Genomic DNA, 131,314 nt, shown 5'->3' with positions numbered 1-131,314 from the left:
TTTAATTCCATCAGCATTCTGAGATGGTTTTCCTTTAAGTTGATTTAAAGGCTGCAACACTAGCCGTAGGCATGGAGATTGATCTAGTGTGATGTTGAAGAAACTATCAGAAAGCACTTTCTTTTGCATCTGTTTAACACAAGGAAATGCTCAGATATCCGCACCTGAAATCGGTCGAGTGATCATTCGTCTACTGACCCACCTGGTTGGTCGCGACGATGGAATTCTTGCCTGTCCAATAGTGAATTGCTTCGCCTTCAAAGACATGGCTCCATTTTTTTCGAGGATGTGGTCCATTTGGGTCGAGAGCGTAATGCAAAGGCTGGAGCTACTCCACAGCATGGCCCAAAGACCGATCGTAGGATTCCATTTTGAATATCTAAGGGCTATCGGAGGAGTTGCTGGGCATTTTGGTAATCTTTCCAGCGGAGATTCCAATCCAGGAACTGAGGAATTGTCAAGTTCCGGCAAGGTAAGCTTTGGAAGCGGGAGAGACTTCTCTGCTGGAATATGAATTGGGGTTGACGCAATTCCAGAGGAAGAATTTTGCCGATTCAGGGCCTGGGTGAAGGCGCGGACGAGTTCTTGTGGATCCACAACTTGTAATAAATGAGAAGGAATCACTTTCGGGTTGGGTGCCTGGTTAGCCGCTGATTTGGATTTCTTTGCTCTTGCCATTTTGAGAGAGAAACAGCAACAATTTATTCACTTTCCTAAAATCACTTTTGGATTTCACCCTGTATCCCAGAGGAAACGTAGCTAGATTTATTCTGTTTGTGGTATTAAATGTGGCACAGGGTTGCCAAAAACGCAAGCCCCTATCTTTAAAAAAAAACAGTTGAAATACACTACAGTCTCAACCAAAATAGGATACGGGGTAGACCCAAAAGCACGAATAATGAACTATTTTTTCTTTATTTTAGTTAGTGCAACGGCCGAAGGTGTTGTTAAAATAAAATAATTCTTTAATAACCTATGGCGACTGTGATAAAATTCTTTTTTGAAAGCAATGCAAAATCTCACCCTAAGAAGGAAAGGTTAAATGCGTCTGTTAGCAAGGAGAAACATAAAAACACATTTGCACACAATTTTATTGCCAGTCTTTGTTTAATATCATTGTTTACAACTTCATATCTGTTTCTGAGGTTAGTTCTCTATCATGACGTCAGAGCGTAATTAAAAACAGGCTAATTTTTCATTAAAGACATGATACACATTTTAATGCTAAATTAGTATATGGAGTTCTTCTCTTTTTTTATTGGCAACGATAGTTATGCCAGGGGTGCATTATTAACAAGAAAAATACTGAACTATACAAAGTGTAGGGAAAGAATTAGGCTGTTTGCACCGCCAAAGTCCATGACAACCATTTTTGCAACAATTGTTGCTATGTATCAGAAGCCTTTTACAAGCCATTTGCGAGAAAACTGAAATAAAAATCTACGTTTACATCAATTCGGGGTTGACAATCTGGCATGATGGTAAAGAATTATACTCTCAGAAGCTGATTGATCTAGTCACTTTTTTCCCTTGTGCAAGTCATATATCAGCCTTGCAATTGCACAGTATTCCATAGGCATGCCTGTAACAATGGAGCAATTTGAAACCGCTCAAACGCGCACATGACAAAGCACTCACCTAAGCTCTGGAAGATGGATGTATCGTCAACTGAGGGAGCTGGTATTTTACCCGTAATCACGTCACCAACTTGGCCCTCAAATTTCCCGCCCAGTGCGGAAATGTGCTTCAACTCTGCTTCGGCACCCTCCTTGTAGTCGCAATAAATTTTACTCGCCTTGTACGTGTCCGCATCTAACTCGGTAGCGAATGGGCTAACGCCAATTGCTGCAAAAACCAAATGAGCCAGCATCTCAAAGGAGATATCAATTTACCGTTGATGTGGGCGCCCTTTTTAACCCAAGGATACTTGACCAAAGTTTGAACGGCATCAGTTGCCGTAATAATCACGTCGGCATTTCGCACGCACTCCTCAACGGTTGGGCTCGCTGTAAACACGGTCTTGTTGAACTTTTTGTTTAGCTCTCCGGCGACATTTTCGGCTTTTGATGCTGTTCGGTTCCATATGCGAACCTAGGATGTGCAATTTAGCTTCTGTCATCCCAAAAGAATGTGGTTACCTCGGCAAAGTTGAAGTACTTTTGGAAGGCAATGGCGTGTATCCGTCCCTGATGACCTGCTCCAATCACGGCCAAAATCCTGTTGGGTTTGCCACAGTCTGGTCCGTGCAGGTGCTTGGTCGCAGTAACCGAAGCGGCGGCGGTCACCCACTCCATCGCTTCGTTACAGGCAATCACCTAATAATCCGAACGATTATTTTACTAAGCGCTAGCTGGGGCAAATTTACAGCTTTGGTAACTCCAGTTTCTTCATCCATGTACGCCATATCCGCGTGGATTATCGGCAATGGAGGCTGACGCTTAGGATTACCGCCGTACTTGGTAAAAACCATGCTAACTAACGCCCCGTACTTTGGATCCTTCAAGTAACCGGGCATTACGAAGAGCAAGTTCGGCTGATTGCCGACCGGGACCACCTTGCGAGTGGTTTGAAAGGCGTCGCCAGTGGAAACGCTCGCCATGGCGCGTTCGACCACCTCGAACGCCTTTGGCCATGTCAGTAACTGCTTAACGCGCTCGTCTGATATGTACTCGTATGGGAACGGCATTTTGGTAAAACTTAAGAGTACAGATTGACGAATTCGTTTTTATACGTGACTTGTCTAACCACTTCCTTTGTCTGTGGTTTGGTCAACATGGTTGGAACCTTCATTTGGATACAAATATTTTTGTTTGTACAATCCACTGCGAACAAAGTGAGGCTAGGTCAGAAACCTGCATGGGTCACAGTCATGATCATTTTTTTGCATGAATACAGATGCTAATAGAGATAATAGGCATAATATATGTAGCTCAACTGATAAGGAGGGCAAAGTTTGTTATTAATTTTATACCGAAATTTTAGAATTTTAATTTAATAATAAGTTCACAATTTTGTTTATAATTATTGTAAGTGGATGAGCAATAAGTCAATAAATTTTTACTCTTTTAGTTTAATTAACAAATTCATTAATTTACGAGCGAATTGACCCTTTGTAATTTAAGCTTTGCAAACAAATTTTAACTTGGATATTAATAATTGCAAAGTGATAAACCATATGTCAAAAATTACACATAACTCCTTTATAGAACTGATTCAAAATAGAAGGTGTGAGAAAAGGGATGAACAATAATAAGGCAAAAAATAACAAATAATTTATGATCTAGCTAGTTTATTAAGCAGTCCATTAGTTTCGAAGTAGAAAGGCACAAATTTAGAACCAAGAACAAATAATTATAGAATTTTAATATAATAACAACATTAGTTACTGAATATATAAGGGTGAGAATTAGAATATACAACTTGAAGTTTGGGAAAGTTTAACTTTCACACTAATTATTGCAAAGGGATGAGCGATACGCAAAAGTACCGCAAATATTTTACAGTGTTGTAACTGTAATTGGAATCGGCCCTTTAAAGTTTGGAAAGCAAACTCGACTTGATTTTTGCAAAAGGGGATGAACGACGAACGTCGGTATATCGCAAATAATTTATAGTGTTTTAAACTAATAGTTCGTATATTCCAGAGGCTCCTTTAAAATTTGAGGAGAAAACTTTGGCTTTATTTATTGCGAAGTGATGAATGGTACGTTGATATGGCAAATGTCTTGAATTGGTAGTCCGTCTTTTCTTTCAACTTTTAAATGGGCGAACCTGTCCCTTAAAGTTTACGGAGCAAATTAAGCTTTAATTTTAATTATATCAAAAGGATAAGAATGCAAATAATTTAAAGTAATAACTTATCCGCTCCTATAATCTAAAAAGGCGAATCTGGTGCTTTATGGTTTGTGAAAAAAATAAATTTCGGTGTTTAACTATTGCAATTAGGGATGAACGGTACAAGACAGCGCAAGTAATTTAAAGCTTTTCAAATTAAGCTCTATTCTTTCCGACATAATCATAAATCGACAAGAAATTACTCATGGAGATTTCACTCAAAATCTAAGTAGTCATCTTCCTCCCGATATTGGTATAATAGCCTTGTACTTGGTATTCACGTAATTGTGTAATGAGAATTTCTAACCACTGACAGGATTCTGTGGATGATCAAGGTTCTGCACGTGTTAGTGCTTTGCTCACCATAAGGTGTTGTCAGGAAGATATGACGCCAAGAGTATGAAGAGCTAAATAGCTGATGAGGATTGCTAAGAGGATCAGTCGGTAGTACACAGTGCCATACAATAGTTCTAATCTTCCTACCAGAATGCAAAGGTAAGATTTTGTAATATTTGCTTCTGTTTATAAACAAACAATAAACCTTTAAACAATGCAATCCTCTATCTGTAACTACGATCCGAACTATAGTCACGTCACCTCTCGTATGCATAGAGCTACCCCCTAGACGTGATAATAATTTGAAAAAAAATTAATTTCCTTATATATTACTGCAAAGGGATGAATGGCACGACAAACCATCTATTCCTTCTAGAAGCAAATTTCAGATTGATAGTAATAGTTGTAAAAAGGGTGACCGATAAGTCAATATGTATCAAATAATTGATAACGTTTTATGTAAGATACCATCCACTCCTAAAATTAAAGGGGCGAATGGGCACTTTAAACTTTAAAGTTTGGAGAAGGATTTTAATTTCGGTATCAATTATTGCAAAAGGATAAACCATAACGATAGGACAAAACATCACGGATTATTAATAGTCTTTCAAATAGTACCTAATCCATCAATTCCTTCGATTTTTAAAGGGGCTAATCTCTTTGTAGCCCCTATTAGACTTGTAAGTCAGTTTACCTTTAAAGTACATATAGGTTTCTATATCTGGCGGATCTCCCACGCTAGAGAGAGTTTCTATAATAACGCAAATAATCGTGATACTCTATTCCACACCACTTCGGTTGAACTATAGGCCCGTTTTTTAAGGCGTATCCCCAGTAGGCCTAATCCACTATATTATACTATTATATTGCGCACATTGCAAAAAAGTGCCGATGGTAATGCAAACTCTCTCAATGGGTGTAGGCCTAAGCCTTTGCATTTTTTCCCTAATAGTTTGTTACACTGCTCGGAAGGGACGGTTTGGATCAAAAACGCAGACCCACATGATGGTGGGTATAAGCCTTTGCATTTTCCTAACAATTCGCTAAGCTACACGCAAGGGAAAAGTTTGGCTCAAAAATGCAGGCCTTCTCAATAAACGTAGGCCTAAGCCTTTGCAGATTTTTTAACAATTCGCTAAACTATCCGGAAGGAAAAAGTTTGGCCCTCTTAATAGTTGTAGGCCTAAGCCTTTGCATTTTTCATAACCATTCACACACGAAAGGGGGAAGTTGGGCTAAAAATCCAGAACTTCTTAATGAGTTTAGGCCTAAACTTTTGCATGTTTCCTAACAATTCGTTACTTTGCACGGAAGAGTTTGGTTCAAAAATGCTGACCTTCTCAATGGGTGGAAGCTAAGCCTTTCCTTTTTCCTAACAATTCACTGAACTACACGAAAGGAGCCTTCCAAAGCATCAGCAAGTTTGCAGAAGCCCTCCTATTACGTTAATTAACTCCCTTTTTGCCGCAAGCTTCAGCTTTTATGCCTGAAACTCCGGAGAATCGATTAATCGTGATTATTTAGTTGTAACACTTTAACCTGAGCACACATTTGCATATTTTCAAGTTTTTTTCTTAAAAATGCTCTTCAAACATTTTTTGAAACATTTTTTTATAGGAATCCTGGTATCGAATGTTGCTCTGAAACCATCTTTTCAATATTCTTGAAATCTTAAATACTATTTTTTGAAATATTCTAAGAATCCTATCATCTCGAAATCACCTTTGGAAAGATTTCTAGGATCCTAGAATTTTGGTGTAGCACCAATTCTGTAAAAAATTGTTCGGTGACCCCTTGCGTGAATTGAACCTATATCAGTTAGAAGATAATTATGCTATTTCCAGCACTTAGATTATCCCCGGCTTATCATAATCAAGGCAAACAAGTAGATAACCGTTAAAAAATGCATAAAAGTTATACTGCATGCACTACATCAAGTTCGCTGTGCAGTATGTCGCGCCCATACGAGTATCTAACGGAAGACTGCGTTAAAGGTCGGCTAACCTGGAATAAAGCGATTGTGGCAGCTGAAAGGGCTCTAAAAGGTCTTGCAACGGGCGAGGCTCGCCAGACCAGACGTGTTAAACTGCAACTAGGCGAAAGTCCAAATTTCATATTCATCATGTGCGGATACTTGAGAGATTGCGACTACGGAGGGCTGGTGAGCTTATCGGTGACCAAGTTCGTTGGTAACCGAAGCCTGCAGCCGCCACTTCCAATTATGCACTCTGACGTAGCTCTAATGGATGAAAACACTGGAGTTACCAAAGCGGTAAGGACGCCGTTGGTTAATCCTAAACCGCCTATTACAATTATTAGGTTATTCCTGGAAGGGACTTGACGAAGTGGGTGATCCCGTCGGTTTCCGTAGTGGCTACGAAATATCTTCATGGAGAGACTGGCGGGACTTTGGCAATCATTGGCGCTGGTAACCAAGGAAGACTTCACGCCATTGCTTTGCAAGGACACTTCCACTTTTCAAAGGTAAGTGTACCACGCTGGTGATGGTTCCAAGTAAGTTGCTCAGGTTCGGGTATGGAATCGTACGGCGTCCAAAGCTGAAGATTTAGTAAACGAGTTAAATCGTGAAATAGAGGCATCTCCGTTTGCCACTGCTGCCTCAGTAGAGGAATGCGTTACCGGCGCCGACGTCATCGTTACCGCAACAAATTCATCGCAAACTCTGGTACAAGGGTCTTGGATTAAAAAGGGGGCCCACATTAACGGTAGATTTTTTACAAACGCCCGGATGTCTCAACACATAACTTCCAGCAATTGGGGTTAGCGTGACCACCACCGAATTGGATGCCGATACTTATCGCGCTTCTAAAATTTACACCGATAATAAAGCTGAAGCGGAAACTGAACTGAACTCCATCGTTCAAATGGGGGTGAAATTTGAATGCGAAGTTGGAGACGTTATTGTGCAGAAGGTACAGGCACCTAAACGTGGAGACACTACCATCTTCCAAAGCTCAGGTAACCTTATCAAATGGTTCTAGTGCACTAAATTTTACTGTTAAATAGGGACGGCTGTCCAGTATTGCGCGATGGCTCGTCTCATGTACAACATGTACAAATGAAGGAATTGAGGAGATGACTCAGATCGTAGCAAAACCTACTAGAAAAAAGCACTAGAGTACTTACATTTGACGTATTCGTATCGTTTTGGGAATCGCACTTGTTCTTTAATAAAGAACAAGGTTTAAAGAATAATATGTAATTATTTAATAGCATTACACTGAATTCAGTTTTTTAACGTATTTCGTGTTTAGGGTTTGAATTCCAATAAAAGTTGATTATAAAATATGTAACCAGTTTCTTCTTTTATATGCACACAGCAACATTTTTTTAGTCAGATATTGCAACAAATAGTAAGAACATAAATGAAAATTTGAGCACGAGTTGAATAAAGGGATTTATTTTTTATTGCGAGGGGCGCTAATGGTTAGTCCAGTTTTAGTGGTAAGTTTAATGTTTATGAAAGGAATCCAAATTATGCTCGGCTATTTGATTAAGCATTTTTAGTGGATGTCATTGGTCACTTAGGTATACTAAACAGAAATATTTAGAAACACGAACAATTTGTTCATAAATTGTTCGCAGAAAATTATTTCAAGCGAAACTTCGGTTGTGGGAAACTCAGTTTCGTCTTGGAAATACCTAGGTATCATTTCCCCACATTGTCGGCACACAAAAATTTTGATAGGAATGCCTTAGCCGAGGTTCTGAGTTCTTGGATTTCAAGATTTTCGTTCACGAGAGAAAGAGAAAATTATTAATCAATTCATTTATTGTGGTCGCTGAAAAAGTGACCTTCCCAGATCAAAAAAAAGATCAGATGTCTTTCCGGTAATAGTTATTGTTGAGAAAACAGCTTTTATAGCTCATGTAATGAGGAAATATATAGTACCAAAAAGAAATAAATTGTTAATATTTTCTTCAAACATAGGTACTTTTTATTTGGATTTTCAACCGTCTATATGAAACATATAGTTTTGGCCCCTTGGATAAAAAAGTGGCCCATGCCTAGTCCGTAGTGTACCATAAGACCATCTTAAAAAATTTGAACGGCACAATCCAAGATGCAGTGAGCACAATTAACTGCCATTATTGTTCATTCCATATCTGCAAAAAACATGAGGGCTGAGGGTCCGTAAAACTATATTTTCGAATATTTGAAAGGCACAATCCAATATGCAGTGAGCACTAATTGATTTCCATTATTTTTTCTTCCATGTCTGTATTCTCGAAAATCAGGACGGCAATATTCAATATGCTCCTAGCACAACTCGTGAAAGTAGTAGTGGAAATTGTCCCTTAAAAAACCGAGAGGCTGAGAGGCAAATTTTCCAGATCAGCACGAATTAAAATTGAATCAGCACAATTTAGCACAACACTAACACTATTTAAAAATTTTCATTACACATTTTGCGGAGTTAACTTGATGGGGCTCACGATTGTGCTATACCTGCACTACTTCCGTCGAGCTTGAGGAGTTCTATGAGTGATATTATCACATATACGTAAAGAATACATAAAGAATACGTCTATCTGTGGTATTATGTTGAAGCTTGCACTCTCAGTACGAATAAACTGATTTGCCACACTAGTCCAGGAAACGAAGCTTAAAATACTAATAAAATAAAATACTAGTAGTTTATTCTAAATAGCATTTGCACATGCCCTCCGCTTCAAAATCTGTATAATGTCGGTGGGCGCTTTTCATTTTTTGGTGATGAAAACTACCCATTTTTGCTAAAACCTAATGAAACTATATTCTAAGTTTAAGAGTAAATTCACAGAGGTTTTTGTATATTTTTGCACATCATTACTCCCTCCGGATCAGTCCAAAACAGCACCACATTCACTTTTATGCTTTTTTTAAAGAAAACCTATTCATAGCAAAAACACTTCTAAAATTAGGTGCATTTCTTCAATTTCTTTATTTCTTCGCCCTTTTTAAGCACGTTTATTTCCAGTCTACTTTACGGATTTTTTTGTAAAATTTCTAGCTATTTTCTCAACGTTTGATTTTGCTCCTAGCAGAATTAAAGGTAATTACAAACGGCGAACATAGCAGATTTTGTTGTAATGATGACGCAAAATCGCAATATGAACGCGACGGATTTTTTCAATGGGTCATATCCGATTTTGTAGAACTTCTTTTGAGTGTTGAGAGCCAAAATGTTTGGCAGCTCAAAACCGACTTAATTCATGGATTCTACGCACTAGGTTTGCAAAAAAGACAATTTTGGAGCCGATTCTGGAAAGCTTTTAAGACTCTTCATTTTTTCCGGATAAACTTGTGCCATCATTGAAAAGATAACGATGAAAAACGCAGAATCACTTCAAAAATTTCCCCATTTAACAAGTCTTATACGTAAAATACAAAGGATGCCAGTGGCAAATACTTTTCAGCTATCTCTCAAAAGCAAATTGGTGGTCTGCTCGAGAGGTGTCCTAGTGCGGCAACTGGGGCCCCCATAAATTTTACACTGGAGTGGAGTCCCCAGTATGGCATACCGATGCTGGGTTCAGTGCCCCCTAGTGGAAGTTGTTTAAAATATGCTCTGGCTACCTACAGATTCACAAGGCGACGGGACGACAGATGTGCGGAGCTCAGGCATACAGACATTCCAGGACGTGCGTCGTGCAGTATTTCAGTGTGAGAGGTGGGAAAGGTGTAGAATGGAATTGGCGGACACACACACGCACGCATGCACGCATCCACCCACCCACGCTACACGCGTCGAAATCATTTCAAAGCTTAGGAGTCACTGAGAGGCTCCTCAAATGGTTCACCGAGGCCGTACCGAAGGTTAAGTTAATGGTTTATTGAGGTTAGGTTAGAGTGGTAGTTAGGTCAGTGAGAAATCTTGTACCAGGAGTATATAATGTGCGAGGAGATTGAAGGAAAAGTGCAGGAAAAGACTGCTTTCCTGGGCTCCTCAAGGCTGCCATCTGGTGGGAGCCTGACGACCTGGTGGCGGTTAAACGGCGCTTGGAGGTGCAGAATTCCGGGGGGAAAGTAGGCATCTGGCAGGAGGAATGGGCTCGTATGAAATCCTGGACAAGTAGATAGATTCCCAACGTCCAGAAATAGCACCAGAGAAAGCACGAAGAGGTACACCACCATCTAACACAATTTTTAACAGGAAACGGTTAGAACCCAGAGTAACATCACAAGCGGCCAAAAATTTTAAAGATCGACAATCATTCGTTGACAGAGTAAGGTGCGTTTTCCCATCTCAAATGGGATGGAATTTCTTATCTACTACAAAGAGTTAGAGAGAGTTTCAATCATTGTACACCTACGTTCCCAAAGCACCCACAGCGAGTAGTTGCTACTTCATTGAAAAAAGAAATGATTATATGGAGGTCTTCCCGTCGTTTTAGTTAGTCTTTACGGAAAATATTCGGAGCAAATCAATACCAAACGTATAGTATTTTACAGCAAACGTAGCACCTTCTGTATCTATTAGCTGAAAAAGTAGCTCGAACAAGGTTACATAAAAGTATTAAAACCTGTTTACTACTACCACTGCACATGTCACTCAATCCTCAATCTCGGTCCAACTCTTATCTTAGTTATCTCCCTTTAAACCGTTGGAACGACTCGCAACAAAAGCAGCACAGGAAGTGGCTTTGTAGCCGCACGTTTATATAGCCGCGCCTAAAAATAGCTCACTTTGTCGCGATGCTTCCATACAAATTCATTTCCGAATCGCGCGTCGGCGAATTACTTGAATGGGAACCCGTAGTAGACGCCGTCGAGCACGCCCTTAAAAGCGTATCGACAGGATGTGCCTTTCAAAGTCCTCGCGTTAAAATTGTCCTGCCGGAATCGAATCTTCTGTACTCGACACCTGGATACCTAAAGGATGACAAATACGGAGCATTGGCCAGTCGCGTCATGACGAAGTTTCCCAGCAACAGACGGTTGCAGCCTCCACGATCGGCTTTGAACGCGAACATAAGCCTGATGGACGAAAGTACGGGGGTAGTGAAAGCGGTACGTATAATATCCCTTAAACGTATTAAATGCAGTTGACGTTTTAAGATTATCCAAGGGAATGAGCTGACGGATTGGAGAACTGCGGCGGTTTCGGTTGTGGCCACGAAACATCTGCACAAGGAGAAACCGAAGGAGATATTGGCGATCATTGGCGCTGGAATTCAGGGGCGAATTCACGCCATTGCGTTCCAAACGTGCTTCAAATTTCGAGAGGTACCCAATTCGTGTACTAATACTGTTGTAATCGAGATCCGTAGGTCCGTATTTGGAATCGTACTGGAAAACGTGCAGTGGATTTGGCCAGGAAACTGAATCATGAGCTAAAAACCGACGCGTTCGTCTCATGCGAAACTGTTTCAGATTGTGTTAAAAACGCAGATGTTATCGTTACAGCGGCCATGGCAAAAGAAATGCTTGTAAAGCATGAAATGGTGAAGAAAGGAGCACATATTAACGGTAGCCTTTTATGTACCTACAGTATGATAGAGCCTTATGCCTTACTATGTCGTAGCGATCAGTGTCAATCCTTCAGGTACTGATCTGGACGAGGAAACCTATCGAATTAGCAAAGTGTTTTGTGATCATTGGACTGGTGTCGAACACGAACTCCAACACATTATCGCTTTTGGTGCAAAATTCGTTGGACAAGTTGGCGATGTGATTGCTGGTTCGGTACAGGCGCCTGGAGCTGGCGAAACTAGCATTTTTCAAAGTTTGGGTAAGAACCTTTATTTGAAATAATGTACTAAAGTTGTGTGTTTCCAGGAATGGCTGTGGAGGATTGCGCACTGGCTCGCTTAATATACGATCTTGACCAAATTGTCAAGTAGGACGTGAGAAAATGTCACCCAGAAAATTGCGCAGCATTTCGACAATAGATCTCACACCAAATTCAGATTTGGAATAAAACAATTTGCAATCAGTTTAAATTGCTTCTTAATAATCCTGTTAAGAAATGTTCACTATTATTGTAGCAGATGTGTGAATTAAGCTCACCTTGCAGTGTGTTAGGTCAGATAAGGCTATATGCAAAATAATTAGCAGACCAGAAACATACGGTATCAAATATCAGTGATCTATAATTAAGAATTAAAGTTCGAGTGCAAGATCTAGATTCTACACTCTTATGTCTCCAGTATTTCAGTGTTCCCTCTGATAATTTGCTCGTACACATTTCCACTAGTGCCTATTGAAACCATCGCGCATTCCTAGCCACACATGATGATATTCGATACCAAGCAAACAAGGTAAAGAATCGAATCAGCCAACGAGCGTAAGGGTTTCAGAAAAACTGTGTTTATATTTGGGGTTGCATTGCTCTATTTCCAAGACATAGATAGAAATGAAAGACACAGAATAAGGAACCTTATATCTTAAATAGATGATTAAGGAGCAGCAGCAGGTATCAGGGTTTGGGAAGACTTATCTAATGAAAAGCATAAAACGAGAAACGAGCGATATCCTAAACCGTAACTTAGGTATTAGGTGTGTTTTTCAAGCGCAAACATTGCTCTTCTTGTTTTTATACAAAATAAGTAGAAACATGGAATTATTATTCCACAGAACTTCCTTAAAATTTTCTCGAGTTCCCTAACCTGACAAAAACTTACTCCCCCAAATTTATCACGGAAACGGGGCACGGTAAAAAATGGGATTTACCAAAGGCGGTGTGAATTTGGCCGGGACTGTTATTTAATAAATAAACAAAATTAAAGGAAGGACTTTTTTAGGTAAGCAGTGATTAATAGGACTAATAGAATGACGTGGGTGGGGGCAGAGCCCAACAACGGGAGATCTGTAAAGGGGCGACTTAACACAACGGAGTGGCGCCCGATGCTCCGAGTTTGGAGTTGGTAGTTGCTGATCCTCTATTCACCCACGCTCCAGTCGGTGTTGGTTTGCTCTGGAAAAGAGATGGGATTGATTAACAATCTTTAAAAGCATTTAGGATTGGAGGAAAAGAGACAATAACCAGTGAAAAATTTGACTCCGCCATTTTTAAAGTTAATACAGTCATTGGTTGAAGTTCTTAAAAAAAACTAATGTTATACTTATAATAAATCACTATTTTTAATTTCTGAAGGAGTTTCAAAGTAAAACTTAATTAATACGATTTTGAAGAAGTTAACCATTTCGTTGTCTTGTAACCTGTATATTTACCAACCTATTGAATTTAGACTATATATAAATAATCAGATTTTTGTGCCGTTTAATTTAATGCAGAATTTCAATAACTCTGCCAAATTCATGCGTTCATTAATTACCAACTTTATCTTATAAAAGGTGCATAAAGAAAGTAATAAAAGGTTTTAGCAAAATATACTTATTTGTAACAAATTCGTGTACAAAGGCAAGTGCGTATGAAACAAAGTTTTAAATTTTCAATATACACGGTGTCCATTTTTCGAGTGCCACTATGAGGATCTCGCTTATCTTAAGAGATAGACATTTGGTTAAATGAGGGCAAAGTTGCGAATTTCCGTGTTGAATAATAATCTGAAAAAAAATTTAAAATATCTTCAATAGAAAATATCGCAAAAAAAAGAAAATTTTTGATTTTCGTTTTTAATTTTTTCATAGTAAACTAATCCTTCTAGACATTTCTAATTAACACATTATTCAGACACTTTTTAATGGAGATTTCGAATATGGCATTCCGTTTTCAATAACTTTTAAGATGATGGAGAAACACGTGACAACTTTAATTTTTCTTATGGGCACCGTTTTGGATTTTGACATTTTGAGATTACGTCTTTTTTTCTCTTTACAACGATATATCACACATGGTGGTTCAGTAACACATTTTTCCTAAAATTACAATTTTCATTTTCTGCGAAGAGTGCTTTGGAAAAACAAAACGTTGTTTTATTATAAGACTCATTTCATGTAGTATAATTTACGTTTGTGCTAGATTTATTGCGAAAATATTATTTATTCTTAAGTATTTTGTTCTAATTTGAATTATAATTTTCTTGCAAAACGAAGGTTCAATTCTATTCAGATGAAAATCTCAACACAACTAGTTCCCTGCCAACGCTCCAACCAGACAGATGGATCAAACTGTCAAACTTTTGTTCACGATAAAAGAAACGTTTTGTTTTTCCAAAGCGCTCTTCCCAAAAAATTAATAAGTGTCTGAATAATGTTTTTTTGCGATATTTTCAAAACTACTAAAGATATTTTGAATTTATTTTCAGATTATTATTCAGCACGAAAATTCGCAACTTTGCCCCCATTTAACCAACTCTCTATCTCTTCAGGTAAGCGAGATCCCCATAGTGGCACTCGAAAACTGGACACCGTGTATAGCCAGTTCAGTGTTTATTTTATCGACAAGGAATAAAAATTAAAGCATTTTGTAGTTACTTTTCGGATCCCATTGGCCTTTAAAATTACAAAAGCTATTTCTTCGGTACTTTTTTGTCCTCTTAGCTACTGATCCTGCAAATTCTATTCCTGCAATGGTATTTTGTATTTTCTACGTTGATTTTCAAAGTGTTTACCATTCACAGGCTGTTGCAAAACAAGTAAAACATCATTTATTATCCCTGTCTAGACGAGACGAATGAAGGGTAGTTTGACAGTTTTTTTATGTTTTGTATGTAGAGATTTAAAACGAGAGAGGTAAGGTCAACTTCAACCCACTCGGATAGTAATTTGAAGAGAAAATTGCAAAAAGTAGTCCGGCCCTCTTTTTCATTTTACCAAGTTTATTCGACAGGTGCGAATGTAAATACTGCCGGTTGAACAAATAAGGAAAGTGGAGAAAAATACAAAGGACGAGAATAAATCTCCATAGCAACTAAAGCCCGTGACTCTTTCGCCCTTCGCGAGCTACAATTGAAAATCAAATATGAATCTTTTGCATTTGTGGCGTCTTTTAGATGATTTCTTTCGTTTTCGTTTCCAGGTTACATATGTCGTTGACAAGGGGTATAATATGATCTAATCGGCTTTGCGGTTGTCAAGTTTCGTGAATTGGTTTCTAGCGTGTAAGCGAGATTTAAAGGATATAAATCCTAAAGCATTGGGTAAAGACTAATCCACTTTAATTTTCTCTTTTTACGACGGGGAGGCTTATATTTTGCAACTCTTTCGACATTTCAACGTGTTGTCTTGCTTTAGAACACACAAATCTTACTCTTCGTGGTCGCAATGTGTGGTCAAATTCAGGACGTGGTTGTTTATTCCATCTCTGATGAAGCAAATTTCATTCGTTTCAAAAATGTCGTGCGCCTATGAGTACATATCCGATGCACGTGTCGCGGAGCTGTTAACGTGGGAGGATGTACTTGAAGCAGCCGAACGTGCCCTGGAGAGTGTCTCCACTGGCGATGCTTACCAAAGTACACGCGCCCATCTGACAGTTGGACAAAGCTTCAATTCGGTCAATACAATGAGTGGCTATCTGCAGGACAAGAAATACGGTTCGCTAGTCCACCTTTTCTTCAACCCGTTCAGAGGAAATCGCAACCTGGACCCACCATTACCTGTTGTGCACTCCGAAATCACATTGGTCGACGAAACTACAGGTGTCAGCAAGGCGGTGAGTGTGTCGATTAATTTAACTGCGTTACTGAGAACGTATCGTAGATGATTAGTGGAAATGAAACGATGAGGTGGATAACTCCGGCGGTTTCGGTGGTTGCCACCAAACACCTTCATAGGAAAGGAAAGGAAACTTTGGCAATCCTTGGAGCGGGAAATCAAGGCAGGATTCATGCTATGGCTTTTCAGAGATATTTTAATTTTTCAAAAGTAAGCTCAACCACGAGCTGCACTTACTAACTTTTGCCACAGGTTCGCGTATGGAATCGCACCAGGTCGAAGGCGGAGAACTTGGTCAATGAACTAAACCAAGGTACTAATAAAGGCGTCTTTACGACGTCGTCTACCGTCGAAGATTGCGTCAGTGGGGCAGACGTCATTGTGACAGCAACACACTCCTCTCAAACGTTGGTAAAAAAATCATGGATTAAAGCTGGCGCCCACATTAACGGTTGATTACATGCTGCCGGCTGGGGACTGTTTTGAGATGCTTGTTTTCTAGCGATTGGCGTCAGCCCAGTTAATACCGAATTGGACGCTGACACGTATCGGATCTGTAAAATTTACAGCGACTACAAAGAGGGAGCCGAAGCTGAACTGAAGCACATTGAAAAATTGGGTGCTAAATTTGAGGGACAAGTTGGAGATGTCATTTCTGGTAAAATTTCGCCACCCAAGGAGAGCGATACCACAATCTTTCAAAGTTTAGGTTAGACTTCTAAACTGAGTTGTTGAATATCTTTCAGTTCTGTTTCTTTTAGGGATGGCCGTTCAGTATTGTGCGATATGTCGCTTAATCTACGACAAGCACCATTTTAAACAATAGTGCTGTTACATACTGATGCCTGCGAATGTTAGACCCAAAGATGGGACTAACGGCCATTCCGAGGGTTTCTGGTATGTTCTTTTTCTAGGTAAAAACAAGGAGAACCTGCCACTCTAACTTAGGATTGTTTTCATTGTATCAAAGATTTGTGCTTAACAAAATAAAGTTTATAGTTACACGTTTTATTTTTTCAAGTAACCACCAAGCTTGCCATCCTTCAGAGGTAAAGGTCACGGATCGAACTACCCCAAATTGGAAGTGTTTTGCCGCAATCTATAAAGAAATATTGCGATTAATTAAACAGACGAATACCAACGTGTGTCTGCGAAAGCAAGAGAGATCAGAAGGTTGTTGGAATGGAAGAGACGGAAAGAATGCTTTTTTTAAGCAATGCGGTACTTCATGTTTCGTGTCATAAATCGTACACCAGAAAACTAGTACCTATAAGTGGAGTTGCACGTCGATTATGATCGGGTCAACCACCGTTAAAAGTGATCATTTCCAAACAACTAAAACCAAATGTCCATCGGCGGATTACTGTCAGGATCGTAACAACTAAAAAGTTTGGCGTAAATTTCTTGAAAACTACACCTGCCCAAGGAGACCAGTGACCGGAAAAAGTCACATCCCGATTGGGCAATTTGATTATTGATAAGGGGAGGTACTGTCAGAACGGCAGGAGAAAATTATTCTTACCTGTGGATTCAACAAACACGAATGGTAGACCCCAAGATGAAGGCAACTAAATTGAGAGCATGAAAGATGAGTGCCAAGTTTCTTTGAAAGTAGCCCTAAACGATTTCCCTGGCCCAAAAGTAAGTGGGGTGGGGTGCAAGAATATTATGGGAGTAGCATTATTGTATCAGTTGGTCAACACCGAGATACAGTACTGTGCTTCCGCAATACTGGTCACAAAATCACTTTTCAGCAATGGAACAATGATACAAATGTGGAGAAAGAAAGCCTCCGAATTGTTAGAGCAGCGACTAACATCATCCGGGAATATATCTGTTCAAAAGTGTATCGTCTTGACAGTGACCCACATTTCCAACGCTTTTTGGAAAACTGGGAGCAGGTTATTCCACAAACGCTACAGGTATTGCTTGATTCAATGGTAAAGGGAGGAAAACGAGCCAAAAGGCATTCTAACAAAATTTAAAAAAACAAAACTAAACAACATTAAACATTAAACTGATTTCAAACGGATTTTTGCTAAATGGAGAAAGTATGAACTTCCATGTTGGAATGGTTTCATGGAGCAAATATTATACACTGCCTTTTTTTGGCCCCGAAAAAAAATTGTCTCAGATCGACCCGGAAAAAAATTTTCTTACAGAATGTGGCCTGTAGAATCCATAATTTCAAACAGTTCCAAGATTGGGCTACTAGTTCAAAAGTTACAGCCCTGTGAATTTTTTATCGAAATTGGTTTCTAGTCTATAACTTTTGATTGAGGAGTCTAATCGAAAAAGTACGAATTGATTTGGATTCTACGCACCCAACCGGGTTTTCCCGAACAATTTTGGTCTAGTCGATTTTTGGTAAAAAAGGAAGGTTATACACTGCCTTTTTTTGAACCCCGAAAAAAAAAATTCTCAGATCGACCCGGAAAAGAATTTTCTTATAGAATGTGGCCTGTAGAATCCATAATTTCAAACAGTTCCAGAATTGGGCTACTAGTTCAAAAGGTACAGCCCTTTGAATTTTTTTTCGAAATTGGTTTCTAGTCTATAACTTTTGATTGAGAAGTCTGATCGAAAAACGGAAAAAGTACGAATTGATTTGGATTATACGCACCCAAATTAATAAGAAAAAGTGTTTTCCCGAGAAATTCTGGTGTAGTCGATTTTTGGTAAAAAAATGAAGGTTATACACTGCCTTTTTTTGAGCCCCGAAAAAAAATTGTCTCAGATCGACCCGGAAAAAAAATTTTCTTATTTAATGTGGCCTGTAGAATCCATAATTTCAAACAGTTCCAAGATTAGGCTACTAGTTCAAAAGTTACAGCTCTTTGAATTTTTTTTCGAAATTGGTTTCTAGTCTATAACTTTTGATTGAGAAGTCTGATCGAAAAAGTACGAATTGATTTGGATTCTACGCACCCAAATAAATTTTTGTGCAGTCGAATTTTCGTAAAAAAGGAATGTTATACTGAATAACGTGCTCTAAACTCGACGTCACAGATACCGTTTCTTCCATTTATCAATGCACCTCCCAGGAATAAAGAAATGCAAAAGCAATAAACCAACGGATCGTTTCCAGGGCCCTTGAGGCATCACAGAAGCACGAGAAGGTTGTGGTAGCTGATGGCCTCCTCATCATGGTCAATGACCAAGCAGCACCATCAGCAAATATGTATTTTTCAGAACCTGGAAAGGGAACGACGTCGTCAAAGATTTGGTCCCAACTGCTGCAAACTGGCAAATAACACTCATACTCCTCCACGCCATAAATGAATGTGACACTATTCCAGCCCTATTCAGGCAAGCAAAAAGAAGGTGGTCAATTTTTCTTAAAGCAAGACACTCGAGCTGAAGATATCGAAGCTGGCCTACGATTTTTCAGAACCCTCTACGGAAGTAAGGCAGGAGATATTTTAGATAAATTGGGACCTGATCTGTTTTCCATAGTCCTCGGAAAACCCAAATTCAACCTGACATCTACCACCAACATCCGAAGCAGCCTGCCAACACTTGTTGAGAACCAAATGTGGTTAGAACACCAGAAAGATCTACTCCTTTCGGGATGGCAGGCTTCAAATGGTTTGGTCTTGACCCCGTCAACCTCCAAGGAACCAGCTTCACAGTCTCTTATTTCCACAATTTTCTGCAAATGCAGCAAGGGGTATGCAAGGTGTTGTCAGAACAGTTGGTCGCAGTATACAGGGAGAAATTTTCTTGAATCTGCTACAATTTTATCTTTCATAACTTTTTCTGGAGCACCCTGTATTAATTTCGGCATCAAATTTGTGCCTTTCTGGTCTTTTGCACAATGCTCGTATCTATCACCGTTTTCGATTTATTTGCAAAAATAGGCTTCGATGGAAATTATGTGTAGTAGGCGAAATAAAGCAAAGTAAAAAGCTATTGGTAAGTGTTTATTTTAGATTAATCGACAGGGTTATCGACACTTATTAGTTAATTAATTAAAAATAAAACAAAATTATAAAAACTGTTAAAAGTGACCGCCTCTTGCTAAAATGCAAGAATAAAGTCTTCCCTTATGGACTGACGGACTTAACTATAAATTGCCTACCACAAGCTACTATTTTTAGCGCATTATTTAAGAGCCTCCTCCTCGACTCCTTATCGTGATCGGATATAAATAATTCTTTATTTTTTAAGAACAGATTGTCGGAGAATGGTACTCATACAAAGAGTGATTGGGACGTCTGGAAGAAATATATCTATTGGTGATGTCAAAAATTCAGCCATTCTATAAATAACGCTAATAATATTTATACTTATACGCTTGATTTTTTGAAAACAACTTTTGAAGTATATACATAATCATCCCTTAATTATCGCGCCAGAGGTATCTACTCATACGCCTTACCTTTTTTTGATATTAGTTCCACACTTGTTCTTCTTCTGGATCAACATAGCACAGACCCACTTTAATTTAAAGAGGGTTTGACAATAGCTACAATCACGGGTTAGGTACTTACTTTTTAAAACGTTATACTTGTATGCTTTATTTTTTGGAAATAATTTCCAAACCTATCCGTCTTCTTGGTGTCCGTCTTCTTAGTAAACGTAGCGAAGACGTGCTACCCCAAGAAGTTTTATCAATAATTATATCAAATATTGCGAGTAACAATGAGTCATCTCTTAAATAATACCAATGAAGTTTATACCCACTTAGGTAGGTACATTTCTAAATTGTTTTGTCTGAACTGAAGATCTACTGAATCATCTTCAAAGTTATGTAAATTTTTCCTTTGCACTGTCCTAGTTAATCCTTGAATTATTCTCGTTCATATTCAATTTTGCTTATATAATTATAACTTGATTCATGAATTCTTTCTTATCTAACTTCAGTACGGGTCAGTACGGGGACAAAATGGGATGGCTATTTATAGTATGGAAAAAAGATAACTTTGTGCGAGCAAAAGCCTACGAGATTTAAAAAAAACGTGTTGATTTTAATGTATTTTACAACAATTTTAACCAATTACTTATTTTGCATGTGTAGGTCATAAATCATGCGAGCCACGGCGCAATCTTCCACGGCCATACCTGTAAACAAACCCTTCAAGCGACACACTTATCGCAAGTGGCACATACCGAGACTCTGAAAAATGGTGAGCGAGTTTTTTGGCGGTGGTTTAATTGATCCACGTATGAGATCCCCAATTTGGCCCTTAAATTGTATACCAATGTCGATCAAATGTTTAAGTTCTTCCTTGGCTCCATCCCAGTGATCAATGTAAACGTTTGCTGCCTTGTAAACCTCGTCATCAATCTCTCGACAATCCAGGCCAACACCTACGGCTGGCAATTAAAAGTTTAGTATGTCGCGAGGGCGCTTTGGACTATTTAACGTAAACTTGTTGTCTACTTCGAATCGCTTTAACTATTACCATTAATATGGGCACTTGGCTTTAGCCAATCCAGCTTTACAATGGAAACATCTGTACCAGTCGTTGTTACTACAACATCGGCGTCCGATAAGCAGCTCTGAACAGTTTCGCAAGCTTTAAAGCTACACTTCCATTTGCTATCATTACTTAATTCAGTAACTAATCTCACTGCACGTTCGCGATTCCTATTCCACACACGTACCTAAAACGTCTCCGTTAGTAAAATTAGCACGTACTTGCATTTTATTGCTTAAATACCTCTTTAAATTTGAAGAAGTAACTCAAGCAAATTGCATGAATTCTACCCTGCGCCCCAGCGCCAATAATCGCCAAAATCTTATTATTCTCATTATGGAGGTACTTCGTCGCCACAGCCGACGCCGCCGCCGTCCTCCAGGCCGTAATTCCCGTGGCAGCGATGACCTAAAAGTATGCAATTCTCGAGCCCTTAAAAAGCAACCCTACCGCCTGTAGCTCGCCAGTTAACGCGTCCATTAGCAAAATGTTCGCCATTAGGGGCGGCAGAGTGGTGTTGCCCGGGAAGTGGCACGCAATTTTACATCCGAGCGTTTCGCCGTTGTCATCCCTCAATTTCCCGGGCATTACAAACATGAAGTTCGTCTCCTTGAGGTCGATTACGGAACGGGCGGACTGGATTACGTGGTTACTTGCAACGGACTCGAGCGCTCCCTCGATAACGTGAAACACTTTGTCCCAATCCAAAAGCTGGAGCACTCTATTCTCATTGATATGCAATAAGGCGCTCATTTTGGCAAGAAGACGCACCCGGTAACTTCACGTTTAGGGTGTGTAATAAACTGATACGAGGTTATCAATTGGATGATAACTGTAATCTCCCGCCTGCTCACGGTAGGTACGTAGACTAATCGACGAAAATGACAATAGAAATTGAGAGAAAGTAAACTTTCACTTTCCATGTGAACTCATGCCTTGCATAAGTATTAAAGCATGGTTTACACGCTACGATATATTGTAACAATTTATCGTAACAAACGGATTGTTACGATTTATCGTCGCGCGTATGAACCAATGATTGTGGCGATTTATTGGAATTGAAACTGAATTGGATGGTATTGATACTGGCCAGTTGGAACGTCTAAACAATATAACAGCGATTCGTCGCTACGATTTGTGACTCAGTTTTAGTTTTTCTTCACAATAAACGCTAAACTAATTATATGTTTCTTCATCTATTCTTAAATAATTCCGCCAGTCATTTGGTTCATTTCGCAATTCTTTCAGTAATGTTATATGGGAAAATTCCCTTTTCTTCAGCAACCACTGACAGATACATTTCCTTTTTCATCTTCGCGATTTTTTAATTTAATCGCTAAACAAACAATATAAACCGACCACAACAGTACTTCCTCCATGCCGAAAACCGTTTTAAGTAAAACTGTGTGCTAAACCATTGTTTAAACAATGGCTAAACCAACAATCGACAATGAAATTGGAGCAAGAAATAGTTACATGTAAACAGTACTCACACTTTCGATTTATTGGAACAATAAATCGGTCAATCGCATCATTACGATTTACCGTAGCCGAGATCGTAGCGTGTACACTACGCTTTAAAATATCAATTTATGTATTTCCCTTTGTGATGTTTATTTAAAGTAATCGAATGTTGAAAATGTGGATTTTTCCTGAAATATTGTAAAAATATAGATACCTCCTATGAGATCGTATCGTTTATATCAGTACTTTTATTTGCTATATCTGTATCATCAATTTTAATTTTTCTTCACAAGAGATAGTCTTGACATTTTAATTGAAATTCCCATAAAAGAAGCGGGATTGTTAATATCGGATGATTTCTCACATTAACATTTAATTTTTAAATTAATTTAAGTGGTACGTTATTAGTATATTTAAATCTGTGGTTATATACTCTTTGGTGGTATGCACTGGAGAACATTTCCTCCCTAGCCATAATCAGGTTGGTTACTTAAAAGTCACGTACCTAACTGATTATTTTATAAGTATAAGCAATTCAAAAATTAATATTTCTGCCGCATTGATAATTATTGCTTCTGCTGTAGGTAACTCTCTTTAAAAAAAGAAACAAAGAAAAGACCTTTTAGATTTTCTATTGTCACAGCAACTAGAAGTACTCAATCAGGGCAATGAACCCCTTATTTGTAACCAGGAACAAGAAAGAAGTCCCGGAGATTTCCTCCTCTCTTCGAGCCGGCAGAATAGTGGGATGGAGGGTCTCTGACGAGCCCTCTCTATCACGCCACAGAAAAATCTGCTATAGTATATAAAGGTCGAGAAACAAACCGAACATTCTTACCTATTACCTCGCACCTTCCGGTTCCACATCTGTGGCTAGAACTAACGGTAGTTCCGAGGGTAGTTCTAAATTAAAATGGGTAAGTACTTTTGGACTTACAAGTTCTTCCTTAATTTGGCGAAATGCTGTTTCGCATTCTTTTGACCATTCCCATTTTGCATTCTTGCGTATAAGGGTTGCCAGCTACGAAGACACATTTGGAAGAAACCTGTGATAGTAATTCATACCCGAATAACTTCCCTATCCCCTGTACCCATTGTACATCTTTAGGTTGAGGAGCATTTTTTATGGAGTCAATTTTCTCCGCCATAGCATGTGATCCCGAGTCATCAATCACATGACCCAAATAAATTTATCGATTTCTTGAGAAACTCATATTTCTTTTTATTCGAATGTAATAATAAGCCACTTGTACGTAACCTGTCTAAAGGTTTGTTTCAACTTGTTATAATGAGCTTTTCTTTGGTTGCTGGCAGCTCTTGTCTGCGGCGGCACAGGGGTTGGGTTTTTATATACAATTAAATAGAGAAGTCAGGTTAAACCTGACTTGACAGTTGGTTGTATTTGAATTGGGGACCACTTAGTTTTTGTAAAACTAAACAATATTCAACAATTAATATAAGTTAGTATACTGAATCTCAAAAAAACTTATATGATTGGAGCCATTAAATATAACAAAAAAATTAATTAATTGTGTAAATATTTGTATACATGTAGGTAACTATAAAACGGACTTAATCTAAACCAATATGCCAATATGCGTCCAGGTCCAGATTTTAGTGCAATAGACAGCTCCGCAAGCTAATTACATCATTAGATGATCAATCACGTGACAATAAATTATTTTTATTTCAAAATAACGCCTTACAATAAAACCCTGAAATGGACGTGTGAGAGAATGGAATAAAAAAATTATAACCTTACCTTATCAAATAAGGGTTTAAACTTAATGACCGTTTTAAACGAGCGAATTACACAATAATTAATAAAAATTACTTTCAAAAATGTCTCTTCACCTGAGAGTCACTCTATCAATCCGCTATTTTTCCCATTCTTTTCTCCCACACGCGTTATCAGTCAAGCCCTCTCAAAATTTTGTAAATATTCAAATTTAACCTTGTGTGGTGCCATCTGAATAACGAATTCGATAAATTGTTGCTCACGAAAAAACAACAAATGTATTATTCTCCCATTTTTAACTTTAATTATGGACACTTTCTAACTGGTCCATAAAACGCTGCCAACAGTTTGGTGCTATTTTTACTCCAAACGTAAGGCGTTTTACCTTGTAGATACCAAATAATTAATAAGTTTAAATAATGGATTGTACCGGTTGTAACATTGCAGTTTCTCTCTCGACTTCTATATACAGGTCAGTTTGACTAATGTCCAGCGAGCAAAGATATTTACTTCCTTCCCTTCCCCGAACGTGCTTATATTTATTGTGCCTTTATACCCAATCAGCACATATGTGTAGTTTCCCATTTTCCATTATTACTGGAACTACTGCAGAACCCCAGTTTTTCAATAATATTTGCTTTTTAGAGTCGTAGACTATCTTCTTCGGCACGACTTTTTAGTGAGTATGGTACGCTGATAGTACCTTCATTAAAATTAGTAAAACTATCTCGTTGCTCGTTGCTACCACTCAGTGGAAGTGAACTAATAGGTACCATTAGGTACATAGGCCTGGTAACTGGGACACTGCCACTTGAGTAGCTGAGGAGAGCACGTTTTGCCTCTTCTTTGAGGGGGAAGAGACAGTGAAACACGCATCATCTGCTGGATTTGAGCCGGACTTCCGGACTGAGATCACAAATCTTGGGTGAGGAACTGCAGTGGCATCTCGGCAGATCAGTGAGTTGCAGATGGAGAGGATCCTCGGATTAAAACAAACTGCGCCTCTCCCGGGTAATAACGCACAATAGATATATATCCAAAAGGCGTCATATAGCCCAACCCAAGGAGAAAAAAAAAACACTTATGCGGGCCCTACTACAATTGTTTACCACCTTTTTCTACTTTTTGCACCACCAATGCCAAGTAATAAGCATGTCGCAACAACCCTTTAGTAATATTTCGTCAAGCTTAATACGCCGGCCTTAAATTTGTTTAACTTTGACATACCTATTCACTTTCGCTACCTAGGTACTTCATTTGCGCCACAAATAGGTACCTGGGATAAGTATGCCCAACAACCCTATTTTCCATTCAGTTCAAAACTTCCTGAGCTTGCAACAATTAATGTTTGCTTTTAAAGTCCTATTTCTCTACTTCGTGCGCCACCAACCCCATTAGGTATAGTAAAGTATATTTATATCGCAACAACCCTCTAGCTATACCTACACATTTCCCATGGAAGTAATACACATTTTTTTCACCTTTTAAAATTGCCTGTCCCAACTTCTGGCTCTGCTCGCTAGGTACCACTACCTACCTAAAAATACTCATGTCGCAACAGCCTTCCATAAAGTTTAACACTTCTGCGTCCCCTACATTTTGCCATTCATTATATGTCTAATTGTCTACTTTTTCTATTGCTTGTGTCATCCACATCAGCAAGAATAGGCATGTTACAACCCCTCTAAACCATCTTCCATCAAGATCAAACCCTTCTGCTCTCTTTTACCACCTTTTACCGTCTAATTTTTCCACTTCTTGCGCCACCAATACAAAGAATGGGCATGTTATTACCATAACATCCTTTACCCTGAATGGATATACTTATAAAAATATCGCTTCCTGCAGTGAAAGCCAGTGCCAGAAGCCTTTCAAGAAGAATGACAAGTAAAATATGACATAATGAAACAATGATCTAGTGCAGATTTGATTTATAAAACATTGAAGATGGAGCAATGAATAAATTGGTTCAGTTGAAAATTAAATGTCCTGTGTGCAGAAAAAAACAAATAAGTTATTGTTGTCTGCACACAATTGAAAAACATACAAATAATAGTATCCAGCTCCAGCATAAATAATTTAGGTATAAACAGCTGAAGGATGTCATGGAAAGTTTGTGGCATCAACAGGAAACCAATATAAAATAATCTTAGACAAACAAACTTTTGACAATACCACAGAGGGGGTAGGTATAGTACTGTAGCCAATAAGTAATTCCAGTTTTGTGGAGCAAGTATTCAATAATTAGATACTGACTGATCTAACGAAATTGTAGATTTAATTATTAGATTTCCAACATTTAGAGTTTGGGAAAAATGATTAAAATGTTATCTAACGTTAAAGACTGGGGATGTTCGTTCTTATTTGGGGAAGGATGATGTCCTTTACCTTGAATTATTAGAAATAGGCATTTTTTGAAGCATGATTCTATTTTTTTCCAAGAACATATAACTTTTAATTGGTCTATCAGCCTAATGTCAATTCTATCTTGTAGTCAAATTTATCCTAGTAACTTTAGTGTCTCAGTATTCGATGAGACAATAATTATATGCTTTCCAATGTAGGTTAATCAACACAGCCATCGACATTAAAAGAAAAGAATGTGCATAAGTATCCCCCCTTCACATTCAGTTAGATCCATGTTGGTAAAATCATAAAAAAAATGAGAACAATATATATATTTATTTGGTCTTAAGTATAAAAATATCACAGTGCTTCTAAAATTAGAAATGTTTAGTTTAGCTTCAATTACAAGCACTTCTGTCATTTTCAGTTTGTCTTGTTAACAAAATTGTCTTATTGAATGAGAATTTCCAGAAAACATAATCAAGCTGAGTGTGTTTTGAAATGAAGTACTTCTACTAGCAACTACCTATGTCTACTATCACTCAAATGCTTTCTTTATGTACACTGGCATTGATCTCACCCCAAACATAGTGAATTTGCAAATATTTTGTGGGGTTTGAGATAAAACCCCCCACAACTATAACAAAAAGATAAATCCTATAAATACAAGTAGATTAAACTACATCAGTCGCAAAAATAAATATATTTTATCATTCCCGGAATTGTGACAGTACAGCACAAAGAGATTCAAACAAATGGTAAAAAGGAAGCCATTCGCTCCCATTTAGAGCTGGTAAGGGAAGACTACATTCTCACAGAATAACAATAAAATTACAGCTACCTATCTACATAAATTCTCAATTACCCTGTACATGTACGTCTTCATGGAGTAGCTGTACTGCACAGAATTCCCAGAATGTCATCAATAAATAAAATTTTAGATTCAATCGCCGAGTAAAAATAATAAATTAGTCTCGACAATTACAATTTAGGAAACTCTTTCAAAGAGCTCAGGTTTATAGGGTTCTTCTCCGTAGGGGTGTGAACATCCACCTTTCTAGCACGTACACCGCTACGTACAATGTCACACAAAGGCATAAGAGGACGGCTAGTAGCTACATTGTTGGGGGTGGACGATCTTGAAGCCGTCTCTGACAACTGTGGGGAGGATCTCACGCTCGACTGAATTGTATCACAGTTGAGAGCGTGCTCGATTTGGTCATTGCAATATCCATAACCGCTCTGGGTCTACAATGCAAAAATGAGCAACTTATTAACAAGGAAAGTGCTCACCAATCGTATCTCCTGCGAAATTTCGGATGTACGTTTTAAAAAGTCCGAGCCTTTAATGTTCTGCATCATGCGTCCTCTGCCAAAAGCTTTCACGGGCATTTGCTCCGAGTCGAAGTCGTCCAAGTCATACACGGATTTCACTACAGGCTTTCGAACGTGAATACTTGGAGCAGGTGGGTCTTTCACTTGCTGTCCGAAGCATGATATGGAATATAAGTCGTTTTCCATATCGTCATTGTCCGCCCAGCGTGTCTGGGTTTTGGAGGGGGCTGTAATGAAAGTAATTAGAAAGTGCAAAGGAAAACTAGGACTCACCCTTTGTTTGAGTGGTATTCTTTTTTGGCATATTGGAAGTGCTAAAAACACGAAACTAAACGAAATTAAAACGCTAAAATTGTGCAATTTTAATTACACTGCAAATAATGAGGACTTTCTAGTCATAGGTATGATTCACAAAGAAGAGAAATGGCGACTGACAGAAATTTGACAAGTTAAAAGTTAGGTCTTTCTCAGACAATGCGCAGGCGCGTTTACCATAGGCGTAGACAACGTAAGGACGAACGAAATGAGTGCATACGTCACAGATTCGACTACAATAGTCCTGTTTTCGAAGACGCATGCAAAAGAATTATAGAAAATTTACTTCCCCCATTGGTTGAAATGCAAAAAAAATTGTCAATAATTCTCATTCCCAAATAACCAGGAGGGTCGACACGTACATATTTTTGAGGAGGAGGGGGACGGGCTTCACGTATATCAAAACCTTTATACATTCATAAGTAACAGATGAATTAGGCTGAAATTACAATTACCACTGATCCATACAAAATTCATCATCAAACACGAAAGCCGAAGATATGCCAGAAAATCCCAAATTTGCCGAGTTTGTTTTCATTTTTTTTGTGAGGATATTTGAACAGACAAAAAAATAAAAAAATACTTTCTCATTGCCACTTTTTGGGCCCTACAAAACACCGTTAAAAGATTTTCAATACAACGTTTCGTTTCAGAGAAATCATTATCAACTATGATAATAATAATAATGGCTGCAGGGACACCATCATGTTAGTAATACATAGCAACCTATTCCTGCAGAGGCAGATCTTTTCTGTTACATGAACAACAATATTACGTAAAATTTCTGCATTCAATTTTTTTGAAACACATGGAAACACAATATCTTACTATTTTTCAATGCATTAAAACTCCAGCATTCTTGAACGCGTTCTTCTCGATTGAAAAAAGGATTTTGATCGCACCAGCACCAGTGGTAATGAAAACGTGTTTTTTATTTTGTTGTATCTTTTTTAAATAACATCAGAAAAAAATTAAAAACAAAATCGGTGGTTTATTTTGAAATTTGGAAAAAATAGTTTTGAATATACACGTTTTTTAACATGATAAATCAGTGTGTTGTATCCTCGCTAATAAAGATTTTTCGACATCTGTCTTCTCCCTTTTCTTTAATGGTGCTAAAATATTTTGTTGTGTTTTCTTTTGCTCAACGACTTTTATCTTTATTGACGAGTTCACATTTTTTCGGTGTCCGTCCGTCGGCCCGGCTGTCCAACTTTCTGTATGTTCGTCTGTCCTTTAGTACATTATCTCAAAAACGAATGGACCAATTACGATGAAATATTGCAGGTGGATTCTTTATCAAATTTGTATATCGGAGTTCGTGAATTTTGCAATATAGGCCAAAAATTAAGGGTTGCTCTTTTGACATCTCCGTTAGTTATGAACCGAATTTCATAAAATTAAAAATGAGCATAGGTTTGGCCATATAATACGTAATTTCAAGTTACATAATAATTTGTTTAATATTCTTCTTCATTTCCTTCCCCACCAATTTGTTTTCCTGCATTGACTCTTCTTCCTGCCTGTTTTACAGCTGATGATGGGCCTGTTGAACGTCGATTTGCATAAATTATGAATAAAAGCCGCCTTTATATCTCAAATCATTTCTTGCTTGTAATTAATTTCACATTAATTTAAATAAATTTTAGTAAACGATGGGGGTTCTGGCGCAATGTATTTCTTATGGAAGATTTTTTGAACGAAAACTCACTATGTTGGTCTGATCTTGATTGCGGTGTTTTTTTGGGGGGTTGTACATTGTGAATGGGGTTGTAGATGTGTTTATTAGGGAGTGGTTGTGTTAAGACCAGTAAGAAACAAAATTACTAGTTTTTGAAAAGGGGCGGCGGCGCTAGGGTTTCCTGTTATTTTAGTAGAGGGTGACCTTATGATTTTCCCTGTTATTCTCCATTGTAAATCGTTTATTTAAAACGTAGTAGTTTGTGGTTGCGGTTTCCTGTTATTTACTAGATTAGTTTCTTGTTATTTCGGTGCAGGAGTGACCTTGCATTCCAGATTGTTGACATGAGTGGACAATTCAATGCCATTGCAATACAATTATCAGGTATGTTATTGTTATATGACAATGACTACTCATCAATTTGGCGTCGATATTGGAACTCAAATTAAACACTATTCGATTTGCTTATGTGGCAAACAAAAACCTTCTGAAACATTTTCCAATCATATTTCCCGGAAGGGATGCGTCACATTCGTTTCTTATTACCGGTGACCAATTCTTTATCGAATTGTTTTGGGGTCTAGATTTCTAGAATACTTGACGTGCCCCAACAATTACACCCCTCCAAAGCACATGTCTATACGAAATACGATCAAATTTGCTTATTAAAAAATTAAGTAGGTAATTTAAAATCTGCGAAGTGGTATATTTTCATTCGCCTTTGAGGGTTTATAGTGAATGTTTTGAACACTAAGAAAACAAAAAAAATGTAATGTATCGCAAAAATTATACCCTTTTGTTGTTTTTTTTTAGGGTATGGAGAGACGCGATTATCTTAAACTAGATAATTTGTGTCATGGGGACGAGGTTTTAGGTGGTGGTAAAAATTTTGAAATCGTAGAAAGAAAAGATGATACAGGATAGCTCGAGCTATGAGAAAGTGCCCCAAAAATTAAGTAGGTACTATTTTGTGGAGGATTTTTACCGAAATCCATTAAAATGCGAATTGAATCTTACTGATGTGAAAACTTCAAAAACGTGAATTGCGGGTGAACGGGACGTTGAAAGTGGGTACCGACAATTGACAAAAGGAATGTGGTTGCCTTCGACAAGATCTTATATTGATGGTGGAGTCAAAAGTGACTAATAGAATGAATCTGCCACACAAAAATGCGCTGAAGTCCCTTTAATCTCACACGAGGACTTTGATAATTTTTGTATTGCGTTATGAATTGCAACTTTAGGGATGTTTCTTAAATTCCCAATTATAATTCAGGATTTGTAATTAATCCTGGGAAGTTGGTGTAAAACCTTTTTCGTTTACAGGCCGTGAATTTTTATCAATGGCCGGTAATTGGCTTAATGGCCTCTTACGGGGTGAAGTTAATTATGAATGTAATTATAAAGAAACTTTTAACGCGCTACAGCATACGTATAGGTTTTAACAACACCTGCCGTATATCAGTTTTCACTTTTCGGGGTGTAACTGGATCCAATATTTTTTTACCCGACTTAGGGTGTGTTTTCACATTAACTCACAAGCAGAACATAGTATCTGTAAGTTCTTAACACTTCTTCGGGTCCGGTAACTTTTGACAGAATATTTATGGTTTTATGGTTCCACCACTTTTTACGTTGACTCCCGGGTTGTAAATTTTGTCCAAATTGCTTAAAAGTCTACATATTGTATTAGGGGTTGGGGCGAAGGCGAAGCGAAGCTAATTGGAAGTTGCTAAGACTTTGTACACTGGGCAAATGATTATTTTCAACCCTTATGGAAGTAACTCACGGTCGCAGGTAAAAAGGGATGGAATATTTTCACTATACTGGATGACATTACAATGAAATGCAAAAAATGAAAAACTTGATCAATGTTTGTATTTATTAACTGACGTAAGTAGAGTAAGTAGGTATAAACAAGGTAAATGTCACTTACTAATAATATCCGATAGAGACGATAGAAAAGTTAGATCAGAAAATAAGCCACTGCTCCAATTACAGTTTTGTGACATATGCAAGTATTGCAGTACCTATTTTATAATAATCTTACGCTTAATTGACATTTTTTGTGAAAGATAATGACTACTATCAGTTGGGCAATTCGCAGTACAGCATAGTCTGCATAGTGAAAGAATTATTTACACTACGGTAATAGAATGCCATGCGTTTTCTTTTCTAGTGGAAATAGAAAAACTTCCTGCATTCCACAATTCCTTTTTTCAATTCAGTTTTTGCAATCTAGCGTAATTTTACTAGTTTCGCAAGACTTTGGTTATATTCAAGGGTGCAATTAAGGTGGATGTAATATAGTTCATAATTGCTAGGGAAGGGGAACTTTAAATCAAAAAGCAGAAAAAGCACACCTTTGAAGATTCAGGTAAGAGACATTGAAATCCCAATTGGAAATATGTAAAGTGGTAGCCTACTCACGAGAGATAGGCAACTTATCTAACTGCCGTGTAATACTTTTCACCTGTATCACAGACATTCTTTGAGTATTATTATGTGTCTAAAGATGGAGGGACAAACTATCGGACATAACGCAAATAATACCACAGGTTTTTTACTTCGTTACACGCGAAATTCAAATCATCACTTCTAAAGAATCACCCAGTATAAGGTTCTTGGAGACTATTATATACTTTTGAAGTACCTATTTACTACAGATATAATCCATCTTTTTGTATGTGATTCATGATTTGTACATCTGGCAACTGTAGAGCTTTTAAAATTCTGATTCAGTTGGAGAGGTGGCGACTTTTGGGGATGCTCTACTCCCTTATAAATTCCTAAAGACCGTACGGGCTCCTAAGAACTTATTCAACGTTATTCATGGTTTTAAACCATATATTTAGAGTGATATTTATTAAGAAGGAGACATAGAGATGAAGCGAATGGCGACAAAGAATGAAGTGCGAATTCTGGATTTTGTTATTAGGGCATTTAGTAAGCGACTGGGTTTAAAGCTTATCTACACTCACTCTACACCCTCGATATAAAGGTAGCTACTTGTTGGATACCACAACTGGTTGGAAATGACTAAGTAATCACTAATCACCCTTAAAGAACCAGCTTTCAACATTTCATTGAGGAGTCGGCCAATTGTGACTACTGCTATTATCAAGAATATCTACTTCCACTGCTGCAATTCATTTATGGGCCTACCAATTGAAGGTTTTTATAATAACAAAGTTATAAATGAAATGTACTTTTAATGCAGAGTTTGGAACCATGCTTTTGGCCCATATTTATCAGTATAAATTAATTAACTTAACAGAAAATAAATCTCTTACACTCCTTAAACCGTTACCGGCACTATACCAATTGACAATATCAACTTTTTCTTCAGTTGAATACATTGCACACGAACGAAGATAAAAATACGGAAACCAAAGCAACAATTTCAAATTTATCAATGTGACAGTCAGATCTTTATTTTGATTTAAGAAGTTATTTTAGTTGCATAAAATTAGGCACCCTTCAGAAGAGATTTTGTCATTTATAAGTAGACAAAAACAATACACATAAATCCTATGTCTACTTCTTAATAAATAGCACTTTAACGGCCAGTTGCACAAAAAGAATACTCCAGGATTATTGTTTAATCCGGTATTAAGACATTTGATTGGCTTTATATTGCAGTAGGCAGCCAATCAAATGTCAAAATTCTTGTTTAAACTCAGATTTGGCAAATTAAGTACGATTTTGATTATAATTCGCTTTCCTGCAACCGGCCGTATATGAATTATTTTAAAATTCAGACATTTAAGAGATTTTGAGAACCTTTAATAATCTGTAAAGCTTTTTAGAAGGCTTTGGAAGACTTTGAGAGCCCTTAAGGAGCTTTCAGAGTCTTTAAGAATTATTGAACGTCTTCAATGTCTTTTAAACATACTTAACACGCTTTAAGGGTGTGTATGAGGCTTGCCTTGTAAGGTTTTTAAGAGTCTTTTAAAGAATGTTTTAACGGCCTCCAAGTGTTTTCCAGAAGGTTTAAGAATCTTGCTTTTAAGAGCGTTTGAGAGCTTTTATAGTTATTTATGTATAAAGGCCATTATGAGGATGCTCCTTAGGGGATCTCAAAGTCTTTAAAGACCTCTTGGAGTCCATTGCGGATTCTGGAAAGCCCTTTAATACTTTTTTGAAACGGTTGAAAGGACCATTAATTGCCCTTAGAGGTTTAAAAATAGCCTCAAAAGTTGAAGATTTTTAACGATTATTGGAAGCTTTTACGGACCCTTAAGGATTCTCAAAAGCTTTTAAATGTCTGCTTGATACTCTATGAGTCACTATAATGCTCACCAGGATACTAAAATGTCTTGGAGAAAAACACCTGGTCACTAATGAAGACTTTTTAATGCCTATCTATTTAAAGACCTTAAGGTTTGATAAAATCTTTAAAGTTCTGAAAAGTCTTGGAATACCTTTAAAGACTAGAATTGTAGAACACTTTAGAAAACTCCAGAAGCGTCTTGTCCCAAGCAAGTGACCAAGAGTTTAAGTGGTTCGTTTGGGATCTACGGTAACGCATCTGCACGGAGAATGGTGTCTTTCAGTCAGAATTTAAAGATCTTCACTACACGTTTGACAACCTTGCAAGAGTCATCGATCTTCCCGCGACCTTAGAACCTTTAGGAGCTTTTAAGAGCATGTAATAGTGTTTTACACTATTAGCCAGCTAGGTGAGTTTTTAATTGTTCTTGAGAGTGTTTCTAAGCCTTTAAGAACGTTTAATATCATTTATTGATGTTCTAGAACCTTCATTAGTCACCAATTGTTTCCTCTTCAAGTGTTTTTGGCGATATCCACGGCCTTATAGTGGGCTCTAACAGTCCTTTAAGGACTTTTGGAGTCTTTAAAAGCTTTTCATACCTTAATACCGAAACTTCGAGGAGGGTATCTATTTAAGAGTTTTAAAAGTTCCCAAGAGTCTATACAAATCTACTAAAGGCTTTGAAAGGCCTGCGAAAGATTCCAAGGGGCTTCTAAATCTGCAGGATACAAGCAGAATTAAGATTTTCTGTTAATTAAAAGTGTCCTAATTTTGACAGTGAAGCTGTGGTTGAAAACAAATTTGTGACAGCTTTAGTATATTAGTTATATTAGGCACGATTTATTACAAATCACGCACTCCATCATCATAAAAAAGAGCAAACGATAGATAAAATATTATGGCGTAATAAGTTCCGGCCATTTTAATATCCGCTCTATAATTTACTTAATGCTCAATTTCACGAAATTTCCGCCTATACACCTCGATATTCCACTAGCGTCGGATCGTCGCGACGCTTATCCTTGGACATTGAAAACTTGTTGCGCGTGTTAATTGAACGGGATTTATTGGCATTTTCGACAAGCTACACTAAACTGTAGGTCTCGCCAAAGACTACGTTTTGAAAATGGAATCTGTAGTAAAGCTGGCCGTTATTATAACAAGCGTACGGTACAAATAATGCGGACAGATCGAGTTCCGGCCAGTAAATTGCAATTTTTTCCAAAAAACACTGGTAAGTCTTCGGCAGTCTGTGCCTTCGTCTTACAACGGTGGCAAACTCCGAATCTAAGGAAGCCTCCTGATCCCATTCGCCCTTAGTTTTGCCTCTGTTGCTACTCGCCGCACCCCCCTTTCGCGTGCCTAATTTGCCTTTTTGAGCGCTTCGTTCTTTACGTGTCTTTAGCGTTGTTGCTGCACTTCTCTTTCCGCTTGCTGCTGCACTCCTCTTTCCGGTTGTTGCTGCACCCCTCTTTCCGGTTGTTGCCGTACTTCTCTTCCCGGCTTTTGCTGCACTACCCCTCCCTCGGTGGCCTTTGTGAAATTTCCCTGCTCCGTAGTAACCTCCTTCGCTGTCCTCCGTGTCCGTATCTCGCGCCATTTTCTCCTTCTCCTTTGCCTTCCAATCACGTAACGCCTCACTGTAAAAGGCAACCTTGCACGGATGCCCCCATTTCTCCCGAGCATTGCTCAGTAAATTACACTCCTCCGAGCAGAAATACACCACCTTGCATTTCGGACATCTGAACAACTGGCGGTTCTGTTTCTTGTGGCAGTGATAGCAAACGTCATATTTATCTGAGTGCCTCTCCACCTGGGGCTGCGGCAAGTCTAAAAACCCCAGCTTCGGTGGAAGCTTGCGGTAATCAAAGTTCTCCAACGCCTTTTCGACGTCTAGGTGACTTTTCGGATGGACACCAGCTATAAACTCCACCAACTCGCGTAATTTGCTGTGACTTTTGGGTTTGACTCGAATTTCCCCTCTGTAAAACAACGCCTGGGCGAGATCGACGACTTCAGCCACAGGAACGTAGTGAGCCATATTTTTTGCAAACTCGTCGTCGTAATTTTGAGCGTGGTACAGTTGCTGCACCACCCAGCCTTTAATGTGCTTGTCAAGTACAAACCTTGCGATGTTTTCCAAAAAGGCTTTGAGTTTGACACGCGTGGTTTCTTTTCCCCCTTTAACCTGTTTAGGTTTCCGTTTGCCCTTTGGCGTTGGTTCAGCGAACTCTTCCGCCATAAATTCCATAAGATTCCCACACGGGCCAGTAGAATTAAAAGGATTGGCACCGTAATACACCAATGATTGGATTATCTGCTCACAGTCTTCGTACCGCGGCAGATTCGTGTAGCGTTTCAGTATCAAAACGCCGAGTGCAACTCCCATTTCTTCTCCTAGCAATTGATTAGGATCTACTTTTCCACTCTCCATCAGCGAGTTAATCAGCTTAATATTCCCCCTTAAAACCGCCAAGGATAGGGGAGTGTGTCCTAAGTAGTACTCGCTCGGTTTGGCTCCACCAGCAATTAGAATTTGAGCTAATTCTCCAATGGTGTCGGAGGTAAAATCGTAACGCATCGACAGTAGGTGCAGGGGCGTTTTTCCTTCATCGACTTCTGTTAGTTGGTGCTTCCCCACGAGCGTCTCCTTCTCCTCCAGCCAGTGCAATGTGGTGGCTCTCAGATTGGGATTCGCGCCGTATGCCAGCAAAAGCTTGGCCATTTCGCCTACCCCGTCCCAAGGAGGAAGCGAAACTAAGATGTGCAATGCTGTCAACTCTTCATCCAGCGTGCGCGCGTTGCAGTCGGCTTTGTGCGCCAACAACCCTTCGACAATGTCAATGTTTTTGGTGAAGATAGCTGATAACAATATCGGCATGGGTACCTCACCTTCATTGGGATCCGCCCCGTAATCTAAGAGGGTCGATATAGTCAAGCGTATTGAATTTAAACGCTCGACTTGCAAAATGTCGCTATGATTCGGTTCTGACTCGACTTGAACGACCAACTTTTTTTTCGGTTGAAGTGTTTTAGTTTTAACTGATTTATGTACTGGTGGCTTAATGCAGTCGGTGTTAAATAAAAACGGTTGCGCTTCCTCTAACTGCAAATAACGGTCTTGTAAGTTTTTCGCATCCGAAGTTCTCTTAAACATCATCTGCATCGGAAACAGATCAGCGCTGTCAATCAGTTCTTGCCTATTGCAGAACTTCAGGTTGATTGAGCTGTGTGGGTTCAAGTTTTGCTTCGACTTCTGTTGTTCGGATAGACTCACCAACGACTCGTGAGGCCTCCACCGCAACAAGTCAGTTTCCACCGCTAGCGACGACTTTAAAAACGCCAATTCCCAATTGACCACGTCATTCTGCACGGCTAGGTACCGAAGGATGCACAGTGATAGCGGTGTCAGGCACTCGTCGTTATAGACATCCACGTTTGCTCCGAAATTCACCAGCACCCGGATTATCTGGCGACGATCGCGCGCCGCCGCATACATCATTCCTGAATTTCCCATTGCATCGCACATATCCGGGTTGAGATCGTGTGTCAGAAGCAGTTCGGAGACCTTCTTCAAATGGCCACTAGAGCAATTGGACAAAAACGCAACGCAGTCCGCCTCGTATGCGCTAGATTGGTTGAACTCAGTGCGATTGCCTACTAAAACATTGGAGGCAAGGTACGACACGGTCTTCTCAAAGTTGCGGTGAAGAAAAGCGTGCTTCATTATCTCGATTGAAATGTCTTCATTGTTCCACGCAAGAAGTTCGGTAACCAGCACTTTTTTTGTACGTGGTTTCGAACGCTCAAAGGAAATTGCACCTTCCAACAGATCTCTTTTAGCACAAAGTTCTTCCATGTCATTCTCCTCTTGTTCAGATGATCCTGAGACGTTCTCTTCAGATACACCTTCGAGAATCGCACTGTTTATTCTGTCCCACTCACTTTGCAGATATTCTACATTTTTTGCACGTTCAATCTCTCTTTCCACGTCACAGATGGACTCGTCAGATCCCACTGTGATATCAATGTAGCAATCGCTCACCGAAAAGAACTTTGAATCATACACCGCCCTATTGAAGAACGTACTTTTCGGATGCCGAATGCACCTGTTGTACAGAAGATCCGATTTCTCGATCACCTCCTCTTCGGCATTTATTGATTTTAGCACTTCTCGCGCTATGTCCTCCTCCCCATTGCACACCGTTACTAGCTTCTTGTACCGCAAAAGTATCGCCTTACCAACTGATGTGTGCGCAACTTTGGGTACCCATTCCGGTTTGACAACCTGACAAAGTCTAATTAAGTTATTGCCATACCACAAACCGACGGTTTGAGTTGAATCGACGAAACTGTCGACGCCCGGCCCAAAGCGGGCGTTATTCTTGAATAGGCCCTCAAAAACTGTACCGTCCGGCCGAACGAATCTGCCGTACCCTTCGAGGTTGGAGGAATAGAGCGATCCCTCGTAAATGGTTTCCTCTCCGTTTCGGCTCCAGATGTATTGACCTTGACCGTGTAGGGTGTCGCGGAGAAATTGACCTTTGTACTTTTGATGGTTTGGCGTCCCATCTTCGAACCAAATTTCTTCGCCGGCACCTTCACGTTGATTATTGACCAGTGGTCCAAGGTATTCAGTTGTAAAGAGACGAACATTTGTTTCCGCTGCTGTCATGTCGCAGTTTGACGGAACTGTCATAATGACAATTAAGTAAATTATGTAGAGGGTGTTTGAATCAAATGTATGGATCCCTCTTCTGCAGCTGCAGATCTGATTTCAATTTCCCGTCATTTTGTACTCAAACTTAATTGAAATGAACTTTGAAAGTGTGCTTTATGCAATAATCGAGTTGAATACTGTAATTGAATTAGTTTTCATGACATATATGAAAGTCCGTTACTTAGCAATTGGCCAAAGTACCGGATTGGCGTATTTTGAAATCTTAATTGGCTTCGAGAAAGTAGGCAATTCTGATTGATTTCACAAAATAAAAGTCATGAAAAAGACACATTACTGGCGAAGAAATATTAAAGTATGAGACCCCTTTGGGACTTAGTAGTTTAATTACCGAGTTAAGTAATGTTATTTTACTGACGAGTTTTACCCGAAATCGTATGTAAAGATAAAATTTTAATTTTCATATAATATAATAATGATTAATGTCAATCTGTCAGTGGTGACAGGTGTCATTATAGTCATTACCAATGTGACATGTACCGATGGAAAAGAGACAAGTGCAACCTGTAAAGTGACAGGCGGCAGGAAAAATAGTCTGGTCTGCCTCTGTCATGGAAACAAAAATTTCCTGACAGTAGTGACAGTAGGCATGATATTGAAGGTTTCATGACGATTTTGGGTAAAAATATCTTAATAAATACAAAAATTGGATTGCGCAAATAGAAAAGTTGGGTTGCACGTGCGCAATTTTACTTTATTTATCTGCATAGTTGGTTGAGATTTGAGGAACATTTACTAACACAGAGACCCGGACATTTATGTGTTCTTTGTAACAAGATAAAAAAGAAACCCGTATTTTGGAAGTTTGGAGAGTTTTTGGGCTGTAACTTTTTCTGCCTTTAGTCCACGTAGCTTCTTATGTCCTTACGACCATGTGTACCAATTCAAAGGGATCGGACGTTTCTAAACAAAGTTATCCTGCACACAGACAGACGGACAGACAACAATACAAACTTATATACGATCTCGAGGATCGTTAATAGTTCAAATAATTTAAACCTTGGTAGCGAAATCTTCAAAAGGATTGGAAGGTGTAAACAGAATGCAAAGTACTCATATGAAACCATGCTACTTAAAATTTTACTTCGAAAGGCAAAAATTTATAACTTCTTCCAAATTTGATAAATATATCTTCCCCATGAATTTTATTGTTGTAGAAAATAGTAAATGCGACTAGTTTCGCCAATAAGGCATCTTCAGGCGTTAATTATAAATGAGTTGTTTAAATTATGAAACAATTGGTGTGAATACACGTTTTTGACAGGTGTTGAATTTAATGGAGAACAATATTCGGAAACAACATAATCATAGCCCTCCGGGCACGTAAAATTGAGACAAAACAACTAATTAATACAGTGAAGCCGAAGTTGCGAAAACATAGTTTCAGGGTCGGTTAAGACGAAACCGAAACATTTTAAAACGGAATTAATGGGGAGGTGAATCAGGGTCGTTTAAGCCGAAACTGAAACATTTTAAAACGGATTAATGGGGAGGTGAAAACGTGTTTCATAATTTAAAAACGTGTGTTCACACCAATTGTTCCATAATTTAAAAACGTGTATTCACGCCAATTGTTTCATAATTTAAAAAACGTGTATTCACACCAATTGTTTCATAATTTAAACAAGTCATTTATAATTAACGCCTGAAGATGCCTTATTGGCGAAACTAGTCGCATTTACTATTTTCTACAACAATAAATTTCATGGGGAAGGGAAAGTATATTTATCAAATTTGGAATAAGTTTGAAACCCCATTTTGAGCGTACAAGATGGATCCCGGTTTAGCAAAATTTATAGCATGAAGAGTACATTCTAAATAAGGTTTACATTTTTGGTGATAAGAATTGCGTAATAAATTTCAACACGTGATCCTCGAACGAAATTTCTCTAGTTAACCTTAATTTTGTATTCATAATTTTAAAATTTGAAGGGTGAGAATGTAATTTAACGCAGAAATCTGCAAAAAGAGATGTAAGACGTAGTAGATAAGTCACAGCTGGGTAAAGAATGTATTGCGTTTTTGCGAAAATCAATGAACAAATGCTGATAAGAGGACGTTATCAAAGTGAAACTAAATTTACGTGAGATAATAAGGTGCAGGTGTGCAGGTTTGGGATAAGGATATGTATTTAAACAAGTGTACGAGCAGGTGTTCGAGGCTGATCGGCTTTTACCGAGGATTAAATAAAAAAAACATAAACAGCTCAAGAAAAAACTCTGAAACTACCCAGTCAAATGACAATACATGAACACCTAGGACCAATAAAGGAACAAATTGAATCTAATCCGCAAAAGTACATATTAAAATACGACGATTTTGCGAATCTATCGAAATGGTCAAATGGAACCACTGAAAACTGTAAACAACTTCACTAAAAACTACTATGGACTGAAATAGCTATTTATGCACCAAGGGCGTTACTAGGATGATTACGCCCGGAGAACGATGGAATCCAGCTCGAGGGCTTTAGCCCGAGAGCTGGATATCGTTCGATGGGCGTAATCATCTGGTAACGTCGCCGTGGTGCATACAAGATTTTATTTTTCACTTTATTCTTAAAAAACAATCCAAAATTAGTTACTTGCTTTCGCTGAGGCAAACGCGTTCTTTCCGTAAATACAATACAATAATATGGTAGTCTATGAAACAAAATAAACTGTTTACTTAGAAACGTCAAGTTTGATTTCCAATTGCAATAAAGATGAATACGCTACCAAAATTTGTTCAAGAAAATGCGCAAAAGGCAACAGAAACTTTGCTACCCCTTAAATCAAAGGAGAAGTACGAAAAAGAATTCGAAACATTTACAGCTTGGCAATCAAAACATAAAATATTTACTATAAATGAGACCGTGCTATTGTCGTACTTTCAGGAACTGGTAAGTTTTACATATACCTACCTAAATATGCAAAATTATTGATTGTTTTAGTCTGAGAAATACACTCCTACGTCGCTATGGACCAAATACTCTCTTTTGAAATCAACTTTCATAGTTAAAAAGAAAACTGACATTTCAAATTATAATCAACTAATTTACTTTTTAAAAGTCAAATCGAAGGGATATAAACCAAAAAAATCACAGGTTTTAACAGGAGATCAAGTTTTTGAGTTTATCAAACGTGCCCCTAACGATATTTATCTTTTGCATAAAGTAGTTTTGGTGATGGGTGTTTTTGGTGGATTACGAAGGGATGAAATGGTCAAAATGTGTATTGACGATATCACCGATAAAGGATATCTGTTGTAATTGTAAACGTGCCAGAGACTAAAACAGGTACGTCTAAAGGTTTTACAATCGTGGAGGAAGAAGAAATAAATGCTCTTAAGTTAGTTCGACAATACCTAGCACTAAGACCAAAGCATACGAAAGAACGCCGATTTTTCCTCACATATAGGAAAGGTTGTTGCACAGTGCAACCTGTCGGAAAAAACACCATAGGAAGTGTCCCAAATATAATTGCCAAATACAAAGTTAGATAACCCTCATCAATTTACCGGTCACTGCTTGAGACGAACGTCAGCCACTCTTTTGGTTGAAGCAGGAGCAAGTTTTGAAACCCTGAAAATGCACGGCAAGTGGAAGAGTAACACGGTTGCGCAGAGTTACGTAGAAGATAGCCTCATTTCCAAAAATCGGATATCTTGCATTATTGCAAGCGCGGTGGGTTCATCTGGAGGCAAAACCTCGAATAATGTTAACCTTACATCATATTCAGATGATCACTTGGAACTGTCGTCATCCATATCGGATAAAAATATAAACGTCCCTGGCCTTTCTAACAAAAATATTACATTTTCGGGAAAGTTTGAAAATTGTAATTTTCATATTGGCGGGTAATTGTGCTTTCTTTTGTATTACAAGTATTTAGTTTGACTTAATAAAAAAAATTGAACGAATATAATTAACCTATTTTGAGGGCGTAATGAATTCATTACGCCCTCTCATTACGCCCTGGTTGTTATGGACTTGTTTACGTATCCCGTATCCAAGGAGTTACCATTGAATTACAGTAAAGTGAAAAATAAAATATGTTGTACTCTCTATACCTAAGTCTACAAAATAGAACCATCAAAGCCAGATTTACAAAACTTATAAAATTACTAAACCAACTCTGCTTCCACATCGAAACTCCAAATCCCTCAATAAAATTCAATCCATCAATAAGTAGGTACCTACAATACTGCTGCAATGGAACAGCAATGGATTTTTCTCAAAATATGAAGAAATTAAACAACTAATAGTCTTACATAAATCGACTGTAATATGCATTCAGGAAAGTCACCTATCTTCAATAAAAACTGCCGAAGTTAACCACTACACGTGTTACAGAAAAGACTACCTTGATGGACAACAATCGTGTGGGGGCGCCATCTCACTTATCAACAACAATTTTTACTCAGAACAAGTCCTCACCAAAACTCAACTACAAGTAGTAGTAAATAAAACTAAAATAACACCAGGCGATTTACTAACAATTTGCAACATTTACATACCGCCCAACCATGACCACAAATAGTGCGAAATAGACGACCTGATCAAACAACTTCCAAAACCATTTATTATCATGGGAGATTTCAATGCCCATAATCCCCTTTGGGGCTCAAGTAATTACAATGAAAAGGGAGTAGTAATAGAAGAAATCCCTAATGTAACAATAATAAATAACGGCAATCCTACCTATATCAACTTATCTAACGGAAAAAAATCAGCTATCCACATTACCATCATTATTAGGTGTCCTGGAATGGAAACCTTATCAGGATTTATGTTTTTCGGACCACTACCCTATAATAATAAAATTCCCACAACGACGTACGACAAAGGATCATATTTTCGAAACCGACCATTGGAATTTTAAGACTGCAGGTTGGAATAAATATCAAAAATTGGCAGTATTTCAACCACCTAAAAGAAACAATTTGGAAAAAAATACGGTAATAGGTGAATTCAACGACATTATACTAAAGGCTTCTCAACAATCAGTCCCAAAAGCTTCGAGCCCTCGAAATCGAATTGATGTGCCTTGGTGGAACCAAAACATTAGGGAAGCAATAAAAAGTCAAAAAAAGGCACTTAAAAAACTTAATCAACACAACAATATCGAAAACTTAATTAACTTTAAGAAAGCTAGAGCTAAAACCAGGAATCTAATAAGAGAACGCCGGAAAAAAACGTGGGCAGATTTTGTATCTAAACTGAACTCACAAACTCCAAGTAATGTATTATGGAATAATATACATAAAATTAAGGGAAAGCGAACCTTTAACCACATTTCTGCTATAAAAACAAACAATAAGATTATCAATGAGAATGACCAACAAGAAATAAGCGAACTATTTGTAAAATACTTTTCTACCTCTTCGAATACCTTGAACCCTTCGTTTTCCCAAATTAAACACGAAACGGAAAAGACGGAAGCCGTTTTTGGCACAGGAGTAGGCGAAAGTTACAACACTGAATTTACACTATCAGAATTTAACGAAGCCTTAACAGAACTAAAAGACTGCGCGCCAGGATCCGATAAAATTCACAGCCAAATGATAAAAAACCTACCACTTGAATTAAAAAATATCTTCTACATCTACTAAACTTAATCTGGAAGACAGGAAATATTCCCGCTAATTGGAAAACCGCAATAATAGTTCCAATAGTAAAACCAAATAGAGACAAGTACCTATTACATAATTACAGACCAATACCCTTACCAGCAATGGCGGTAAACTCCTACAAAAAATGATAAACAAAAGACTTATGTGGACTTTAGAGGATAAAAAACTATTGAATATGTCACAGACGGGTTTTCGCAGGCGAATGTCAACACTGGACAACCTTGTCATATTACAAGCAGAAATTCTAAACGCCTTTACTTTGATTTACAGAAAGTCTACGATTCCATATGGAGACACCGAGTTTTTAGCATTCTAAAAAAATGGGGTTTTCGTGGCAATTTACCGAATTTCATCAAATCTTTTTTAAAAGACAGAGAGATTAGAGTTCAAGTTGGAAACTATTTATCAACTGTCCACATACAACCGACAGGAATACCTCAAGCGTCTACCTTAATCGCAATCAATGATATTTTAGATAACCTACCACTTCCCATTCTCTCATCAATATATGTAGACGAGTTCACAATGTGTATCAGAACGAAAATATCTTACAAAAAGGACTTGATAACTTGGAGAAATGTTCAAGTGAAACTGGCTTTACGATTTCAACGGAAAAAACCATATGCATAAACTTTAATAGATTGCGCAACGTCCATAACCCACGACTCATTTTTAACGAACAACCTAGGAACCTAGGTACCTAGGAATGACACTCGACAGCCGACTGACATATCACATCTGTAAACTTAAAACAGAATGCTTAAAAATAATGAACATAATGAAACGTATAAATAATAGCTCATGGGGTGCAGAAAAACACTTCTGCAAATTTATCGTTCATTAATAAGATCGAAAGTGGACTACGGAAGCATTGTTTAGAAATTATAACTCCGCAAGTGTCACCCAAATAAATAAATTAAATTCCATACAGAACAACTGTTTACGGATAGCTACTGGAACTTTCAGAAGCAGCCCCATTTCAAGCTTACATATTGAATCAGCTGAGCTACCATTAGACTACAGAAGACAAAAACTACTACTTAATTACATACTAAAAATTCACGACCGAAACGATAACACACTCAAAGACAAACTTCTAAATAAAAGATCTTTCACAAAATTTTACGAGCACTCAATCAAACCAAGGCATGTCGGCCTAACAGCTGTCTCTATACAAGAAAAACTGCAAGTGAACATAAGGAGCGCTGAAATTATTAAAACTGCATTCGACGTACCACTAACCACCCTAACTCACCTCCCAAGGAAAACCACCATGGCTCAAGAATATCAACAGCAATTCCATGAAACTCTTAGCACTAAACATTTCACTCATTGCTACACTGATGGTAGCAAAATTGGAAACAACACTGGCTGTGCTTACATTATAAACAAAAGAGGGATAAGCAAACTACTACCCAACGTGTCCTCGGTGTTTACAGCCGAAGTAACTGCCATAAAGGAATGCTTACAGTCGATCCTTAAACACCCTTCCAACAAATTTCTAATATGCTCAGACTCACTAAGTGCTCTAAAGTCTCTACTGCAAACAGAAAACCCCAACCATTTGGTACAAAAAGATCTCTCCTTCCAAAAATCAAACAACGAAAAAAAAACATGTCGAATTCCTTTGGATCCCTAGTCATTGTGGCATAGCTGGAAACGATACAGCAGACCACCTTGCAAAAAATGGTCCCACCTCTAATGCCATCGCAATAACTAAAGCCACTACATACGATCTAATGTCACACTCGAAATCTCAAATTGTTAGTGAATGGAATAGGAAATGGAACGACAACAACAATACAAATAAACTAAAAGAAATAAAAACTAGTAAGTACCACAGAATGGATTTCACATTACCGGCCGAACCGGAAAGAAGAAATATCACTCGCCAGACTAAGAATAGGCCATACAAAGTAAACCCATGGACACCTTATGGAGAGGACTGAACAGTGCGACAAAACTCTAAGTGTAAAACATAAAAACGGAGTGCGCAAAGTTTACTCATCACCGAAGTGTTTTGAACTTACCAAACTCACTGTCAGATCTATTAAGTGACTCAGGTGACATTAACAAACTGTTTTATTTTTTTAAAAAGTACTGATTTACTGTCAGAGATCTAAAAATTATAATGTCAATTAGTATAGGTGCCGTATAACCTCGGCAGTTTAAATAAAAAAAAAGTAGCGCGGTGGAGGTGTTGAGGAGACGATACAAGTTCATGCCTTGAGCATTAAGTTAATGCTCTTAGTCTTTTTCCCAACGATCTCGGTGCAAGAATACCGATTTTGATATGTTTTGATCTAAATACATGTGGCATCAGAAAAAGAATTTAACATCTTTGAATCACACACACGCAGTTATAAATTTGCATGTGATGTACTCTTTCGGCATCAAGATAATGCGTTCAATGCGTTTGAAAGGTTTTACAAACCCCAAATAATTTTGGGTACATTTTGTTCTAAAACTTTTGACCTACACCATAGAGATGAGTTACATTGGTTGTTACACATCTTTTTTTTATTGATCTGCAAACTTACAATCTACTTATTGAACAAATAATAAAATTAGTAAATGTTATACGGTTTTTACAGGTCATGTATAGGGTGCAGTGGCCATTGCCACTTTCCCCATATGTATTATTCTACTACGAATTGTTATTATAGTAAATCATGTGGCCATAGTCGCTTCAGTCTTCTATTGACACATGGTTGGTTGATCAGCTGTCCTATTAGAGTAATAAGGAATAATCTTGCGAAAGCCCGAACTCGATACCTACATGATCTAGGGAATCAAATAATTTTATTTCTACCATATTGAGCCTACAATTTTTTCTATGCCCGATTCATTCGAAGCCCTACAACTTTTGTTCCGGTTGAGCCCAAAGTACCCGTACACCAAACAGGATCGGCCAGTTTTAAAAAGAGTTAGCGCACACGGACGGACAGACGTGCGGAAAAAATTAAAGGCTATACAAAGTATCTGGAAATCTTAACTGATAGTTATAGCGAAAACAGAAGCACGGTCTGATAAAAGAACGGACAGCCATACAAGACTGAGGATCTTTAATAATCCAGAAATGGATTCAATAAATCAAATATTATTAAACTTTGCGATCTACATTTTAAAATTATGAAGTTGAAACGTGAAAAAATGCACAGTTAAAATTTAAAATCTGGGCACGAAATTATTAGACACTTTAAATTTTACTAGATTATGCACTTTTATAGTATTTTACATTATGTTAAAACACCCTCTAAACTTTCTTCTACAAAATCTCAACCATCAAGACAAAACGTCCTGTTTAACATCCTCGGAATTAAAACAAAAGCCCAAAAACGTACACATTCTTTGAGGTACCTACCAAATTACTTTTGCCGATTGAACATAAATTTAAGTCCCTCTAAACAGAATCTGGTTACCCAAAGATAAATGCAGAACGACTCTGAGGTATTTCCAAGTAACAAAAAATTATCAAGGTATCTTACCGACAGAAAATCCTTGCTTCTGAGGTGACCGTAGACAGGAGAGAAGTCAGTCAACTTCCTGTCCAACCTAATTTTGTTGCGATTTTCTTCCTCCGGACATCTTGATTGAGAATCGTTGGGTACCAGTTTTCGTTTTAGATAACCCCCATTCCTGGGAGGTCCTTTGCAAAGTTCTTGGAAGGATTTTCATCCACGTCGCACCCGAATAAAGATTCATCAACGGTATAGTATTATCAGGTATAACACGCAGCGATTCGTTAATTTTTGGTGTAATTGCAATTGACTACTTATGGTAAATCATTTAGTGCTTCTATTAAATTTTCGTCCATTATTGACAATTGTAAAATCTTAGAGCTTAAGCTGCAGTGCAACTCCCAAACGTGACCGGAGACTCGACAAATTATTGTCCCTTTGGACAAACTTCTCCACGCCATTGCAAGTTAGCGCACCGCTAGGAACTGTTTGGAAAGCATTAAGCAATGGAGGTGCAGGTGGTGTTGGAAAATAGCTATGGGGAATGCTTGAGATCTAATTCAATAGCTTACACGTCACGGTTTGAATTTATTAAGTACATACATTGTTCCTTTTTTTCTAGTTGTTAATTAACTTAGCACTAGTGTCGCGGTGGATATGCGGTCACTATACACTACAACAACGGTACGTAAGCGCTAAATTGTACGCACATTACCACTGATCCGGCGTCTTTGATTGTGATTTTGAATTGGTAAGTTCCCTAAAAGAAGAATTATTTTTAAATATTACAGGCCGTGCTAATTATACCGGTGTAGCAAATGGCGATAGCGGGAAGCTTTGTGCAACATCCTGGGAAGTACCTGCTGGTATGGGACATGGGATCACACCACATAATGGCGTGGGAGGGAGGGAGAAAGACTGGAACCCCATTTTAGCATCAATCGCTATCGTTGTATCGTTATTGACACCAATCGCATTAACTGGAAGAATGATGTTAGAGATGATTTTGAATGTAAGCAATATACCTACCAGCGGTTATAGTAAAAGAAATGGTTACATTTCGCCCTTTTCTCAATGTGCAGGGGCTTGCTGCGCAGTTATTCAAATTGAAGTCGGTGAGAGTGATCCCTGTTCCACCCCCGCTGCCTAAAGAAAAACGGTGGAACAAAGTAACAATTTATTACGGATTAAAACATTTTCAAATCATTGAAAAGAAAGAAAATTTTCACTTACAATCGGTATAAGTAGTTGCTGTAAAAACAGCAGGACATAAAGCACTGACAAGTGCAAGCAACCAAAAAGATTTTACTAGAGACATTGTAAGTAAGGAATAGGTAAAACAGTTCGTCTTTATATAGAGCGAAACTGGTGGAGCGGTTACAGTTTTAAATGTACAAACATTACGATTTACAACTACTTACGTCTTTTTTATTGCAATATTTACTTTTTATTCAAATATTAACATTTTCACAACTGCGATAATTCTTATTTTTCTTTTCTTCTTTTTCTTTTCTTTCTTATTTCTATACGTTTTATGCAACGGTCTTAGATCTCTTCAACGCCCTTTCAAAGTATGGGTAATATGCATATGTGTCATAGCCTGTGGTTAATGCATTAAGTAATGTACTTCTACAAATATGTTTTTGTATAATCTATAAAGACAAACAGATGTTGCGAAGCATTCCTTGTAATAACAATTAAGTAAATAAACAGCTACTTTTTCTGTTGTTGACTTGCGCAGGAGTTTAAAGCAGAATTGTGCAACTGTGGATGATTTCTATTGACAATATTAATAGCTTATTATACCCTTAGCCTAGTTACCATTTCCTAGCTTCAGACGAGTAGAAATATCCCATCTCAAAAATAAAGAATTCGAATGTATTATACCAATTTCTACTTACCATCACCTGGTTCTTATGACGCTGGATACCGGACTCTCAGTAGTGGCAGGACCGCAAACTAAGAGGACGACGAATGGAAAAACTGAGAATCTACAGCTCACCATCACCAGCAGCGACGTCGGAAGTATGGGTCAGAGGGGGCGACTCGCCCCATCAGTTTTTACACAGGTGGGGCCTTGCCCCCTCAGTTTTTACACAAGGGCGGCCGCTCCCCCTCTAAGAATGAGTAGATAAATCACTCAAAAGCGACTAACACATCTTGTACTGCATGTGCATGCGGAAATTACAAAAAGTCTAGAAGTAGAGGATACCTATATTGAAAGAATTCGCCAGCAAAACTGCGGAAAGGCGGAAAATTTTTGGATATACCTATTTAATTTTTTATACTTGCTTTTCTTTACAATGCTCAATAGTGCAATAAATAGGAACAAAATTTTTGCAACTTTTGTATGTTCTAGTTCATTATTTTTTAAATAATATATTAATGATCTATGGCTATGGTTTTCTCATCGAGTCAAGTATCTCTGAGTTGCTGAATTGCATATAACTAGACATCCTCCGACACTTTTTTAAATTTTTTTCAAAACTTTTCTTTCAAAAATACATTATTTGATTGATTAAATTAACAGGTTTCAGGGTCACTTAAAAAACCCACTGCTTTGCATTAAATCGTACACAATTTCGCATGGGAGGGACCTTTCAGACTCCATGGTCGCTGATTTTCGCCCCCCCCCCAACCGTTATTCACTTCCGACGTCGCTGATCACCAGCGATAATCCTATAATACGAAATGTTGCTGAACTCGACGAGTGTACTCGTATAACGCGCTCCAAAATGCAATGATCGCATCCACCAAAAAAGACTCTACAATGAAAAAGAGGCAACTGCTGAGTTCTTCGAGCAGATAAAGCCAATCGACGCCTCGTACGAAAATGGCAACTGACCAGAGATCCAGAGCTACGAGGTCAGGTCAACAGCAAATTCGCAAAATCGCCAAATCCCAAAGCCCGGACAAAACGAGCCCGACTATACCCTCTGCTAAACAGCAACGCGCTAGCGGAGAAAAGCACAGCAATCTACAAAACCTACGGTCTCGACGTATGCCTCTGCAGGTTGGAAGGCGTACATCTCCAAAACAAACGCGAGCTCGTTATAGACTATATGTTCGTAAGGAACCAAGATATTCGAAATGGAACATCTCGCTCCCCACAGAAGGGACGCAACAGACTAAGAAGGAGGGTGCTGCAACAAGATGAAGAACAACGAAAAACATCAAGCAGTAGAAGCCCATGGCTAAAGCTGCTAAACGGCTGCAATTCCACTTTTAAGGACTTTTTTTGTGACAGTACTCTGTTCTCACGGGTCCCTTGCCGTATTTCTTGGAAATATCTCTTATTATATTCATAACAATTAAGTCCGTCTTGTTTCTCAGAAAGTAAGTACGTACCTACAGTGAGTTTTTTTTAAATGCGAACATAGGAGTTTGCATGCAATGTAATTTCCCTATGTTCGATTTAAAAAAAAACACATCAATCTATGAGATGTGCGCGGTTCACATTCCCAAATCGCGCAACATGTGTGACTATGAACAGCAACTCATAGTCGTTATGATGAAGAGCACTCGTTAAGATTTTTTTAAATAAGCCATGCCAGGCCATAGCAACTTTAGGATACATTTTTATTAAACTTACGATAACTTGACTTCACATGGCACGCGCTGACATCACAATTCATTGTGAACCAACCTTCAATTATTTGTAGGCCATGTGCACCTGGTATTCTACTAATTTGATCTATTCAATACATAAATGGAGAAAATAAGAAAATAAATAACGACAAATAACAATTACAATAAATGTTCGAAGTGTCCTCCTTGACATTCTAAGCAAACCTAACCGATTTCGTAACTAAATTAGACGGCGGTATTTTTAAAAATATGACAGCTGTCAATTGTATCTACTACTCATTTGAACTACTCAATAGATTGATGTGTTTTTTTTAAAATCGAACATAGGGAAATTACATTGCATGCAAACTCCTATGTTCGCATTTAAAAAAAATTCACTGTATATCGAATCTTATGTGTAAACAAATATTTGAGACAAACAAACGTCCTTGGCCGTATGTGTTTAATAGCGTAATTTGTCTCACTTCTGCCCGCCCTTGAGGTTATAATCCCCCCAAAAATCCATTTTTCAGTCGATCTAAGACAAATCGATTTTTTAGGAACTTTATAGGCAAGACTATATTTTTTGCTAGTTTGTCCATTGTATCTCTTAATAACGAGAATCGATAGCAGCCATATTGTTGAAACTATATCTGCCGCGTTGGCTGGCATTTATTCGATCTGTTTTGCCAAATCACCTTGGAAGGATACAGCGTTCAACAACACGTGCAAATTGTTTGATCAAAATGAACGTTCTGTTCGGGCAACGTTCAAATCAACTTCAACGATGAGGCCCATTTCAGAATGAAAGGGTCCGCCATCATACAAACTTGTCGAATTTGTGACGATACCAATCCACATGCAATCCAAGAGCGTCCAATGCCGAAAAAGTCACCGCTTGGTGTGGATTTTGAGACACCTCACGAGTAGGTGATGATTGCCACCGAGAACGTGCATTTTAATCCTGTAAGACTTTTTCTTGCGGGGTTTTCTTTAGTCGGAGGGCTATGCGAATAAGCCATAAATCACAGTGGCCAGAGTCTTGAAAAATTCTTCACTATATATGTTTTAATATAATCTTAATAGTATATTTTTTTCACCTCTACCTGCTCACCAGGCTATAATCTTTCAGAAACGTTTATTTTCAATCGCCTTATGACCATTGCAAATAATTTAATAAAAACTTAAAACTGTAACGAGAACATTAAGGGTTGGATTTCAGTTTTTGAATTTTTCTCGCAGAAATATGTAGTGGAAACTGTAAAAAACTGTCAAGGTGAAGTGTCTTCAATGGGCTTACTTGTGGAGTCAAAATTCCGAGAGTAAAGCTTGAATTACATCCTATTTAGTAGACTGATAGGATTACATTTCTTAGTAAGCGTGAGATAACTCGCTCAGGAAAAATTGCCGGTATTAGCACATTTGAGGAACGTGGTGAAGATTCGTTTTTGATTCGATGGGACTGGTTATAATAGCCAATTAAATTTTAAACATATTCATTTGAGTAGCAATTCGCTATTTTGTCTTTTGAGTAAGTTACTAAGAAATATAAAGAGGGGATTCAACTTTCAAAAGTATACTAAACGGTAGCAACCTTCAGTAAACATAGTTACGTACCCAGATCATAGCCTTTGAAGTTAAATTTCTGCTTACCAGTAACAAACACCGAAATCGAGCTCAGACCAGGAATTTTAAATTGAAGTATGGGGAAGATTTTGAGTTTTTATTAAATGTTCTTTCACATCACATTTTACCCCATCTTCAGCTTATTCCACAACATGGATACTATGAATTTTAAAAGCAAGAGTGTAGCCTTTGCTATATTTTGGTAGTTTGTTTACAGTTTCTCTTATTGCAATTATAATAACGTCATTATTCTCACCAGACCTTCAGACTATAATCCTTCAGAAATATTCATTTTGCAGCCAATCTATGACAAGTCAACCTATGAGTTCTAGAGGCAAAACTGTAGCCTTTTGCTACATTTTTTGAAGATTCTAATCTAATCATAGTAGAGTATAGTATTTGGTCTCACTTCTACCAGCTCTCCAGGCTATAATCTTTCAGAAACTAAGAACTTCTTGGAATAGTCCATAATGAAAGTGCTAAATACCATAGCTCTTCGCAGGACATTCCTAAACTGATCTTGTGTATTTTGCTTTTTATTTAAATTCCCAACTTATATTCCGTTTAAGTGACACCATCTATGTATTTTCTCTGTAAATCCGTTTAGTTTAGATGGAGTTAGTTGAGTGTTTTAGGTTTCATTTACCATAGGTCTTTATTTTGTCTTTTGAAAGTAGACATGGGGTAAAAAAATACACGTAAATCCCGATTACTATTACTTAATAAATATTACTGTATATGAGTTAGTAATTCCCGGAAAGTTTGGTAAATTATTTTTCTAAGCGGAACATCAAACGTTAGTTAATACACACATTCATGGAGAGATTTCTACGGGAATTGGTGTTGGTGATAAAAATAACGCTAAAAGGATTCTTAACGCGAATTGTTAGGATATTCCGCTCCATGGCTGTTAATGAAATTACTAAAAATGCTTTTTCAAGTGGCCGAAGGGATTATTCTCCAAGAAAGGGGCTAATACAACATGTCACGGATGTAACCAGCCTGGATCTAAAAAAATCAATTTTGAATTAGCTACCTGCTGCAACCGGGTCAAAAGGTTGTTTTACGACATATTCATACTTGATCCTTGTATACTTTACAAGATGAAATGGATCCTTGAACCGCTCTTATATTACAAATTGGCGGAAACATAAACTTTCCTCCCAACGTCAGTTCGTATCACGGTCAAATTGTCAATTTTAAAATTCGATGCTTTCATAGAGTTTGATGCTTTTTCCTGCAAATTAAAAGAAAAAATGGCCGTACGTTTTTATCAATGTAGGTGAACTGAGAACATCCTCAAAACCCGACTCACAACATCGGCGAAGGAAGCTTTGCCTTGCAGGATATCTTTGAGGAAAATTTAAGTAAATTTTGCTAGCGTAGAACTGTCGCAATTAAACTCTTGCTCTGAAGAATTCCACTTAGTTTTTCACACAGGGAAAGTATCGCCTCTGGCACCGTTAATGAGCTTAGGGGCGACTATATATCATTGTTTTTGTTTAAGGGAGAACAGTAATTCCATTTTAAAATTCTAAATCTTTTAGGGCATTAGGGGCTAAATGTTAGTTATGTATTGTCCTGAAACTTCCATCAAAAGTAATCAAAGTAGGTACACTGGGTGTATGAGAGCCAGTAGGTATATATTCTTTCAAACTTTGAAGGTGCCTGGCAAAGTGTAAGGCCCCACTAAATGGCCTGGCATAGGTACTTATTTTTCTGCTTCAAGAACTTTTTTGAAAAAAAAATTCGTATCTTTAAAATATAACAGGTTGATTTAGCCCCGCTTCTCCCCAGCCAGGTCTGCATTTCTGTGTTTGGGTATTATGGGAGAAGTATTGGACAAGTTTTCAGCGTGCCTCAAATACCTACTCAAAAATGTCTACCAGCTCTCGGACTATTAAACGTAAGTTCATTAAACGAGCAAGAAAAATTAAACCTACATAAAATATGTGCGAAGTTTGCAGACGTAATTTATATGGAAAATGACCCATTAACCGTAACAAAAGTGTGCAAGCAAAACATTCAATTAAAGCAAAATTGCAACTCGAGCGTATATTAAACCATACAGAATACCTTATGCCCAAAAAGACTAACCAGCAAATTGATAATATGCTCCAAAATAACATAATAGAACCCACAAAATGATTGGTCCGCTCCAATTTTAATTGTTCCCAAGAAAGTAGATGGGACAGAAAATTAAAAATTGCCAGTTGTAATCGATTATAGGCAATTAAATACGCGTATAGAAGATGATAAATTTCGTTTACCTTGTACAGACGAAATTTTAGACGCATTATCAGGTGCAATTTATTTTTCACACTTAGATTTATATCAAGGCTATTACCAATTAGAATTAGAAAAATCCTCTAGAAAATTCACAGCTTTTACAATGCCTAAAGGATAATTTCAAATGATTAGGACACCAATGGGTTTGAAAACTAGTCCAAGTTCTTTTTCACTTGCGCTGGCCGGATTAAATTACGATATTTGTTTTATTTATCTCGATGATTTAATTGTTTTTGGAGATTGTTCTTGAAGATCATAAGCGAAATTTAATTAAAGTATTACATAGACTCCGAAGTAAATGCGAATTTATAAAAAAAGGATATTTTATATTTGGGACATGAAATTTCTGCAGAAGGCATTTCACCAGACCCACAAAAAATTAAAGCTATGAGTAGCTACCCTGATCCAACAAATGGAGCAGAAGTAACGATGTATGTAGCATTTGCAAATTATTACAGAAAATTGCTTAATAAATCCACCAATTTTAGAGTATCCAAATTTTCCATTACAAATTACAAAACAAATTTATTCTTAAAACTGACGCATCAAAAGTAGCGTTAGGTGCAGTTTATTGTAATTCTAACGATAAACCAATTGCATATGCAAGTCGAACATTAAATAACGCAGAGAGAAATTACGGTACAATTGAGAAAGAGTTGTTGGCGATAGTTTTTGCAGTCAAAAAATGTAGACCTTATTTATTCGGTACAAAATTTTCAATTTTTACTGACCATAAGCCACTTTTGTATTTATTTATAATCCATCTAATAAGTTTACAAAATTTAGATTAATACTGGAAGGATTTCACAGTTCATTACGTGAGAGGAAAACATACCGTTTTAGCAGACGCAGTATCGCGTATTGTAACTGACTCAGATGAATAAAAAAATATGTCTCAAATAAATAATAAAGCGTTTGTTGTTACTAGAGCGCAAACAAAAAATAGAAAGGACGACTACCCTGCAAAAACTTTAGCTAACGACGAGGAAGGGATTGATCATTCCGGAATCGTCGAATTAGTTAAAACACGGGAAAAGGCAGTAGAGTTAATTGTTATTACAGGAAATGAAACGTTAAACCTAGGAAAACAATATAATAGAAAATGTCATGACAGTAGATTTTATAAGGTGAATAATCTCGTATACGATAAGCAGGCCAATGATATATACTACGTAAATCAAAAGACTAGATCAGCGATATTATCCCTTAGGGAAATCATCAATTTTCCAAATAATTAAGGAAACAGGTCTAAAAATTTTCGTAATTCAAGACGTAGAAAAAATCGATAATAAGGAAGAAAGGCAATTAATTTTGAATGACTCTCACATGTTACCCACAGGAGGATATGCAGGAATATACCGAATGGTAAATAATATAAAACGGCATTACTTTTGGATAGGATTACAAAGAGATGTTGAAAATTTTGTTAAGAAATGCGAACTTTGTCAAAAATGTAAGTGTTACATAATTAAAAAGCAGCTTTTGTCCATAACATCTACAGCTCATGCATCAGCTTTCCCAACAATTTATCTCGATCTAGTAGGTACTTCAAAACCCCACGAGAGTGAAAATAAATACCTACATATTAACGTTGCAAAGCTATTACAGTACGGTATCCCTGAAATGATAGCAACTAATTTAGGAAGTGAATTCATATTCACCACATTTAAATATATTTGTAAATTACTCAAAATAGAAAAATTAAATTCAACACCACATTATCCAGCTTCAATAGGAAACATGGAATTCGTGGATCAATTATTGGAGTTTTTCATATAATTAATTCCGAAACAAAATACACACCTTATGAATTAGTTTTTGGTAAAAAATGTAACTTGCCATCAAATTTATGTAAAGTCACAGAATCAGTTTTCAGTTTTGATGATTATCCAATTTTGTTAAAATATAGGTTACAAAGAACATGGAATGAAGCTAGGAATTATTTGTTGGATTCAAAAGAAAGGTGACAAAGTGCTTGTGAAAAACGATTCGTGAGTGTATAAATACGAAAATTTGTTCAACGGACCTTATACAGTGATGGACAATAAATGTCCTAACGTGTTAATTGAGAACACGTTTATTAAATACTACAGTGATCTTTTAGGTTCGTGCTTTAGGTCGGTAGATCTGACACTGTCCTTCGTGATAGCCGAAAGATTAAATTGTCTCCTAATAAGGATTGTTTGAATAGTTCGGAAGATTCCATTTGAACGACGTATGCCAGGTAAGTCCTAGCCGACCTTATTTGGAAACCAGAAGAGCAGTAAACATAGAGTCTCTGTTTTACAACACTGGGTAGGGTCAGTACCTAAAATTAGACAACGTCAAAGCGTCCTGGACTTCCCATACCTACGGAAGGTACCGTTGTAAATATTTAATTGAATTACAGTTAACTAATCGATCCAATGCAGAAGGCAACCGCACTACCAGGGTGAAGAAAACACGTGTATGGCTTAAACACAAGTTAATTCATATCTATTATAATTTATGGGCTCATGGCCAGCCGGCTGTTCTTACCCGAAGGTAAAACGCAAAACCCAGTACGTCTGTCAATAATTTTAATGGCACAGTTACTCGTCCCTAAAGCATATCGGATTTCTTAAGTCGCCATAGCTTCAAAGGATTACAAAGCTCCTGAAGTGTTTGAATAAGTGAATTATGCGGATGAACGAAACAACGGCGATCTTTGAAAAACATTTTAAAAGAAGAAATTACATTCTAATAAACATACATTATGATAAGTAACAATATTTCTACAACTCTGAGTTAGAGGAACATTGTATCATCTTAATAACTATGGTGAATTCAAGACAAATAACGGTTTTCGCATTATCCACAATTGTTACCCGCACAGTATACATTCCCTAAAATAAAGTGATTTTAACATCTGAACGATGTAGGTAATACCCAAGGTTGGTATATTACAGGTTGCCTCGTAACTATCGACCAATAGCAATCGAGGCGCAAATACGTCACTGGTATCCCACGATTTAAACGAAATAATAAATGCATGCAGCCATACAGCTGGAAAATTTGATGCGTACCTATTGTTTACAGTTCTTTCATTATGTTTGAATCGTTTAACTAGTGAAACACAAATATTCAGTTTTATATTTTAAAATTTAGTAATTAAAAATCGTTATATAATACAGTCAATCTTCGTCTGATGTACCAGTGTTTACCGTGAAAGATAAACAGCTTCATCTAAGAATCAATCGCGTAGTCACATTTTTCTTCTAATTCTCTTAACGTAGTTTATATCGTCTCTATCTCTACACTTGTCTTCAATTTGTAGATGAGATAGGCGGTATCAACGACACCATAATTATGATCTTCCTGCTTCGGTCAGTTTTAAACACGTTCATCTTCTGCCGGCCCGCAAGCATTAAATAAGATGTAGGTTCATTTGACCGGTGTCTTATTTTTCCCTAAAGCATCATCATCTTTCATTCTCCGTAAATATCGTGACCGCCAATCGAAAATGTCGCTACATTCCATCAATAATTGAAATTAACATTACCTAATTTAGTTATGAGTTTTATTGATTTACCGTCACAGCAGCAGCTAGCTCTGTAGCCCTTTCCAAAGGAAATGCCCACCTACTGGCAGCTTTCTGTTTGTCAAAGAACTCCACGACCCTGTCAATAATATTTCTAGGTTCTGAATGCACATGTATTACAGGAGGTTCAATATTTATAATCTTACGCGTATGTCACATAAGCGGTAATGACAAGATAACGAAATTAGAGTGGCTACCAGTGACGTCACTAGCAGGCGACTTGATCCCCATTATTACAGTTACGAGGCAACCTGTAATATACCAACCTTGGGTAATACCCACCGGTGGAGTACTGCTTTGCACAAATCCCGGAGCAAAGATGACAACATTGGTGCCTGCCAATATGGGACAGGGTGTCAGGTCGCACAGATTGGTTTGGTAAACAGGGAACGGTCTGCCGACTATAATTAGAGCTTCCGATACGATAGCTTGTGTGTTTAATCCAATATCTTCAACTGCAATAAAATAGGTATCACTCTAATGGATTTTTTCGAATTCCGAGATTTTGCTTACCAGCGGTAAAGTTTAGACCTAAATTGAGGGTAGAACCGCTAATGACTTCGCAAAGAGACCAAACGCAGCCATTCATTTGGAAGTGTGTAATGGGGACACGGTTAAAATCATTTCCGCTTTCACCTGAAACAGAGCAAAACTATTATCACATAGGGATTTTGTACGATGTAGTACGTACACCGGGAGTAAGGTGTATCAGCGAAAACACCAAATACCAAAGTGGCAAAAATGAAGAACGCTTGAAAAGCCATCGTGAACTAGAACTGTCAAGCAATGAGAGCCATTTTATATCCAACACAATCTAAAAGAATTTTTTGAGCAAACTGTTTGTTTTTGCATAAAACGTATTCGTTGCCGTCGGTAAAATTCAGATGTTTATGGTTTATGGCATTAAATTACTAAAATTGGATGTACGAATAACACGTGGATTAACATAAAACTACACAAATAACGAGGCAAAATTGAACGTACTTAGATAAGCATTAAAATAAGGACAAGACTTGTAAGTAAATATTTTTTTGAGAATTTATTAGTTTACTGCATACGCAAATTAAATTAAAAATTTTGGCTCCATTGTACAACGGCAGTTTAAACTTCAATTTAGTATACTGACAGATTTCAGAATCACGATTGGTCAACTTGAGAAATATTAGCCAATCAAATCCTTTAACCCACTATAAACTGAAGATTAAACTGACATTGTACTACTGGGCCTTAATGTGTTAAGGGGCAATATAGATACCTATTGCGGAAAATTAGTTCATGGAATACTTAAATGTCACATCGCAACATCTAAAATTGATATGGATGTCCCACAAAGTAGTGAGTGCTCCGGGGCCTATTTGCTGTTATTTTTACTGTAAGCAACACATTACAACCTTTCGTACACTCTTACGGACTAAATTCTGGTCTTCTTAGACGATTTGCTACAATATCTAAACCCTCTTGTCGATAAATTATATACACAATACTATTTTATCCATTGAGAGAGAAAGAAAAGGGTTTTCATGTTCTTAACAACTTTTAATTGCGGATTTTGGCTGCAACTTAACAACATACTCGTACTACATCAGTTTTGTTGGTATATGTCACGCAAGGCATATTTCGTACACACGTCAATATTAAAACTAATTGATGGTGTATCGCCACACAACGCGGAAGCTGGGTTCTGTTTCCTACACCACTGAACGGTTTGCCATCAGGAACAGTTGCAGATATTGATCCCAATCCCGATGGTGGTACCGCCATGTGTATTTCGTTTATTTAGAGTGTACCTTCTTTAGGTTTCCGCTGTAATTTCCATCGACAATTGCTGTTTCAACTACGATGAGCTCTCTTATATCAGGGGTAGGTAAATTTTATGTCATCAAAGAAGGAGGTTTTCTTTTAGGGTTCGAGTTCCAGACACGTCATACGTTACATACCAATTCTCGTTCGACGCCCTTAGCTTATCTTCCTATCTGCTGTGAAAACCGAAGAAATAGGTCCCTGCTGTGATCAATGCTTGAAGCCTTTTCCGTTTGTTTCTCACGACACCACCTCAGAAACTCATCAAACTCTTTGTCATAAATTCTTCTGGATTTTATTGGAACCACTTCAGTGATTTCGATTGATATTCTTCTACAGACATACTTCTGTTGCAAATAAATCAGACGTAAATTCAAACAAGCAAAAAGGGTAGGTAACTATAGTGCACTTTCCATCCAAGCATCTATGGTTAAAATTTCAAAATGCGCAAAAAATATCTGTGAGAGGACATGGTAGCGTCAATATTGCTAATCCTGACATGAATGTGGGATTATCCTAATCTAGAGCGTGAATGCCAAGGCAGTACCAGACACTCTTGCACCATCATATATTCACTCCTCTTCCAAAGAAGCGGGTACAATTGCAAAACAAGCTGCTAAAAGAAAACTAAACAAATATAAGGACCTTGTCACAGATAATTACTTATTCGTTCCCTTTGCTGTCGAAACCCTTGGACCATGGTGTAATGAAGCAATATCATTTATTGAAGCTATAGGAGAGTTAATTAAACATAAAACCTACGACAATCGTTCAACGTTATTCTTAAAACAGAAAATTAGTATTGCAATTCAAAGAGGGAATGCAAGTTGCATTATGGGAACTTTCAACAATTCTTTCAGGCTAGAAGAAATTTTTTATTTACTTTAAATATTGTTATTGAAATTATTTGTGAAATGCGTTTTAAATTAAATTTTCATTAAAGGCTGTAGTAATCCCGAGAAAAATGTCGGGATTATAATTATTGCTTACTCCGTACAGTTGGTGGATTAATACACGGTTTATGTCTAGCTAATTGCTTACTAAGGTCATTAGCCATAGTTACTACTTTAAGTAAGAAGAGAGCAACTGGCTGTTAAATATAATATTATATTATTTACTTACAAAAATCGATAGGGTGGTTTAAAAAAATGTTTTCTTGAATGATTTGATCGATCGCTATTTGATTATTGGAAAAAATGTTTTAGAGAGCTGAAAAATAGTTTTGAAAATTCTTATTTTTTTTAATAGTCCTTAAAATAAGGGGGCTATTACGATTTTTCCAAAAACAAAGGAACGCCAATAACTTTGAACCTGGCCGACAAATCAAAAATTAGAACTAGAAAAGTTGTTTGTTGTAATGAGTTCTAACTGCCGTTTTCGGGTACCCTGTATACACCTTATAAAATTCCGAAAGGAATGTGATGAAATAAATAGATTTTTCTATTTTTTATTTTAGTTTGCCTTTATTTTGAGTGGGCGGGGTTTCAGCCAAGGCTGCTCTACCAACCCAATCCACTATACATTTACAAATATCCATGCTCGAACCCGGATTCGAACCAGGGATCCTTAGCCCCACAGGTCAGCTTTAACTGAACTGCGCCACACGTTTTGTTTATGTTTGATAATATTTAGATTGGCGCAAACATTTTCATTACTGATCGGGACATCCCCTATTAATACAGGGCACATTTAATACTATAATAGCGTTGATTTTGAAAATAATTCGAATTATTATTTACGTAAAAATTGGTCTAAATCACTTGATAAGCAAAATAGGTTTGGTCATTGTTTATTCAACAATTGTTTGGTTTAACCACTTCCTCGAGCCAAAAATGAAATTCCTTGAGTTGTAAAGTAATTGCTTGTTTCCCGATTTTGTAACGTAAGGGTCGATTCTATTCAATTCAGATTTGGGTTAACGGAAGTTGTTTGCTCAATTGTACTCTTCAGTCTGTCTTATCGGGGGGTAGATCATTATGCATAGGTTTTGTGTAATTTAAATGAAAGTCATGTATTCAAAATTTAGGGGACCTGCACAATTGTAAGGGAACTCGGTTGATGTGCTAAATTGACTCGCTTATTTATATGATAGTATTGAAAGTTATAAACCCCTTCCGTCATTTTTGGAAAATGGGAACACGTCCTGAGGTGGTCTAAGAGTAATTCATTTCCATTTAATTACTCTGCAAAATGCAAATTGTAACTAATGAAGCGAAAAATAGCAAATTACTTTGATATCGGCAACCTCAAGCGGTTTGTGAAAAGTATTAAATTTTTCAGTTCGCCCCACCTGCAAGGTGCGAAATATATACAAATCAATAGCAACAAGCACAACGTCCATTCAATATTGGTCTATAAGACGCTCATCTGAAATTAAAAATTATTCCATAAAAAGAGAACGTTAAACAACAAAGGTGCGAATGGAACTTCATAAATAAGGTGAGTATGCGCTGAATTACCTTACGGGAATGTAAGGAATTTCTTCATCGAACAAACAAAACGTGGAAAGAACTTGGAAATGCGCGATAATCGAATTTATTCCCCTTTTGCTTTAATGACGGAAATATTCTTCCCGGAGAAATGTGCAGTTTCCTGAGCTCGTAAACCTATTGATTAATATGAATCGGCACCATTAAAATTGATAATTATTGAGTGTTATTGTCGTAGGTAGTACAGGAAAAACCCTTTACCCTCTACAAAGCAGCTGTACAGAACTGGAAAATTGAATAGTTGGATCAAAGGCGTCGATCACCGTGTCCCTTTCATGCAAAATTGATCGACTGATTACACTGTGGAACGGCCATTTTGTCCTCGTTATGGAATCTATGTTTTTCTGGTACGAGTTTTTTTTTTAATTGCTTGTTTGTCACATAACTGCTAGTTCAATAAGACTATGACGCAATTGTGTGCGGCTCCGCAACAAATGAACAGTGTATTTTGTTTCGAAACAAATTTTGGTCGAAGTAGTTTCGATGGGATCGGAACCCAATACAGAGCGACCCAAGATCAAGAAGCAAGGAAGCGTAAATCAAGAATTAACGAAACCGTATGGGACTTTGAAGATTTTCTGCTGTGTGATCGGCGAATGAAAATTCCAATCCTTGCAAAAGAAACTGGAGTGCTGGAAAGCGCAATATTCAGGATTAGACACGAAGATATGGGCTTGAGAAAAGTACCCGCTCGACACATTTCCGACTGGTGAAAAAAGACACTTGTCAGTACTATATGGACGCTTTGGTGAACGATGGCAGTTAATTTTTCGCGGACTATCACAGGCGACGAAACGTGGATGTTTCACAAAACAGGAACCAATGTAGTGGGGTCATGAGGGCTCTCCATCCCAAAAAAGCAAAAACCCAGCTTTCGCACCGAAAATGGATTACGACCATTTTTTGAGACTGTGGGACGATTTTACTTATTAAATACACGGTAAACGGGCTGACCTGAAAATCGCAGCAGCGACGTTTATTTGAAACGCAAGCAACTTTTCGTCTTGCATGGTACGAAAACTGCAGAAGCGCTGGGCATAATGTAGTAGTGTGTATGATAGACTTTTAGATACGGTTTCTAGTATTAGAAATTTAAAAAAGGCACCGTTGTACTTGAATCTAAAAAAGGTAGAGGAATTGTCGTAATACTCATCAAATATTTCATTTGTGGCTAGAAACTCTCATCTTGGATTTTTTATTCAAAAATGCCTACTGCAGCTATAGTCATGAATCTTCCACATTCAGACCTAAAATTTGAAGCACTCGTTTTGGCACTCGCAGGGTAAATAAAACCTAAAACTTAAAAAGTAGACCTGGTGGCAAAGACAGATTTACCTTATTGTTAAGTGGGCAGGGTTTCAACCGAGGTTAATCTCTGGATTTTAGACTTAGAAGTTTGTTACTCAGAATTCCACGGTTAATACCTCTGCATCGCAGCGCCGAATGAATTGGAAAAATGCCCCGGACTGACCTCCCTCACCCCCCTTAATTTCTTACTGATTGATGAACGCCCATAAAGTGGTTTCTTATTAAGGAACTCGGATATATATTCTTTTTGATTTTTTCTAGGATAATAAATCAAATCCCACCAATGACCAAACATATACTACTAACATTTTCCCAATACTGAAATAATCTCATTCTTATTTTGTGGTTTGGAGTAGATACCCACTTTAGCTCTAGTTAGAGCAACATCTCGTCTCAAGACATCCAGAACTAACAATCTTCAATTCCACTAAATGCTTACAGATTTATTCTTGAAATTCCACTAGTCAAATAATTGATTGGAAAATCGATCCTCCTGATTTCGACATTCTATAAATTTCCTATTTCCTCTAACCTTTAAAATTCAAAAAATTTCGTGGAATACTGTTGAAGGCAAGAAGGAAGATAAAAAGATAAAAAGAAACTTCTTACTGCCAGATCCAATGATTTTATTGCTTGGTCCATCATTATTCGTACACATTCGTCAAGCGAAAAATGTAAAGGAAATTTGGGATACTTTTCACAAAGCATTTGAAGATTTTATGGATTAACTAGGAAAGTTTGTCTTCTACGCAAGCTCATAACAACAAAGATTGAGAATTGATGGAGGAATTTGTAGACATAATCGAAGTAACTGCAACTATAAGCTAAGCAGTGTTGGTTTGGAAGTTAAGGAACAATGGATAGGAACATTAATGCTTGTTGGTCTTCCAGATAAGTATTAACCAATGATTCGGATTTATGGCTCAGTGGTAAGAGCATTGGGTTATAAATCCGAAGGTCGAACCTGGGTTGAGGTGAATTTTTCATCTGTGGCGGAGATGGAAATTACCTTAGACCAGTTTCGAGTATTCTGCCGGCTACTCCGAATTAGGTTTTCCTGCAGTTTTCCTAATTCGTAAGGTAAATACCGGAGTAGTATAGACCATCTTAAGACCTTCTGCAGAGGCACCTCTAAATAGCATTATGCGGATCACTCTGTAATTGGGCGCATGCCTGTTGAGGGCCCAAAACAAGAGAGGGATAATAAAATAAAATAAAAATAAAAAATAAAATTATGGGCATGGAGGGTGCAGGTATACAAATTACTGGACACTAGGTAAAGACAACGTTACTTCAGGAATTACAAGTAAAGTTCAGGTGAAAATCAAGCAGCTGCGTTTGTTGGGAAACCAAGATCTGGTGACTTCAAGAAAGCTGTGAAATGTTATAACAGATGTCATGAATTCGGACATATCAAGTCGTATTGTCCTAAGAAGCTCGACAGGAAGAAAACTTACGGCAAGAAGATGTTCAGCATTGAAATGTCCAGAAAGGAATTGATTTTGGATTCTGGCGCAACTTCGCACAGATGCAAGGACCCTAATCTCTTCGAGAACTCTACAATTTGTTGGAAATGCCAATTTCGTTGTGAACATCAACAATACGAAAGAAGGTGGCAACTTGAAGGATGTTCTCCATCTGCCTGAGATTCACACGAACTTGCTTTCAATTCCAAATATTGTAAGATATAGACGTACGGTTATCCTAAACTGATTGCAACAGGAAGTAATGCTGGGAATTTGTTCAAGTTGGATAAAGCGAATGGAATATCATATGTATCAATTGAGAAATGAAGAAGTTTTTGGCACAAGCGTCCTTGTCACAGCAATTTAAAGAAAAGTGATCTTCTTAAAGTGGACTGAAGATCCTGAAGATATACGCTGGAAACGTGAAACTTAAGGGCTTTTGGCCTTATTTTTCAAGATTTAGGTTTGAGAGTATTGAAGAGTTTAATTTAAATGATAAATAATGAAGCTTAAAGCTTAAGCTGCTTTGAAGTCGAAAGTATGTTTAGTAAAAGTTTTATTTGCATTAATTTACAGCTTATTATAAATACATTTATTCTACACCACTCTAATCTACGCGTATACATACATCAATATTTGGCCAAAAGAAAAACGTATTTTCGTGTGCTAAAAGAATTTTCCATATTGTTAATGTGCGTTTGTAATATTTGTTTAATAAGATTTATCGCCCATCTACAAATCAATATTTAGTAAGTTACGAGATCATTAGCAAATTTTCAACTTACTTTAGATTCCAATTTCCACAGTACTGTAATTCCTTTTAATTCAACAACTGCTCAAAAGAAATGGTTTCCACGGATTTCAAGATATAAGATTTCACTTTCTGTTCAACAGTTGCTTCTATAGTGCCTCCCACAGCCGTTTTTTATATAAAATGTACCTATTTTCACTCTGCTCTACAAACCTGTTTTTGACAACCTTTTTTTATGAATTTGGTATAAGCGTAGAAACTCTTATTATTTTTTACGCAACCTTTAATTTATATTTTTTTGAAGTGATCTGCTTAGAAATCTCTTAGAAACAGTGTTGTAGAATTTCGTTACTCTCTTTGATTACTGATTGTAAAATCGCAATTTTCCGAAAGTAGGTATAATTCAGTTTAGAAAGTTTGACTGACAGGGTAATCACGAAAGTTTGAGATTTAAAGAGAGGGGATGGGGATTTTTCATAAAGAAACTTACGTAATCTCCAATGTAAATTAAAATATATCTTTCATAAAGGTTTATTTAGAGGAAACATAAAACGCGGATCGGCAAAAGGAAATGTGCAGGGCTTACATCCTCACGGGGATTCAATAAAATTTGAAGTGTGTTTCGTATCAATTTACGGAATAAACTAATGTTTCTTTCACTGCTTTTCAAATTTGGTCGCCCAGATCGTTCCGCTACCAATTGCTTTTTAAAAAGAAACTTATTATTCAAAATAATCTGGAGTAACTTAGGTAACAGTGGAAAATCTGCATATTTCCGCTTTTTTTTCGTAGAAATCCGATTGATCGAACGGAAGAGAAAAGGTCAACGTGGGAAGAGGCATCTCGATGTGGTCCAGTTTTAGATGCGTATTGGGCTCAGTGGGAGTTGTTACGGTTGGAAAATGGTTTTCTTAAAAGGGTTCTGAATTACAAATAAGATGTGAAGGAAGGGTGCAGCAATGGTCACAAACAATGGACCACCACGTAGGAAGGAAGAAGGCACCAATGAGAGAATATAATGTGGGTAGTCCATTTGAATGAATAGCTATTGATACCACAGGCTTCTTCCTGGACACAGATTCTCGAAACAAATGCATCTTGGTAGCCATGGACTATTTCAGCAAATGGACAGAAGGATATGCGCTACAAAGTCAAGAAACGACAACCGTGGCAGACGGTCTGGTAAAAGAACCCCTGGAACTACATTCTGACCAGGAAAAATGTTGACTCGGCGCTGTTCTGTGCCCCCTATTGGGCATTAGCATGACAATTTCTTTATTATCTGATAACAGAAGACCACTGTGATAAACCTGGTTACGAAGGTTTTTAAAATGCACACTAGCACTACACTACAACAAAAAAAAACGAAAGCGAATGTGGCGTAATCTTTCCGAGAAATATGACGTGTTTGCTCGAGAAGATTCTGTAGCCTCCTTGCGCACTCCAGAATTCTAGGAAGGATGTTGTTTGCTACATAAGCAAATCGAATTGTGTTTCGAGTTAGTTCCATCCTCGACGCGCTTGCGTTTTAAGACTTATAAATTGAATGTTAGTTAATTGGACATAAATAAAACCACTTAATTTTAAGTTTACGTTACAATATACATTATTCAAGATGAACGGCATTAGAAGTTAATTAAAACACTCGCATTAAAAAACTGTAGAAAGTTCTAAACATAGTAGCGGCCCAGTCTTACGTACGTTATAGTATCAATTTTACAATATCGATATGGTACTTGTAACGTCATTTTTTCTTTGCTTTTGCGAACAGCGATTTCATATATTTACCTTTTTTACTCATACCTATCCATTATAACGTGCCTACGAAAAATCTGGAACAGAATTCGAATCAATCATAAAGACTGACAAGTCCGTTCTATGCCGGGCGATATCTCGAAATCTACTTAGGTACTTAATCAATATGAGGTACAAACCCTCTTTGATTTACTGCCCACCACCTGGAAGAAGCTGTCTGTAATTGCTTCCAAATATACAATATGACTATAGGTTGCAAATGTAAGGAAATTAATTCAAATCTGTTCCGAATGAAAGTGTATATAAAACGAGTGAAGGAACGTAATTGAATTGGTTTTCAAATTCAAATGATTGTATAAGTAAAGTGCTTTCGGGTTTGATAATACAAGAGCAAAATAGGTTTAATGGTGAAACTGCTCTGAATCAAAATTGAGATCCCTTCTTCTCCAATTCTCAATTACTTCTGGAGTTTCTCTGATGCCAAGATTTCTAGTAAAGCTAATTCCTAAAACAAAAATTTCTTACTTAGAGAATTACGGTGTGTCCATTTCGATCATTTTCACTAAGCAGTCGAACTGAGTATAATGAATTGGTGAATAATTCATCTCGAAAGAATCGATGTTCTAAAGTTTTGTACTGAAATAAGAGTTAAGCTCTGACTTTCAGCAAATGAGAAAGGTTGAAACCCGCACTAAATACCCAGTGTCCATCTCCACTTTTCTCTTTCGCAAATTAATCCCCATTCGTGTCGTGATAATAACGTTATCAACTAAAAGCAAAAGAAAATTAACAAAGCGCGATAAATTAAAAAGATATACGCTTCGGACTCAATTAGATTTCCATCACTACGATAATGAATTTAATTATACACGCTGAAATTTCCATCCTTACGTCACACTGAAAAAGTGGCCCCGTTTTAATTATTAAATTTATGAAAAACGCTTGCAAACGTACTTAATTAAGATACTTTCAGACTCCGGATTTTAGCCGGGAGCTTGTAGTTTTAGTGCTCTAGCAATTTAGGTTAATGGGGGTGGTTTATTTTCTAGAATACCCCCTTTCATTTAAGGACTCGCAAAAGTTCTAAACTTTGAAAGGGCTCAATGTCTACATGGAAATTTTGACGCGCGGCAATGGCAAAGAGCGGATGCGCGCATGATACGCTGAACCAAAGCATTTAATAAAATGTGACCTTAAGCCATTTGGTCCCTTTGCAGTAAACAGTAAGAGATTGCCTCAAATCGGCTGGTACACACGAGATGCATTAGGTAAACAAATACACGACAGTATGTACTAAATAATACATTCAGATTTGCAATTGGCATCAAATCAAAACGAAAGAATTTTGATGAGGCATTCTTTTAAAATACCTAAAGCTCATAGAGAAAATTTAAATTATTTATACCAAGCGGTGCATTGCACCGTCAGTTTCTAATTATAGTCACTCCCAGCCTTTTAATTAACTGTAAAGATGTATATTGACATTATCTATGTCATCCAAGTTAACATTCTTGTCAAGCAAAATTAGAAATAGACTATAACACAACCTTAGAGATCTTTCGCCTTCGAAAGACTGAAACATGAATTAATTTTACTTTTTCAACGTACGTTCAAGAGTAACCGCCTCAAAAGATGAGTCGATTGCAACATTTTTCTAAACGTCAGAATTAGGCGCCTATTTATTATCTATTATTTAGATTTTTGACTTGTACGGTAAATTGTGAGGGCATTTTTTATACTTCAAGAACAGATTATTGCAATTTTCTAAATATTTAGATTTATTGTAAGCTTTCTGTAAACGCTAACATTTGGCACCTTTTAGTAGGAGTGGTTTTTTTACTTTTCTCCTACTTCTTGTGTAAATTTGACCTCATCGAACGACCGTGATATCAAATTCTTTGGATGGAGATCAAGACCAATCGTTTGAGAAGGGTTTGGATTGATTACTTTTTGAAAGGATCATGTAAGTTGACTTACGGGCAGGTTTCGCCTCTAAGGAGAAACCGACTATTTTCACCTGACAGGAGACGATTTTAACCTTTCTGTAGGTGTTACGGTATTATTGATTTTTTTTTATACTTCTGGATTACAGGGGTTTTGTAAAATGATCGGCTGTAATCCGTTCAGAACGCTATGGACTTGAAAGCTTTCACGTTTCCTGTACTTACTTCTAGGACGGATTTAACCCCAAATTGACAATCTGTAAAAATATCAAACACTATTGTCACCCTTAACTGTTTTGTAGGCTAGTCATAGTTTGCTACCTCCTTGTAACTTTAACAATTTAGTTTATTCCTTGTTTCGAAGATTTAGCCTATTCACTTCGTTGAAAGGAAATAATCGGCTATAATCCTTCCAGAAGGATTTTTCGATTTTCGAAATGGGCATTCAGAAGGATTTGAGCTAAAAAACTTTTTCTGCGAAGCAGTTACGTGAATTTTTTCACCCCCCTGAACTGGTGGCATTAAATGTTTTCATATTTTGAGGTAGATTCAATGTAATCATACGACTATAATAGCCAAACGTTGCAGGGTGTCCTTTCGTAAGGGTTTGAGCTTTAAGACATTTTTGGCGGTACTCGAATTATGTATACTTCTGCAGCAGATTTCACCCTCAATGTGTGATCACTAAATATATGATTTATTAGCAGTTGATGTATGCGGAAAATTCGCGTCGAGATAATTCGCTCCCAGGACAATTCGCCCCCAGAACAATTCGCTCTCGGGACACTTCGCGATCGGATAATTCGCCCCCGGACAATTCGCTCCTAAAAAAACCACACTTAGAAGAACGGGTTCCCGTAGAATTCTTTAACAGAGTATTAGGTGGTTTTTGTTTTTAAAGCTTATTACCTAGCGAGTAGCTAGTGTTTTAAATATTATGCACATTCGCTCGGAAGCCGCTGCAGAAATATTGTATGCAATCGGTTACTTGAAAAATTAACTGTTTTTGACTTCTCTTGAATTTGTGAAAAAATCTATTTAATTTAATTTATCAATATTTCGTAAACCATTTGATCTCAACATGCATTTTCTTCCGAGAGCGGTATGCCCTGGGAATGAATTGCCCGGGTCCAAATTGAACTAAACTAAACAAGCACATCTACTGAATGGGTTTGGTAGAATCGCCATCTTGTAAAGGATGTTACATAGCTGACGAGACGGCAAACCAAGAACGTCCCACTCTAGCTAGTTCAACTGAGACCATCCATGCAGGAGTTACTTTGGCCGGACATAGCTATGATTAGAGTCGCTTCTCCTTCCAGCATCCTTAGGTTGATCTCGCCTGTGAGAGGGCTTGAATGAATTTGAGGGGTCCGCCCTCCTATCGTAATCCAGAATTGTAAAATTTTTTCTATACGTATACTTCTGTACTCCTTTCATCAGAAACTACCCCTAATGGGCGATCGCTAAACAGATTTTAAATATGTTTGTAAGAATTCGATTGTAACACCAGAATTTGACACCTTGCTAAAATAGTGTTAGGTATTTCATCTTTTCCTCAACCTGGTACACCTTCACAGCAGATTTCACCCCCCCTCCTCCCCATGGGCGATCGCTATTTTTAGAGGTTTGGATCTGTTTAGAAGTGAAAGTATTTAATTCGGTGAGGTCAGAATTTGGCGCCCCTTGAAATAAAGAGTATTTCCAGCGCGTTTTCAAATGTATGTTGAAAGGCACTACTACCTGATGCTTCTAGTAAAGACAAACATATCGCATATTGTAAAAATCAGATGTGCTCATGCTAAATTTCTTATTTATAAGAATATTTATTCCGCAACTTATTTAACTTTGTACACATAAATAGTCTGTTACATGACCATTCGAGAAGTAGTGATCAATTCATGGAAAATCCGCTCAAGTTACTCGCTTTAAGACGAAAAACTTTTTTTCTTTTTTTTAGTTATGGGGCTGATTAAACCACTCGCACGGTAATGACAGCCATTTCAAAAGTTTTGTAGCTACTTTCTGTAGTGGAAATTTTCTGTTGTTTCGTTAAATATACCCTTAGTTTTAACTGACAGAATGCGCTCTTAATGTGTTAGGAATGTAGTTGGAACAAATGAAAATGGGGGAAATATCACCTTTTCTTTTTGCTTTGAAATGACAAGTTCTTATTTTGAGAAAGATATATAAATCTGAAGTGGAAAATTCCAGAGACATCAAGCGTGAATGATATTGTTGTATCTTTTCGAGGTAAAGTTATTTTCATTAACGCGAGGTAATTCATTTATTTCTCTTTCTGTCTGTAAATGAGGTTAAATTAAGTTATACCTTAACAGTAATCAGCTGAGCTAAAACCTGCATTTCGTTACGTGTAACCTTGCCCAGAATTGCCAATGTATTTAATGTTTTATACAATTAAACATGATTTGTACACGTGTATTGTTCTTTGCTAGGACAAGAGTTTTTATATACCCGACAGTGTCTGAAGATTCACAAAGCTTGTATTTTTATTTTCTTTTTAGTTTATATTTTTATTTATTTTTTGGAGTGACTTGTGCACGCCTGGCTCCCAAAATTATACAAGCTTTGTCAAACCTCGGTGGTTGCTTCACTGGAAGAACCGTTTCCCCTGGTTAACCGTGGTCAATTCGCTTTCCCTTCTCGAGGTTCACTGCAGAATCACGACCAATCCGATACCGTTTTTCTAAATGAAAAAATTGGTTTCTTCTGAAAATATTATTATTTGGTTGTGCATCTGGGGTAGACTGAATCTTCTGAAACCGTTGCAATAGCTACTTTTTCAGATGAAGATCGACAATATTTCCAAAACAATTTGAGTTTGGATGCTTTTTACCACCCGCACGTTAGTAAGAGAGGTATTGCATTAATGCAAAAAATGCCGCTACTTTTTCTGACGGATATACACTTTCTGAAACACCAAGAATCTAAATCAAACAAAATGTCGATGATGTCGGTCTGTCGGCCTATCTGTCTGTACTCTCATTTCCGGCTAAACGGCTGAACCGATCGGAACAAAATTTTTACACAATATTCTTAGACCCAAGCCCAAAAGCAACAGCAGAATCCCAAATGCGCAGGTGTTCGGGTGGTTTATGTGGTAGCCCATCGGAATTTGACACATTGTTGCAACGATGTTACTTATTTCGTTTATACTTCTAATTTAACCGTAACGAACCGCAATTTTTGGAAGCAGATCGCGGATGAAACCACAGCGCCACTAGTTTTATTTCCCTCCTAGGGAGCCGAGCTCAAAAATTAGGAATTATCCGTGGAATTACCCCTCTGATGGCCGGCACATTGTTTAAAGTATTTAAACAATGGCCGGGACTAAAAAGTGGGGATAAAGTAATAAGAAAATAGGCTAAATACTAATTTAAAAATTGTAGGGAAGGAAAAAGGGTGAGGATTAGAGGGAGAAACTAATACGCATTTTGCAAATATGAAGATACATATTTAAATTAATTTGGTTTTACGAGATCTCGCAATTGAAGCCAGAAAACTATTAGTAATTATTGTATAAATACCTGTGGTAGTTTTGCGAGGGATGATTGGTAAAGGGTGAATGATTTAAACAATTTGTGGTATGTGTTGTAATGTTATGTAGGTAATAAATGATAAATGTTGTCCTTTACTTGCGCTTCGATGTTTGTTCATGGCATGTACTTGTACGCGCAGGGAGCGATTTAGAAATTGTAGGGTGTGGGGAGAATGTCAGTAGATGGGGTTCAAAAGGGACCAGTGTGGTATGCGGGGGAACGTAAAGTACAATATAGGGCTGGCAATGAAATTACACGAAGTGGCAAAGGGAAATTTTGATATAACTGATTAAACAAAACGAATTCTGAAGCACAGCACGGTTAAACGGCAACCAATAAACACCCCAAGAAGATCTCTAAGGGTAACTAAAAGAAAAACCAACAAAAACGTCTTGTAAGGGTTATGCATGCCACTGAAAATATGGAATGGAACTCTATACCTAGTCATTGAATCCTAATTTAATATTCAAAGACCTATAGTAGAAAAAAACAAACCTTGTCTAAACTGCAGGATTACTTTTATTGATTAAAAACTTATTCTTTACAAGAAGTTTAGTGCTGCCCGCAATCTCAACATCGTTTCTCTTAAGATTAAGCCTGAAGGTCCCAAAAAAGTCCGCGTGGGTCACCAGAAATGAGAAAGCCATTACTACCTGCATTTAATATCTAAACATTTACTTGCCACCGGCAAAAATACAAGGAAAAAACATGACGTTAGTTTTCCCAGAAATCTTTATTATGATTAACAGTTTGTTATAAGGAGATAAGGTATTGTTTAATTTTGTTACACCTCGAGTAAACTCTTCGCAATTATTCTAACGCAAAAAATAGCAGATATGATGAAATCCAGAAGTTTACCTACGTCACCGATTTAAGGTTTTTTTAGGTTTCATTACTGCCTCAATCAGTATGGCGACTTCTGAACACGTCGCACTGAAATCAACTTTTAATAGTCCTTTATTGAATTGCCTCACCTTCGTGTTCCGTTTCATAATAACTGAAAAAAGGTAAAGGCTGAATACTGGCCAAATCAATTCGTACTTTCTCGATCAAACTCCTCAATCAAAAGTTATAGATTGGAAACCAATTTCGAAAAAAAATTCAAAGGGCTGTAACTTTTGAACTAGTAGCCCAATCTTGGAACTGTTTGAAATTATGGATTCTACAGGCCACATTCTATAAGAAAATTTTTTTTCCGGGTCGATCTGAGACAATTTTTTTTTCGGGGCTCAAAAAAAAGCAGTGTATAACCTTCCTTTTTTACCAAAAATCGACTACACCAAAATTTCTCGGGAAAACACTTTTTCTTATTAATTTGGGTGCGTAGAATCCAAATCAATTAGTACTTTTTCGATCAGACTTCTCAATCAAAAGTTATAGACTAGAAACCAATTTCGAAAAAAAATTCAAAGCTCAAAAAAGGCAGTGTATAACCTTCCTTTTTTACCAAAAATCGACTACACCAAAACTTCTCGGGAAAACACTTTTTCTTATTAATTTGGGTGCGTAGAATCCAAATCAATTCGTACTTTTTCGATCAGACTTCTCAATCAAAAGTTATAAACTAGAAACCAATTTCGAAAAAAAATTCAAAGGGCTGTAACTTTTGAACTAGTAGCCCAATCTTGGAACTGTTTGAAATTTTGGATTCTACAGGCCACATTCTATAAGAAAAATTTTTTCCGCGTCGATCTGAGACAATTTTTTTTTCGGGGCTCAAAAAAGGCAGTGTATAACCTTCCTTTTTTACCAAAAATCGACTACACCAAAACTTCTCGGGAAAACACTTTTTCTTATTAATTTGGGTGCGTAGAATCCAAATCAATTCGTACTTTTTCGATCAGACTTCTCAATCAAAAGTTATAGACTAGAAAACAATTTCGAAAAAAAATTCAAAGGGCTGTAACTTTTGAACTAGTAGCCCAATCTTGGAACTGTTTGAAATTTTGGATTCTACAGGCCACATTCTATAAGAAAAATTTTTTCCGCGTCGATCTAAGACAATTTTTTTTTCGGGGCTCAAAAAAGGCAGTGTATAACCTTCCTTTTTTACCAAAAATCGACTACACCAAAATTTCTCGGGAAAACACTTTTTCTTATTAATTTGGGTGCGTAGAATCCAAATCAATTCGTACTTTTTCGATCAGACTTCTCAATCAAAAGTTATGGTCAAAGTAGCTAAATAGTAGAGTGCTCCGTGGCAGAAATTATGACTTCCGTGGGGGTTTTGGTGTCACAAGCTGAAATTCACAAAAAATGAAAGGTCATCATATACTGATTCTAAATGTCAAGGCCGTCCAAAATCGGTCCATGCATTAGGGCACAAAACGCAAAAAACGAGTTAAGCACATGTACGGAAAGAAGAAAAAATAACGAATTTTTTCGTATATAAATCAAAATTTTCTTTGTACAGTGAAAGTAATAATAAATTATCAAACGTTTCCAATTACATTGGGTTTTACGGAAGAATTAAACTTCAAACGCGATTATCTCAGTTCGATATCCCTAAAAATTTGACAAATTTTGAGCAACTTTTGCGTTTACATCGTATTATTTAATAAACGGAAGCCTATATCAAAAAGTTTTACTCTTAAAAAAAGTTTCGCTTATCGTTTATCTTTACATTGCACTGAGAATTATAATTTTATGTGCAATAGTAACCAAAATATGTAATTAAAAGTAAAACAACGAACTTTTTACTCACTTACAAACGAAGCGCTTTCGCTCCGGTGAATACAATCCATCTCTACATTTCCCGTAGCTCCATTTCGCTCTTACTCATAGGTACGTTCTCGACACGGGTATACCAAAGCTTTGCCAATATAATTGATACAGATAATTATTAATTACATAAATCAATGAATGTGAAACTCAAAAAGAGACCAAACCATAATTTTAAGAAACATAAAAAAAATTGTAGATACAGAACATCGCCTTATACTTACAACCCCAGGTAACTTTTTAAATGTGTCATACTAAATGATATGCACTTAATAACAAAACAATAATACCCTAAACTAACACGTAGCAGTAATGTGATTTCTTTTCCTAGGTAAGTGCATTAAAAGAATGACAAATAGAAAAAATTTGATTCCATTTATTTACAACCTTTTCGTCAACTGAGCATTCAGAATCGCCGTGCTCTTAGATGTGATGTCAGTAGAATTTTGCACGATCTTTGGACCATGCTGGGGCATAACTTACCCTTTATACATTCAGTGAGAATTTAGAACAGTTAAATTGTTAGGAATTGGCCGCAATGTGATGAAAATGGACAAAAGTTAGCCATAAGTTGCCACCAACAGAATACTCACTGTTTAAGGGTGTGTTTTTAAATCAAAATATGGCACCCTGTCCAAAATTGCCCCCCCACAATGAATAGTACTTATATTAGTAGAAAAAGCGAACTTTTGCCCATTTTCATCACATTGCGGCCAATTCCTAACAATTTAACTGTTCTAAATTCTCACTGAATGTATAAAGGGTAAGTTATGCCCCAGCATGGTCCAAAGATCGTGCAAAATTCTACTGACATCACATCTAAGAGCACGGCGATTCTGAATGCTCAGTTGACGAAAAGGTTGTAAATAAATGGAATCAAATTTTTTCTATTTGTCATTCTTTTAATGCACTTACCTAGGAAAAGAAATCACATTACTGCTACGTGTTAGTTTAGGTATTATTGTTTTGTTATTAAGTGCATATCATTTAGTATGACACATTTAAAAAGTTACCCTGGGGTTGTAAGTATAAGGCGATGTTCTGTATCTACAATTTTTTTTATGTTTCTTAAAATTATGGTTTGGTCTCTTTTTGAGTTTCACATTCATTGATTTATGTAATTAATAATTATCTGTATCAATTATATTGGCAAAGCTTTGGTATACCCGTGTCGAGAACGTACCTATGAGTAAGAGCGAAATGGAGCTACGGGAAATGTAGAGATGGATTGTATTCACCGGAGCGAAAGCGCTTCGTTTGTAAGTGAGTAAAAGTTCGTTGTTTTACTTTTAATTACATATTTTGGTTACTATTGCACATAAAATTATAATTCTCAGTGCAATGTAAAGATAAACGATGAGCGAAACTTTTTTTAAGAGTAAAACTTTTTGATATAGGCTTCCATTTATTAAATAATACGATGTAAACGCAAAAGTTGCTCAAAATTTGTCAAATTTTTAGGGATATCGAACTGAGATAATCGCGTTTGAAGTTTAATTCTTCCGTAAGACCCAATGTAATTGAAAACGTTTGATAATTTATTATTACTTTCACTGTACAAAGAAAATTTTGATTTATATACCAAAAAATTCGTTATTTTTTCGTCTTTCCGTACATGTGCTTAACTCGTTTTTCGCGTTTTGTGCCCTAATGCATGGACCGATTTTGGACGGCCTTGACATTTAGAATCAGTATATGATGACCTTTCATTTTTTGTGAATTTCAGCTTGTGACACCAAAACCCCCACGGAAGTCATTTCTAGACGACGAGCACTCTACTAAAATACCAAATGGAAAAATCTAAATAATAACAAACTCCGAAGGATAAAGCACGAATTCGTAGAATGAAGCACATCAAACCAACCAAATCGAAGGCATTGCAGTAATGAGGCTTCGTAGTGGTCATACCCAGTTAACACACTCCTACCTAATAAAAAAAGAACCCCCGCCACAGTGTGAACAGTGCAACGTCTTATTAACTGTAGAACATCTTTTACTTGAGTGCCAAACATTTCAACAGGAAAGAATAACATGTAGATTAAACAACTCCATCCAAGAAATCCTCAACAATGACCATGCAACAGTCAACAATCTTATCAAATTTCTGTACATAACAAAATTAATTAATCGTATTTAAAATGTAACATATATATGTAATGGGCGATATGACCTAGCTGTTAAAGCCCGATGTCAAATAAAAAAAAAAAAAAAAAAAGTTATGGACTAGAAACCAATTTCGAAAAAAAATTCAAGGGCTGTAACTTTTGAACTAGTAGCCCAATCTTGGAACTGTTTGAAATTTTGGATTCTACAGGCCACATTCTATAACAAAATTTTTTTCCGAGTCGATCTGAGACAATTTTTTTTTCGAGACTCAAAAAAAGGCAGTGTGTCCAATGAACAATATCATGGGCCCACGATTCGTTGATAAATGTATCACTTGACATATAATAATGTACAGATAATTTTTCCAATCGGCTCCAATTAATGATATACCTATGTGTTATTCTGTTATTTAGTACTAAATGTAGAGAATAATTAACAAATGTACGAATGAGTACATAAATCAGAAAGAATTTATCCAATTAAGAATATTGTATTATAAATCGGCGTGTAATCTCTGTATTTATGTGGATGGTTGAAATATGAAGCTCTCGAAAGATCAATTTATGTTAACCGTTACTGATAGACACGTTCCAGGTTCCAACTCTTTTCAGAAATGTTTATTCACACTTGAATTGATAATTCCTTTTTTTTACATTTGTTTCTGACAACGTGCTCATTTTGTTACATGATGTTAAACAACACCATATCCTTTCCGGGTATGAAGACCGGCGCCCTTTCGAAATGAAATTAGGAAAATTTTCTGGAAAAGGAAAACGATTGGCTGAAGGTTGGAAATAGACCCATGATGAATAACTATGGTGACATTTGGAAATTCGGTTATACCTGATGTAAAGGCGACCACATGCGGCGACTGAGTTCTAAAAATTGCTTGCTTTGCTTCGTTCATTAATTGACTTAATGAAAGCTCTGATCTTAATTACCCATAGGGAGTTACTAAAAAGAGCTTTGATCTTGATGCCGATCCGACAGTGATTCGCACCAACAAATTAGTCGCAATTCCATTAATTAAAAATACACCTTCGTCTCTCGACATTATTATGTATTATTCCTAAAGTTTGCGAGTTGCGTGTGTTGAACTTGCCCCTTAATGTTTTAAGAAAAAAAAACAGCACCACGTGTATAGCATTCCGTGCGTGACTTCTTCACATAAACCCATCAACTTGGGCATTTAAGTCGATTTAACAAAACTCAATTTCTTTCTTTCCAGTACAATTTTACATGCAGTTCTGTTGTTTTCCAATCCAGTTGTCGAAATTTTGCAATCCTTCGGTTATTTAAACAAATCCCTTTTGCAAATTTGGTGCACTGACAGTGCAATGCCCCTGTATACGATGATGTAGAAACGGAACAAGGGATGGCATCGCATCAGATCAATACGTGGAAAGTCGGGAGCCGCCCCATACCTCAGTTTTCCCCAAGCAACGCGAGCAAGTAGACCTAGTGCAAACCTCACCATAGCGTAGTTCTTTGTTAATGCGCAACTTGTGTTATTGCAACATTTGAACATTTTTAAATTTAAACTTAGTGCAACTTTTCTCTTATCACTCTCAGCCTCGAACTTATCGAAATATGCCAAACGTGTTTGACGAAAATTCAAACACTTGCTGCAGTGCGTTTAGTTTACAAACATGAATTAAAGCTCTACACCGCAATGAAGTTTGAGAACTGTTTATTCCCCCATCTGTAATTCAACCCCGCGTATAGAAGTCAACAAGTCACAAGGTAGGTGGAATTTTTCCCAAATTCAATCGGCGAAATTTCGATTACCGAAAATCTGCTTTTAGCTCTGAAATTAAACAGACGCTTTTATAAATCAAACCGAGTGCACGTTTGTCTATTAATAACGCTTTGGCATAGTTCAAGTCTGACTGTATTAAAAAAAGGTGTGATTCGAATTTAAAAAAAAACCGTTCACTGTGGAAAAATCTTTGGTCGAATATTGAATGGATAAATGGGGATTCACCTGACGTGCAGGCGTCGTTCGCAAATGTTTACGCAAATTTTGGCAAACATCGGAATTGGACATTCCGGAACTCACTCAATCTTCCCAGACATTAAACAACCAGGTTTATGTAATAGGTGTTTTATAAATGTTGCCAATAATGTTAAGTAGTTGGGTTCGCGCGGATTTCATCTCTCGTCCTACAACTATGCGACACTACCCATTTTAAAATTACTCCCTTTTATGATTGTTTATTTGTTTAGATGAACTCAACAGTTGAGTCTTAGTGTAGAACAAATTAACGACCCATCGTCAGTTTCCATAATTATCTGCAATCAAATACTGCTGAAAGCTATTCGAAAACATGATTTTGTGGAAAATGGCGATGAAAAAATTCTGCGATTATTTGCATATTTTTTTATGGATTTTTTTGGGAACTTCGATGTTTCTTTCTTTTTTAATCTATATGGTGGAATAATAAAATTACACAAGCTACTTAATTATAGAAACATAGGTATATACCAACAAATCTGTAAGTGCCTAAGTAAAAAATGTCTGGGGATGTAATTAAGTTATCTGAAAAAGAAGGATTAAAAGGGTTTCTGGACGCTAAATGCAAGCGCTTAATTTATTGTGTTATTTTGGGACGTTGTGACAATATGTTGGAAATTGTTTGTTTTTGTAGAAACTGTCCTTATATTACGAATATTATGATCCCTTCGTTTTAATCTATGAATTTACTGTTCATCATGTTTTCGGTTTTTGGACAACGATTTAAAGTAATTCTTCAAATGCTGAGTGATTAGTTTTCAAGTTTAAATAGTGTATTAAATAGAACTCTTAATGTCGTTTTTGTTTTACTTTAATAATCAGTAACTCCCTGTTTAATATGCAAAGTTTACAGCAGTCTTTCTTATATACACGACATCCTTTTTAAAATTACAGAATTAGGCACTTTACTCAAAACAAAATAGGTGACTATATTTTGTGGTAAATCGGTACCAACTTCGTCTGAAAAATCCGGTCGTAAAATTGAAAATTATAAACTAAAAATAGTATCCCGTTCAATTTCCACCTAAAAACTATTCTAATAAAATGTCATCCCTCATTCCACGACAAATAAAAGGTTAGAGAAATGCGGTTCATTCCTAAAAACACTTATTTTAAAGTGTTCCTATTTTTAAGACTAAATTTAGTAATTTCAACCCTATATAATAATTATATCTTTTAAGATAACGCAGATTCCCACTAACGACACTTCACATACTTTTTATTAGGCTCGTAATTATTCAAATTTCATTCCTGCGGGTTGGCCATTTTCGATGCTTTTGCCTTTTTACCGCATTTCCACAAAAATTAAAAAAATGTGCTATTCGTTATCACGTTTCTTTTTAGGCTATGCCATTTGTGTTAATTTAATTACCTATCTCGTAATCTGAAACCCATTTATTAATGGGGTACGTAATTCGAATTAATTGGAATTAGGTCCGATTTTTCACATTGTGAGAAAATTATGCATTTTAGAGAACTTTAAATAAAACTAATACCACTACAGATAGGTATAGGGCATGCGTATGTGATGGATGTAGAATTTTTTTTTCACATTTGAAAGTGCAAAATAATAAATCAGGTTTCATTTGAAAATCTCAACTTTTTAAGGGCCGAAGTTATTACACTTGACCATTAATTTAGACCACCCTGTAGAAGGACGATCAAATTTTAAATTATTCGCATGTAGGATCACGTCAGTATTGTTGATTTTGGAAGACTTTTTGAATTTCAAGTCAACGGAGCCATGGATACAGGGTGCTAAAGAAAAGCAGTCAAACGTCAAAAATTTTGAACAATCCTGAATAACTTGAAAACCTTTGCTGCTAGATATAGGGAAATGTGGTATCAATCGACGTAGATTTTCATGTAGATTTCGAAAGTGCAATAAAATATAGGGTGTTCTATTTAAATAAGAACGTTGCTATCCACATCATGATATTTTCTTTCGATAGCTCATGAAAAACTATGTTGGTATCTATGCAAATTTTCAGATTTAAATTATTAATCTCTTACAAAAACAGTTATAGCAAAAATTTATTTTCCCTTCTCATAATTTTACACTTTTGCCGTTTATTGTTATAAATTTTATAAGTTTGTTGCGTTTTGATTTTTGATTAGCTAAAACTTAAACATGAACCGTGCTCTACTTTAAAACGATCATTTTGGATCAAAGACACCCAAAATTTGATTGAGGAAACTGTTAATGCGTTGAAAAATTTGGCTCTGTAAGTCAGCACGGTTAACCCTTTGTGTCATTGTTTATTATGTGCACTGTAAAAAAATGGATCGCGCATGCGCAGACCCAACTTATGTATTTATGTGGGGTTCTTTTATGAAATAAATTAAACGTATGTACATCAAAAAATAGACTGCGCATACGCAGACTAAATGGCGCGGTCAAATTATTACGGATCGACAGACTTCCTTTATTTATTTACGACCCAATTATCCTGAAATTTCAGAAGAAGATACCTCTTATAAAAGCAAAATGAAATCACGTGTCAAAATATAGATTTTCGCATGCGTGAACCCCTTTTTCCACCGAAGGCGCTTCTTATAAAAACGAAATTTTAACAGAAGGAGCCAATCATTCAATAAAGTAAGGGATTCTGATGTACACAGTATGTTAAACAGTAGAGCGGGCCAAAATAAGGCTTACATGGGCTTATGGTTAAAGACTGTTCCAAAATATGCCTTCCTTTTTCCCTAAATTCTCTAAAGATATGGATTAAAAATACAAAAACCAAAAGGTCCTTGGCACACTACTAATTGGAGTTAAAGTTAATTCTTGTTTAACAATCAAATTCAAATCTACATTGTGAATTGTGCTCAGTTTGTGCACCAGTTTCAAAGTTTCTGTGCAGAATTTTGATTTGGAGTTACAAGTTAATGCTTCTGACGGCTACCAAAGGTTTGCATTTGAATTGTGTTCCGTGTTCGTGTTGTGTTGATTTATTTGCAACTTAACGCCAAGAGTAAGAGCTCTCTGATCTGCACTGTGCTCGTTTTATGCTAATTTCTGAGGCCACCCCCAACTTTTACACGTTAATTTTAACGGAGATACAAAATTTCTGTTTGAGATTATGACTCAGCGAATATGTACCAAAATTTCCAAGTGACAAGCACCAAATGTGCTCGTTTTGGAATTATGTGTGCACTAAGTTCCAATTTTGGTAAACAAACCCTCCACCAGTCACCTTTTTTACAAAGTCATATGAAGCACCATCAGTAAATGAGTTTTTACCTCTGTTCAAACCTCATTCTTTTCTTTTTTCACAAATGCTTTTTTTCTATGGTTTAAAGAAGCAGTTTTTACAGGTACCTACGCGTGAAATTCTGTAGAATCAGAAAAGTCGCAACAATTTGACAAAACTGGAAAATATCAGATCAGATGAATTTAACTTTCGGAAGAATATTAGAAATCTGATTCGAAGAATTTAAATAATAAAAGAATTCGAAAAAAAAGCAGTTCTCATAGGTTTCAAGAATTATAATCATCCCAAGCACCCTTGAACAAAATCTTGAACCGGCAGCATAATTGAAAATTCCAATCCGACGAATTAAATGAAGTCGAACGTGAATCTGAAGAGAAGAAACCGAAAAATTAGAAGAATTGGAAAATCACTCCCAAGTAACGGAAATATAAAAATAAAAAAATTTAAAGAATCCGGAATCCAAAGAACCTTATGAACTGAAAAAGTTTGAACAATAGAAAACTGAAAGTAATTCGATGAAATGGAAGACCAGAAAAATGTGAAAAAACAAGAAACGTACCTAATAACCCAGAAGAGCTTAAGAATCTGATGTTCAGACAAATCAGAAAATTTGAAGAAACTGAAAAATCTAAAAAATTAGAGAACGGGATGCGACGGATCTGAAAGTGCAAACTACGGACGATTTAATGAAATTTTGAAAAATCTGAATCAGAACATCCGAAGTATATGAAAACGAAAAAGTAGTCGATTGAAAATAAAGTTGACCAGAAAAGGTCAATTTCTAATTTAGTTTGGCCGGTAGATCAAAGAAAAAACTGTAAACGCACTTTCTTATTGTACATTTGAAAGGTGGTCTGCAATCTGCATAATAGTATATTGAAAGACAAGTGTTACAATGCGACCTATTGTAATACGACTATCTTGTGGCACGAGTGGCGACGCGAAGCGTAGCCACGAGTGTCCGCAAGATAGAAGTATTACAATAAAGCATTGTAACACGCGTTTTCATACTATTTTTTCTATTTCGGTGCTTTAATTTAATTAAAAAAATCATTATCAGAAACTATAGGGAACATTAGAACTAACATGTTTTATGTTGGGAACACTTTTTATTCCGTTAAGTTTTAGGTTGGCAGCGTAGTAAGACTGACATTTTGAAGTTCAAACATGGAAGTACCCAACGAAGTACCTACTTGTACTAACTAGTAACTGCCAACTTAAGAGATGAGTTACCACAGAAAACGACTATAATCACTGTCTTTGTACAACTGTTTTAGGCCGAAAACAGTTGTACAAAATCATCATTGTGACACCGAAATAGAAAAACACGTTTGCAGGTGCCATACCATCAATTTCTAGTAAAACGCGGGCACAGTTGCTTAATTTATACACGCCAATCTGTTGAAAATCATAACGCCGTAATTGCGACAATTAGTCACGCACCATATGGATTCGGTCACAATTACCGCCTACTTCGGATTAATACTCAGTCAACAGACAAGAATCCATTAACGCCCTCGCGTGGCTTAAATGTCTCATAATTCGCACGAGAGCACCTTTTGATGGAAGCCATCCATTATAATTCCTTATTCACTAAGCCCATAATTAAATCAAATCTCAGTTGGCCACCTTAATGGAGTCGCGAGCTGGATTTTCTCCACCCGCTCCTTGTACCAAAAGCTCTGTCCGTTGTTTAATTAACCCAAAACCTATCAAAGTCGCTGCCATAAATCACGAATCAACGCTTTTACAAGCTGATCGAATGTACATTTAAGAACTGAGATTTGACTTCGATTCGATCGTTTTACGGTTTCAATACGTTTGCTTGTAACCTTGCTCTGGGAGCTTATATGAAGGAAAAGTAAGTTTTAAATAGAAGAATTATGGAGCGTATAATAAGAAGTTATAAATAATAGAAACTTGCTTTGTACTTGCAATTTAGTTTGCTAGGGCTTGTGTAGGGTTTGTTAAATGAAAGGACGTTGTGTTTCTAAATGGTTACACGTATACGCCTGTGGGTTAAATGAATCTTAAGAAAGGAAATGCAATTTGACGATTTTAAATGCTAAGATTCTTCTGGAATCAATTAATAATATTTGGTCTGTACTTCAAGTTCATGACTTTTTTTCATAAGGATCGGCGCGGGGACATTTGATTTGTATTGGAAATCCTGACTCGGTTTATTAGTGTGTCTGTTTTACTTAGGTTTTATTTGAACGTAAAAAACGTTATTTTGACTTGTGATATAACAAATGCAATGCGAAATCAATTGAACAAATTTTGAACGTTGCAAATAAATCAAATAAACGCTTCGGAAAAACTTCAATGTAACTTGCAAACTTTTGAACCGTTAATCAAAATTTAAGATCTTATGAACAAACATTTTCGAAGAAGTTTAACAAGCCGTAGACAAAACAATGTATGGGAAAAAATATAAAAAGTTACAATACAAGATAGAATGCAGATATTTCAAACAGAATAGGGAAAATTTTTTAGTCAGAATTATGTTGAATATTAATGAACTAAAACTAAATAAAGTCAAAGATTACACAAAGAGCAATCTTTTTAAATCTCATAAAAGTATGGTATAATTTTGTCTCGAACAATGCCGGTAGATATAAAAATGAAACAGACGATTTAAAATTACAATAAGTAACAAGAAAAGAAAGCTATTTCGGGAGAAAACTTAATTTTGGAAACGAATATAGAAAGAATGAAATTTGAACATCTGGCTCAAGATTCTATTTAATACACTCGTGGACTTTGTAGGGTGCAACATTTGCTACGTGTCAAATATTATTGTTCCTTTGATTGATTATGTTTAGGAGATTCTCTATAAACCCCACAAATGCGGAATATACACTTTTGCCGATTGATTATTCTTTTTGGGATATTCGACATTATTTAACTTCGGAAGGGTGTAAAGTAACATACTTCTTAGACGCATCAAAGATTTTTATTTTTTTTTAACGTATTATGTTTACAAGATGCACTATTACACCCTACAAAAGCAATTGAAAATTTACGATTCCATATTACACAATTTTGGATGAAAAGTCGACATGATTAACAAGCTGCTAAAAGCGATTTGAGACCGTCCGTCCGTCCGTCCGTCCGTTTGTGTACATGACTAGGTACTCTTGAACAGTTTCGAATTTTGAAATTGAATTATGAAATCAAAAGGTAAATTCGCGCTGCCTCTCCAGCCTTTAGTGAAGTTAAACGTATTACGATTTAGTGGTGTATTACCACACGTCACATCCCATACCAAAGGCCCTCTTGGAATCAAAGTGATTCCATCTGGTCTTTTCCAATGGGTTCACGTAGTGCAGGAGTTTCTGCTGAAATCAGAGCGCTTCTGATAATACCATTAATAATATCATGTCGTGATCTTCGCCCTCATGTGGCAAGAGAAGCCATGACGACCCAAAATATCGACAGGTTCACCACATGGACAAGGATGAAGAACACAGACAGGTAGATCCAAACGGAGGCACGCCGATATTCTAATTCTTGTAGGGCTAGAAGTCGTGTTTGGTCCATTTCTGATGAACTGAAAAAAAGGAAGATTGGTGATATTGGCCACATCATTGTGATTGGCGAAGAGCATCTGAAGAGACTAAAAGGGTCAGCCTTTGTTAATGAAGCCCAATGTAATAAAGCTTAATCAAGAGTCAGGTCATTTGAATGTTCTATGTAGAGGGGAAAAGTAGTTGAAATTAACTCGTACGTAAAAGTCCAAGATTCGAGAACCGATAGTTGAGTTAAATGAGGGCACAATGAGATGGAAAATGAACCACTCGTGAATCTGGAGTTCGAGACAACGTTTTCCAATAGCCGAAGATATTCCCTTGGTGGACTTTGGTTGCCATCAGACAATTTCTTTCTCAATTTTCAACTTCTGTCACACCTTAAATATTTTTGTTTCTTTACGGATTAAGGTTACAAGGATCACTATAAACCCTACAAACGCAAATGAAAATCTATCCCCTCGCCGACTCCATTTTTATAGCTTTTTAAGGGAAATTTGCCACAATTTAGTATAGTCATGTTTTTTGGAGGGTCACTGTGGGTGGGGCGTAAATTCTGAGACACCTTAAATATATTTGTTTCTTTAACGGATTATGGTTCAAGGTTCACTATAAACGCTACAAACGCAAATAAAAATCTACCCCCTCGCCGGTTCCATTGTAGGTATTTTTTAGGGAAAGTCGACAGGTTTTTTGTAGGGGTGTGAGTTCTACCACTTCTCAAATATTTTGGTTTCTTAAACGGATAATGCTTACAAGGTTCACTATAAACTCTACTAGCGCAAATGAAAATCTACCCCCTCACCGATTCCATATTACACACATTGCGTGATTTATTCGGGAAATTCGGCATAATTTAGGATAGTCATGTTCTTTGGAGGGGTGTAACTTCTACCACACCTTAAAAATTTTTGTTTCTTTAACGGATTATGGTTACAAGGTGCACTCCCTAGAAACGCAAACAAAAATCTACCCCCTCGCCGGTTTCATTTAACGTACTTTTTAGAGAAATTCGACAGGTTCTTTGTGGGGGTGCAACTTCTATCACTTCTTAAATATTTTGGTTTCTTAAACGGATTACGTTCACAAAGCTCACTATAAACCCTACAACCACAAATAAGAATCTACCCTTTCGCCGATTCCATATTACTTGATTTTTTAGGGAAATTCGAGATAATTGAATACAGTCATGTCATATGAAGGGATGAAGGGGAATTCGACATAATTTAGTATAGTCATACTCTTTGAAGGGGTGTAACTTCTGCCACACCTTAAAAGCGTTTGTTTTTTTAGCGGATTATGGCCACAAGATTCACTATAGGCCCTACAAATGCAAGTGAAAATCAACTCCCTCGCCGATTCCGCATGTTACGTATTTTTTTGGGAAATTGGGCATAATTTAGTATAATAGGCATGTTCTTTGTAGGGTTGAAACTTTTACCGCTTCTCAAATGTGTTTGTTTCTTTAACGGATTATGGTTGCAAAGTTCACTATGAACCCGACAAACGCAAATGAAAACCTACCTCCACGCCGATTTCATTTTACGTATTTTTTTAGTAAAATTCGCCATTATTTAGTATAGCCATGATTTTTGGAGGGGTGTAACTTCTGCTACACCTTAAATATTTTTGTATCTGTAACGGATTATGGTTACAAGGTTCATTATAAACCCTAGAAACTTACCCCCTCGTCGATTACATTTTACGGATGGATTTTTTTAGGGAAATTCGATATAATTTAGTATAATCATGTTTTTCAGAGGGGTGTAACTTCTGCCATACCTTAAATAGGTTTATTTCTTTAACAGATTATAGTTACAAAGTTCATTAAAAACAATACAAAGCCAATCTACCCCCTCGGCGTTTCCATATTGCGTATTTTTTTAGTGAAATTTGACATAACTTGCTTTGTGGAGGAGAGAAACTTCTAGCACACCTTCAATATTTTGGTTTCTTTAACGGATTAGAGTCACAAGGTTCACTATAAACCTTACAAACGCAAATGAAAATTTCCCCCTCTCGTCGATTCCATATTATGCAAATTTTTATGGAAAATCCTCGTTATTATTTAGTATAGTTATGTTCTTTAGAGGGTTGTAACTTCTGCCACGTGTCAAATATTTTATTTTTTAAGCGGAAGTTTACGAGGTTCACTATAAACCCTACACGCACACATCAATATTCAGTCTCCCGCCATTTTACGTATTTTTTTGGGGAAATTCGACATTAGTTAGTCGTGGAACACCCCGTAAAGCACGAAATATGTGATATTCTTAACAATTTAGTTACTCGAAGCTAAATGGAACCATAGAACCTATAGCACCCAGCTAGCAATTTAGGTGTCGGCAACCTGAGGCAAAAGAAATTCGACCAAAGTAGGTGGAAATTATGTAATGTTTATGTTGAATAGGTCAAAGTAAATATGTTACCTATTAGGCACTGGTGACAAATTGGTGAAATAAACTCTTATTAGGATGCAACAAACTATGGTAGTGGTAAATGGTCATCTAATAGGTGAGATACGTTAAAAATACCAATTAAGGAGTGGCATATACCTAACTTTGTATCACCTAATAGGAGCAGTAGGTAGAAAGACCTTATTTGTGCCAATTTGTAACCTAACTAAAGGGACGCTTGTTACCTAATTGGTAATATATTCGTTCCATGACTTATTAGGTAACTTTGTTCACGTCATAAATATAACCTAATAGGAGATATAGGCCAAAGTCGACAAAATGACTAAATAGGAATAGAAGAAAATTTCATAGACACCTAATAAGAGAATACAGTTACTTACATTTCGACCAATAGGTTGAAATGACTTGAATATTTCACCATTAAGTTTTTTCGACCTATTGGTCGAAACGACAGATAACCTATTTAGTAGCATTTCACCAAAATAAATATATTTCACTCGAGTAAAATAATGGCGCGAAAGTGTCGGTCTGTTTCAACTATAATCGGTTCACCCAACAGATGCAGTTAAGCCACTCCCAATAAATTTGGGCCAATGTAATAACAGACCCGTTTCACAGTCACAAAATTATAAAAACCGGGAAATTTAAAATCGCATGTCACATTGTACGACGAAGTTATACAGTGTTATGTTTTGAATATTGATCTTTGAACACACAGCAGTACATAGTTTCAAATTGTTTATTAAGTTCAGAAAGATTATTTTGTTCGTATAAATGCAATTAACGGCAAATTGAGGCAAGACAAATTCAAAACGCAGTGACAGGTTTGAGGTTAAGGATGTCAATTCAGATACGGCAATTATAATTGGAAGAAAATAGTTGCGTGTGTTACAGGCTTTGAAAATTCGGCCAATTAAAAATGTTCATTTAAATTTGCCGGGATTTTTTTGGGAGGAGCTTTACTGCATCTGTTGGGTGAAGAGATAATAGTAGGTATCAATGTCGACCTAAACAATAGGTAATAGGTTGTGAATCCCTGGTAGTATGTTACAATCATAAGTTGTGTTGCTAACAGGTGTATTAATCTACCAAAAGAAGTTACATGCGCTCCTAATAGGTGTGGATTTAGTGAACGCAGGTGGAGTTTGGTGTTGGACTTACACTTAATAGGTTGGTTTAGTTAGTTAGGTCGAATTCCCAACATACTTAGTTGCGATTACACGTATTAGGTATACTTAAACAGACCACCAATAAGTATATAATACGGTATTTACATGAATTTGTTACAATTAGGTGTATAAAAATTGGTAATATTGTACACCAGTTAGGTAATAGGTATCAAAAGTAGCTTGTTCTTCACCAACTTGAAACATGAGATCGAAAATATAGGTGCAAATTAGGGTATTCTACTTATTAGATTAATATACGAGAAAGCAGACATATTTATTGGCTAGCGTAGATGGCCGAAATATCATCATACATGTTTTTTAGCATTAATGAATAAATATGTGTTATACAATTAAAATATAATTATATTTAGGTATTATTAATGATTGTATGTTTGAATAAAATACTTAAACTGCCAAAAATGTACAACTATAAAAATGAAAAACGCAGAATTATTTTTTTATTATTTTTATAATAGTTATTTCAGAGGGGCTTTGTGTTTTTTGAAGGCAGAAGATATATGTTTGTCATAGAAAAGGCAATCGCACGAAATATTTCTACATAGAAATAATGAAATTAAACATATTCAATATTTTACATATAATAGGTAATTTGTCTGACATGACGCCAGCCATAAAGTTCATAACAGTATTCTTATTAACTGCAGGTACTATTCTTTAAAAAGAGAGGACAATAATGAAGTATGGTTATAAGTTCAAAACGACATGTAGAAAATAAGTAATCCGCCACGTCGATTCGACGTAGAAAATTACCTAATAAGGTGTCTAGACACCTAACACCTATTAGTTAAATCACACCTATTTAACTTATTTCTCACATCGAATCGACGTGTCAAAAAACACCACTTAAGTCGATTCGACGTCGAATTTATGTTATACTGCACTTATTGAAATTGGTGTCGATACTTATTTGAAGTCGAATCGACGTCGAATGACACCTCAATTGTTAGCTGAGCAGCATGGGAATTAACACCGTTAACGTATTGGATTTAAACCTAATGGATGTAATAATTTCATCCCTACAAACTACTAAAACATGCATGCTTTATAAATTTTAAATTTCAGGGAGGTACCGGATCAATAGAAAGTTTTAGGTAAATGTCAAAGTTGAACTGTCTGTATTTCAAAGTTTTACAAAACTTTACGCACTGGTACTCACATATTAATAAAGATGAAAGCAATATTTTAATTAACTGTTTAGTTGATTCTTTCATCCTAATTTTAACTTAAATGAGTGAATAAAGTTGCAAAAGTTAAATAGCGAAATTCGGAGGGCGGAGGAGCAATTTCTTTCAAAATAAAGCTGCTGAAAGCGCTTTATTAAATACAGAACCAAACTTTCATTTTCAACCTTTTTTTTACGAAAGTCTATTGATTTCTCTGTGTAGGAATGTCAACAATTTACAAAAATGTATTTGGATGAGTTTAATCGAGCTAATAAAAATCGTTAAGATGAGAATTTGGTCGAAAAACTAACAAGCAGAGGGTATAATTTTACTTCTTTGGTTGATAGGGATTTTCCAGGTGCATCAAACTTTTTCGAATTCTACTGATCACTTCTTTGGATGCTTCTCGTTTCTTTATATCCATGAGCGTCAAATCAATAAGTACATTAAGTTTACTTTACATTGGTTACGGACACAGTAAATAAAGTACTTAATGGGACATAACATAAAACAGAGAGCTGCCAGATGTATTACCATACCAGACCAGGAAAAGACACAACCGCCAATAAAGTTACATAATCGCACTTATAAATAAAATAAAAAATTATCCGTTGAAATTTTCACCTTTTCAATCACAGAGACAAATTAAATGTTCAATCTATCACCTTTCCTACGCACATCATTAACACGTAATTTGCTGCCTAATATTTATGTTCACCACTAATCAATTTATTTATAGATCCCCGGCAGTAAATCCATCATTCCTCATTTCCCGCGAGGGTTCATTTTGATGCTTATTTTCTTAACAGATGAAAAATGGTCCTTTTACCCAGCTTACGTTGGCGTGCTTTTATGGAAGGTGCTGGAAGACCATGCCTTTGGTAAAGGTGTTCGTGTACCGCGTAGATCAATCGTTGCAAAGCTCGAAACATTCCTGAAAGCTACACGAGTAGGAGATCGATCTCACAGAAAAGCCACTCAACGGTTTTCCGTTTCCATTACACCCGCTGCTAATGCGAAGCTTTTCATAAGCGAATTACGCGTCGAGATAAAAGCCGTCCGAAATATATCAAAAACACGCCAAGGATTTATCTCCAGCGCGCATAACGAAATGGGACACGTTATTGATCAAAGTCGGAATGGCGAGTATACTACGACGAAAAAAAGGTCAATTAGGAAAGTTGCGGAAGTTTACTTTTCTAAATGCATACCTACGTAAAGCTCCACTTCTTGTTTAAACATTTGCTTTTCCCTTTCCATGTACTGAGCGCCAGCTCGAACTTTTAAACAGCCGGAAGAGATAGACATTTCCACGTTCACCATTTGGATATACACAAAAGCAGACAAAAATAACAAATTTGCATATGTACTAATAAATAATAAACAAAAAACGAATAAACGGGCTAATTAATAGTTCTCGACATTCCTCCAATTGTTTTTGCAGACGGAACGTTTTAACGCGCCATTAAAAGTTACAATGTAACAAATAGATTTTGGCAAGTAAGCTAGTATAAAGAGTAAACCGTTCGTATCCTTTAACTGGTTCACGAAGACGGTGCGGCTTTTTGCAACACAAACGAAAAATGGATCGTCAAACACAGTTTGTGCATAACTTGGTGCTACCAATTATTTTAATTAAAAAACGCCACATCCGAGATAGGGTTAGGTTTTTATTACGAGGGCAGTTATAAAATGAAAATACTGTTTAAATTCGGGAGCCCTGGGCGTAATCCATCCAAAAATGTAAAGAAAATTCAAAGAAGTTTTCTAAGATTGTCGAAGTCGATTTTAAAAGAAGTTCCTTTGAAGTAAAAGTCCTAGAAATAAAGAAGGTTTCAAAGTAGACTTCTAAGATTCCAACATACATTTCTGGGATCGTTTGCCTAAAGGTAAAGAGGCTCTTATAATGTTGTTATAAAAGATTTCTAAATGATTTTTTGAAAATGCCGCGGCTAAAATGGAAAAAAAATGCTACTTCAATAAGTGAAGAGTGGCCAACAACAAACTCATTCGCAAATTGAGCTAGTACAAACCGATATAAGTAACGGCCAACAACAAATTCAATTAAGGATTTCTGAAATCGAAGATAAAATTCAAAACCGAATTACCGATGTGGCAAGGTAAAAATTCAAATAAATGAGAAGATTCACTGTGTATGAAGGAAATACCTGCTGTTGACCGCATATGGCCAAAGTGACAACAGCGGGTCGCGTCATCATGCTTCGAGTGGGGAAGAATCGCTATTACCCCATCATCGGATCGTTGTCCAGGAGTGTCCAAGAAGTTGCCGTTCCACAGAAGATGCTGGTTAAGCCTCCTATGCTGGACAGATCGACTGTGGGTTGGACCGGTTGAATTGGCGTGTTGTGCGATACGACAATACTGATGCGGAGATACTGGTCTGTAGTCTTGGGATTAAAGACGTTAGGCAACCCAACCTGCCGTCGCCGTCGCAGTTTTTTCTGTTCTGTTCTGAACGTCTTTTCATATCGTGCTCCGCATCTCATTTGAAATAAGAATGACCGATGTCATTAGAATGCTTAATCATCTGTTTCACTTTATCTACCTTTGCGCAACACGAGTTAGGAGCGACTTAGCGTACTCATTCCAACCTATTTTAAATGTCATCTGCTATAAAATAAAATAGATTTTGTTAATCTTTTCATTACAAATACGTTATTAAATCTAGTTCGCTACAATATCGAAAGATCCTAGTATGAGTTCTGGCATTCATATAAAAATTTTCCAGAGGAAATCTCTGGGTTAATAAGTCATAACTTAGAACCTAAAGATTATACTTTAAAAACAAGAATATAATATTACTAAGAACCTTTAACTTATAAAAACTAAAGATCTGACATAAAACGCAGGTAGCAAAGTGAAGCAAAACATAGCATAACGGTGCAAGAAAGGTGTTAAGAAACCGAAAAATTATATACGAGAATTAAAAAAAATTAATTTAGGAAATCAAAGGGATTCTGAAAAATAGCACACCACTGGGCTAAATGTATAATAGTGGGTTAGGCTGGCGCTGCTTTAACTCAAATATACCATAGAATTGAGCGCCAAACAAACTCTCGGGCTCTCTTCGAACGATACCAGGCTAAAACAGAGAACCGACGACCCGATGAAATGTTCCTTATCTACACCCACGCGTAAAGTTTACAGATTAAGTAAACGTCGACCTTTCTTTTGTTGGAACTTCACAATGGCATGGAGGATGGCAGGTGCCTTGATAAGATAATGCGGTTATCTCGTATATAACTTGTGTGCAAGTGTAAATGAAGGATTCCCACAACTTGACAGTAACAGAGTTAGACTGAGCTTTTAAACGTACCATAAACCTACCTCTTGAATTAAGGGGGTTACTCATAAACAATGAAATTACCGCAATAAAGGTAAATAGTCTGTTCAACAGCAAAACCTAAAAGAATGGATAATTAACCAGGTGGATTAGACAAAATTGCCGTACTCACGGAATAAGTGAAAACTAAAACATATCCAAATGCAGAAAACCCGTCCAACTAAATTTGGACCCACAAAAACTATATGTTCAATCCCCAGAAACAATTATAATTGAAAATTGCAATTAGAACCACATGGTTTTCACCCTGCTTGCTTAACGTGTCAAACTAAGACGTGCTTGCAGTAGCATGATGCCCAGAAATAGGAAAATGGAAATGCAAAACGAATGCCCCTTGAAGCCTGCGTGGAAAAACAGATGTCGCCAGTACACGCAATGATAGTTAGAAGAAAATCTCAAACAATTAATTGCACTGACAGTAAACCAAAAATAACCAATACGTATCTACTTACGAAAATTAACTGTTACTAATGGTAAAGCTCTATGCCAACCATAAAAGCAAACTGGTTATTGATGATAATCTATTTTACATTTATTACAGACTTTACGCCCACTCATCCCTATTACAAACCTTAAATGTAAATCATAGGCCTCTAACGCCAACTCTGCTAATTTTGAATAATTAACCTTTCAAAAATAATCCAAATTTAGAGTACTTACGCAATGGGAAGGACGAGATATACATTTATGAGAAAGAAAGTGTTCGGGTTCATAAAGTTCAAGTTGTCCTTTAAGGATTATTAAGTAACGTAATCAAGCATCTATGATGGTGCTCGAAACTGCTCCACTCCCTTTTTTTAGTATCGGAACCTCTGCTTTAGAATTTGACACTTTACCGACATGCACGATTTGCACATTATTTTAATTAAGCTCTAATGCGCTTTTAAAATCAAAGCGAACGCTTCAACTGTCAAATAATTTACATCTCAATTGTTCGAGTTTTAAATAAAACCCATTTTGGCCGTTCTCCAAATATACTGTCATAATTTTACTTTCGCGTTTTGCCAAGAAAGTCGTTACCATCAACCGTTTTTTTATTCCATCCTTAAAAGCGGTGATTAAAACAGAACGGAGTTGATGAAGTACCTACACCGATTTGTATTTAGTGGTAAATCAATACAGACTTGACAACTCCATAATTTGGAAACTTAGTTCAGCATCCTGAGAACGATTAGGGCAGGTAAATAAACCAAAACTTCGATTAAATTTCAACCCACGTCGAAAAATTTACCAAAACAGTTTATAGAGTATTGATCGACGCTGCACAATACACACGAAGTCAGTAGCTGGGGGCTTTGTACAAACGTCGTGGTATTTCAACCTAAAGAACTAAATTGAAGCCATCGAGGGTCTTCTGTGTGCTTAGTCGGAAAATCGTCGTGTTTTCAGTTTATCTAACGAGAAAATCGTTATGTGCAAGGTGGTCAAATTTAAATGAGAAATTTTCCACCTCATTACTTTTTTACATGTAGGTATGACGCTACGATGAGCATCAGATAATGTTATTTTGGGAGATGCAGCATCTGCACCTCTTCGCGTCCGGCCCAAATTACTGGCCTGAAGCTTCCATTTCACGACATCAAATTAACGTAATAATGTCTTTATCTATCTGTATCAAATTCCGTAAAAGGGATTGTTCTTGTTGGAATAGCTTTTCTAAAGGAATTAACTGTGGGTTGAAAATCCAACCTCAAGTACCACAAGTACAGATTACGGGAATGATAAAAAATCGTCTTTCGGATTAAGAAAATCCATTTTTCAGTTGATCTGAGATAAATGTACGTCTGTTTGATAAATTTCCTTCAGCTAAAAAACTAAAGCGCTTAATGTGGTTGTGGGCTCCGCACAAATTTAGCTTTTGTCGACTCTGTAGATCAAGATCTGTTAAAAAAGTTCGTTTTTGGCAAAGTGCGAGGCGAGGCATGTGACTGTATCGTTTTGATGTACTTGCTGGATATTAACTTTTGATTCTACAAGCCGAAACCTGTTAGACAATTCGGTTCTCAGTCGATCTGAGGTAATGTGAAAATATTCCGAGCGATCTGCAACAGCACAATCCTTTTAATGCCCTCAAAATATGAAAAAAGTATTTCCATTCTACACTCCCTACTGTACTTAAGTTATACGTACAAAAAACTGATTTTTTAAATTTTTAAAAGTCAACTTTTGAATTTTTTTTATTCGAATCCTCAAAATACCAAATTTATCCAAATCGCTTTTTTGGAGTAGCGCCATTTTACAAGATTTTTTAAAAAATAAAGGTCACAAACGCTTATAGCTTCAATATTAAAATTTCAATCTTGAGGTCTTGACGCATCAAGCTTTAGCGCTCATTATGGAGGTTCAAGATTAAATTTGAAGCACAAATCTGTGAAATGTGTATAATAGAAGCTGGACATTTTAAGCTTGAAACCTAATTAAAGTCCCAAGATTTAGTCTTATTCTTCGAGTCAAATTTAAAATTTGAATTATTAAAAATGATCCTTAGAACCTAAGAGTGTATGTACAAAAGCTTTCACTTTTCACTTTGCAGCTTGAATTTACTCACAATATTTGTATCTTGAATTAAAGCCGTAAGGCATTTGCAGTCCTTTTTTGATCAATTTTGCGGACAAGGCCACACAGAAATCAAAAAATTATACATCCCAAATATAAGAATATGGATCATCCACTGCATTAAAAAATCGTTTTGACTATAATTTTTACGATATTGCAAAAGAACGACGGACAAAATCTACTAAGGAAATTCTAAAAAATTATTGCACAATCACTTCAAAGTTAGACTGACATCTTCAACTACTTTTGCGCCGAAAATCTACTACGTTCAAAAATCATTTATACAGAGTTAAGGGGCGCGTAAATTATTTTTATTGATGTTATTTAATAGAAGAAATATGGAAATTAAGGGTCAATCATTCTTCAATCTCGGTATGAGATCGAATGGATTTAGGGTAGAATGTGGTGGTAAACTGTCACTTGTAGACCGAAGCCTTACATTCCAAACGGATAAAGCATTCGCTAAATACTGATTTATTCGGCGTTTTGAGCTCATCAGGGCGCGTTCTGCCTTATCTGTAACAGATAACAACACAAACAAACAAACAAGAGGGATAGTGAATAGCGCGGCACAATAATATTACGATAGCAATGTCTAACATCTGCCAGTAATCGGGTAAATCGAATACTAAAACTGTAATTAATACTCCATAAGAATCAATAATTCAATTGAGCAAAAGCAAAATTTTGATGGACCACGGATCGGCCGGACAAATCGGTGTTTCCACCAGGTTCTACTAAGATTGGGTGTTAAGTCAGGAAGTCAGGATGGCTTTCAGTGCAGATATCTCAAAAGATCCCTTTGTGGTTGCTTTTTGGTTTATATATCATTTTAGAAGGAAGTGAGAGTAAATAAATGGGAAAACTGGTGTCAACTTATATTCCTCAATCCATGCGCCATAGCTACCGCTCTCTCTTAGTGGAAATTTCAATTAATTCAGGAATTCCTACAGGAGTTTTGATTAAGAATTAATGACAAAAATAAAAAAAACAAATCAAGGAGCTAATTCTAAAATGTGACCAAGCTTAATTTAATTTGCTATTAAACTATGTCAAACAACCAAAGACTCACGTGCTAAAAATAGAATATCACTTCTAAGGCGAACATGTAAAGGGTAAAGTGAGCTTTTCCTCTTATAACAAGTAATGCAACATTTGTTGGACGACTGTAATGAAATAGGTTTTTTTCTTTGTACCGGAACACAGAAATGTGGTTTTGCTGTTATTCTTGTTTAACAAATTCCAGTTTTTTGTCGATCTGGTCGGGTTTAGAAATTCCCGAATACGGCCAGTTATAGCAGGCACTTAAATTTTTCTTGAATACGTGAACTACTAGTCTTCTAGAAAGATTTTCCAATTTAAGTAATACGTTCCGGAAATAGTTTGCGAATTTTTTTCAGATAAAGGATGCTCTTAGATTTATTAAGTGGGAAATGCTATATGTAATTAATATTTGTTATATACAGGATAGTTATGGTATGTGTAAGTTGCACTACAATGTAGTAAAGAAAACCACAAAAATTATTACAATGTGGCACGATGGACCAAAACATGTTTTAGCCTACAGTGCATTGGTCTTTTCGTTTAATCGTTAAGTGCTAATCCTTTAATATAATACATAACAGGCCGCATATTACATTACCGCCATTACCAACTACGAACTTTAGCCCTTCAACGTGATTATACAATAAAACAACTATAATCTAATGCTCGTTTAAATCCTTCCTAGCATTATACTGTAAATAACAATAGGAGTTCGGGCTAGTATCTAACAATAACAAACTTTCGCGAAGCTTTTGATTAAATTTTGTTACCGTGGCTTTAACTTTGACCGGTACATCAGCCTCCTTTGCACAGTGCGCGCGTTATTAAATTTGTAGACGACAAAGATACCTGCAGGAAGATTCTAGCGCACTTGCTGTATGTTTGTTAGACGGAGAATCATCTTAATTCGAGCATGTTTCCAAACTCGAAATGCTATACACGAACTTCTGGACTGCTTCGAATCGATCGATACCTTTACACGCTGTCGAAGTTCCCACAAGGGTTTATGACTCGTTTTCTTTTCAAGATTGAAGGTAGACTCATTTTTAATAGATTGGACCTCGCCCGTACAATGTAATTAACCTTAGCAAGTAAGTAACCTGTGCAGTGCGGGTTCGTGATGGAAGCATGAAATGTAATGCCAACTGATTCCGTTCGAGTTCTTTTCAATAATTTACACCAGAGAGTACGCCCCGGATTTCCACCGCAAACTTTTTTTGTAAGAGTGCCCTTTTGTGAGAGAAGTACAATTCCACGCAGTAATTAATTATCTCGGAGTGGTGCGGTTAGGCCACTGTCTAAATAGAAGCGAAACAACAGGAAAACGGCGTGTACATTTTTCAACTAACCAGAACTGAACGATCAATACGGCAGAAGGTTCGCTTATTTGCTGAAAGTCAAAGTTCATCTTTCCGTTCCCATTTATTTGGAAGTAAACAATCCATCTTGTCGCAACCTTTTGTCGCAGGGGTGCTCCAAAAAACCCGCACAAATTAAGTGCGCATTCTGAAGAGGATCAAAGTTATAAAGGGACATCTTTCGCTTTGTACCCCGAGATGAAGTAGTTTATTACAATGAGAAAGGTGTTGGGTTAGAAAGGCATACAGATCTTGGATTACTTTTGGTTCACGTGTTGCGTCCAACTCGACAAATGTAAACGTTCTCAAAATTGCAATTTGCAAATGTACAATAAGGTAATTGACATTCTGTGTTGTCTCCCTCTGCTAGCTTGTAAGAAAACATTGCTGGGAAAGGCTTACAGACTTACATGTGTGTCACTAGTAAAATAACAATAAAAAAAAATTATCAAAGTCCTCGTGTGAGATCGAAGGGACTTCAGCGCATTTTTGTGTGGCAGATCAGTGTTTTATTAGCCAATATTGACTCCACCATCAATAAGATCTTGCCGAAAGCTACCACGTTCACTTTGTCGGTACCATTTTCTCACTTACCGTGCACTCGCAATTCGCGTTTGAAGTTTTGACTCCACCATCAGTAAGATCTCGTCGGGGGTTACCACATTCCCTTTGTCGATACACAGTTCCGACGTCCCGTTCATTCGTAATTCACATTTTGGTAGATTTCGCTAAAATCCCGGCATAAAATCGTATTCAACTTTTGGGTACTTCACATAGCTCGACCTTCTATTAGTGACACGAGAAAGAGAGACCGCGATTCGCGCTGTAAGAAACTTTTGGGCGCCCAAAGTCGACTACCCCTCGAAGCGCGCCGCGCAAAAGGTGGTTTATTTCGCCCCTAGGAAAAAAAACAAAATTCCGCCACGCAGGAGTTGTGCGCGTTGACAAGATCTTCCCGACGACACCAATTTGAAAACAATCGGAGAAAAACTGTAGAAGAAGATAGATAAAAACTAAAAAATCTCCAGGTTAGTATAATACGCTCGGGGATGGCGTCCAGATGTCGTCGACTCCAAATCTTGTAGCCCCATCCCTAACGTTCTTAATTACACGGCCCCGATAGTTACATGTACACTCCTTGTCTTTTTACAAGCGTTTTTCTACGGGCGCGCATTTACTGCCAGCCAGCCAGCCAGCCAGCCAAAGTGAGATTAAAAGCTACTTTTTACCAAAAAAAGTTTTTGCAAAAATGCGCTAAAAAGATAATTTTGAAAGAAACCAGTTAAATTAAACATTTCCGACTCCATCTCAGCATTTACATTTTCTGAAAGCCCCGTCCCAAGGCCTCATACTTTGTTCTATTAATTTCTCATTTTCCCCCACAATTTCCTCGTTCTTCCTCGCGAAGAAGGTGTACATAATCTAATTTAAAATGAAATTACGACCATCGAATAAATTCAAAGATTACCGCTTAATTCTTCTTAATTAACTTTCGCCTGTCTGCGTTCGCCCAATTCTTGCTATACACATATTAACACAGCGTAATTTGCATATTTTAATGAAACCGCAATTTATATTACACATTTGACACCGATGCATATTTTGGCTGACATTTGCGTAATATCGATTTTTGTTAATGCAGAAGGTTAACCCTGGGGGTTTCTGTCTATTTAAATTTACCTACATATGATTTGGCAGGGAGTTTTCCAAATTAAATTACAGTCCAACCTTTTTTAAATGCAAATTTGAAGCGTGCGGTCCGCAAATTTAATCAATCCTTTTCACTGTCTGAAAAGTTTTTTTCCCACTTTTAGCGATTTTCGGACCGGAATCCTCGGGAGATACCTACTGGGAAAGGTACACAATTGGATGCCAATAAAACCAATTTACCTAACAGTAGGTGTATCCGATGCCCATTGGGGAGATGTGGGGGCGTCTAGAGACCAGGGATACTAAAATAAACAACGTTAAACTATACTGCTACTGTAGTCATCTACGTGAATGATATACAAAGCTTTCTGCACAGTAGACAATGAAATACGTTGGTTTTCCTTGGCCATTCGAATATATCTCTCGAGATCTTTTTGAGTACTTGCGAATTTTTCACATCGCCTATTTGAATTCCTTTCACAATGTTTGGGTCTTTGGGGCACGTCCAATTATTCAGTTTCTCCAATTTCGCACAACTTGTGGGTTATTCAGAATCTTTAATTTCTTCAAGCTCTTTCGATTCGATTCCTATTTCTGAAATTGTTCCAATTCTCACACTTCTTTTGCGCACCTTCCGGATAGTTCGAATTGTGCGTCTTTATGCAGATTTTTTTAATACTTTCGATTCTTCAGAAACTTTTAAATCCTTATTTCCTTTATCATCCTTTAGTGACCTCAAAATTTTCGTTCATCTCTTTCTGCTACAACCACAATAGAATGATAAAGAAAGTGTCACGTCGTTCCTTTATATGGGCCATAGTTTTTTAAAGAAGCTTACAGTGCTGTCTTCAAGCCATCGCGAAGGAGGCACCTTAAGTATTATGATAATAGAAATTATTGTTCTTAAATTAAAGATTTGAAAGAATATGTATTTTCCTGGAGAAATTAATATGCAAGAAAGTAATCGCTAGGTAAATCATTTTTTCAAGTAAAACAAAATCACCAACAGGCCACAATAAAAAGTATATTAAAACCTCAACCGCGTTTCGACAGCAAGGCTGTCATCATCAACAAACAACAGACTAATAAAATACAAACACGACACTAATTATACTAATTACAAGTGAAAGTTTAAACCAAATTTTTAAGAATCCCTTCTTTGTCCAATTTACAGAGTGGCCATTATGTATGGAATAGAATATCGTATATATCTCGGTAAATATCAAATGTATACAAAATTTTTCTATACCAAAGTTGTATTCAGTTGTTTTTATTTCAGAAAACAAATGAGTAACGAGAAACAATTGAATTTGTTTAAATGGCAATGCATCTTTTCATTAGTCTATTAGTCTATGGGCACCCTGTATACTTGATTACAATATTTACAACTTATACTACACGCTGTCTTTAGGATTCCCTAGAAGTTTTGTATATTATCATCTGAAGTTCTAACAGTTTGTAAATTTAATTTGGAAAAGATTTTAGATAAACGTACCTCTAGTGTATATGAAGGATAATTGGGTAATTTAACATATTCTTATCTAATTTACTAATACAATCTCCTAACGTTGTTACATTTTTAATCTGCTTTCTTAACCTAATGTTTCTTAATTAAGTTCGTAATTAATTCTTCGGAAAAGCCGTTGCAATTTCTTTGATGGTGCGCAATTCTTTAATGTAATTTTCACACGAAAGTGGAAAATTAATTAACGTGTTCAACTTCTTGAGGCAACTGTATTGAGAAATGGCAGTCTATTGATAGCTTCTTTTTCCAAGGGAAATTTTATTGAATTTAGCTAAGCAACAAAATCCTCAGGAGTACAAATTTTGGTATCGAGGAGAAAAAAGACATCATCCACGTACCGAATTCAATTGTAATTGTTGTAAATCGGTTTGAAATTTACCCAGAAAAAGGTTCACTATAAAAGGAGATAAGCTATTACCCATTAGGCCGTATGTATAAAGTATTTCCTTCAAAATGACATTTTTCTATTTTCAAATATGAATTGATTGATTGTGGGCGGAAAATGGTCATTAAGACCAACTGCTAAAAAATTAACAGTAGCACATTGTAGCCTTCTAGTAAACATGACTATAAAGGGATGATTTAACCATCGAGTAGAATATGTTTCACGAGGTGGTTAGTTTCCCTTTATCGTCGCGTGTATAATAGAAAACTTTATTTTATAGCAGAAGCCATAGAAATCATGATAAAACTTCCAAAATAGCATGCTTAGATTCTCCCGTAGTTTCCATGGAAACAATATTGTATTCGGTTCTCATCTTCATGTTATTTCGGGCTCCGCATCCCATTTTTTGGCACTGACAGACGTCATTGGAATGCGCAATGTGTGTTTTACGTTAACTCCCTCGTGTTTTGGGAAATATTTTTGTTTAGAGTTTATTTCGCACGAGATGAATTATTTCCTGAGATGCTGTTTGTGAAAGTAAAACGTGCATAACTTTTACATGCGTCTCAACAACCAATTTTGCATACGCATGTCTTTAGTGGTGCCAAGATTTATCCCTAATGACACCCCTTATCGTTATAATTCCTTATATTTCAAGAAAAGATTGTCGGAGGAGGGGATTTACAAACGGAGATTGGGACGTCTGGAAGAAATATATTCATTGGTATATTATATTCTGCAAAAGCTGTAGCTTTCGTGGAAGACCGTCGAAGCTTGGGATACGTTGCTGTTTTCTAGGACTCCATTTGCACTGTTTTTCTTGATTTTTTAGATGCTTGTGAAATTAGTAAAGCTATACTGAAATAATTAGGGCACTTGTCGAAACTTCGAAACGCTTTTTATATATTTTTCATGCACCTTATACCTGCCCACATGACTTTAAACTTACTCATATGAAACTTTGGGAAAGTTTTAAACCTTTCCCAAACTGCTTGAGGTCTATGAAGCCCTTTACAAACATCCAAACGTTAGAGAACTCTTTAAAACTCCTTAAACGTTTCGAGAATGCATGACACTCTCTGAAAAACTTCAAAATTCTCAGAAGTGAAACCGTCTACACATTTTTTACTGTCCAAATCTTTGATCCATCCTAAACTTTCGCTTTGAAACATTCCGAAGCTCTGCTGCTGTGTCATCTATGTAGATTCTGAAAGGCATCGAAATCCACCAAATCCTAATGAAACATTTGAAGCCTTCCCGCGTAAGAACCCCTAAATCTCCTGAAACTTACTAAATCTCTTTGTGAAATTCCAAAGCTCTGTGACATTTTTCAATCATTTGTTCTGAAAGTACGCTTCTTGGAATTTTCTAGTAAAGTACTCTATTCTCGCAGAAGCCCATCTCTACGGTAACCTTTTCTGAACCCCTATAAAGTTTTTTAAAACGCTTCGGAGGGATTAAGGAGTTTTCATGCTTTTTAAAGTTTCGGAAACAAACTCAACGTCACAATCACTAATATTTGAACTGAAAGTAACTATTTGAAAACTCTCTGAAATCGTTTAAAGTTTTCTAACCAAATTTTGCTTCGGTGTGTTCAAAAAGCATATACATTTTCAGGAATTTGACAGTTTCGACAGTTTTCGAAGAAATTTTTTGAGGATTTTGAGCATTTCAGAGAGGTTTATGCACTTTTGAACAATAACAATAAGGTTTTCAGAGTGATTGCGTAAGATTTTATGCGGCTTCAAAGTGTTTCGGGAACGTAAGAGGATTTGAGAGAATGCGAAATAGATTAAAAAAATATCAAAAAGGTTTCGAAATTTGGAGGGTTTGAATTATTTCGAAGGTCTCAACTATCAGAGTAGCTTTGGAAACCTGAGGAAACTTTTAAAGGTTTTCGACAATTTTGAAAAGCTTTAGATAATTTTAAAAATTTAGACAGTTACAAACATATGATCCCGCAGGAATCCTTAAACCTTCATTGACACCTAAAAAGCACCGATTGAGGTAAACTTTAAGCTTTTTACCCTTCCCTACAATCCCCAAGTCTTGAAACGATTACCGTCATTTTTTCTCGCAAATTGTTTGCATAATCACCCTTTTATCACCAATCATCCCCTGCGGCTACATAAAACAAAAATGTTACCGGTCCTACTACCAATTTGTACTTGTGGGGTCTAGGCAGCAATTTAACGCTTTACTTATTTGAATATTTGGGATTTGCAATATTCTCATCATTTCTTCCCTAATTCTGATTTTTTCCCTCCCCTAACCTTTTCATTTAAAAAAATACAAATACAAAAAAGGGATAAAGTAAGTGTATGCGTTATAATGGGACTAAGCGAGAATTTAAAAAAAAATAGGAGAGAAACAAAAAGTTAGTTCCATAGAAAGCTTGAGAAAGTTCCAAGCAGATTCAAAGCAAATGCTGTGGAAAGTCTAGGAAGCTTCAAGGTTTCAGAAGCTTTCAGAGCGCTCTAGAGGGATTCCTGCAAGTTTCTCAGTATTCTACGATTTTTTCTTAGGATTCGAAGATTTTCATTAGAATTGTAAGAATTCGAGTATTTGTTTTTAGAATTGTAAAATAGTTACCTGCTTAGAAATCTCACCTAACAACCTCACCTGACCAGATTAAACTTTCACATTATGATCAATTAAATTTCCTTTTCCTTTATTTATGCGTTTTAGATTAATTAAACAATAACTAACAATAAATAACTAAAATTAAAATGACAATTCAGTAATTTTTCCATTTCTATGACTATGAACTATGAAACAAACTTAAATAATATTACCTTCGCGATGTCTTCCCTGCTATTTTAAATACTTAACCGAAATTACGTTAACAACACGTAAACTTTTCACTACAGGGTAGCTCGCTTTCATCTTCAGCATTATTTCAACCTAGAAAAACGACTCCCCTGTAGTTTACACAACAATTGAGTGCTCCGTTTTTCATAAATATGACATTTTATTATTTTTTTTATCCAACAAGCCCTTCTATGTTTTCCGATAGTTGTAAAAGTACAGTTTACAAACTAATTATTTATAGAGTTTTACATTTAATTTTACACAATCATTAAGCCCAACCTTATAATTTATGCTAAAAGCCGGTTTGCAAATTACCAACTTTTTCCCACACGCAACCCTCGGAATTATTTCCACGAAGTTGTACGGAAATGAAACTCCCGACTCGAGACACTTACATCAATTTGAATATTTTACGCTTTTTAGAACAAAAAAAGCGCACGCCGATTCAATTTCCCTTAGAATACGAAATATTCGCGGAAATAGATACCTTAAATGAATTCGTAAGATTTTGCGAAGCGAATTTCTCACAATAGGTACGTTATTTTAAATCTTCCTTTGTTTCTCTATGCACAAAGACTGAATAAATCAAATATTGACTAGTCGCAAGGTAAAAACTGGGGAGATTGAAAGGGGATGGGAGCGCGCCATTTGCGGTTTATTGTCTACGATAGCGGTATCGGGGACGTAATGTGTGCTAAAGTTTTTATCTGGAAGCTCAATGCGAAACGATTTAGTTATAAATGGCAAGCATTTTGTACTGAAAGTCTATTTTACGTTCCACTTGGTGCTAAAAGCAGATTTATTTTACAATGTTGTAAAACGTCTCATACAGCGCAGCGCGTTTCCCACAAAAACGTCCGTGCTGGTCCGTGATGCTGTTACGTTTTTGTTGCTTTTACTGTTGCAGAGTAACAGCAAGTGTTGTGCGAAATTAGTGCTGTGCTGTGTGTGACAATGTGAGTGAAGAACGATTACAAGCAGGTTAACCATTGCAGATGCATGGAGCGGCCGGGCTTCATTCTGCGATGGCCATCAAGAGGCAGCGTCGCCTGCGCGCGCAACAGGCAAAGGAGCAGGCGGCGAAACGGCGCGGACTCGAACGCGACCGCCGGTTGTCTTCGTCGACTAACAGCGTGGACAGCTGCGAGCACCATCCGGTTCATCGAACCCAACAACCTCCGGACCACCGCCTGGCCACCTCCATCGGCATGCTGCACTTGGGGGTGTGCTTCCTTGTGCTGGGAGTGTTCTTGATAGGATCCGGACTGCTACCGGACGACGTGGTCACCTGGCGAAGTGGAGGATGGTGGAACGAGTTACTCGCAACTGGGCTCTTCGTCGCCGCTCTTGGAGTGTTTCTAATCTCGCTCAATCGCGTCATGAGCAAAAAAGAGGAGGACGATCTAAACGAGTACGTCCAAAGACAACTGACCCGCTCACGCAGCGGGCATCGCCTGGAACGGGATGTCGAAACCGGCTGCTTGACCACAAAGCACCACCGCCGCTCCATGGAGAAACGTCGCGAGGACAAAGAGCGCGGGTTGGCCGATGACGATCTCCCTAAGCTGCACTCACCAAGCGTCAAAAACACAGAGAGCCAGTTCATTTACCAAAACGGGGACGCTCACCTGGAACGCATCTTGGAAGAGGAAGGTCTCGACCGTTCCGACATTGAAAGCAGACGCGCCGACGCATTTAACCGCGAAACAATCTCCAATACCACAACTGCCAGTCTAAGTCCCGGCACTCCATCGGAAACGCGGGAATTGATCTCAAATGGCAAACACTTGTCGCATTCCAACATATAGGTTTTAGTCTCTTTATAAATTTGTACATTATGTAATAAGGGAACACTACTATTTCGGACTCTCTAATTCTGTGCACATTGCATGTACGTACAACGCTCCCTCAACATGTACATTTAGAGGAACAGATCTCATCCCAAATCCATATCATCAGATTTGTACGTACAATATATCTGCCTTATACGCATAGAGCATCAAAATTGACGTAGTCTTTCGCTTCAAATAAATTCAGAGTCAATTTTAAGTGCTGTATATTCTTCTAAACTATACTGGTAAGGGTAGTGTTCTTCAGGTGTACTCATCTCAAAATATATGTCGTTCGCAGGTTATGGGCACCGGTACCGTTTAAGCTACGCACTGTGATTGTTAAAAAAACCATTTACTTAAGTTAGTGTATTTAAATTTAAGATGTAGTCTCCAACGGCATGGCATTACTGCGGTTGTACATACGGTTGTGGCAAACCTCTTCGCAAAATTGTGGTGCCAAAGGTTACGCTTTAGAATTAACGACGCACAGTTAAGATGCTCACCGGTCTCTCTAAATGCATGCTTCATAATCAAATTATGGTAGAAATTTTCAAAATCTTTAGCGTGATAAATGCCATTTTCGGGAGTGTGATTCTTACTAAGGCTGATTTTTGATCTCAACTACTTCAAAAAACCAATCAATGTTGTATCTACGTTTTTTTTTAATTTACATGTGCCCTTTTCAATTAGAATTAAGGACGATATTCGTTACAATGTTTCCAAGCCTTACAAACCGCCCTGTAGCTATAATACAATCTACTTTCCATACTTTCGTTGTATTCAATTTTGATGGTGCGAATTTAATTGTTCTGTAAGTGTCATTAGCTTGGTGTCTATGGGAAACTGAAGTAAACGGATTATACAGTCTCGCATGTGAACAGTAGCTTGTTTAGCGTTTTGCATGTTTTCTTACTTTTGTACATACATTGTACTGCTATATAAAATCTTATTATAATAAATATATTCACGATTTTTCTATCGGTTTCCTTTTATGAGTATAAAACCCTAATTAAAATAACGTCCTTGATCATTTATTCTCGTTTAAAGCGTTAATGCATATGCCAATAGTGCCACGTAAATTACTCAGTACTAAATACTTGTTTTTATTTCATTTAAATTCGAATTAATCGTCTTCTAACAAATTAAAACTAATTTAAGATCACAGCAAAAAAAGAAAGGAGTATGATCCCAAGAAGAACTTTGAACCGAAAAAAATACTTTATGCACTTTCGTTAACGCTTCTTGACCCTTACGTTTCCATTGAATCTGACCAAAGAGTAATACTCTTTGATCTGAATTTAATTATTGTCTGACTATTATCCTAAATTTTACTCTTTCGCAATTTTGTTCGATTTCTTTTTCGTCAGTTATCGTTTCAAATTTTTGAAAAACCAATTTTTCTCGCTTTTTCTTTTTTACTATGTCTTCATTTAATTTATGTCTGTAATTTTTCAAATTTTTCTTTAATTCATGTTCCCATTTCAAAACTTAAGTTCCTGCACTACCAAATTTCACCACAAACTGTAAACTAAGTTCATCTCACTTTCCAAACATTTTTGGAGACATCGTAGAATCAGAAAGTATGGAGGGTATGGAATTCCCCCAGCAGCGAAAGATGCGATGGTATCTTTGCGGTAAAACCATGTATGTTTTCATTTGCTAGGGGGTGTTCCATACGCTCAGACCCCCCGGAGCTAATGTTTCCTCAAAACGTTAAATTTTTAACTTCTTTTATGTTAATTTTTTAAGTGAGACTGTCGAGTTCTCTATTTCTGCAGGGGTATGTATGTTACATCCCCCAGCCAATATCACGACTGGTGAGTGTTCTACGCATTTTTTGGAACAGCGCAGAATCGTTGAGTCATAGGGCTTTGGAACACCCCCTAGCAACGAAAGATGCGATAGTCCTATGGTGTATGGTCAGAGTTCTCAGATAATCTCCGAAACGTTCAGAACTTTAATTTCTTTCATGTTAGTTTTATAGCCATCTATGTTTCCACCTCCCGGAGCTAATTTTAACTTCTGTCATGATAATGTTTTAAGGGAGACTATAAACCACCATATGTGTCAAAAATCGTTGTAAAGAGAAAAAAGACGTAATCTCAAAATGAGAAAATTCAAAATGGTGTCGATAAGAAAAACTAAACTTGCCATGTATTTCTCCGCCATCTTGAGAGTTATTAAAAACGGGATCCCATATTCGAAACCTCTATTAAAAAAGTGTCTCAATAATGTGTTAATTAGAAATATCTAGTACGATTAGTTTATCATAAAAAACGAAAGTCAGAAATTTTCATTTTTTTTTCAATAATTATTTTCAAAACTATTAAATATATTTTAAATTTCTTTGAGAGTGCATGGAGAAGAATTAAGCAAAAGGAAGTTACATTTTGAGAGATTCGTAAATAAAGCTTTAAAACGAAGCTAGTTTTTCGGAAATCATACCAAACGCATAAATAAAACAACGGCTTTATCGAAATTTTTGGATGTGCTTTTTCCGGATTTGAAGTGTCTCAAAAGCCCCTATCCCGTGATGAGGTATTCGTAGATGGTGATCGAGACTTGGCTCCTCCATAAAACACATCTCATGTTTTAAGTATTAAAGAAATACCTATAAATTGTGAAACTTTCGAGAGCACACCTATACGACTAATGCACCTCTATGAATTTGCACTTTCCGATTTTGTCAAATCTCATCACAAGGAAATGTATCTGGGGAGTATTTGAACCGGGAATGTTCCATCACCAATGTGCTTTGGTTGCTGGGAAAATTAAAGAGAAAGCGCAAATTTTGCGATTGATGCGAATTAATCGTCTTAGACCAAAATTTTAGCTTCAGTTACCATATATTGAGATCCATTTAAAATATTAGGTAGCTAAGTACAATTCTTCTTCGCCCTTTAATATTCGATTACCTTATATCGGTAATCCTTTCAGATGTCACAAAGTTAGAACAAAGGGTTGGTACAATTTAGCCCGAATTGTGTCATTTGGAAAGTGGAAAATAACGATCGTAGATGACCTACACCGGCCTTGAACTATCAACATTAATTAACCCCTAAAATTCGCATCCAGTTCAAGGATAACTAATAAAATAATTACAGCCGGGGAATTTAGATTAGCAAATCGCGATATAAACGTCACTCCTACCCGCTACGTGTCGGTGATTTGTGACACTAATTTTGTGTTTTCTTCTACCCTGAAATGTAGATGATTGGAGCGATGCCAGCGGTGGCCGTCCGCCACGAGAGGAAAAAGGGACAGGATAAGCGTTGTAAAAGACCGAGCCAACTGTATATAGGAGGTCACTGGGTACGACCGCTCAGCCCCAGCCCGACCCCAAGCCCAAATGGCCAGAATTTAGATAACACAGATGACCGACTTCCAGAGTACTACGTATGCGGAAAGGTAAGGAAGTACAGCATGATAATTGTGTTAGCAGTATAGCTTTATCTATTTTAAATTGCTTTTCGGCGTGAAAATCGTATAAATTTCTCATTCTAATTTACTCTCAGCCAGACGCACAACGAAATTGCCACAGCGAGAAAAAGGAAATATTCGTTTTTATTGTGGATATTTATATTTGTTCAGGGAAATGTCACCAAGATACGTTCCGCAGTGAATTTCGTTTCTGGGGAATTTCAACGATGTATTCGTAATTACATCGCAGTATTTGTGCTGTCTTCATTTATGTCAATTTAGATCTTACAACGCATTTTCGCTACCAATATTTACTTCACAGGGGTTTACTTCTCCTTTCTCCACCCTCACACAAATTATCAAACGTTGTGTGCAGGTGTGCTAATTACACGTGTTTAGCTACCTGCATTCCGTTTACGTTTTATTTGGCAAGCCAAAACTAGACACTATGTCGTGGATGAACTTTTAAAAATCGTGGATATTAAGTTCTGGGCCTCAATAACATACTCCCAGCATTCATGGAAATATAGGTTTTCCAAATTGTACCGCTCGGCTTTATTAGGCTTGTAAATATGTCAGTTTACATTAACGAAAGACTGGGCAAAAGATATGTGCTCAGTTTCGATTGAAAATAAATTGAAAATGATGATACTGACTTGGATTCAATCTTTGACATAAGTAACGACCAAAAGTGTATTTTAGTTCGTTCTAGTGTAAAAATATAAGCAAACGAGGACGTAACTTTATGACTGTAATAACTTTTCTCTAGGCGTAATATGTTTATTTTGTGATTTATAAAAATATTCTTTATTGAGTTCAAACATAATAAATCAAGATATTATTACATGCTACTTGACAAGTGTCTACTAAGGTTTATCACATGTATCGCACTGCCAAATAATATTTATGTCACATCTCAGAAATACCACTATGAAACATCTCAGAAAGTAACACAAAAACCATCACATCGCGAAGTGGGTATGTAAAAATGTCAGCCATTGCCCGTATTGGGCGTTTGAGTGCAACATATACTAATACTCATGTAGGGTAGGGGCCCTTGATTAACTTATCGGCATGCCATAAGCTTAAGGCGTATTAGTGCCTCTACTTTTTTAACAACGAAGCAACACATTATTTATCCTGAAGGTGATATACACCGCACAACATTGCACTAAATCAAAATTTGTGCAGTTGCGACTTATGAATTAAGTTCCCCGAAGTTTTCGAGTTTAGCAAATAAGATCTGTAAACTGCATATAAGTCACTTTTTACATTACAAGTGAAACATCTCCATTTATTGCTTATTGTTACATATAACTGTCAGAGACATCTCAAATCTCCACGAAAATATTTATTATACAAATGTTAGGAAACATTCCAAATGCAACGTTTATATGAAACATAACAGTTTTTTTCCATTACAAGTGAAACGTTTAGGATTGCTACTTTGTGGCACGTTATATGTATGGTGACCAGATGTACTTTTTTTAGTAGGACAGTACTTTCTTTTGAAACGCTGTCCTATTGTGCTTTACGATTTATCAAATACACCTAAATGTACTTTTTCTTATTTACACAAAATTAAGTCATACTTTTTGTCCAAACGAAATATAAATTATGACTTTTTGCATGTCTTTGGTCATAAATGCTTTAGCGTTTTGCTTAGTTGGATTTTGATCCATTGTGCAGCAACCTATCGATGAAATGTTTCAGTTCTTAAAGAGTAAACCACAACTTCTGTAGGAAATTCATGGTTTCAAAAAGTACGACTTGTACCAAAATGATGATCGAAATGTTCAGGCAGGAACGTCGGAGGAAAATTAACTTATACATATAAAGACACATAATTTATGTACCTGTTTGATTAAAAAAAAACTTTGTTTTCTTACTGTTTGATTAGATTCGTAAAATTGTGACCAGAAAAATTTCCTAGAGTATTAGCAGTGCCCCTTATAAATTATAAATGTACTTTTTTCTTGTTGAAAAATTATGGTCACTCTAGTTATATGAGACGTATCTACTGAAATGTGATGTTTTTGAAACGTTAGCATTACTATAGGTACTTTGTTTAGAAACATATCTCAAATATTACTGTGGCTCCACATTGAGCGCATAAATAATGCTGTGCCCCTACGTTGGGCGCGAAATAATAATGCTGTGTGCAATGGTTACTATACCACCCTACAATACACGTACCTAACTGGCTCACATTGCACAATTTCTTTTTCATTTTTAAATTTTCTCTCAGAGCACAACTGGGTTTCGACACAAAAATAAAATCCTAGCATTGATTTAAAACTCTTATAAACTTGAAAGAGGCGATGGCCCTAAACAAATTCTGTAAATTTCAATTAAATCGCCACTCAAATTTTGAATAAAGTCGGAAATAACATGCGGATTAGCAAAAATTAGAATAATTTGACGAAGGAAAAGCACACCCCATAAAAAGAAAATCAAATACAAAGAATTCTGTAAGAAAAACTTAAGGCTACCAGTACCTTTTGATACAAAACACCTCGTTTGCAAAACGGTCGATCGAAAAACAATTGTTTCTTCATTTATGATAAGCAGAAACTTTTTAAACTCGAAATTCCATGAGTAAAAACTTCTTCACAAAATCACTTGTTTCCGCAATACTTTGTTAGCATGAAGACGACTACGTTTTTCTTTTTTTTAAATCACATATCCGGCTAGACTACCGGTGCAAATTAGCATCACAGACTTTACCGCTTTCTTTCAAAAGAACCCGAGACAGCCCCATTTATTCTGAATTCTTGAAACTAACAAATTCAACATCGCTGTTCCTCGGCGACCCCCTTATTTCCGCACCATCGCCCGAACTGATCGACACCTAAGTTGCTTATCTCGCACGTGACTTTCTTTATCGCAAAACTAATTAATTTTTGTCCGATAATAAGTTTTTACTAACACCTAACCAGATTATTGTATTGTGTTTTGACTGATATGAAACGCCATTTGCATTTGAGCTAGCTTCAGTAACGATGTCCTTTTTTATGAGTTTTTCCGTGGAATATAAAAAATCGTTACCCGATGGAAATGTACGTTTTAAGAAAAATTGATAACCCTTTATTTATGATCGATATCAAGCAAATCGTTACCTAGAAATATTCAGGCTCTCATTAATTCTGAAAATGTCCATACCAACATAGTTTTTCATAATCTATCGAAAGAAAACATTATTATGATCGTTTCACTGCCAGTTTTTCGGGATATGTATAACAAATTTCTTGTGTTAAATCGAACACTCTGTATTTTCTTGCCTTTTTGAAATTCAATTGAAATCAATCTACATGAAAATCTACGTTGTTCGATACCATATTTTCCTATACACAGCATCAAAGGTTTTCAAATTATTCAAGATTGAGCCGTCTACTTGAATTTCAAAATCAACAATACTGATTTGATGCTGCATGAAAATAATTTAAATACTGATAGCCCTTCTACCTTAAAAAGTTGATTTTTTTAAATAAAACATTTAGAAGGGCGATGAAATTCAAGTCATAGGTACACCATATACAGGACTCAAAAGAAAAACTGAAAAACAGTCAAACGTCAAAAATGCTGAAATGTAGAATCAAATGACTTAGATTTTCGTGAGGATTTGGAAAATGCAATAAAATATAGGGTGTTCTATTTAAAATTAAAAAAATAAAACGATCATGAACATATTTTCTTTCGATAGATCATGAGAAACTATACTGGAAGGCAAATTTTCAAATTGAAATATCAATGGGCGCCCGAATACCTTTAGGTAACGGTTTGCGTGACAGTCTCTATAGTAGCCCAGTCAAATGGTGATTTTTCCAAAACAAAATTGCAGAAGTTTTTTTCTCAACGGTTTTATATGTTTTCGAGGGTGCTGAATCTAAATTTATGGTTTGCTGCCTTATAGGAGATCGGCTTCATAGCCAAAAACGCAAAAAATCGGTATTTTTCAGCACTTTTTTTAGTTGTTTACTTACCTATATCTTAAAAACCACACGTTTTTTAAAGATGCGCGTTCTACACAAAATTAAAGCAAACAAAATTTTCTACAAAATTCACTTTAATTTTGTGTTAAGCTCAGTGAAACACAATATTTGTTTTTCATTTTCACACAAACGTCTAAAACGCCCACTTTCATCTCTTGTAACGCAAAAGATATCTGGCATATTAAATCTTCTCACAAAGTTTTGTATGAAAAACATTACTATATTTACAAATTATTAGTTAGTTACATTATACTCAAAATAAAGCTAACGAAATGATTGAAATATGTGCCCAGGATCATCATTCCTTTGAGTGACCTGACGTCATAGCCGCAGTTAATTTGTACGTTTCCGTTTTGTTTTGCGTCGTCAACTAGAAGTCCCAGGTAAAGGGTCTTGGGCAATCGAAAGTCCAAACAAAGAGTCAAGAGCTGTGGAAGGTCCAGGCTGAATACTAAATTGTGACTGTTCTTCCACTTAAAAAATATTACATTGAAAAGTGATAGACGCGCCTTAGGTCCTCTTCTACGTTGAATTAAGTTTTTTGTTGATTACTTGTTTATTCCTCGATTTGAAAGAGGTGGAACTGGGCGCTTTTGTAAAAATTCAAAAAATCGTGGTTTTTTAACAAACTCTAGCGCGGGTACCGCTTATCGCAAAGCTAAATAATGTATTTTGTAGAAAATTTTATCTACTTTAATTTTGTATAGGGCGCCCATCTTCAAAAAAACGTATGTTTTTGAGATATGAGCAAAAAACTGAAAAAAGTACTGAAAAATTCCAATTTTTGCGTATTTCGGTATGAAGCCGACTTCCTACAAGGCAGCAAACAATAAATTCGGATGCAGCACATTCGATAACATATAAAACCGTTGATAAAAAAACTTCCGCAATTTTGTTCTGAAAACGGCAGTTTTAAGCACGCATTTACTGGACTATAGCGGACCAATTGGAATATCTAAATCAGTGTTTCAATCTCCTGCCTCCACGTTATTTTTTTGTATCGATATTCGGACTTCTTTAGAGACTTCCGGTGACCGGTAAAGACGTCACGTTCTAGAAATCTTCGTTGCCAACTTATGGACCTGTAATTTGGAGCAGTTTGATCAATAAGACCCGATTCGACCACTTAAGATGTGTTCCGCGATTCAGGGGATTGCTGCTACGCGAGTAAATTGTTGTTAACCACCCTGGTTTCCCAGACAGTCTCCAGTCTATAACAATTATTTATACTTTATAGCATTATTACCGAATGTATGAGGGTGGAATGAGGGTGAACATTTCATCTGGGACACTGACGGGCGGTATTATTAAGCATAGTGTCAGACTAACAATGTTGTTAAGGCATGTGGTTGGATGTTTTTTCAAAGAATGATGTTATTCTGAATATATCTACAAAATTTTAAAGAAACTTTTTACGGCATCCAAAATTATAAAAACTTTGCTACCAAAGCTACGTACCTACTTTAATTAGGTGGTCAGAGGCGTACTTCTGCATTTTCAAGAGGGGCGCATTTTTTAAATACAAGTTTTCATTACATACTGTTAAAGTGTACACTTTTTTGCATATAGCAGCATAAAAAACTTTAGTAAATAATCAAATTTATGTGAAAAACTCAAACTAAGTTATAACTCGCGGATTTGCACGGGTGCAAATTCGACAAATATTTCAATTAAATTCCATTCTTACTAAATGTACATTCATCGGACCAAAAAAAAGGAAAAGGCGTTTGGAAATAGATTAAAGGTCAAATAAAACAATTTTATTATTCCGCCCCTGATTTTGGCCAAACTGGGTGGGGGCTGGCAACATTTTTACTATTAAAAATTGAATGTGTAAATTAGAACTATAAAGAAAAGAAAAAGTACCTTTCTCAATTTGAAATTTTAAAAACCCAGCTGTTTTTGTGTTACATTGACCAAGCAGTTAGGACCGCTAGCATTTCCGTGCAAACTGCAGTTTGCCTATATGAATCCCATAAACATACGACGCTGTCAAGCAATAAATTAAATAGAACTATTTCCACCCGATCAATAATTCGATGCACACCATTACGAGGCCAGACAGGTATGCACCACCTAGACCTAGTCGCAAATATGGGGGATGAAGAGTGAAATAATGTAGACCAGAATGGAATACTTATCGGAATCAGTCCAATTTTAGTTGAAAGATCGTACGTTACCAAAAATGGAAAGAGGTGACAGGCGAGGAGTCGTAAAACAGATTTCCCACCTCGATGTAGCCGTAAAATATTTACCCCGTAATCCGCATCAGATTCTACTGATAGGGACTACCGTGTGTAGAATTAGAAGGGCGTGAAATATATATGAGACCTTTCACATATTTTTAAAGCTTACACGGGGACGAAAGGGTCTAATTCATCAAATCATCATCAGTGAGTTAGAACATTTTTTATTAATGCATTTCGGCTGCAATAAACTAGAGACACTAGAAATGCATAGCTCGTCAGAGATGCAGTTAAACCCTCCAAAACTTATATGCAAAGCATCATCGTCTTCGCCTTGAATCGAAGCTTTAGGGACACTTATGGCGGCTTATCAGATGCCGTGCTTGAGAGGAAGGTACGTTTTCATTATGTGATTTATTGCTCTGAACTCTAGAGAACCACGTTATATTCCAATGTTTTACAGGTACACGCGGAAAACAGAGCAAGGCGGATGTTATTTGTTGGGTGCGTGCCTTTCATGAGAGTTCTAAGCAAATTAAACTGTCAAGCTATGCTTTATGTTATGTGCGTTAGTTTTGGGGGGTTGTTTCAAATTCGGCATTTTATTTGCAGACTCGTTAGGGCAATAGCATTTCACTCTGTTGGAGGTCTTTTAATTCCTTCGCCATTTTCCTAGTCGTTGAGGAACAACGCAAACGCTTTAGGTGCGGGACTAACTCCACTTTGATTTAAACTTAAAAAGCTTCACCTTTAACAATCGACATTAACATGTTTAACCAAGTTTCCCAGGCAGCGTTCTTCTATCACTATACTTTTAAGTAATTGCCTTAAACAGCCACGTTTCGTATTTTAGGCTTTATCGTCGTCTTGAAACTAAGAATATTAGGCTTGAACACACTAACTATAGTCATTTCAAATAAAGCTTAAGGCTTTAAAGTTTAAGACAAAAAGTTTCACAATTTAAGCTTGTTGTTTATCATTTTAAACCACTGATATAGTCTTTGAATGCCGATTTTGACCTTTTGACCTTTACTGCACAATTCAGACTGAATGTAATTCAAGCTTAGAGCAACCTGTCCTGGTTTGGGCTTCAAGTTTCAAAGTCTCATATCTTTCGTGATTGAAGGCAAATAAACAACCTAATTAATATCAAGAGCAGTCGAAATTTCTGTTTGTTCACCAGCATGGTGCTGTTATCTTCGACTCTGAATCCCTTGCCAAATTTTCGTTTAGAATTTTTCAAGTAAACTTTATTGTATGGAGGCGGTTCGGAGTCTTCTTCAACCCTACCATCATATACACATACATATGGAATCTACCAACCATGGTTTTACAAAGATTAGATAAGAAAAAACTCAAAAATTCATGATCGCAAAGGGTCTTCGGGTCACGAGCTCTTGGTGCTTCAGTGGCACAGACCCTCGGGCATACAGGGTGTCGAGTCTTTGATGTCTCTCAGCGCTTTGGACTCCCAAGGACTTTGGTGTCAACGCTTTAATTTTTCAGGCTCCCGATGTCTTAAAGCTTCAAAGTTCCAGAGTCTCCGAGTATCCATATCTTCATATCTCAGGATCTCAGGGTTCGTGCGTCTCAGGATTTTAGATTCAGATTTTGAGATCTCCAAGTTTCTCTCAAGTTCAGTATTTTAGGGTCTCGTGATCTTTACAGAATATTACGGTATAATGATCTCAGGGTACAAGGCCTTGGTCGTTTAGTATTACTGCAACCAGGATCTCAGAATCGACTGCGCTCAGACAGTGTGTTAGACTCTTGACGCTTAATTAGGATTTCAGACTCCGGATATCAAGGTCTCCAAACATCAGAGTATCACAAGACCATAGAATCGTACACATCCCTACAACTCTTAGAACTCTTCAAAATATTAATATTTTCTTCCGTTCCTTCAAATTTTTCGCATATTTCAAATTCCGTGGACTATTTGAACCTGGATTTGATGTTTATTCTGATTCAACGGATGTTTACCATTTTTCCGATTATTCAAGTTCTTCCACTATGCTGTGTCCGTCAGATCCTTCCGTTCCTTCACCTTCTTAAATTCTGGTACATTTCAATCTTCATCTTCTTAAAATTCTTCCACGTTTAGGGCTCTTTGGATTCTCCGGTTTCTTCGAATTCTTTTAAGGATTCTGTTTAGTTTCTTCCGATTTTACGGATTCTTATGAATTCCCGATCTTTCACTTTCGAATTACTCTGTTGCTCAATTACTAAAAAGTCTGAAACCGTTGAGACCTTTCAGCGTGTTCCATTCTCCTTATTTGTTCAGTTTTTAAGATTATTTGTTTTTGTGTGTTTCCTAGGGGTTTCTACGAATTCTTTTTGTGTTTTTCAAAATTGTCTGATTCCGTAATTTTTTGAATTCCTTCCATCCTTAAAAATCTTCCAATAAATCGCAGTATTCAAATTCTTGGGTTTCTTCGGCTTTCTTTAATTTCTGAAAAATCTTTAAATTGTGCCCTATTCCACTAATTTTTACATTCTACTCATACGATATGATCACTTCGTAATAGTAATAAAAGTAACAGGTAGATCAATACGTGAAATAGGGGTGCGCTACCTTCATTTTTATCAACTCCTATCAAGTTTTATTGCCTACAGAAAAAATTTTATTCCTTCAAAATAATGTCCATTGACAAAAATTCCAATTCCATCATATTGAGAATGTCACGAGAATACCCTTAATTCCTTAAATTAAAATGGGGGCGCCATAGACGAGTCGTATTCGAATTATTTAGACGTGAAATTTTTTTATACGAAAAAGTTCTTCCCTAACTGATTATTAACCTATAAAAAGTAACGGGGTTGTAATTTAATTTTCGTCGTTAGTTAAATGCTTTATTACACGACGGCACGCATGCATTTATAAATAATGACATCCCCCGTTTATGTTTATGTAAAATTAACGATCGCGATCAAACAAAAGAGGAAAAACGTGAAATTAGGTCGATTTGTTTGCTTCATTTGCGAATGTCACGCTAAAAAATTGCGATTCTAACAGGGGTAGGTTTGCAAAACACTTTTTTTTAATCTGTTTTACTAGGGTTTCTGTTTAGGGTTGTTTTAAAATGTACTTTTTGAAAGTTTTTGTGTGCGTTATCATAAATAATAATGCGTGTGCATGCTTTTAGCTTTTAGCGTTAAGTATTATTATAGTGTGGGACTTTCGCCATGAAATGAGACATTTAGCGAATGTAGATTATTATTAACTGTTGTCATACCTATAACCGTTGAGTGAAACGCTCTTCGTTAACACCCAACAAGTCTTGTTATAGTAAAATTTAAGAATTTAAAACTAAAAATTTAAAGCGTGCAAGCTGAAGCTGGACCCTAAAAAACAATAAGCTTAAACTAAATCCTGAAATTTGAAGCTAGAGATTTGCCACCGTACATCTGAAATCTGAATCTTGGAATATAAAGTGAATCACATAATATTGGATTTAATGTTTTCATTTAGTTCTTTCAGTAAATTGATTAAAAGGTCTCTGTGAAATTTTTTGAATTTATTGGAGACTCCGTCCTGTATCGCCGATAACTAATCTCTAATTGCGCCTCGATGTCTATTGGGATTTCTATAATTTTCACTACAATACTTAAAATATCATTACAAAATTAAAATGTTGGTAGTCTTAAATCCTTATAGCCTTAATGTTTGTAGTACCACTTCCAACATGCTCAATAATAAACAAACTTGATTTTGAGTACACAATTCAAGTACCTATTCGAAAATCTGCATCCTTACCACAGTTTTTAACTACATCAAAATTCACAGCTCGACTGAGGACAGTCTTCTAAATTTGAATATCCTTTAACATCGGATTTTCGGATAAACTGCACTTATGAGTTGTTTACGAGGAGTGCACCAGGAAACTGTAAAGTAGACGCACATTGTTTGAATTTCAAGCATTTTTATAAAAATTGCATTTCCTTCCAACTTTCCGCGAAGCCAGGCGAAAGTTATTACTCCAAATGAGATTTTTAAACTTCTCATAAGTTCTCAGAACGCATGCATACACTTATTTTATAGACGCAGCCTGAACGTGACGAAAATACAGATGAGAGTAATATAATTCCAACGCAAAGTAAACAGGAACGCCAATCATACAGAGTACATACTTGGGTAGGTAATCAAAGTTTCATTGCTGGGAGAAGAACGTCATAAACAATAATGCACAACGGAAACGGAAAAGAAAAGCGTTTACAAATTGGATTGCATCTTGGGGCGAGCGTCGCTTTCCAGCAGGACTGTTTTTAATTCCGGAAGGCTCTGACACCATTTACAAATGATGGTATTGTCAACATGTATCCTAGTAAACAGCTTTTGTCTCGAAATTCTACCCTTTGATGTGTGGCAGCATTGGCATGCCGTAATGGCCTAAATTATTAGCGACACTTCCGCATTTCCTAAAAGTTTTAATTAAAAAATTTTGTGTTCGGTTTTTACACTGAAGGATTAATTTAAACGCCTTTCATTCGATAACGAAACACATTTTGATTAAATTCAAAACTTTCACCATAATTGTGTTAAAATTTTTTTAGCAACTGAAGCAGCTCACATTTTTTTAATCCAATGTGATTGTATACCTCCAATCTTGAACAGATTCCAGATATTGTAATCCAACTCTTTTAATCTAGTCTGCAGATTTTCGTATCTTGAAAATTTCTACAATTGGAAGTGGACGTTGTTTGCATTTTTTCCAATTCTGTGCCTTTTACATTTTGCAATGAACGAGCCTCCCTATTTGAGTCTAGAATTCAAGACAAATTTTGAGTACTTTGTCTCTAATTTCATAATTGCAACTCTGATTAAATGGCAATGGTCTCCGGACAAGGTATAAGCTGCGTTTCTTTATCGCTCTAGGGAAATCTTTCTAGTAATCGCTCTTATATCGAAAAGTGTAATTACATCGTTCGATTTTTTTCTTTTCCGCGTTTATAGGGACGTGAAAAAGAAAAGGAAATCGATAAACTGAGTGGTCTCCTGCATAAATCCTTGAAACTAGAATGATCCAGTAAAATGTCAACATCGTGTCGAGAAATAAAAATAAAACTGTAATTTTTTATTGACTACCTAATTATCTCCAATCGTTGAACATGAAACTGCCTTTTCATGTTTATTCACCTGTTAACCGAATGCGCACTGTGCACGCGCCATTAATCCCAATTAATAGGTAACTTTGTCTCGTTTCAGGTTTCGGCCCTGCAAATTATCGTCGGTTGTTTACTGTTGGGCGCCATCGTTTTAGTGGTGGGCTTGGTCCAATTAACGCCGAATGCTGCTGACGCGGACCATCGCTACATATTCCTCGGTGCCGGCTCCATATTATTAGTATTAGGATTAATTATGACAGCAGTTAGATGTTGCTGCATGCATTGTGCGGAAACAAGGGCGACTGAAGAAGAGGCGCCTCCGCCAATAGACGCGATTAACAGTATCGACGTACTCGTACAGAGGAGAGATACACAGGTAAGTACTCTAGCGAGGCATAGAGTGATTTATTTTGTTTTATAGACGATTAAGTTGTAATATTAAAACGGATTTAATTGCGATCAATATAAAAATATCTAAATAATAAGTGAATTTATAGTGTTTCAAACGTCAATTGTGGATTGACAGCTGAAAAAATCGGAAGGTAGAATCTCTTTAAAATATTGATGTGTTAAATTGATGTTAATTACGCTGCTGGTGTTAATAAATGTTTGCTAATTTGGGAGAAACAAGAATTTGATCAATCCCAAAGCACCCATTCTTTAATTCACTTCCTTCATTTTGGGTCTCGCTAGAGAAAATATCGTACACTATCAATATGTCCAAGTTCAAAGATCCTTTCGACTTCCAGATGAGTATAGAGAGACCATAAGAAGAAGGCCCAGACACTGGCATAATGTGAGAAATCATGTGATCCAAGCATGTATCCACAGCACCTCCTAGGCACCGTCTGGTACCTTTTGTTAAATAACTTGAACAAATATTCAATCCAATTATATTAGCCTGTGTAAATTAAAATTCTAGAGATAGGTATTATTTATTATTTATTTACAACTAACAGCCATAAACTGCCCATTTTGAATCCCTGTCTAATACTTACGATTGAACGTTGGTAGTAAGTGCCAACTGTCGTGAAATATTTGTAGAATATTTTCGAACAATTTGAACCCTGAGGACGAAGATTATGAGGCAATTTAATAAAATTTGTTTTTCTAGTAAGACCTTTACCTTCATTTCTTGGAAAAAGCTTCAATTAAATAGCATTTAGGAACAAACCATTAAGCTGCGATTTGGGATATATCTTATAAATTTTATGTTACAAAAACAAATGCTTTAATACGGGACTACGCAAATCGCCAATTTCAAAAAATTATCGTACAGAATCGCTTAAACTTAATAGTTCAGAATTCAAATTTTCACTTCCACAAACAAAAAGAAGATTTCGAATGCTCATTTTTGAGCTATATAGACATTTTAGTAGAAAAAAACCAGATCAGATGGTTTTAGGGTCCGCTCCTCTCAATAAAAGTTAGGTCCCTGTTTAGCCTAAGTTGCTTCACTCTCCCCGGTTCCAGATAACTGTAACCTCGCTACAGAACCTGCACGTGGGCTCCCCTACAAGCCCAATGTTGTGCAGGCGATAGTTGAATATCCAGTGGCAGTAGGCACTATTCAGTTTTAGAAGCCGAAAAGACCGAGATTTGCCAAGGGGCCGTGGACTGGTCACCCAGTGTTTAATACTGGCTCTGATAATTTATCTAGAGTTCACCTGCAGTCAAGCGCCGTAGCTGATTGAAACCTGTCTGTTGGCGCCGCCTGACTGTAACTGTATATTATGTATTATGTAGTTATTACGTCTACGGAGATTCCCCTGTGCACAGGTCATGATAGTTAACACCTCTACCTGAAACATGGTGCTATGCTGGCCAAGAGAGAAGCTCTAGGTCGATCGCCACATACAGCCATGCCCGTTCCCTTTTTCGTTAGGGACCCATCTGTAAACCAAACGAACCCCTCGGGTTTTAGGAACGAGCAATCTGAGTTCAGTTACTACTCTCTGACCGAGTCTTAGTAAGACAGGCCGGATCACACCTCTTCATGCGACGAGGGAATCGGATCTGAGGGTTATTTATTGAATAATGTTTAAACTTCCAGCAAGCATCCACTAGAACCCACCCAAAACAATGTAAATAAACTTTAGGTAAAATACCTACACAAAATATCCGTACTTATTTTGGCAGGTGACTCGAGAGTATTTTTCCAATTTGGTGCGTACTAATTGTTCAACAATTTCCAAATAATCAACCAAAAAAAGGTGCATACAAATTCTCCAAAATCGAAATCTCTCTATGCGTAATGTTAAGTACGAGATGATTTCAACTAGTTATTAACAGCGGGGTTAATCTCCCAATTCGACATGAACTAGAACCCGCAAGGTCCTCTGTTAATAACAATTTACGTGAAGTAACCGGGAAGTTATAGGAACAAACACCCCTCAGGACTACGATGATGATCTGATTAAACCACAAGAACGGCTTGATGGCACGATCTTTCGTTAATAGTAATTGTCGGACAGCTCCTTCACAACGGTGGCTACTAAATCAACGGCTTTCTTCTACAAATGCAGTTACATGCAAATCCAGATTCCGACGTTTAGATCCTCATGCGGTGCGGTATAACAAAAACCTCTTCCGAAGAATCCTCTCTCCGCTACAAATAAACCTCACGTGTAGCATTAAAACAATCAGTCACAAATTCAGAATAAACGTGAAACGACATGCAGACAATCCTCAACCTGTTTTTTGCAACCAAATCGGATGATTCGATTTTTAACCAATTTCACATTATGCAACAACTTTCAAGTCTCAACCAAAATTACAAAATCGCCATTTACTTCTACAGGAACCTCTCGAATCGTGCAAATTCCGAAAGCTCAGGAAGACAAGCCCTAATAATTATATTACAGGCAAAAATCATACGTGACGAAAATCCCCCAGTCTCACTAATTAAATTAAATCGACTCTAGTGTTGTTGAACGCGCCTTCAATATCTGGAAACACTCCCAGAATTATCCCTCCGGCAGACATTCAACCCCTCACCCTGCCCACGAGTCTGAGCCGTGGACATACCAGCCCTATTACTATGGGATGTAAGCGATTTTGATATCTTCCCAGTCCGCAAGACACTAAATTCGCATGGCCTTATTAAATAGCTTGCGAAACTACTTACGAACCTTTTCAAGGCCTGGGTTCCACCAAGGTTTTCTCTTCGTTCCTCGAAAGGTCCGCAGCAAGAGGGGGGGGGGGGGTTCAATTAGCTGTCCCTTTTAGAATAAATATAGTCCTCCACCTGACCAAGACCTCGTACGCGTCCCCTGTAAACCCAAGATTTTTGTATAAGGTATTGTCATACGCCTGTCTGCTCTGCAAGAAGGTTAGACCGTCCACTACTGATGGACTATGTTCAAGAACCGCCACACGAGTCAAAAGTTCGTCGACATATTTTTCGCCCTCTGAAGGCGTCGGTAATAATCCCGACGCCCCTTCGAGGTTGATAACGAAGGAGCCCCCTCCATCGCAACGGAACTGGATCTTACTGCTCCGAGGATGCTCTCGCGCAGCCGAAGCACTCGCTGTTCGTCACAAGCCCGTACCAGGGTCCTCCCTGCGGACGAACGTCTTCCATAGCCTCTCGTCCTTAAATCAGTATTTTGCCTCTAGAGGCGATTCAAAATGGTGGTCGTGTTATGCGGGAACCCGTTTATACAGCTATTACCTTAGTTACCCTCTGAACCTTTAGAGACGCGCTATCCCAGGGCCTAATAAGAGGGACGGTCCTCTCCAACCAGTCCAAGGTTGGCATTTGGTTACAATGACACCCTGCGGATCCTATCAGAACCTTGCCAGCCGAGCAAAAGTCCCCACCCTTCTCGTCAACAACCGCATTCAATGCAGCCATAATGCACCTCGAATGAGGGTCAGCGATGTCCACCTCCGGGTACGATACTGGAACAAGGGCCACCCTGAGCCCCGTCGCAGCGACTTGCCCATAAGTTCGTGGTGCACCCGCAACTTTGGGTTCTCCAAAACCTCTAGCTAAACCCTGGAGTTCTTCCTTCCGATCTGAGACGCTTGGTCCCTGACCGAAGCACGAGATTTTATATTCAATTCATAACTAAATCTTCGGTTAAGGGTATGATTTTCGCCTATGTGTTTTCCTACGGAACATTGTGTGCTCAATTAAAAAAATCTAATTTGAATGAATAATTCGACAATTTTATCTTCAATTGATGGGAAACGCCTTGGCATTTTCGTTATTCTATCTAGAAGAAATACGCGGCTTTACAATAACTTCATGAAGTTCCTACCAAAGACGGATTTCCTCAGGTCAGAAACCTTTAAGAAAAATATAATTTCAATCGAGACAAAATTCAATGATTTAAAGATTTTTATCTTCAATTCGTGATTAAGTCGTCGCTTAACGTAGTAATTTTCGCCTAGAATGCCTTTTCACGTAAATAAAATATGCGAATTTACGTTAATTTAATGAATTTCAGCTGCGAGCAACGTGTTTCCTCAGCGCAGGGGTTTTAGGTCCTTAATTTTAAAATGGTAATATAAATTGCAACAAAATTGTATGTTGGAAAATTTGATCGACAAGCATTTGATTCCTTCAAAGCACCTGAGTATTTGCTTCTTTAAATTGAGTTTCCTTTTATTCAGTTCGTGCATCTTCATAGTTTTAACAACTATATCCTCCATCGGTACAAAATTAAACGCTTTGATGATTTTTCAGTCCTTAGATGAATCACCACTTATCCGTCGATTTACTACAGAAATTCTTTTTCTTGCAAAGTCCTTTAGCATTTCCTTCTTTAATTTGAATGTGCGCACTTCTACCTTGATTACATGAAAATACCAATAATTAAACTCGACTTTGCCTTTCAGTCTCTATCGTAAAATAAATGCAATCAATCCTTTTTAAAAGGACTGAATACATGAGATGCGGACTGTACTTTACAAGTAAACGAAATTTTGGCTTTTGAAATTTGTAGTGCTTACTTCCTTCCCGCCAACCCCTGCTAAAATGTCACCACTACCATAGAGATTATTTACTCTATGCCACTACGCAAATCAGCGTTCTATTTTACTAGAAAAATACGCTACTCATTTATTCCTAACAAGCACTCCTTGACAAGATGAGGAAAGGGAAGCAATTAAGCGTCTCCCTAGATTATTATGTCACTATCATTATACGGACAAGCGTCGCGACGATCTCTATTTTTCAGCGTATTAGCGATCTCATTAACATGACAATCAAATTCTTGTTTCCTCTCTTAATTTCTTAATAAACATCGCTGTAATTAAAACAGTAGAATAGATGCTGAATGCGTAGTATTATCTATACTTTTCTATCTTTTTTAGATTATCATTTTGCCTACGTTCGCTACTATTTCCACCTAGGTTTTATTTTTCATTTCTAACTTCTCGTCTTTCTCTTTTCTAGGTCAAGGGACTAGGCTACATTTTACTATATACCGACTGCATAGATAAGCCAAGATATTTTAACTAAAATCGAAATAGAGCCTACTAAAAACATATCACGTTTGTATATAGGAAACTGTTTCTTTGCGTTGTTAATATCTAGATAAGTCTTCCTCGAGTTTGTATGGATTATTTGTTAAGATTTTTTATATTATTATTATAGTGATCCGATTTTGTAATTATTTTTTCTAATCTATTGTGGACCAATTTATAATAAAGTTTTACCAAGCACCTCTATTTGATTAAGTTGCCAGTTGGCAGGATTAGTTTAATCAGAGCGAGTACTAAAGATATTTAATGTTATAAAAATACGTGAAACCAGCAAATAAAAGACGGTATCTACGAAATTGCACATTTTGTTGCTGTACTACAGTGCCCATTGGCATTGAAACTTGGTTTCATATACCATATCGTTAAATTTCTTTATATTCGTTACTCTTTGGTGTTTGTTGCCTGGTTTTCGTTAACTAGCAATGTCGTTTCAGATAACATCCCCCTCGGAGCTGGACGCGCTGATCGCAAAGCGGGCGCAAGAGCCGGACTGCAAAGAGAGCAGTAGCGAAGACACATAGGTTGCACCCTTGTTCGAGAAATGGCTTTGTTTCAATGGAACAATTGCGACGAGCTGCAAGATTTTATAAACAATGGGGGAGTAAAGCTTAACGTTGCTTAGAAATTGTTGCTTCGCAATTTGAGGGACTGCGATAGGGTAGTTTTTCCTATGATCTGAATTGGTATGAATGGTGTATTACGACACAGTGCCTTGATAATTAATTTTGTTAATTGAACGGACAGTAGCGCAATATTGGCAAAAGACGGGCGGGACCAAGACTTTTTCAATTACAGTATTAACCAGCACTTTCATGTACCAAACAGAATCTGTGCCTTTATTTTGAATTAACCTACCGTTTTGACTTTTTAAATCGGCCAATTTCGCAGAGGGACCAAAACTGTGAAAATGGGCACCTCCACCCGCTACGGTTTGATGAACGATTGATAATTCATGCCAAATTTAACAGATCATAGAAGGTTAAAAACGAATGCACTTCGATGTTACTATTTTATATTAAACACAGCACGTTATATGCATAAACTAAGCTTATTATCTATGTGAGGTATACTTGTAGGTACTTTTTTGAAAACTTTATTTCTGATTTTTGTGTCTAGAAACCACCAGTGTGTGAGTTAGAGTAGGATGTAGCGTAAAGAGGTAATTTATTAATCAATAGCAGATAGCACATGTAGTTGTTGCACTCACAAACAGTCTTACTAACACATAGTATATTTTTATACTCTAATGTGATTTTATAGCTGTGACGAAACGGAACATTGCTTATATCCGAATTAAACATATCTCTTTTGGATTTAAAGCGCAACCCCTTCGTTTTAACCACGCTCACATTTTAGATAATTACTACAGGGTCTTGCAACTCGTGACCAAAAAAATTAGCCCTGTACTTCCAAAGACTACTGTGTGCCAATCTGCAACTATTTCCATTATTTTATATAAAATCTACCTTAAGTTCTACTAGATAAGCGGAAGTATTATACAAAGTGTTACTAAAAACTGTTGCTTGCCACTTTTACTCCTTGCAGAAATATTCAGCGGCAAAGCGCCAACGGAACGTTGGACACTTCTTGATTTGTGGTATTTTTGAGACTGACTGAGAGAAATAATTTATTATAAAAAGCCGTTCAATATTTCTGATTATATTCTTTACTGTAGTTATGTATAGGTACGTTGTTCTATGAAAGTTCAAAAAATATTTTATATTCTCTTTGATGACAAGATAGATGTAGCTTAACTAATTACAGGACATACTGTTAAACTTCATCATATATTGTATATTACATGTAAGTATTGCTTTATAGTTTATTTTTTTATATGATTATTATCTAACGATACCTACCTAAGTAAAAATGTTCTTTCTATATGTATACTAAACTTGTTCGTACTTTAAATATTTAATAAAACTGTTTTTAATGATTTCTCATTTGTAAGCTAACCCAGTTCGACAATTATGGCACTTTTTTTTCAGTGTGTCGGCTTC

General features: G+C 36.8%; 10 protein-coding genes across 14 annotated transcripts; 4 read left to right on the top strand and 6 right to left on the bottom strand.

Moving 5' to 3' along the window:
- Positions 1-1,073: 1,073 nt before the first annotated feature.
- On the bottom strand, positions 1,074-2,686 carry LOC116179252 (ketimine reductase mu-crystallin-like). Its single transcript, XM_031498995.1, has 5 exons — positions 2,366-2,686; positions 2,139-2,315; positions 1,893-2,091; positions 1,639-1,845; positions 1,074-1,582 (listed from the first exon to the last, which is right to left on the bottom strand). Exons 1-5 carry the CDS (start codon positions 2,684-2,686, stop codon positions 1,518-1,520), a joined length of 969 nt encoding a protein of 322 aa, XP_031354855.1. The 3' UTR covers positions 1,074-1,517.
- Positions 2,687-6,061: 3,375 nt separating this feature from the next.
- Positions 6,062-7,484, top strand: LOC116179251 (ketimine reductase mu-crystallin-like). Its single transcript, XM_031498994.1, has 5 exons — positions 6,062-6,442; positions 6,490-6,654; positions 6,698-6,896; positions 6,943-7,149; positions 7,198-7,484. The coding sequence occupies exons 1-5, from the start codon at positions 6,074-6,076 to the stop codon at positions 7,251-7,253; spliced, it is 996 nt and encodes a 331-aa protein (XP_031354854.1). The 5' UTR covers positions 6,062-6,073; the 3' UTR covers positions 7,254-7,484.
- Positions 7,485-10,848: 3,364 nt separating this feature from the next.
- On the top strand, positions 10,849-12,307 carry LOC116179244 (ketimine reductase mu-crystallin-like). Its single transcript, XM_031498986.1, has 5 exons — positions 10,849-11,185; positions 11,234-11,401; positions 11,446-11,644; positions 11,700-11,906; positions 11,954-12,307. The coding sequence occupies exons 1-5, from the start codon at positions 10,871-10,873 to the stop codon at positions 12,016-12,018; spliced, it is 954 nt and encodes a 317-aa protein (XP_031354846.1). The 5' UTR covers positions 10,849-10,870; the 3' UTR covers positions 12,019-12,307.
- Positions 12,308-14,730: 2,423 nt separating this feature from the next.
- Positions 14,731-16,708, top strand: LOC116179070 (ketimine reductase mu-crystallin-like). Its single transcript, XM_031498776.1, has 5 exons — positions 14,731-15,734; positions 15,782-15,946; positions 15,989-16,187; positions 16,239-16,445; positions 16,498-16,708. Exons 1-5 carry the CDS (start codon positions 15,387-15,389, stop codon positions 16,560-16,562), a joined length of 984 nt encoding a protein of 327 aa, XP_031354636.1. The 5' UTR covers positions 14,731-15,386; the 3' UTR covers positions 16,563-16,708.
- Positions 16,709-20,682: 3,974 nt separating this feature from the next.
- Positions 20,683-22,038, bottom strand: LOC116179010 (ketimine reductase mu-crystallin-like). 2 transcript variants are annotated; one of them, XM_031498703.1, is made up of 5 exons: positions 21,610-22,038; positions 21,403-21,567; positions 21,145-21,346; positions 20,849-21,049; positions 20,683-20,800 (listed from the first exon to the last, which is right to left on the bottom strand). In XM_031498703.1, the coding sequence occupies exons 1-5, from the start codon at positions 21,910-21,912 to the stop codon at positions 20,736-20,738; spliced, it is 936 nt and encodes a 311-aa protein (XP_031354563.1). In that variant the 5' UTR covers positions 21,913-22,038; the 3' UTR covers positions 20,683-20,735. The 2 variants fall into 2 exon arrangements, with proteins under 2 accessions (XP_031354563.1, XP_031354562.1); XM_031498702.1 differs by having other exon boundaries at positions 20,849-21,055; positions 21,610-22,035.
- Positions 22,039-27,024: 4,986 nt separating this feature from the next.
- Positions 27,025-28,474, bottom strand: LOC116179236. Its single transcript, XM_031498974.1, has 4 exons — positions 28,413-28,474; positions 28,316-28,356; positions 28,001-28,269; positions 27,025-27,955 (listed from the first exon to the last, which is right to left on the bottom strand). Exons 1-4 carry the CDS (start codon positions 28,439-28,441, stop codon positions 27,689-27,691), a joined length of 606 nt encoding a protein of 201 aa, XP_031354834.1. The 5' UTR covers positions 28,442-28,474; the 3' UTR covers positions 27,025-27,688.
- Positions 28,475-35,297: 6,823 nt separating this feature from the next.
- Positions 35,298-39,010, bottom strand: LOC116178337. Its single transcript, XM_031497804.1, has one exon. The coding sequence runs from the start codon at positions 39,008-39,010 to the stop codon at positions 35,396-35,398; it is 3,615 nt and encodes a 1,204-aa protein (XP_031353664.1). The 3' UTR covers positions 35,298-35,395.
- Positions 39,011-48,691: 9,681 nt separating this feature from the next.
- On the bottom strand, positions 48,692-50,114 carry LOC116177646. Of its 2 annotated transcripts, none has more exons than XR_004146724.1 (4): positions 50,025-50,114; positions 49,153-49,269; positions 48,931-49,103; positions 48,692-48,883 (listed from the first exon to the last, which is right to left on the bottom strand). XR_004146724.1 is itself a non-coding variant. In XM_031496667.1 (4 exons), exons 1-4 carry the CDS (start codon positions 49,439-49,441, stop codon positions 48,797-48,799), a joined length of 462 nt encoding a protein of 153 aa, XP_031352527.1. In that variant the 5' UTR covers positions 49,442-49,451; the 3' UTR covers positions 48,692-48,796. The 2 variants fall into 2 exon arrangements, 1 of the variants encoding a protein (XP_031352527.1); XM_031496667.1 differs by lacking the exon at positions 50,025-50,114 and adding an exon at positions 49,357-49,451.
- An 8,173-nt stretch (positions 50,115-58,287) lies between these two features.
- Positions 58,288-96,712, bottom strand: LOC116178938. 2 transcript variants are annotated; one of them, XM_031498600.1, is made up of 4 exons: positions 96,617-96,712; positions 59,678-59,800; positions 59,447-59,619; positions 58,288-58,469 (listed from the first exon to the last, which is right to left on the bottom strand). In XM_031498600.1, the coding sequence occupies exons 1-4, from the start codon at positions 96,639-96,641 to the stop codon at positions 58,359-58,361; spliced, it is 432 nt and encodes a 143-aa protein (XP_031354460.1). In that variant the 5' UTR covers positions 96,642-96,712; the 3' UTR covers positions 58,288-58,358. The 2 variants fall into 2 exon arrangements, with proteins under 2 accessions (XP_031354460.1, XP_031354459.1); XM_031498599.1 differs by lacking the exon at positions 96,617-96,712 and adding an exon at positions 59,856-59,979.
- Positions 80,479-110,093, top strand: LOC116178937. 2 transcript variants are annotated; one of them, XR_004146920.1, is made up of 3 exons: positions 80,479-80,806; positions 108,281-109,362; positions 109,416-110,093. XR_004146920.1 is itself a non-coding variant. In XM_031498598.1 (2 exons), exon 2 carries the CDS (start codon positions 108,281-108,283, stop codon positions 109,091-109,093), a length of 813 nt encoding a protein of 270 aa, XP_031354458.1. In that variant the 5' UTR covers positions 80,479-80,806; the 3' UTR covers positions 109,094-110,093. The 2 variants fall into 2 exon arrangements, 1 of the variants encoding a protein (XP_031354458.1); XM_031498598.1 differs by having other exon boundaries at positions 108,281-110,093.
- The last annotated feature ends 21,221 nt before the right edge of the window (positions 110,094-131,314 follow it).

This window comes from Photinus pyralis, unplaced genomic scaffold (assembly GCF_008802855.1).
Source record: "Photinus pyralis isolate 1611_PpyrPB1 unplaced genomic scaffold, Ppyr1.3 Ppyr1.4_LG8, whole genome shotgun sequence".
In the NCBI taxonomy this organism is placed as follows: Eukaryota; Metazoa; Arthropoda; class Insecta; order Coleoptera; family Lampyridae; genus Photinus; species Photinus pyralis.
Note: the sequence above shows the minus strand (reverse complement) of the source record. Positions and strands in the feature narration are given on the sequence as shown.

Coding starts and splice junctions, on each gene's coding strand:
- LOC116179252 (XM_031498995.1), bottom strand. CDS start 2,686: ATGCCGTTCCCATACGAGTACATATCAGACGAGCGCGTTAAGCAGTTA. Junction 2,316..2,365: donor AAACTGGAGTTACCAAAGCT/GTAAATTTGCCC, acceptor TCGGATTATTAG/GTGATTGCCTGTAACGAAGC. Junction 1,583..1,638: donor ATCCATCTTCCAGAGCTTAG/GTGAGTGCTTTG, acceptor CCATTGTTACAG/GCATGCCTATGGAATACTGT.
- LOC116178937 (XM_031498598.1), top strand. CDS start 108,281: ATGCATGGAGCGGCCGGGCTTCATTCTGCGATGGCCATCAAGAGGCAG.
- LOC116179236 (XM_031498974.1), bottom strand. CDS start 28,441: ATGACTAGAAAGTCCTCATTATTTGCAGT. Junction 28,357..28,412: donor AAGTCCTCATTATTTGCAGT/GTAATTAAAATT, acceptor TCGTGTTTTTAG/CACTTCCAATATGCCAAAAA. Junction 27,956..28,000: donor TTTCGCAGGAGATACGATTG/GTGAGCACTTTC, acceptor TTTGCATTGTAG/ACCCAGAGCGGTTATGGATA.
- LOC116178337 (XM_031497804.1), bottom strand. CDS start 39,010: ATGACAGTTCCGTCAAACTGCGACATGACAGCAGCGGAAACAAATGTT.
- LOC116178938 (XM_031498599.1), bottom strand. CDS start 59,928: ATGGCTTTTCAAGCGTTCTTCATTTTTGCCACTTTGGTATTTGGTGTT. Junction 59,801..59,855: donor TGATACACCTTACTCCCGGT/GTACGTACTACA, acceptor GCTCTGTTTCAG/GTGAAAGCGGAAATGATTTT. Junction 58,470..59,446: donor TGCAAAGCAGTACTCCACCG/GTGGGTATTACC, acceptor ACTTTATTTTAG/GGAATGTATACTGTGCGGGT.
- LOC116177646 (XM_031496667.1), bottom strand. CDS start 49,441: ATGTCTCTAGTAAAATCTTTTTGGTTGCTTGCACTTGTCAGTGCTTTA. Junction 49,104..49,152: donor TTCTTTTACTATAACCGCTG/GTAGGTATATTG, acceptor TCATTCTTCCAG/TTAATGCGATTGGTGTCAAT. Junction 48,884..48,930: donor TATCGCCATTTGCTACACCG/GTATAATTAGCA, acceptor TTCTTCTTTTAG/GGAACTTACCAATTCAAAAT.
- LOC116179070 (XM_031498776.1), top strand. CDS start 15,387: ATGAAGCAAATTTCATTCGTTTCAAAAATGTCGTGCGCCTATGAGTAC. Junction 15,947..15,988: donor GATATTTTAATTTTTCAAAA/GTAAGCTCAACC, acceptor CTTTTGCCACAG/GTTCGCGTATGGAATCGCAC. Junction 16,188..16,238: donor AGCTGGCGCCCACATTAACG/GTTGATTACATG, acceptor CTTGTTTTCTAG/CGATTGGCGTCAGCCCAGTT.
- LOC116179010 (XM_031498702.1), bottom strand. CDS start 21,912: ATGAGCGCCTTATTGCATATCAATGAGAATAGAGTGCTCCAGCTTTTG. Junction 21,568..21,609: donor TAACTGGCGAGCTACAGGCG/GTAGGGTTGCTT, acceptor GCATACTTTTAG/GTCATCGCTGCCACGGGAAT. Junction 20,801..20,848: donor CACCATTTTTCAGAGTCTCG/GTATGTGCCACT, acceptor GTTTGTTTACAG/GTATGGCCGTGGAAGATTGC.
- LOC116179251 (XM_031498994.1), top strand. CDS start 6,074: ATGCATAAAAGTTATACTGCATGCACTACATCAAGTTCGCTGTGCAGT. Junction 6,443..6,489: donor ACACTGGAGTTACCAAAGCG/GTAAGGACGCCG, acceptor TACAATTATTAG/GTTATTCCTGGAAGGGACTT. Junction 6,655..6,697: donor GACACTTCCACTTTTCAAAG/GTAAGTGTACCA, acceptor TAAGTTGCTCAG/GTTCGGGTATGGAATCGTAC.
- LOC116179244 (XM_031498986.1), top strand. CDS start 10,871: ATGCTTCCATACAAATTCATTTCCGAATCGCGCGTCGGCGAATTACTT. Junction 11,402..11,445: donor CGTGCTTCAAATTTCGAGAG/GTACCCAATTCG, acceptor CGAGATCCGTAG/GTCCGTATTTGGAATCGTAC. Junction 11,645..11,699: donor GAAAGGAGCACATATTAACG/GTAGCCTTTTAT, acceptor ACTATGTCGTAG/CGATCAGTGTCAATCCTTCA.